Genomic DNA, 144,179 nt, shown 5'->3' with positions numbered 1-144,179 from the left:
GTTTGTCTTTGATCTTCACAGTGATATATAATGGGCCATCAAGTACAACAATAGTCTCACTAGGATCAAAGGTAATGCATAGGTCCTTATGAGGTGTAGGTTTGTCAACAAGATTCAAAACATTATTAGACACAATACCCAAGTCGTCGGGAGAGAAGGAAAGAGACTCAAACTCAACAACATTAGTAGAGTGGGAAGGCAAAGAATTGGTGAATATTTGGAGATTATGATTAGGAGGAGATACGAATTTGTTTCCTTTGTCATTCACACCAGCTACAAATATGGTATTATTATCGATGAAGTCTTGAATCTTACTCCTTAAAATATAACACTTCTTAGTATCATGACCAAGTTGATGATGATATTGGAAAAAGGATTTGGGATCATGATAAGATGGAAAAGGTTTTGAGGTATAAATTGGCTTGATATGAGGAAGTTTCAACACATTATTTTTTATCAACCTCAACATTATACTATGCAAAGACTCAAAAGAGGATTAAATTCTTTTCTTAAGTATTTGGATAAAGGGGCCACACTTGATGTTGTGGTTGGCATTTGAGTATTGAAGTTGTCATCTATCTTGATGTATCCTTTGTTTGTTTTAAACTTCATAAAATATTGTTGATCACTCTCATTCTTATCAACCAGAGCCATTGAAGGAGATGATTCAAATTCACTCACTTGAAGTTGATAATTATGAAGCACTGCACACAATTGTGTAAAGGAAGTAAACTTAGAAAATAGAACTTTATACCTAATCTCCTTTTGTAAATTAGCAATAAAAATTCTTTGAACATCATGATCAGGTATAGGATAACCAATTTGAGAATACAAATGTTTATATCTACCAATAAAATCAGTCACCTTTTCTTTAACCCCTTTCTTACAATGGATCATATCAGTCAAAGTAATCCTTATTGTGAAATTGTTGAATAAAAGCTTTAGATAGTTGTTATTGAAAAGATATAATAGAATAAGGAGATAAAGAAAAATATCACGAGTAAGCTATAGATGTTGTACGAAGCCACTAACCTGGATCTGAGCAAAATAATATGTTCTGGATCTGTTCCTAGAAGTTCAAGCTAATTTTTTGGGACTAGGTAGTATTAATTTGCCATGGTCCTCCAAATTTCTCGTCGTCAAAAGTTAAACCTATTAGTCTCTATGAATTATGTCGATCCTCCTAATTACAACTTTGTACCTATTTCTATACACAGTGAAAAGAAGAAATATGTTGGGAATAAGGGTTTGCCTTAGGTCAAACCTCAGTTTTGGAATTAACCATGAAATTGAATTGAAAATGTAAATGAAATCCTACTATGAAAAAAATATTTTCCTTTTAAGGGAAAGATTAAAAATGATTGAAACACTAATGATATACCTTAATGAAGTTTTCTTTACCTCCACAAAGGAATTAGGGTGTCATGTAGGTTGTCTTCCTAAAACATAGAACATTAATGTCATCTCCAATTCTTGCATCTTGACTTCACTTCTGCACCAATGGTTGATACAAGACTGATTGCTTGCTCACTTGAATTGGCTAGAGTGTAATTAAGATCTTGAATGAGGTTCATTAGGTTAAAAATGAAAATAGTAGACCTCCTTTAATACTTTCTTGTGGAAAATTCGATCAAATTTGCACAACAGGCCAACACAGAGCTAGTTTTCCCACTCACCAAAGGTGATCATTAGAGGGGTTAAATTTGGGGCAAATTCAAGAGGCCTAGTGCATATACGCCTTAGTCTTTTTTTAGGACCAGGGTGTGGTATGTCCTAATCCTGATTTGGGACTAGGGTGTGGAATGTCCCAGTCCTAGAAATCAGGACTCCAAACTGGGAGCTAAGCTAGAAAATTGATGAAAATGTGAAGTAGATGGGTGGCGTGAGAAAAAATAGTATTGCAATAAGGCCTTGGAGGATGAAAATGCTAAAGTGAGGCCTAAGCGAGGACAAAATTGTAGGCAAGCACAATTTAGGATGCTACAATTTATTTGAAGATGCATTGAGATAAAGTGTCACTCTTGTGTATGGTTTTTGAGGATTTTGCACACTCTATTGTGCCTTATTTTGTACATGAACTATATTATAAAGTGTCATGGGGGGTTGTGTAGTACCTTTTATTTTGTCATCACAACTTTTTTTGATGAGTGTAGTCCATAATGACATTGAATCCCAATGATTTTTGTTCCATGCATGTGTGGATAAGTTACATACCCTTTTTTAATTTCAGGTACTTTCTTGTGCATAGATTATCCTTCATGCAATTCATGGTGATACACACTTTCAATGGACCTATTATGTATCTCCCTTGTTAGAATTATGGGGCAGTTTCTACTATTAGTGCTAATTCTTCCTTGGTTTCACTTTCGAGTATGCTACATATTTAGTATTTGTTCCTATTTACCATCTGAATGTAATGGTTGTATTCTGGTGGGATGGGGCTTTCACCATATAGACACTCTTACATTCTAGTTTTTTGGAGGTGACTTATCCTTAATTGATCAGTTCCTCAAACTATTGGCACCTATATTTTTTACTAGCAATTTACTTTTTCATGTTTGAGTAGTGTCATTGGGGTCACTCATGCAAATTCATGTGCCATATGTATCTTTAATTATCATATGTTTTTCCTTATTTTTCCATCGGTTTGTTTGAGTAGTGTCATTGGAGGAACTCATACAGATTCTTGTCTTCTTGATCACAATCATCATCTTGTATTCAAAGGAGGTTCTTCATTCAACACTATAGTAGTTATCATTCAACAATTTGTTGAATGTTCTAATGCACAAGACAACTAAGAGGGGGGGTGAATCGGTTGTATAAATAGATCTTAAATATTTTCTTTAAGGTTAAAAGTAAAAATCTATGTCGCACTTTTATAAAGGAAATGGTCAATGTTGATTCGACTTTTTAAATTATATCTATAGAAATTGAAACATATGTTTTGAATTTTGAAATGATGTAAACTAATAAAATTTATATTCTTGTCTATTTTATGTTTGTAATTTTAATAAATAAAAAAAAAATTATTTGAATGTTGTTTTTTCTAAAGTAAACACTATAATTTAGTTGTTGATAAAATGTTGAAATTGAAGTTGCACAAGTCACCACACTTTATTTAGTAAATTTTACCTTTTTTCTTCAATTTTTTTTTGAATATTTATAACTTGAAACTTTAGTGTATTTATACATTTTTTACTATTTTTTATAATTATATATTTTTCAATAAATTTGAAAAGTTGTGTGTGCTGAAATATAACTCTTTCCAATTGCCGCCACCTTTTTTTGAAATTATTTATCCAAATTAGAAAATAATTATATCATCTTAACATAGATTCTTTTCTCTACTACATCATATTTTTTTCAAAATTTTTAAATAGATTTTAGTATGTTTCTTTGACAAGATAATCAACCTTATATTTTAGTGTTGATGATCTACTTTCAATAAAAGTGAAATATAAAATATAAATTATAAAAACTAATTAAAATATTAAAAGATTTATATTTTGGAAAATTTACTTATAGATCTACAAAAGGGTATTTAACATTTCAAAAAAAATATTATTTATAAGAGGAGTTGAAACGTCGAGTTTTCCAATTTATTTTTTTTGGTAATTAGACCTGAATTGGTATAAAATATACATTTAATAGATATTTCCAATTGGAAAAGTTCTGCCCTATATATAACTTAGCTATAATGAATCTATAGACCATATGTTTGACTAAAATTATTTTCTAGTTAGAATTACTTAAATCAACTTGTGTTGATATGTTGGCCTGAAACGTGAAAGAATTTTGCGCCTTTACCTTTAAACTAGATCCTCATGAGGAACTAAAATTTATCTCTTAATCCACAAAAAGATATGAGCATGAAAAAACATGAGAAACAGAAGACACCATACACAATGAAACAAAAGGTTTTACATGAAAAAACCGTGTTATGGGAAATACCATAGAGAATTTATTCTCAATATATGAACACCTATTGATGGGTGAGGTTGTTGATGTCACAACTCGCGTCATTTAAATTCCCATTATCGAACCGGGTGTGTCTTAAGTATGTGATAAGGATGTATTTAAGTTGGGGTTTTTTTTTACTAAGAGCAATGACTTACACTTCGGTGATGCTCTATTAGGAGATTTCAAGATCAATTTCTAAAAATTAAGTCTTAAGTTAAAGGCGATTCTCTATTCTAGTAGAATTGAAACTTAAGGTGCTAATTCTACTTTAGGAGAGGGACTCTAGTTATTTAGTGCAATATAAATAAAACTTGATCAAAACTAATTCATGGAATCTTCTAACTAAAGCTGAAATTGTTTTTGATCTACAATGCATAAATTCAAATTATATTCTAATTTGTTCAAAAATGAAATCTATTCTAGGCTTGCAGGAAATCAAAATTCTATTCTAAAAAACATTCAAAATAAACTAAATTTCATGGTTAAGTTCAATAAAGCTTTTGTCTAATCACTACTTTCTTCACCATTATCGCTTACTATTAAAATCATAAACTAATGATCAATGAATTCAAAACTGAACTAAATGAAACATAAACCTAAACATCCATAAGAAAATTAATCTCTCTGATCACTACTCAAAAGATCTATAAATGAAAGCTACTGATTATAAATGATTTTTAATTTTCAATGGATATGAACTTACAAAAAGAGAAATAACTAAGAAAAATCATGCAGTAACTAAATATAAATAAAGAGACAATCCAAGATCACCTCCCTTTGGTTGAGCGATCCCTTCTCTTTCTTTGGTAATATCCTTACACGCCAAAATTTCAAATCAGCTTCAAATTTGCATTGAGATTGACTCCCAATAGGGAGTAAAACCTAGTTTGGAAATTACAAAAGGAATTGATAAGACTCTGATAACTAATGACTGGCTAACTACAGAGGGAAACATGATATATAGGCATATCCTTATTCAAATTCAAATTATGTGTTAGCTGCCTAGATGAGTAACGACTTCTAACTAAACTACAAAAGATAATAACTTTGATTACAATGTGTTTCTTTCTTCAGATGAAACCAAATGTTTCATAAACCGTCGATGAAAATAAACTTGGAATAGAACCATTGCATCATCCAGCTAGAGCAATAAAAAATGTGACCAATCATTCCATGTTGCTAGACAGAAAGTTAATGACTCCACATCTTGAAACAACTTTCAAAACATCTGAAATCATATCAAGGAAAATAGAACAAAACATAATAGCAAAGATCTTGAATACTAGTTTTTCTTCATTGATTAATCATAAAAATAATACATTTAACACAACACACTATTTTTAATAAACATCTTCTAATTAGAAAAGTACAAGAGGAAAAGAAGTAAACAGAAGCAAACATGTATGCATATGGTCAACCGCTAGGCACATTAATTAATAAAATATAGAAAAATTTTAAGTATAAATTATGATTAAAAATGTTATTTTTGAGCACTCATCATCCTCCCCCTCCTTCTGTCAACCATGTCCTCATGGTTGAGGGTCTGACAAACCTCTATTCATAGATTCAATCCAGATGACCAAATCAAGATGCCGAAATATATACTCTTGATAAGTTCTAGGAGGGGAGCATATCCATTGAATTCTTCCACTTTATCCATCCAGTTTCTCAGAATTTCTCTTGCAAAATGGGTAGGTGCATTCAACCTTGGTGATGGAAATAAGATCAATGGTGGTCTGAATCTGATACCTATCCAATCTTCTTACTGTTCCTCTATTATTGCAATCACCGATCTCACTCTAGTCGAGCTTTAGGTGATATTATGAGGAGAAATAGGCTCTCTCCTTCTCAACTGAATGAGTATTGTATTATATCTCACTCTGGATGCTAATAAAGAATAATGAGGAAGTTGAGTTTACACATCTTTGTAAGATTGAATGCTTGCTACAAGGTTATTCTTATAAACTACTTTCACTTTATTCAATTGTGAAATTGAAGTAAACTTATTTCTGAATTCCATGGACCTTGGTGTCTCATCCCTTATGGGAAGGCCTACTTTTCTTTGTGCTTCTCTATATTGGTTCAACTTGTTTTCTCATTCAACCTAATTCTATAATAATGACACAAATTCTCTAATTTGTATTTCACCAGCAAAAATATTTAGAAAGGACTGATAAAAATGACCCAAAAGAAATCCATGTAGGTAGTATTCACACATTTGATTTTGGAGATTAGGGTTATTGTTATAAAAATCTTCAAGAAAATTATCATCATATTCATAATCAATTATTCTTCCTAAAACTAGTTGATTGATTTTCCACTATAAAAATATTTCTCTTATAAACAAAGCATAAAACCCAGATGGTTTTCTCATGGCTAAAAGTGTTGAAGACAATTTTGCTACTTGTTATGGTCTTCGAGCAGCCTCATTTTTTGGTTTCTCAAGATTTTCAAGCTGCTTAAATAATTCAATATTCCTCTATTTGTATTTGATGGCAGTCAAAGAAAGGTACCTAGGAGGAGTAGACGAAGTTGAGGCTTCATGATCATAGCTTTGAACAATCTAATTTTTCAATTGATTTTCTTTTAGTTCTACCTGTTCCTTCAACTTCTTTAATTATTCAACATTATTTAATGCTTGAGCATTAGATTGTTGAAGTTATACCTTTGTTTCCATCATTCATTGCTTGAGATTAGCCTTCATCTCAGCTACCTCTTTCTTAAGTTGTTCTATTTGTCGAGCAAATTTTTGCAATCCTTCATCTTTTTGTCTCAGACTTTCCTCAAGGAGCCACATTTTTCTTTTTTCTTCATTAATATCTACTTCCATTTTGGATAGTTCCACAACTCTCATCAATTATTTTTCTTCTTCAATCCTTCCCCTATTTGATTGTTTTGAGATTTCTTCTTTGACCATCACTTCATTTCCTTCTCTTTGGATGAATTTTTGATGAGGTGAAGGTGGTAGAGGCTAATCAAGAGGGCGTGAAGGTGCATATTGGCCTTGACTAGCTTCAATTTATTCATAAGCTTAAACCTCCTCCATGCCATCTTCTGATTGAGAAGAAGACTAGAGTAATTGATGTGTTCTAGGCTCATCAGGGGAGCTCTCATCATCATCAATATTAATAAATTATTTTTTTTCCTTTTTAGGAGGGTTTTCATTTGTTTACTCAGTGGGTGTTGAACCAACCACTTCTTGCTCAAGAGTAGGGGATGATGCAGGTTCTTAAGTAACTTCGATAGTATGGCTAGGGGTATTGTTAGGAGCTTGTGAAGAAGGGATGGTAGGGTCTAGAGTAGATGGAACATCAAGAGATAATGAAGAGGTATCAACAAGGCTAGGTTTTTCTTTAATTTTATCCTAACTTTCCCCTCTCAAGGAGCAATGAGTCACCCTAGAAGTCTTAGTCTGCTCAATTTTTATTTTCCTAATTTTCTTTCCAGATGTTTCCCCTTTTTCTAATTTACCTTTTTCAACATGGTTCCCTTTTTAAAAAATTTCTTCACAAGGGTAGAAAGAAATTCTATCCACCCTTCCTTCCCATATTCTTTTATCAAGAAATGATCTTTTATAATCAAATGAATCAAACTATTATATCAAATTGAAATACCCCTATATTTTAACCTAGATATCATAAGAGAAATTTGAGAAAATAAGAAAGTTGGGAAATTAATCTTGACTTCGGGCTGGGTATTTCTATACTTTTAATGTGTCATTAGTTGCATTCTCAACCCCAATATGGTCCCATACTGGCCCTCACAAGTGAAAAATTTCATCAACCACATTACAACAATTTTCTAGGGCTTGTCCAGACTTTCTCTTCTTATACCCTTGGTATTTCCTTTATGAACTTGCAACTCAAATCGCTGCTCATTCCTTTCATGGAATGTAATCACTAGTTCTTCTAATTGATATGGCCTTTGTTCACTGACTCCCCTTTTGTTGGAATTTTAGATAATTCACTAATAATTTGAGGGTTCACCTCTATAACTTCCCCTCTTACCCTAGTAACAGTCACATGAAAATTCCTAACAAATTATTCAACTAAATATAATTTAAAACTTCCATACATGACTATGAAGTTCAACCACCTTACTTCTTCTAACAATATTTTTGTTTTAGGGTCTAGACTAAATTTTTCTAGCTTTTTCTTTCTCTCAATTCCCATTTTTTTAGCTCTGCAACTCAAGGATGTCTCTATTAATTTTGTTTTTCTTAAATCATCCTTAAAAATGGATATTTCTTTTTTAATAGCCATAATTTTTAGCATGGATGATGATTTATTACACACTTTTCTGCATTGATTTATTTGAATTAGACTAGACGATCCACACACCACTTCTCTATACTTCTTCATTGATTCGCATAGTTGGTGGCAGTCATGAAATGTGTGTGCTTTTCAAAGTAATAATTACTTCAAATTTGAATTGATAAATGATGTCATTCAAATATATTCCCTTATCTATCCATCATCATTAATTTAATACTTGGAACTTGTGATATTAATGTTAAAAATGAGTTGGTGGAGATTTCTATACAAACAATGTCTACCAATTCTACTTTATACTTACTAAATAAAAGAATAATATGTCAAAAATAATATTTGTAATAAATGTATACCTTCTCATTTAATGCATATTCTGCTAGGAGCTTATCATGCAGTAATGACCAACTTGCCAAGAGTAAGAAGCATATCGATCAAGAGTTGTCATGCATTATTGTTCATTTTGCAAAAGGAGACAAACCGACCTACCGATCAAGAGTCACCTAGAGCTTAAGAGTTGACTCAAACAATAATGAATCATTTGAGTCAATCAAGAGATATTCGAGGCTTATTCTACATGGACTAAATGATGCATTAAATGATTCTGGAACTATCTTTTTGAAAAGGAAGAGATTCGTATCCTTAGAAAGAGTGATCAAGAGCATTCTAGAGACTCTTTCTTGCTGATACCTGCAAAAGACTTATTTGATAACTTTGAGAGCCATCGGGAGTCATCAATAGAAAACTAAAGTTGATGTGAGTAAAGTTGCCATTTCTAGTTTTCAACTTCACTCTAAAAGGTATGAACTGCCATTTTTGGTTTTCAATCATCCTCAATTTTTTATTTTTTTGGGAGATAAATTGTCATTTTTGGTTTTTAGCTTATCTCCTTTATTTTGTCTTCTGGCTAGTTTTACTCAGAATTGAGTTCCACCAAGGAAGTGATATATTCCATGATGAAATGTTCATCTTTGGCTTTCAATTCTGAAAGAAACTCTTCTTTAGATGTTGACTTATGATATAACTTTAACTAATGCCCATTGACCAACATAGTTCTTCTTTCTCCATCTATTGGTGCTAACTAACCAGCTCCATTGTCAAAAATATGATCAATCTCATAAGGTCCTAACCATCTTGTATGAAAATTTCCCTCAAATTCTTAAAATTTAGAGTCAAATAACAATGCCCAATCTCCTTTTGTGAGTTGTTTGCTAACAATATGTTTATTATGTCATTCTTTCCTCTACTTTTGAATCATCTTTGTATGCTACAAAGCTTCCATTCTCATCTCATCCAACTGATTCAACTACAAAATTTTGGTCTTCTTTGCTTTTGATAAATCAATGCCAACCTCCAATGTTGTCCTTAATGACTGCAACTCAAACTCAATAAGAATAATGAGATTTTTTCCAAATACTAGGTCATATGGAGAAAATTATGTGGTATTCCTCCATGTTGTATTGTAGGCCCATACCACTTCATCTAATTTTTCTGACCAAACTATTTTTCTCATCAAACAATCTTTATTAAGATATTCTCCAATTCTCTGTTGGTGACTTCTGTTTATCCATTCACTCGAGGATGATATGGTGTAGACTTCCTGTGTGTCATCTTATACTTATGCATGAAAGCATCAATCGTAGTAGACATAAACTAAGGTCCTTGATCAGAAACTATTTCTCTTGGTGCATCGAATCTCTAAAAAGTATGCTTGTATAGAAAATCAGCTACCTTGTCTTCCCTTGTTGTTGGCAATGCCTTCACTTCTACCCATTTTGTTACATAATCTATACAAACCAGAATGTAATGATGCCCTTTTAAAGACAAATCAATAGGTCCTACAAAATCAATTCCCCATTTTTTAAATGGTTCCAAAGCTACTTGGGGTTGTAGCGACATCTCCATTATTGGTGCAGTTTGTCCCATGCACTAGAATTCATCACAATGTTTCACATAAAATGAAACATCCTTTGACATGGTTGGCCAAAACTAGCTTGCTCCAAGGATTTTATGAATCGTTCTGATCACAAAATAATGTCCTCCTTCTAGTTCATTATGACATGCATGTATAATGTCATAAATTTTTATTTCTTGCACACACCTATGAAGAAAATGATCATGACACATTATAAATAAAAGACCATCTATCCATTAAAACCTACAACTCTCACAAATTAGTATTTTTGTTTGTTATGACATCCCAATCATAAAGAGGATTAATAACCATTCATGGTGAAAAGATAGAAAATGCACCCTCGATAAGCAATATCTCAAGCTTGAAAAAAAAGATATGCAAATTCCCTTTTCAATTTCCCTTTCTTTCTAGATATTTCCCAAATACAAATTCAATCTCCAAAAATCATTTTAAAACCCAAAACAATCTTTTAATCAGGCATGAAGCATACAAGCTTTGAAAATGAAATTTTGTAGAGAAGAGAACATAACCTCCAACCTAAAGATCACACTCCAAATCAATAGAAAATTCTGCGAAGAGCACAACAATCAACAACCAAGAAATCAAATCCTCAATCTAAGCTTCAAGCAATTCAAAATCCAATCTCAAAATTTTGTTGGATGGTAACCCGACAACATTCTCATAAAGCCCATTAAATAAAAATCAAATTCAAAACTATAGGGAAAATTTGACCAATCAGAAAATTAGAGGAAACCATATAATATACCTACCATCCCAAATATCAATACATAAATAATATAAAATAATATTTATCTAACTTACCAAGCTACCGACCTATAGTAAAACAAGGTAACTAGGATAAATTATAAAATTAAATAACCAAGAGGATAAATAGGAATTAAAATAATATGATTATCCAATATAAATAAAAACCATGGGCACAATTAATTAAATAAAGCCCATTAATTAAATAATCAAAAGAATATAAATAAATAACCTCAATTAATCAAATTAATAGTGATCAATTAATCAAATTAATAGTGATCAATTAATTGATCCTTGATAGACCATAATGATATTAAATCATTATTGTAACTATAATACCAAAGGATAAAATAATTATTATTATTCCCAAAAAATAATCATACATTAACATTTAAATATTTATATCAACTATTTAGTTAATTTATTATTTTAAACTATATTAATTCATTAATGAATTTAACATTATTAAACTATATAAATCAATTAATCGATTAATTAATAATAATTAAACCAATCAATAAACACAACTCTACACCACAAGAATAACCCAAGGAATCATGAGACATAAAACAATGACCCACACCAAGACTCTAAACCGACAGGCTAATCAAATTAAACCTAGAGTATAGAGTGGGTTTTAATATCATCTCTGATCAACTTGCCATTGGGATAAGAGACACTTAGACCTGTGAAGCCAGGTGGAGTCGATGTCTATAACTTGCAAACCTGTCACCACCAGTACATATAAAACAACATATGCAATAACATATAACGTAATTAAATGGGCAAGTGAAGAGAATCACAACATCATATCATGCTCACAATGAGTGATACGCCATTGTCTCTATCACGCATACACTTAGAAGACAATCATAACAATCAAGCACTATCATAATCATCCTAATCATAAGATAGGGTTAGTACATATGTAATATAATATCATCAAATCAACATAAACATACATGAAACACACATATAACACAAGTGCATATCGATCATCAAAGAGTAATCCATCATCATAATAATCTATGAATGTCATCATCTCGAGTAATCATGATATCAAGCACAACATATTATGTTTAATCTCCATAATGAAGCATCTAGATCATAAGATAAATCCATAAGCATCTAATCAGAACATCACAAAATAGTCTAAGCTATTCCGAAATAGTCTAACGATGCATAAAAAGGAATGATGAATCAGGGAGGGGCACTACATGACCCCACATCTAATATTGGGTACTTTATTAAATTAATTTCCCCAATATTAAATAAATATAATATAATATATCCTAATGTTACAATATTACTCATCAAGTGGTCCCAAAAATATTTCCAAATAATCTCTACATGTTACACGTCCATGGAAAACTCACATATTAAATAAATATTACAATTACAAACATTATAATGAAAAGTGTACAACACCTATTTTCCCAACATAATGCTACAAGCAAAAAGGTGAAAAATAAACTGGTTATAGAAGCCCTTGAGGTGGCTCTTTTGAAAATGACTCTGGATAAATGAAAAGCCACTACCCCTAAAAATAGCCCTTTAAAAGCCAGAAAATTTGGAAAAGATACCCAAATAAAACAAATTACAATTGATTTGGATGAGCAGGGGCCTAGAGAGGATGAAACCAAGCTGGATTGACAAACAAGAAGGTACCTTGGGAGAGAGATACTCTATCTACATCATTGCGAAAGATTAAAAAAACAAAATGGAAGTCAAGGAGGCCACCCCTAAGCCAATAGAATTTCTCTCTCAAAGATGATATGGATTCCTCTACATATGGTTCAGAGGATGAGGAATTTCATGAGATTGAAGAGGAATGAGAGGCAGACAATGACAATAACTTGAAGGATACCAATGAGACTAAGGAGGAAAATGAAAAGTTTGGTTAAAGGTCTGCATCCCCTACAGATTATGAAGATGATGATGTGGAGACCTTTTTGTAGGATTATCCATGTTAGACACAAAGTGCCACTAAGAGGGGGGTGAATCAGTGGCACTCAATTTCTTTACCCTTAAACTCCTAAGTATATGTACCGATTAACACACTAAAGATAAGATAACCTACCGGTATGCTAGGGAGAGATTACTCAAAGCAATCACACACAAGGGGACATCACATAACACCAACATATATGGGAAAAAAATGGTGAGAAGTGCTGCTAGAATCTATTGCTCCAATCCAGCCTCACAATGAATCTCTGATTACAATGTTTAGGGCACCAACCCAAGGAGCAAAAACCCCTGATTTAGGGCACCAACCCAAGGAGCACAAACCCCTAATTTAGGGCACCAACCCAAGGAGCACAAACCCCTTATTTAGGGCACCAAACCAAAGAACACCAACCCCTAATTTAGGGCACCAACCCAAGGAGCTACGACCCTTGATTTAGGGTACCAACCCCTGCACCAAGCTCCAACTCAGTGACCTTCAATAAACATAATCAAAAAGTAATAGCCATGTTACAAATGAACTTTTTAAGTCTTCTTCAAATCTCTCTGTCGAATCTTCTATCTAGTCCACTATTAGTTCTTCTCTCTACCGGTTCTCTCTGCAACATTGCTTCTCTCCACCGGTACTATCTTCTGCCATTTCTCTGCTTGCCTTCTCTGCAATCTTCTACAACTCTTCTCTATTCTAGTAAGGTCACTGTCAGTTATCTCTTCTATCAAACCCAGTGGCTGACTACTGGTTTCCTCACTGATATCGGTTGAACACTTCAACCCTGTTCTTCCTCACACTCAGTCTCTTCTTCTTCTTCTTCTTGGTGAGCTCTTGACTGATTTCTTCTCACATGCAGCGACACTCTCTCATTCAATGATAACCTTCATCGACTTTGGCTTGCATATTTATAAACTGGTTTTCCTACAAAAAACCAATTCAAACTTCAAGCGGTTAGGGTTTCCTCATCAACCTCAAGGAAAATCAAATCCAATCAGATCTCATTTGATCTAATCATCTTGATTGATAAACTGTAACTCGTCAATCAATCTCGCCATTGTCGTGCCTTCCAGAACACACCTTCCTCATTCAACAATCTGCGATAAACCTATCAACTTATTTATTGGTTGATCACCAAGAATGGTTTTGTGGTTCCTTTCACCTGCCTTGATCTGCTCAACCAGTCTGTACTGGATCTCTAATGTTTTGTTTAACCTCAAGCCATAAACCTATGCTATGCATCCCGTGAATGTCGTAGTCGACATAAATGTCAACTTGTCACCTTCTTCCTTTCTTCCTGATAGTTTACCAGCTCAACATGCTAACTTGTGCATGCATGCCACTTCAACTCCACATGGCCCTTGTGTTGGCATACACCTTTGCTAAGTCATTTGTGTCAGTATGGATGGGATCACCCACCAACTCCATTACCGGGTTCTTCTATCGGCTTAATAACCCTGTCAATTATACCCTAATCGATCTACAATCAACCTTGCACTCTACTTCTCTTTCGGTCGAACACTCAATCAGTCAACACATTTGCTAACCTACCTTATGCACAACCTTATCAGATGGGAGTCTTTTGCATCTGCACTTTGTTAGCATTATCTATGGACATACTTACTAGTAAACACCTTGATGACAACATGTCATCAACCTTCAATTGTTTCTATCTAAGGTATTTGCATATCGGTTGCACTCTCCATCAACTTCTCAACCTTGGCTACTTCTTCATCCTCAGCCTGGACATCATCTCAATTGGTTTATCATAGTAACAAACCCATCACTTCTTCAACTGTTCCTTTTCTATCCTAGTGGTACAAAATGCCAACTCTTTCAGATCCAGTGCACATATCTGATTTCATGCACTTGAGGCATCTTTGTGTTTCACTGGTGGATCCAGTGTGAACCTTCAAACACCTACCTTTAACTCTTTTGAATTATCTCATAGAACTATGATGCACACTTTGCATAATAGGAGATAAGCTCCACTTACTAGTGGGAGTGGATCCTTGTCATCTGCATCCTGCAATGCACCAATGTGGCTTCCCTGTTTAAGCTACACATCTTCAAATAGGCACATGTGATCCGGTTGGGGCACATTCACTGTCAGTCATCTCTTCACATGGTGACTGCATCTTTATACGGTGGGAGTCATGTTGTTTTGCATCCACATAGCATATCAGTAACCTATACATCCTACTCCTCCAGTGTTGATGTGATTTAGATAAAATTCCGCCTCTTCATCACAAACAACATCCAAGCACCTTGCTCACCCTTCTTGTACACTTGACATAAGCTTGCCGGTTGGCAACCACACATTATCAACACATCACTTAACAGTTGACATCCTCTCCTTAGTAGTGATAGACTATACCAGTAACCTGTCCATATCTTCAACACAAGTCAAGTACTTACTTGTGTACCGGTGACTCCAATGGTCATTGTACTAATAGACATTTTTTCCCTTATCGGTGACCTACAAGACTACTTGACATCAATGACTACATATCAACTATGCTCACATTTCTGTTGTCCTTCTATACCGGTTGACATCAATGACGATACAATGCCAACAATCTCCCCCTTTAGCATTGATGTCAACACATGTAGTATCCAACATACTACATATTCTCTCTCCCTCTTTGTGTGATCCATAGATTCTCTCACAGGTAGTATGGTATACTACATATTATTTCACCCCCTTTGACAACAATGGCAAAGGGCATTGTTAGGGTCTCTCACTTCCTTTTATTTACCGGTAACTTGTCCATATATTTTTCTCCCCTTTTTCTCTATCAAATTCTTCTCCTCCTTCAACCATCATTTGTTGCATCTTCTCAAGTCACAACACTTGAGATGGAGGAATCAACCATCAACTGACACCAATTGAGTATGCAAATCAGATACTAATTGTTAAAGCACTCAATTGTAGAAGGATGTGTCAGTCAATACTACTTACATGTTAGGGAAATTGCATCTTCCCCTGTCTGATCCCAAATTTCTTTAGAATCAAGTGTGATTGTACTATGAATACAACCAATTGGGAAAGTAGATACCCTTAAGCATGAAATTTTCCTAGGTATTCCTACAAAAATTTCTATCATTTGTACTTTAGGCAGTCAGTACACCCACAAGTTCAAGCATGTCGGTTATGCTTCATAAGCACTTGAACTCCCCCTGAGTCATACATCTTAGGTCCACAATGTCGGTCAGGTCCAATACCAAGGCTCCAATCATCTCCATATACTAGTTGGGCTGTGCATGTGTGATCAATCTAATGATCTATCAGCTCCATTATATCCACCACAACTTATAACATGACCTTGGATCTTCACAATGTCTTACAATGTTATCATCGTGCCATAAATCAAACCGGTTAGCCCAAAAACATGCATGCCTACATGACCAACAATCGGGCCAACATATGTCATTCAGGTCTTCATCAACACCACCTGAGACATAAAATCCTCATTCCATGCTATCGGGGCTAATGCAATGATCTTGAACCTCATTGTCTTACATAACCTACAAGTACTTGTCAGTATTCATACTGCTAACATCCAGCACATACCGATTCCTTGTACCAGTCCATCATCACTACCGAAGAACCTTCCTATAACTCCAAACATCTTATGCCACTTTGCATTTGATTCCAATTGTTAATCTCCATCTATTGACACATGCAGTAGTGATCCAACTATGATCTATATGTGTGTAGCCAAGGCCGCCACTACACACACTTATCATCTCATTTTCTTCCTTCATACTGACAACACCTTCTTCTTCCATGTGTCCTTATTTACTAAGGGGGTGAATGATAAGTTTTGTGTACTACTGCCCCTAAGGTCTTGCATCTCCTTTAAGCATTAGGAGATATTACCTATACATTGAATTCCTAGTGTCGGTCCATGGTTGCATCCTCTTGTTTCTTCCTCCATTTCTGCTTGATCTCATTTTTCTTCCCATTTTCAATCTTGGGGGTAGGTCTTACCTTCTTCTACTAATTGGTCCTTAAATTTCTAGATTCTACATCATAACCAGAAGCAATGTTGTAGTAACACACAACATCCATGCCAATCTAATGATTGGGGAACCTTCTAACATGCCATTTAGACCATCTTCTTCTGGCCATGCTATTGTAACCATACCAAAACCGGTGGACCTCTTGATCCTACAAGGACATTTCTCCTTTGATTCCATGTAGATCTATGACTTCCATATTCTCTGTATCCAATTCTATGTTGAGAATAGCTTCTATACCAGTTGTCATGTGACTGAACTTTTCTATTCCTGCATTCATAACTTCTATGGCCAATTCCATTGCAGTTATAACAAACACTATTTGAATAATCACGAGAGGATTTATGCATGTATCTACTCCTTGATGTATTTAGCTCATATGTATGATAACTGTGAGATCATAGATTATTCCTTCTAGATCCCTTTCTACATTCTTCTACTCCATGGCCATGACCATTACATGCAAAGAAATAACCATAGAAGGAAGGTTTATAACTTAAAAACTTATTCTGCCATGCATGGGGAGATCTTACCGGTCTGGCATCTCCATTCCTACTTCTATGAGGATGGATCCTATATTCTCCATTCTTTGTATTTCCTCCATCTAGTCCTTTCATCTTCCACACTTGTCTTGACATATGGGTGGTAACATTTCCTTGTCCTCTACCAATAGGAGGTCTTCTCTATTGTCTTCCTTTGTTCCTACTTTTGGTGAAGCTATCTTCTCCCATCTTCCCTTTTCCTCTGGGATCTGCATTGTTCCTCCTTCTTGCAACACCAATCCTCATCCTTGTCTATATGTCTTCACCAATTGTGGTTAGATCTACCTTCATCCATGGATCATTTCTAACTGTGAAGGTCTATCCCTTGTTCTTTCCATTTGAGGAGACAAGAAGGATGTCATTGTGAAGGACATTCTTATTGGTGGAGCATTCACTGACACCACTACCTAATCCTTTAGTGTCCTTGGCATGCTTTTTGTTTTTCAACATTTTGTCCAAGGCATCACTACTGCCATCAAACCGGATTCTCACCTTGAGCTCATCCTGACATTTTTCAAGGTCATTTCAGAGAATCTCTATTTCTCCAACCAACTACTGATATTCTTTATCTTGTACTTCTAGCTCAGATGCTACATCTTTACACCGACACTCCTTGGTGCTTTCTTGTTGAGTTTTCAACTCTGAGACACACTTCTCAGATTCTTCAAGGCATTTGATCAACTGGTTCTGCTCCACTATAGAAACATTCTTGAACAACTTGTATTCATTTCTTACTCTACTGAGTTCTTCAAGTGCATTTACAAGTTCTCCTTCAAGATCAATTTTTTCTTCCTCTTCATCTTCACCTTCACTATCACTGCCAAACACATCTTGTAGGTAGGAGTGATCTACATGATCAGTCTCAGATGTGTGCCTCTCATCTTCTGATTCTTGATCCATGAAGAGGTGGGTTCCTTCATCATCATTACTATGGCTGCTAGAAGATCTTCCTTCATCATCTGCAGATACATGAGATGCATTTCTCATCATTTCTTCACAAACTGGTTCTATAGTAGTAGGCTCATTTCCATAGAGCTTCTTCAATCTATCCCATAAGCTTTTTGTCGATATGCATCTATCCAGCTATGAGGAGATATCATCTGATAACTCATAGAGTATTCCCTTCATTGTTGCATCATTGCACTAGTTTCTTCTTTTTGCATCAAAATCGATGGGAGGACTGACTTTACTAGGGCAACCATTTACAATATACATCCACACATCGAATCCTAGGGAGGACAAGTAGATTTCCATTCTACAACTCCAAATGGAATAGTTTGAACCATCAAATACCAGAGCGGGGATTGACACTAAATATACCATTGTGTCCTTAAGCCAGAATCTACACAAGCTCGAGAAAACTTATCAACCGGGGAACCTAGGGCTTTGATACCAATTGTTAGACATAATGTGCCACTGAGAGGGGGATGAATCAGTGGTACTCAATTTCTTTACCCTTAAACTCCTAAGTATATGTACTAATTAACACACTAAATCTAAGATAACCTATGGTATGATAGGGAGATATTACCCAAAGAAATCACACACAAGGGGACATCAAATAACACTAATATATACAAGGAAAACCCAAGATGGGAAAAAACCTGAGTGAGAAACATTGCTAGAGTCTATTTCTCCAATCCAGCCTCACAATGAATCTCTGATTACAAAGTCCAGGGCACCAACCCAAGGAGCACCAACCCCTGATTTAGGGCACCAACCCAAAGAGCTCCAACCCTTGATTTAGGGCACCAACCCAAGGAGCACCAGCCCCTGCACCGAGCTCCAACTCAGTGATCTTAAATAAACATAATCAATTACAAAAGTAATAGCCATTACAAATTAACTTTGCAACTCTTCTTTAAATCTCTATGTTGGTTCTTCTATCCAATCCACTGTTGGTTCTTCTCTCTATCGGTTCTCTCTGCAACACTGTTGCTCTCCACTGATACTATCTTCTGTCGGTTCTTTGCTTGCCTTCTCTGCAACTCTTCTTTGTGTCGGTAAGGTCACTGTCGATTCTCTCTTCTGTCAGACCCAGTGGCTGACTGCCAGTTTCCTCACTGATGCTGGTTGAACACTTCAACCCTATTCTTCCTCACACTCAGTCTCTTCTTCTTCTTCTTCTTGGTGAGATCTTGACTGATTTCTTCTCACATGAAACAACACTCTCTCATTTAGTGACAACCTTCATCGATTTCGACTTGCATATTTATAAACTGGTTTTCCTGCCAAAAACCAATTCAAACTTCAGGCGGTTAGGGTTTCCTCATTGACCTCAAGGCAAATAAAATCCAATCAGATCTCATTCAATTTGATCACCTTGATGATGAACTATAACTCATCAATCAATCTCGCCATTGTTGTGCCTTCCAGCACATGCCTTCCTCATTTAGCAGTTTGCATTTAACCTATCAGTAGATTTCTTGGTCGATCACCAAGAATGGTTTCACGGTTCCTTTCACCTGCCTCAATCTACTCAACCAGTGTGTTTTGGATCTCTATTTTCCATTTGACCTCGAGCCACAAACCTCTTCTATGTGTCTCGTGAATCTCATAGTCGACATAAATGTCGACTTGTCACCTTCTTCCTTATCACCTGACACTTTACTAGCTCAACATGTTGACCTGTGCATGCATGCCACTTCAGCTCCACGTGGCCCCTATGTCAGCATGCACATTTGCTAGATCATCTATGTCAGTATGGATGGGATCATCGAAAAAATTCATTACTAGGTTCTTCTACCAACTTACTAACCTTGTCAGTTATACCCTAATCGGTCTGCAATCAACCTTGCAATCTACTTCTCTTCTGGTGGGACACTCAATCGGTCAGCACATTTGGTAGCCTACCTTATGCACAACCTTATTAGATGGGAGTCTTTTGTATCTTCACTTTGTTAGCATTACTAGTGGACATACTTACTGGTAAACACCTTGATGATACCATGTCATCAACCTTCAATTATTTCTATCTAAGGTATCTACATAGCGGTTGCACTCTCTATCAGCTACTCAACCTTGCCTACTTCTTCATCCTCAACCCGGACATCATCTCAACCGGTTTGTCAAAGTGACAAACCCATCACTACTTCAACTGTTCCTTTTTTGTCTCAGTGGTACATCATGGTAACTCTTTTTGATCTGGTGCACATCTATGATTTTATGCACCTAAGGCATCTTTGTGTTTCACTAGTGGATCCGATGTGAGCCTTCAAACACCTACCTTTAACTCTTTTGAATCATCTCATAGAACTATGATGCACACTTTTCATAATAGGAAATAATCTCCACTTACTGGTGGGAGTGGATCCTTGTCATCTACATCTTGTAATGCACCAATGTGGCTTACCTATTTGAGTAGCATATCTTCAAACATGTGCATGTGATCTGGTTGGGGCACATTCACTGTCAGTCATCTCTTCACATGGTGACTGCATCTTTATCTAGTGGGATTCCTTCTATTTTGCATCCACACAATAGACTGGTGACCTATACATCCTACTCCTCCAGTGTTGATGTGATTTAGATAACATTCCACCTCTTCAGCATAAACAACATCCAAGCACCTTGCTCACCCTGCTTGCACACTAGACATAAGCTTGTCGGTTGGCAACCACACACTATCAACACATCACTTAACAATTGAAATCATCTCCTTACCGGTGACAGACTATACTGGTAAGCTATCCATATCTTCAACACAAGTCAAGAACTTACTTGTGTACTGGTGACTCCAATGGTCATTGTATTGATAGACATTCTCTCTCTTATCGATGACCTTCAAGACTAGTTGACATCAATGACTACACATCAACTATGCTCCCATATAGGTTGTCCTTCTATACACAACACAATGCCTACACTCCCATGGAGAAGAAAGATGACAACACATCTAAATTAAGTGGCCAAATTGCTGACCTTCGGGTTAGGATTATGAACCTTGAAACCAAAGCGGGGGAATACATAAAATCTAAAAAAGATGAGTAAGGCTTTGATTACTATTTGTATTATTACTGATGGCATAATACACAAGGTAGAAATGGGGTTTGTCTTTGGTCAAAGAAAACTTAAGAAAAAGGCCAAGAAATAGATAGAGAAGGGTAATTTGCAAGAGATGGAGCAGAATGAGGAAGAGTCGGATTAGGAGGCTTGGCAAGAATAGAGGAGACTCACCAGGAACTAGGATATCCTCAATAACAAATAAGGTTGTTCTTTGTGATGTTGTGCTAGTTTCGGTGCCTTTTTTATTCTCTTTTAATTATTATGGTTATTGATAGTTCTAATAGTGCTAGCAGTATGTTAGAGTTGAGCTTAGCTAGTTACAATATCACTTTGCTTATTTTCTTGAATAATATGGTTAATGAGGCTTGTGTTCTCCCTCAAACTAATATTAATTTTGATATTGTGATTGATGATAGTTCTTATAATAACTTTTATCAGTTTGGTAGTATGTTTGGTTATGTTATTATTAAGATTATTTGGTTAGATAGCCCTAGTGGCATGGTAGTCATTAGGGACTCTATTTTTTTACTTACTGGTGAGTTAGCTTCATGAGTTTTGTTTTGTCTTCTAGCTATGTGATGCTAGTTGATGTTATGTTGCTACTCAATTTTTTTGTTTGGTGTCTTTTTTTGTGAAGGTTCAAGCCCTTTCTCTACTTAAGTAATAAAAAACACATATATATATGTATGTATACATACATACATACATACATACATACATACATACATACATACATACATATGTGTGTGTGTAGTTAACTATACCAAAAAGAAAAGAAAAGGCATAGATTTTAACCAGAAACATTTCAAAGATAATAATTAATAACTAAATTTATAACAAGATAGAATACAAAGATTCTATACTGAGCAACCAAATCACAACAATCTCCAATTAGATGATTTCTATAATATCCAATCAAAGATGAATCATTCATAACAAATGTTGAAATAAAAAATCTAATCACTTTTGAAAATAATAAGAAATTATCTAAACATAGGTACATTCCACATAAGAAGAATAAACCATTCAACAACCATAACACAAAGTTTATGATTCTCATAAACCAATTCAAATAGTTTTCAATAATTGTATTAACGCCTCCAAAATAATAATAATAAAAAAAATTCTCTCTAAGATACCCCCAAAAAAGAATAGTTCCTTAGGATTTTTTCATTATTCTAATTTATAGTCATGCTTTAATAATTGTCATCAAAGGTAACAACTTCTTGAGGACACTGTTATAAAGATAATTAAATAAGATCTCAAAATAAAAGTTGACCCTTCCATAGCCATGTCACATTCTTCTCTGGATATCTAGGAGACATGTGTCTCCATCATTTATATTCTTCATACCATCAGGGCCATCTTCTAATCTTGATGGAATTATAGGGAACTAGAATTTCGAGCATAATAAACAATCAACTAAAAAAATCTATAGTACAAAAGTTTAGCAAGTGAGTTTGCAAAGGCTCAAGGGAAATATATTGTTGCAAGGTGTGCGCCCTTGGTCTCCTTGTGTTGTGCAATGCAACACTTGGGTTTGTGACATGGCTTAACTGCCTCCTATGGATTTTCTAAGTCTAGTGGTTGTATCAGGTTGAACTTTTGGTGCAATGACAACTGTACTTCTAACAAGTAGTATCAAAGTTTGAATCATAGGTTCAAACCCCCTTGCTTATGCTAGGGAAGATTATTTCAAGGTGTGCACCCTTGGTCTCCTTATGTTGTGTAGTGCAACACTCGGGAATGTGACATGGCTTAACTACCTCCTATGGATTATTGTTACATTTTTGTGAATTTTGTCATTGATGTCAAACCCGATGATCTGGTTAAGACCAAATATGGAATGTTAAGAAATAGTGGAAGAAAGGTATGTATGGGATATGAAGCAGTAAGGCATGTATGATCTATTAGAGTCATTTTTGGAAGGTTATCCTCTCTGGAATCTTGTGTTTTGGTTATCATGGTTTGTATCTAGTTTTGGTATTAGTTATATCAGCTATATCAGTTGTATCTATTATATCCAAATGATCATATTGCATGGTTCTATAATCCAAAATCTATGGCATCTTTATATGAAAACTTGGGAGTTGTTGTGCTTACAATTTGTGCTTATGAGTTTGAGCATATGGGTCTGGTAGACCTTTTTTTTGTTTCAATAATTGAGGTATACATTTTGATAAATGATGTGATGGAAGCATGTGGAATATCGGTGAAGGCCGACTTGATTATCCTATTTTTGGTCATGGCATGTTTTTGATAAAATGTTGATCTAAGTACATTATTGTGTAAATCATATGTCCTTGGCTAACATATTGTCTTGGTACATGTTCTTATTTGTATATATATAGATGTAAGGATGTGCATAAGGTGTAAATAAGATGGAATGAAGTATGCAGTATGATGAAATAGTAGAGTATGTGTGTTTTGTGTACCAGAGTGAGAATTCTGCAAGTAACAGAGTTGTGGACATATGAGTAGTTGCAATAAGAGGACAATATACATTGTGAGTAGTATATGAGCTAAGGTGTGTGTGAAGAAGAGTTAGAGTGTAGAAAGTGTTGTAGTAATCCTTCACCAAATCTACTGCAAGCAATTGGTTTAGCAAAGTGGAGTCACAATGGCGTAGTAATCCTTTACTAGATCTACTGTAGGTAGTTGTGGATAGGTTGGAGAGATCCATTACCCAATCTGCTATGAGTTTTATAAGTTGAGATCTGAGCTTAATCTGGAACTAACTTCATGCATTTGGTGATGTAATTTTCCTTAGTTTATTTATTTCTATTGTAGTGAGGGTTCCAACAGTGAGCCATGTTTTTAATTTTTTAGTGAGCAACCCATTTTGTAAACACCATATAACTAGTTATATTATCTTCAGAGTTAACCCTCTCTATGTTTTTTCCCATTTGGGTTTTCCAGGTATAAAATCTAGTATTCCTTTTGTGGTTGTATTGTTTTCTTATTATGCATTTTCTATTTCATGTCAATGAGATTAATTGATAAGATTTACATTTTAGTAAGAGTTTTTGAAAGTCTGGGAATACTGATTCGCCCCCCCTCTTAGAATTTTGATCCATTCAACCATTCAACAATTGGACTCAAAGCCTAGTCCCTTGCTCGAAAGCTTAACCACTTGAGGGAGATCTTTGTTAGTTGAATCATGGCTCCGATGAGTATGACTAGAGAATATTAGTTGGATGAGGAATTGAAGACAGCTCTTGAAGATCTAGAAAGTTTGGAATCTGAGAATGAAGAATTGAAAGAGAATGTGAAGGTGGCAAATGAATGAGTGCAAAAGTTGAGAGAACAAATCCAGAAGTTCAAATTGATACATAAGGAAGTTAATAATCAGCTAAAGTGGGTGAATGAAACTTTTAAGGATCTGATGTTGAAGATTGAGGAGAAGAACAAGATACAAGAAACCCTAAAAGAATAAATTAAGTTGAAGACTGAAGAATGTGAGAAGCTTGAACAATAAGTGAAGAATTTGAAGCTAGAAAGTAAAGTTCTTGAAAGTAGAAAATTGCCAAAAGACCTGACTAACATGTAGAAAGATCATTTAGACAAGACAAGACTAGGATTTCAAACTAGTGAATGTTCAAATCAGAATGATAAAGAAAAAGGCAAGAAAGTCAAAGTTGAAGCAAAGAAGAAACTAGAAGATACAAGTAAAGCCCAAAATCAAAGATCTACTACAAGGAGACTACTGGTTCAACAATTGAATGCACAAAGGTACCCATCACTTAATGGTTATTATTTTCAACATAATAAATTTGGTCATAAGGCTATAAACTATAGAAGCATTCAATGTTACAATTGCAAGAAGTTTGGTCATAAGGCAAAATTCTATAGAAATCATGTTGCGAGTTAGAATCATAATCTGGTTGGAATGAATAAGATGAATATGAACTTTCATGGATATTCTCATATATGCAATGGTTATGGTCATAAATCTAATCAATGCAGATCTAGAACAAATTCAGCAAATTTAATGTAGAGAAACATCAATTGTTGCAAGTGCAAGCAATCCGGACATTATGCTAATCAATGTAGAAATGAAGCTAGTATGAAAAATTCAATAGAGAAGAGTGTGATGAAGGCTAGTGAATCAAAGAAAAAGGAAGTCATGGTTTGGAGAAAGAAAGAGGTAAATAATGGGAGCAATCCTGGTGTATCAAAATCTGATACCAATACCTCTTCCTCTGATAGCTAATCTTATTGCTTCAGCTCAGGGGGAGTTTTCAAGGAAAATCTATTCAACCTCCCTTCTAAATTAGTTGATGCTATTAGTCTGACATGATTGTGTTTGAGATGCAATCAGGTAATTCAAGGTTTGTGCTAACATCATCGACAAGACAATTTTTGGCAACAAAACCCTAGAAGGAATTGGTAAATAAATTTAGAAATTTAAGATCATTTTCACCATTATGCAAAGAAAAGAGTTTAAGGAGGGGACAAACAGTTAAAGAGTGAAGAGCAGAGAAGCAGAGAAAAAGTTCAAATCATGGAATTGAATATGTTTGTCAGAGAACCAAGCAATGGAAGTTTTTCAAACTTTGGAAAAGGTACGACTGGATGAGTTTGGGATAGAGAAAATCATAAAGATGGAAAGAAGTTTAAGTGAATTATATTTCCAGAAGGTCAAAGAGTTAATTCATAAAGGAATGGATTTGTGGAGTGAGTTCTTGTGGTTTGATAATAAGGATATGATCAGATAAATCTTGAGCCATGTGCAGAATGAATGTATCATGTTGGATAAACCCTATCCAATCGCAAAGGACATTATATTAGTTGTTGCTAGTTTGTGCAATAGTGGGAGTATATCAATTAAGAAGACAATGAATAATAAAGAGGTTGAAACCCTAACTGGTGTGATAGGAGATCAAAGAGAATTGTTGATCAACAAAATCATCAATCTCATTGTGAGGTATGTTGCATATGGTATATCTTATAAGATCTATTTGAGAAATAGGGAAGGTTCTACATCAATTATTGTAGTATATGTTGTGCATATGATTGCTATAGAAGATGTTGTGTTTGATTTGTGTGAATTCCTAAAGAATCAATTGCAAGAGAATATCAAAATGACAAAAGATCAAGGTTACCCTTTCTAATTTGGATCATTGCTTGTATGTTTGGCTATGTTTTGTCTGGGATCTTTACCAACAAAAGAGAATATGATATGACAATCTAGAGTCTCGGTTTCTAGGTAGATCTTTTGATATCTTAATGGATTAGAAAAGAGAGAAGAAGATATTGATAATTACTTCAAATCATTTCTAAATATGAGAAGTATCAGTCTGGTATTCCCTGCAACCAGTTTAGCTAAGGAGGGTCTGGCCTCTAAAAAGAGGAAGCAAAAGGAAATTGTGTCCTCTGATTATTAGAAACCTAAGAAGAAGTAGAAAGAGTAGAAATGAGAATTTATTGAGCTAGATGATCTAAAATTCTGTGTGGATAAAGAAGAATTGGAGCTTGTAGTGAAGAAGAAAGATGATTCAGAGGAAGGAGATGATAACATGCAAGATTTGTTAGAGAAATTTGAAGATGCTAAAATAACTTTATCAAAATGCATAAATGAGATGAGAGATTGTATCAATAGTGCTAGCAGAGTTTATAGTTATTGTCTTCAATGGTCGGCTGCTATGGTGAAGCGTAAAGAAAAAGTTCATTTAGTTGAAGAATAATTAAATTCTCTGGGAAAAACATTTAATTTTCTAAGCGACAAAGAGGGAGAAAAAAGGAAAAAGGTGAATTCCCCAATGTTTGAGTTGTTATTCTTACAGAGGCAAAAGGAAGAGTATGTGAGTATTTTCTAGAAAGTAAAGGAAATTGTTGAAGCTAAGCTGTAACACTTTTTAGTTTTTCTTAGTGATGTAGTTGAGTATGAGTAGAATCCGATTGTTCTAGATAGTTTTTTTCATGTTGTTGATATATTGGTAGAGTGAAGAATCTTATATGTTAGTATTAAATTGGTTTATCAGTCCAAGAAAGTTATCCTTTTGGAGCTCAAGGAGAAATACAAGCAAATATTTCAAAAGAAAAGTAGTTAAGAATTATTTTTTTAGTTGGCACACAATTTTGACACTCTTTTTGTTATTGAATGTATTTATTTTTTTGTTCTTTCTTATTCATCAAAGGTGAAGAAAGGTAAATGGAGAAAGGTAGAGTAATGGAGATATATGAGTAAGGGGGAGTTATATGCAAAGATGTTTTCAGGGTTATTCTTTTGAGTTGTTTTTTCCATCAATGACAAAGGGGAAAAATTTTAGATTTGTGTGAATGTTGTCATTAATTCAAACTCGGTGATCTGGTTAGGACCAGATATGGCATGTTAAACAATAGTGGAAGATAGGTATGTATGGGATATGAAGAAGTAAGGCATGTATGATCTACTAGAGTCATTTATGGAAGATTCTCCTCACCAAAATGTTGTGTTTTGGTTATCATGGTTTGTATCCAATTTTGGTATCAGTTATATCAGTCATATCAGCTATCTCAGTTGTATTTGTTGTATCCAAATAATTATATTTCATGGTTCTATGATCTGAAATCTATCGCATCTTTATCTTGGAACTTGGGAGTTATTGTGCTTGGAATTTGTTCTTATGGGTCTGAGCCTATGGGTCTGAAATACCTTTGTTTTGTTGTAGTAATTGAGGCATATGTTTTGATAAATGAAGTGTGTGATGGAAGCGTGTAGAATATTGATGAAGGTCGAATTTATTATCCTATTTTTGGTCATGGCATGTTTTGTATAACATGTTGATCTAAGCAGTACATTATTGTGTAAATCATTTGTGCTTGGCTGACATATTAACTTACTATATATGCTTACCAATATATATAGAATAAGTAAGGATGTGTGTGATATGAATTAAGTATTCAGTGTGATGAAACAACAAATTATGTGTGTGTTCTATAATAGAGTGAGAAGTGTGTGAGTAATAAAGTTGTGGACAAATGATAAGTTGCAGTAAGAGAGCAATATACAGTGTGAGAAGTATATGAGAAAAGGTTTGTGTGAAGAAGATTCAGAGTGCAAAAAGTGTTGTAGTATTCCTTCACTGGATCTGTTGAAAGTAGTTGGTTTAGCATAGTGGAGTCATAGTGGTGCATCTAATTAATCCTTTACTGAATTTGTTGTAGGTAGTTGTGGACATGTTGGAGAGATCCATTACCATATCTATTGTGAGTTTTGTGAGTTGATATATGAGCTTAACTTAGAACTAACTTCATGCATTTGGAGATGTAGTTTTCCTCAGTTCATTTATTTCTATTGCAGTGACCATTCCGGTAGTGAGTCATCTTTGTAATCTGGCAATAAGCCATCTAGCAGTGAGCCACCCATTTTGTAAACACCATATAACTGGTTATATTAGCTAGAGAGTTAACCCTCTCCATGGTTTTTCCAATTTTCTTTTTCCATGTATAAAATCCAATATACCTTTTGTGGTTGTGTTATTTTCTTATTATGCATTTTCTATTTCATGTTGATGAGATTAATAGCTAAGGTTTATATTTTAGTAAAAAAAATTGAAAGTCTAGGAATATTGATTCTGCCTCCCCCTCATAGTATTCTGGTCCATTCATCCATTCAACATATATTACATGAGCCCATGGGAGAAACATTTAATACCATCAAAACAATTCTCCTAAAAAGAGTGCATTAAAGAGAGAAGGTAAAAGAAATGAGGTAAGTTGATTCTAACCTATCTCTTTGCTTCTATGAAACCTCTTTCAAGATGCATAAAACTCAATTCTTGTTCTTATGTATTTGGGACAAAAATGAAGTTAGAAAGATGCTAGCCATTTTAAGGGTCAAAGCATTAACCACATTTAATTCTACTGGCTAAGGTACTACGTCTTCTATTGAAAATTGTGCTAACACACTTATCATGTATTCTACCACCCATTGGTCATGAATGAATTCAAATGGTTGATATCACAAAAATATAGTGCTTTGAGAGTTGGAAATGCTTTGAGTTAGGGAGTCGATAAAATGTTAAACTATTGAACTATCCTAATGAAGGGTGCATGGGTTCTAGTAACTCCCAACTAAGTAACTACAAGAATTCATGTATTACAAATACTGACAATAAAGACATACATTTTAAGGATAGTTGAGCAATCAGGAATTTTTTGAACTTTTGAACCAAAAGGAAATTTTCAGAGACTTGTTAATCTTGTTGACTAGGTTTGAGTACTTGACAAAATCCTGACTACAAACAAGACTTAGTGATGCTAAGTAAATGTGTTAGGGTGAAGAGTGGCATATGAACCAATATTTTAGACCTAAGGCTCGAAAATAATTTCAAAAATTTAGGCAACACCAAGCTCTGAAGGGGGGTGACTAATTAGGATGTAGAGAATCCAAAACACTCAACTAGAGGCCTTATTCATTAGGCAACAAAGTCAAGACAAAAGTAGGAGAGTGGGGGAAAATTGAGCATAAAACCAAAATAAGCAAGTCAAAATAGGAAAACAAAGACAATGGCGGGGAGGCCCCATATTAAGAAGTTCTTAAAACTACTCAAATGAACCCATCAATAGGTTGAGATAAGTATGATCCTCTATGAAGCAATGGATTGTGGCCAAAATGTAAGGATGAACATAACTACCACTTGAATGCCAAATCTGAGACTGAAGGAGTGAAGAAACCCTTTCGAAACACACTCACACCCAAACGAGCACTTTTCATCATACTTCACTTCATTAATGACTCCATGTGCAATATTAGTGAAATAATTTATTTTTGTATTGGTCACAACTTCAATAATTTTATCTGGATATACAAAGAAAGTATCAAAACTCAAACATCCTTTCTACAAAGTGCAGGTTGGAGCAATATTTGGACATGTGTTTATTTGCCCTGATTTTGGAATACCACATTCTCAAAGCATAGGATCTAATGTGAATGTGATAATTTATTCTTCTCTCACACTAAGAAAATCATCACTGAGAATATAAGTAAATTGAGAGTGCAATTCACCCATACCTTCAATGAGATCCATCATTTGATTATCAGATTCTTTAGTTTTATCTTCACTTGCATATATTTCATTTATTGAACCGATATCATGAGTAATAGGAAATTGAAATGAAAACATTTTAACCTACATAATATCTCCTTCAAGAAAAGAATTGCTAAGAGCAGAAGGATACACTGCCTCTTTTGGTGACTCTTTTCCTTCATCTTCTTCATCGAGGAACTTAAATAATGAATATTCAAGTGTGATGAGAAGATTTGATTGTCTCATTTTTTTACATCAACTTTATCAATCATTGAATCAATATCACCAAAGAAAAAAGCCTCTAGAGCTGAACTGTGATTTAAAAACCCCTTTGCAACCACTTCAAAAATAATTTTCACCATTTGGTCTTCTTCATTAATATTAAAAGTGAAGGTTTTTTATTCAGGAGGAAATAAAGGTGAAGATACAACACCATTCATACCTTATTTCATATTACTAGAGTTGTAATAAGTTGTGTTCATTTTAACTTCAATAGTTTGGCCATCTTCGTCCTCAACTCCACACAAACAATCACCACCTAAACTTTTTAGGGAAACTAATCCTTTGGGAATCTTGCTCTTCTTAAGTTGAATTACTTCATTTCTCTTATTTCTTTAGGAATAAAATTCTCCTTCTAGAGCATTGGCATTTTCCCTAGTGCCTCCTTCATAGAACATAAAAACATAAGACTTTTGGAGAAAACCTATAATTTGTATGTCATCATTGAAAACTTGTTGGTGATTCACACTACTAGGAACACTTGGTCTATATACCACCTCAATGTTGTATGTTTTATTATTAAACTCAAATGAGGTAGAAGGAGGGTTGTTGAAAAACCTAAAGGATTAGCTCAACTATTTTGATCCCTTCAAATAGTTTCTATCTTAAAGGCTTCAAATCCTTAAATGCAATCCCATACTCTATTTTTGTAATGTTTTAACCTTTGGTTCTCAACAATGTATATATTCCTGATTTTCTTAATTATAATCTTTACATCTCCTTTGACTCTTAATTATCCAATTCCCATTTCTTTCACTGCTCTCAACCCTAAAAGTAAAGCTTCATATTTAGTTTTATCATTTGTATTCTCAAATTCCAACTTGTAAGCAAAAGGGAATTTATAATCATTAGGAGAAATTTATGGTCTATGCTAGCACCAAATCTAAAAGAGGAATAGATTTCATCAAACTTTAAGGTCTACAACTTGTTTGTCAAGTCAAGGTTGACTATGTTAATACTCTTTTCAATAGTGTAAGTGACCAAGTAAGTGTCAAGGCCTATATCTACATATATAATCTTCGAACTTGGGTCTCTAGCTTTTAACACTATTACTTTTGCTTTAGGTTCCAACTCTAGGCAAACCTTCTTCCCATATAAGGGTACGTAGCATAAGAATAGTCCATTTTAATATCCCCCCCTAGGTCTTTGCAAAAACTTCTACTTAGCAATATCTTGTAGCTTGCAAGAACATCAATTGAATCTCTTTTTAGGGAATATGTATAAAGCAACTTGAGCATCCTTAATCTAGCCTAAGCTAGGTGATAGTCTTGAAAATGACTATGCAAAATTCGATGTCCTTGACAATGTTTTATCATTTTGAATTAATGTTGTTCTTTGTTTTTACCCTCAAGGTTTATGATTTCTAGGTTTATGTGTTCCTAGGTGAGCCTTTTGTTTTAAACCTAAAGCTTGTTATGTTCCTTCATTACATTTTTACTTAAACTTGAGGGTCTTCTCCATCATTGAAGGGACTGTGTTTCTTTCCCTAGGCATTATTTCTTCTGTCGACCTTTCAATTTTTCCTAGACCTTATGTCTTTTTCACTATGGTCGAGCCCATTTTAAATAAATATGTGGCCATTTATTTTCTCTAAGTGTAGCCTTAATGTTTCAGCTTATATCTTCATGTTTAAAAAATGAGCAACTAAAAGTTCCATGATTTTGCACGTGCATCAAATGGACAACAGTGTTTTAACTCAAGCGAGAAGATGCTCAAAGGATAGCAACAAGTTTTGGGCGGACTTTGTAAAGTTGCACATAATGAATGAGAAGATCCGATGACCCTCATAGTATCAAGAAGGAAGATGTAGGGAAGTTAAGGACCACTACATTGCGAGATGATGCCACGTGTCCCAAGTAGATCTAGAAAGTGTGAAGGTGGGGCCGCTAACAGAATTGAGATGGAAGATGACTGGACGGTGCCTGGTCAGACTTTTTTGGACCCATCTTGCTACGTTGGAAGGTCAATATCAATGTTGATCGATGGTGATCACAGGATGTGCCATGTTGGATAGATCTACGGTGGAAATAGAGAGTTTTTCAAAGAGGGTGATTTGGATTGTTTCCTTGTTATTCACGCAGGAAAATTGAAGGCAGAAGAAGATAAGCTTGTTGACATGGAATAAACAAAGATGTATTGAGGCACATGGATGCCGACTGATTCTCAAAAGGCCAATTTAGGAGGTATTTTCTTGGATCGAGTCGTATTAGTGGATGAAGATGGCAATACTAGAGGTGGCAATATTAGCAAGTTTTCATCGCCACCACGGAAATAAATTGAGATCTTTAGAAGGATCAAGGGGATAAGGATGATTTATGAGCTGGAAACGAAGTGATCAAGGACCTATCAATAAAATCATAGGATGTGTATTGTCAGAGATTTTCACAATAAGGCAGAAAATGAAGAAAATTGTTGCTAAGAAACTTTCAAAAGATAAGGACTCAGTATCCAAAAAAGGGAGATTCTGAGGCAGAAAATTCTATAGTCAAGAAATCAAAAGATTAGGAGAAAAATCGTTCACGTAAGGTGAACTTGGTCAGAAGAGCAGTGAATTGGTAGTTTGAATTTGACGATATTTTGATTCAATGGATATGATTTTTTGAATCCATTTGCTACCAGGATTAGTAGAAAAGCATTGGAATGATGATTTTTTCCCATGCATGAACACCACCAAGAAAAGTATTTTCATTATAAATACAGTTGGGTGGTGTCCTCAATTGGTAGAAAGAACAACAAAATTAATTATCTTCTCAGAAGGTTTTGAAATGGTGAAAATGTTTTTTGAATAGTATCATGCTAGAAGTTACACTAAGCTCTATGACACCAGATGGAATTCATTTGGGAGTGAGTATGCTTATAGTCGATGGAGTCTTGAAATTAGGGAGGATAGTCAATGGAGGCTTGAAATTAGTTTCTTAATAGAACAAGCCCTATAGGACTCATCCTCCATCTCTCCTCTATCACTCATTGGAAGAGGGTTAAAGAAGGAGCCTTATAGAGGAAAATGAGTAGAACAAGGTTGGGATTGGGGCGGCAGCTGATCATCCTAGCATGGGAATGGAAGTTGCAATGCCTTCCCTTCACTTTATGTTCTTTTGTGAGCTCCTCTTTCCATTTTCTCTGATTGTGGGCATGAAGGTTGAAGCTCCTCCTCTAGTTTAGGGGTGACTTTACATCTTGTCAGGATCTAATTTCCCTTCCGGAAAGGGAATGCTCTAGAAAAAAAAGATGATGCATCTCACGGTCCATTTGGAAGCATTTTCAGTGATAATGGAATGACTCAAAAGGTTTTGTTTCTACCAAAATGTAGTTAGGAATTTTAGTTCTACTTCATCATGAATGCTAGCATGGATAGTCTTTTGGGAGACTGTGAGGAATATTTCTATAAAAAAGGTTACAAGCGGTCTTATGAGCTTGTGATAGGTGTATCCTCTAGCCTGAAGCTTGTTTTATCCCTTGCTTCTATAAAAGGGAATTCAAGACTGTGAGACAAAGGTCAAGAAATTTGGGTTACAAGTTTTGGATCCAAACCCTTGCTCATGTATAGTGAGTCTAGGTGAATTGAGTAGGTTGTAATAGGAATTTGCAGAGCAAATGAAATGGGTCTTGTGGCTTATTTTGTTTCAGGTTCTTGAAGGAGTTATATGTAAGATAATTTGTAACAGAAAATAGCTTATTAAATGAATGCAAACATATTTCAAATTCATTTTCTCCAGTGTGTAAATGTGTTATGTTTTGATGTAAATCTTGTTTGTTGCATTGTTGTGATGTATGTGTTTTCTATATTATGCTCTGATCTAAGAGGTTGGTTAAATTTATAGGATAGGATCCACGATCTGATTGGGCTTATACATGGATTCTGATAAGTATTTTGGGTTAGGATAGATAGATGAGATGCATTGTAAAGTAATGTTATCTTAAGATCTCCAAATATTAGATTAATGTTCTGTTATGTTATATTTCATCTTATGTTTTAGAATTTTATTTTCCCAATAGGTAAGGCACTGGTCATGGCTTTATCCATTTCTAGTAGCAGTTCTCTACTCATATTTCATAGACAACTTGCTATAAATCGATAATATCATAATATCTTTTCATTTATGTATATGTCACTACTTGTTCAAAGTTGTCTCATGCTTCGAAGTAGGTCAAGGAAGTAGGTCAAGGATCACTGAGAGATAGCCACTTTGTATAATTATCCCTCTTTGTTGAGCCTCTTTTAGGAGTGAGACCTTTTTCTTTATTTCAATGTCATCTACAAGTGTGGTGCGGAGATTGCAGGAGCTTTAAGCGATCACCCTTTCGGGTTTCGCAGAGCCCGAAGTGAAGAAGGGTTAGCATTGTCTTTTTCATATGTTGGTCCAAGCCCCTGAGTTCCCAAAAAAAGTTTGGAGTTGGCCTCTCCACGCATGATTCAAGGGCCTAACTTGTTTCCTGCCCCTGTGGCAGTGTAAAACCCCATCATGTGCAATCTGGGGAACCAACAAAAATGGCGACTCTGCTGAGGAAGAATTTTTAAAATCTCTGGTTAGAAACAAATTGAATCATCATATTGGTTGAGATTACCCCATCTGAGCCACCAACAAAAATGGCAACTCTACTAGGGAAGAATGTTTGAAATCTCTGGTTAGAAACAAATTGAATCATCATACTGGTTGAGATTACCCCATCCAAGTCACCAACAAAAATGGTGACTCTGTTGGGGAAGAATGTTTAAAATCTCTGGTTAGAAATAGATTGAATCATCATATTGGTTGAGATTACCCCATTTGAGCCACCAAAAAAAATGAGTCATGAACTTATAAGGTTCCAGATCCTTTGTTAGTTGAGTCAATTCTCATAAATGTTGCTTGAGAATCTGTTATAATTCATCTTTCAATGTAAGTTCTATCAAGATTGGTCCATATTTCAAGATTATTTCATAATATCTCACAAATTGTGGGTGGTGACTCTGAGATCTCTACACCAATGTGCATTCTTTGAAAATGAACTAAAAGAGAATCACAAAACTTGTAGTAGAGATGGAGCAGATTTGAGCTCTTATGATGAAGTACCCCGACAAGTTGAGGAAAGAATTCACATGACGAAAAAGGAAGAGTTACAGTGCTAGTTTAGGATCAGATCTGACCTAAGAACCTGGAGAAGATGCATAGATATTTTCAAATCTATCAATACACCAAGCCAACAAAGTTGATTTCTAGCCACTACACTACTTCCTAGTACTTTAGATTTTCATGAGTCAAATGTATTTTTGTGAAATTTGTTTGTAGAAAATACTTCCTTATCAAGTGAGATAAGCACTAAGGAAGGGAATGGTAGTAATCTTTTTACATACTTCTGAAAATTAGTTTGCAAATTTTATAATAAGTTGAGTGATGTATGTTTCTGAGTCATATATTATAGTATTTTAAGACTGTTGAATAGATGCATTGTTGCTTGTATATCCCTAAGAAATATTCAGTGTAAACATGCAACATATGCAGCCATTGTCAAGCCATAACAAAATGTTTTTTGTTGAAAGATATAGACCATTAAATTTTAATGGTATCCAAGATTTCCCAAACCCTGTTCCTGCTAATGTTGAAGAGCATTTACCAAGTTTTAATGAGAAAGAATTAGAATCAACATGTCAACACCTATAGAGGTTTTATGATTTAATAGGAGATTTTGAGATAAGTCAGGAAGATGTTTGCATGAAGCTTTTTGTTCAATCTTTAAAAGAAAATTCCAAAGACTAGTTTTCAAATCTGTCAGCAGATTATATCTCTTCATGGGATGAGTTGAATGCATCTTTCATGGAACAATTTGGTGAAAGAGTTAATCCAAGTTCAACTATAAAAGGATTCATGGGTATTAAAAGAAAAGAGGATGAATTGCTCCATGTTTTCAATCTTAGATTTGCAAGACCATTCGATGATATTCCTAGAGGTTATAGGCCAAATGATGCAGAATGTTTGGTTAATTACTTAGCTTCATTTGATGAAGAAATGATCTATTTACTAAGGGATAAGGATCCTAAAACCTTGTACCAAGCTTATAGGATAGAAATGGATATTGAGAACAATTTGAAATATGGAATCCCTAAGGGTTATTTCACTACAAGAGTGTGTTGTCCTAAGATATCAGACATTGAAGAAAGGTGTGAGCCTAGAGGAGAAGATCAATGTCAAAGCATCTACATCCCTATTGATCACACTGACTATACTATGAATTGTGATTCAAACAAAAATATGGGTGAAGATAACTTGTCTTAGATAGTGGTTATTCCTCATATTAGTGAAGAAGAGGTTAATGAAAAATTATATGATACAAATAATACAGAGATGGAGGTAATTTCAGTGGATACAGTAGGTGACATAATTATTAGTCCTTCTAGTAAGAATGCCACACAAAGGGTTTATCATCCCTCTTATGATGGATATGATAGCCTATATGAATGATAATTGGAAGGTTGTACATTTGAATGTTATAATGCTAGTGTGCAAGATTTTGATGGCATAGATTCATATTCTCAAGAATTAGTCATGTGTAATGATGGAATATGGAATATCGTTACACCATTCCTTGTTGATAATGCTCATAAAGTAGAGAGCTCCATGGTATGTTCTAATGAAGAAGATATGCTTCAGCCTGTGCTTATTCCATGTCAGTTTATTAAGGGTGATGAGTGTAAAAAATTAGTTAGGGTAGATATGCTTGAAACAAATATTATAAGTAATAATATACTACCTATCCCATTAAAAGTAACACTCTATGTAGTGGATCAAATTGATCTTGAACTCTCTAATCATGAGGACACATGTGAACCAACAGATGCAGTTGAAAAATATGAAAAAAAGGGCCAAAGCAGTCATGATGATTTTGTTGAAACTTATGAGAGTTATAACACTGAATGTTATGATGTTGAAAGTTTTTATAGCTTAGATTATGATTACCTTATGCTTAATAAAGATGAATGTGAATTTGAGGTAGGCAAAAGTTTCAATGAAGCTTTCAATACATTGTTTGATCAGGAGGTAGATATGGATCAGCCTCTACTTTGCCTAAATATCTATGAGAAAGGTTTTCATATGATTTCCAATCCTTTGTATGAAGAGATGGTTGAGAAACCCAAAATGGTGAAGATTGACCAAAATGTGAATGCTAAATTAATTTTTTGAGATGAAGATCAATTTTATCCCATGATTGGTTATGATAGAAATTTTGAAGGTGTTTCAGATGCTTGTAAGAAGGGTTTATGTGATAAAGAAAGGGCCATCCAAGGTGATCAAGGAATTTTATTTGTCCCTGTTGATAGCAATGTGCAAGAATACAAGTCAGAATTCTCAATCGATTGCCAGTTGAGTGTTTCCTTAATCAGAAGGGACTTGGATGATATCAAATGCAGGATGGGTTTACAATTTGCAAATGTTTTTGAATGGGGTCAATGTGTATATGGTTATATTTTCAAGTCATTGATCACATATGTAGATGAAAATTGGACCTTTGATAAGGGTAAATATTGGTGCTTCAGTTTTGATGGCCTTGGGCTATCAGTTAGAGTTTGATTTTCTCAAACTACAGTATAGGGTGAAGGGAAAGGAGGTTGACTCTACAACTCAATGGAGATATAAAAGTGTATTTATAAAAATGTAGGTTATAAAAACTTTTTACAGGGAACAACTTTAGTGAGTTTTCATATAAAGGTTTTGATCTTGATGTGGGATGCCAGATAGGAAGACAAAGGAAGGCATGGTAAGTTTGATGTCATCTGCTCAGGCCCATATCTGATTCAAAGTAAGTGGGGAGAGGATTTTCATTTCATATCTTCTCTAAGGAATGATAGATGTAGTCATTGAATTTCCTCTTCATGGACAGTTCTTGGAATTTTACTTCTCTTGTAGGATTTCTTTTCCATGAGCAGTATATTAGGCCTTGTACGTATTAGAGTAGATTTCTTTTTCTGCTTTGGGCTGCCTTGTCCAGGTAGTTCTCTTTTCGGTTTGCTCTACATTTGGTCTGCTTAACCATAGAATTTGGATCCTTGTATCATCCTTGAGTGATGATTGTCTCCAACCAGAGCCACTGATAGTCCTGGAAATGACTATGCAAAATTTGGTGTCCTTGACAATATTTAATCATTTTTAAATTAATGTTGTTCTATGTTATTACCCTCAAGGTTTATGGTTTGTAGGTTTATGTTTAGTAGGTTTATGTGTTCTTGGGTGAGCCTTTTGTTTTAAACCTAAAGCCTGTTATGTTCCTTCATTGTGTTTTTACTTAAACTTGAGGGTCTTTTCCATCATCGAAGGGACCATGTTTCTTTCCCTAGGCATTATTTCTTTGTCAGCCTTTCAATTTTTCCTAGACCTTACATCTTTTTCACTATGATCGGGTCCCTTTTAAATATTATGTGGGCATTTATTTTCTATAAGTCTAGCCTTAATGTTTCGGCTTATATCTCCCTATTTAAAAACCGCGCAACTAAAAGTTCCATGATTTAGCACATGCATCAAATGGACGATAATGTTTTAACTCAAGTGGGAAGATGCTCAAAGGATAGTGGCAAGTTTTGGGTGGACTTTTTAAAGATGCACGTAATGAATGAAAAAATTGGATGGCCCTCACAGTCTCATGAAGGAAGATGCAGGGAAGTTAAGGACTGTGGCATTGCGAGATGATGTCACGGGTCCCAAGCAAATCAAGAAAGTGTGAAGGTGGGGCCACTAACAGAATTGAGTTGGAAGATGACTAGATGGTGCATGGTCAGAATTTTGTGGATCCATCTTGCTACATTGGAAAGTCATAATCAATATTGACCGATGGTGATTGTGCAGTGTGCCATGTTGGATAGATCTATAGTGGAAATAGAGAGTTTGTCAAAGGGGGTGATTTGGACTATTTCATTCTAATTCATGTGGGAAAATTGAAGACAGAAGAAGATAAGCTTGTTGACATGGAATAAATAGAGACATGTCAAGGCACATGGATGCCGACTGATTCTCAAAAGGCTGATTTAGGAGGTGTTTTGTTGGATCGAGTCATATTAGTGGACGAAGATGGCAGTACCAGAAGTGGCAATATCAACAAGTTTTCATTGCCACCATGGAAATAAATCGAGATCTTTAGAAGGATCAAGAGGATAAGGATAATTTATGAGCTGGAAACAAATTCATCAAGGACCTATCAATAAAATCATAGGCTACGTACTATCAGAGATTCTCACACTAAGGCAAAAAGTCAAGAAAATTATTGCTAAGAAACTTTCAAAAGATAAGGACTCAGTATCCAAAAAAGGGAGATTCTAAGGCTAAAAATTTTACACTCAAAAAATCAAAAAATCAAGAACAAAATCATTCACATAAGGTGAACTTAGTCAGAAGAGTAGTGAATTGGCAATTTAAGTCTGATGATATGTTGATTTGATGGATATGATTTTTTGAATCCATTTGCTAGTAGGATGAGTAGAAAAGCATTGGAATGATGATTTTTTCCCATGCATGAACATCACCAAGAAAGGTATTTTCATTATAAATAAAACAAGGTGGTGTCTTCAATTGGTAGAAAGAACAAGAAAATTCATTATCTTTTTAAAAGGTTTTGAAATGGTGAAAATAATTTTTGAGTAGTATCGTGCTATAAGTTACACTGAGCTCTGTGATACGAGATGGAATTATTTGGGAGTGAGTATGCTTATAGTCGATGGAGTCTTGAAAATGGGGAGGATAGTTGATGGAGGCTTGAAATCAGTTTCTTATCGGATCAAGACCTACAGGACTCATCCTCCATCTCTCCTCTATCACTCATTGGCAAAGGGTTAAAGAAGGAGCCTTATAGAGGAAAACGAGAAAAACAAGGTTGGGATTGGGGTAGCAGTCGATCATCTCAGCATGGGCATGGATTCTACAATGACTTCCCTTTACCTTACGTTCCTTTATGAGCTCCTCTTTCTATTTTCTCTGATCCTAGGCATGGAGGTTGAAGCTCCTCCTCTAGTTTAGGGGTGACTTTACTTCTTGTAAGGATCTAATTTCCCTTCCCAAAAGGGAATGCTCTGTAGAAGAAAGATGATGCATCTCATGGTCCATTTGGAAGCATTTGTAGTGATAATGGTATGGCTCAAAAATGTTTTATTTCTACCAAAATGGAGTTAGGAATTTTGGTTCTACTTCATCATGAATGCCAACATGGACAGTCTTTCGGTAGACTGTGAGGAATATTTATATTAAAAAAGTTACAAGCAGTCTTATGAGATTGTGGCAGGTGTCTCCTCTAGCTTGAAGCTTGTTTGCTCCCTTGTTTCTATAAAAGAGAATTTAGGGCCATGAGACAAAGGTTGATAAATTTGGGTTACAAGTTTTGGATCCAAACCATTGCTCATGTATAGTGAGTCTGGATGAAATGAGTAGGTTGTAATAGGAATTTGTAGAGCAAATGAAATGGGTCTTGTGTCTTATTTTGTTTCAGGTTCTTGAAGGAGTTATATGTAGGATAATTTACAACAGAAAATAGCTTATTAAATGAATGCAAGCATAGTTCAAATTCATTTTCTCTAGTGTGTAACTTTGTTATGTTTTGAATGAGTAAGATCAAGGGTTTTTTTTGTTCGTTGCATTGTTGTGATGTATGTGTTTTCTATCTTATGCTCTGATCTAAGGGGTTGGTTAAATTGCTAGGATAGGATCACTGATGAGGCTTATACATGGATTCTGATAAGTATTTTGGGTTAGGACAGATAGATGAGATGCATTGTAAGGCAGTGTTATCTTAAGATCTCTAGCTATTAGATTGATGTTTTGTTCTGTTATATTTCATCTTATGTTTTACAATTTTAATTTCCCAATGGATAAGGCACTGGTCATGGCTTTAGTCATTTCCAATAATAGTTCTCTACTCATATTTCATTGACAACTTGCTATAAATAAATAATATCATAATATCTTTTCATTTTTGTATATGTCACTGCTTGATCAAAGTTGTCTCATGCTTCAAAGTAGGTCGAGGATCACTGAGAGCTAGCCACTCTATAGAATTCTCCCTCTTTGTTGATCCCCTTTTAGGAGTGAGACCTTATTTATTTTAATGCCATCTGCAAGTGTGGTGTGGAGATTGTAGGAGAATTAAGGGATCACCCTCCCAAGTTTTGCAGAGCTCGAAGTGAAGAAGGGTTAGCATAGTCTTTGTCATATGTTGGTCCAAGTCCCCGAGTATCCCAAAAATAGTTTGGAGTTGGCCTCTCAACACATGATTCGAGGGTCTGACTTAGTTTTTGCCCCTGTGATAGTGTAAAAACCCACTGTGTGCAATCTAGGAACCAACAATAGGCACTGTTGAGCACTATATTTGAAAATAAAAATATATAAAAAAAAAATGTATGTTTCCATAAGCATGAAGACTAATGGATATTTCGACCAGCAAACTGTATCGAGCACTGCAAAGGAAGTTTCATCGAAAGAGTGTTTTCATCGAAACAAGCACTAAGAAAACGTATTTCAGCAAAAGGTTACCTTCGATGAACGTAGAAAACCACTCATCGATACTCTAAGTTTCATCGAAAAAGTGAAAACAAAAGGCGAAAAGGCAAAAAGGTGATTTCGAAGGAATATCATTACCGAAGAAACTCAGAAGGCATTCATCGAAATACAAGTTTTCATCGATGAACATGACGTCGAGCAAAGGCAAAATTGTTTCATCGATAAAGAGATATCGATGAAAAAGGGATATCGATGAACATACATAGGCCTTCACCGAAGAAAGAAACTCACCGAAAAGAATGATTTCGATGGAAATTACATGTGACTTATCGAAAAAGGGGACTATCGATGAAAGAGTGATTTCGATGAGTCTTAAAAGCGGCTTCTCGACATAAGCTTTTCACCGAAACAATTGTATCGAAGAAAATGAGCTTTCGATGGAAGATTTAAACACTTGGCCGAAGTCAAGGGTTTCATCGATAACTTGAAATATGAGCACTTTTGAGCGAACTGTACTTCCCGCGAAAGAGTTAAAGGCCCAATTGAAGAGTGTCACATCTACAATTAAGTTTAAACACTTGAGTAGCCATTGTAGATGCAGAACATTAACTGTGCACAAGTTGCCCATACGATTACAGTTGAACTGAGTGAATTTTCGTAAGAACCAAATCGATGCTAAAAGATTGAAAATTGCGAAGAACTTGCGGAGACTTGCGAATGATAACCAGAAGAATTGAGCATTCCACCAAGTAAGTGTTGTCTCTCTTATTTACTGTGATTATGGAACCTTCGTCTTCTTCTTCTAAAAAGAGTAGGAAAGGAAAAGAGTTGAACCCTAAAGAGAAGCCCAAGAGATAGAAGAAAGAAGGGAGAGCTCTGACTCAAGATTTGTTAGACCAGTGTCCATCGTCTAGTGTAAGGTCCAAGAAGATTAAAAGTGAAGAAGAACGATTAGAGGACAGATTTGAAAATCTAGGAGACATTTGGACTGAGATAAGAGGGCATGAGTTATTTTTGTTTGGTTACAAAAGAAGGGATGCACCTAAACCCATAAGCAATCTATGGAAGAAGAACTTAGGCAAATTAGTAGTCCCAAATGTGTTTGTAGATGTAGAATTAATGAAAGCTCTGGTAGATTGCTACAACCCAAGAACCAAAACCATATGTGATTACAGAGGGAATACATTAGTAGTAATTAACAAACAGACTATTGATATGGTTTTTGATTTGGACTGGGAAGTAGAGGAGAGTATCGATATGAAGAAACTTTCACAAGAATTCTATAGTTTGGAAAATATCTACAGGACTTGGAGACTACCTGTTCACAGGCCAAAAGTGGGTGGGTCATTTGTATAGTTCGGCAAAGATGACAAGGTGCCGTTTGATGTCAACCACTTCCATCCATATTTCAAGTATACATATTATGCTGCAGCCCAAGTACTATGCCTAGAGGCTCATCCATTCATGGATATTGGGGTTATGGTTCTGTGTGCCGACTTGCAATCAAAAGACCCTAGGTCATTTGATTTTGCCACTTATGTTGCAGATGCCTTGAATCATGGGCTGGAGAAATTGAAAGGAGACCTTGTGAATGTTCATTTTTCATTATACTCCATGTTAATGCATATCCTTCTTTATTGTGGACAAGAAATTAACTTCTGGCCAGATGAGTTCAGCATTAGATCTTATGATAAGAATGGTCTGAAGAAGCCGGTTCAGTTATGGGTATCAGCATGGGACCAGAGGTTCATGAATAACCAATATTGGCATTTTCAAGAATACTTTGTGAAACCTCTCAGTGCAGCTTTTGGGCAACACAGGGATTACACTTTGTCTCCTGAAATCAAGAGATTTCTCAGACCAAAGGACTTCTCTCCAGAGTCACAGATTGAACATAATTGGGGTGATTGGTATTGCCATGATAATCACACAGAAATAAGGGTATTTGGATATGAAGGGCAACCCCATAGGCTTCCAATTACGGTACCAAACAGAGTGGCTAGCTTGGAGATTATAAGGCAATTGTCTATTGCCAGTGCTAAACACTTAACTGATTTCGGTAAACAATCTATTGTTCCAGGTTTATTAGTTTTTTCTGATTTCATTGTCAAAAGTTCAAAAAGTTATCATTTACTTCAGAATAAATTAGACTATTATGGTATGACTCTGGGTGAGCCTAGGGAGAATTTTGATCCTGAAGGATATATAAGAGCCGCCAGAGCCTCACAGAAACTCAAAGCTGGAATACATGTGGCCAAAATGCCAGATGACCTAATCAAGAACCTTGAATGAGAGGAGGCCAAAGCTTTAAAAGGAAAGAGTGAGTTAGTTTGGGAGGCCTACAAATGGAAAAGGGCAAGGGGAATGATAGATGGAGACCTAATTGGAAATCTCCAAGATCCTCTGGAAGTAGCCAAAAGGCTGCTTCAACATGAAGCAGAAATTATGCACAGAGTGCCTTCGCAATTCCTTCATTTTATTAATACTGAGAAGGACAGTCAGCCCCTAGCTCACATGTCACCAAAGTTGACCGCCAGTAGTATCCCACCTGATTCTCCTAGGGAATATTATCCCCCTGGTTTTGAAGCAGAAATGAATATGGACACTGGCAAGATTAACATCAAGGATGTTGTTGATATCAGAATGACTGAGCATGAAGACTTCGTTGCTGATGATGGATTTGCCTCTTCTAGGGAGTTCCTCTCATTTTTGTACCAATACAAAGGAGCTCATGTAAAACGAAGCATGGCTGGAAGACCAGAGGAGGAACAGATGAAGAGATTACAGGATGAAATTGATGTCCTCATGAAAGACATGACTCCTGAGAAAGGGAGGAAACTATTAAAAGAGGCTGGTGTAATCATCTTCTCCGGTTGGGATATTAACTCAGCACTCTTATTTGATGGCTTCCTGAAGAGACAAGATTTGAATCAATAGGTGTTGCCCCAAGAGGTAGATAAATTGTTCCTAGGCTCTGGATATGATCCAGACAAGAAAGCTCTCCTACAGTGGGCACTATATCCAAAGGGGAAGAGGCCTATCATTGTAGACATTGAAGAAACCTTTGGACACCTCATGGTTCATCAGGTTGGGAAAACTGAGCTCAACTTGGATGTTGCAAGATTGAACCTGGACCAGACAGAGTTTTTGATCAGAGAGAACGTCACATATAAGGGACTGTATGAAAAATCTAAGGAGGAAAATCAGAAGCTGCAGGCAAAAGTATTGCAACTAGAGACGGGGACTCCTATCAGCGAATACACCTCATACCCCACGGGACGCAGCTTGGACGATGTCTCCGATGCTCTGTACTGGAAGTATCAAGCAGAAAAGGCCAATAAACGCGTAGACAATATCCAACAAAAGATGGACAAATTGGTCAATGACATCATAGGACATCGGTTTAACACCATGCTCTTACAGGTCGAACCATATTAGATAGTATACAACGGAATGATAAAAGCGCTAACAGAGCATGAAAGGTTAAGAGCACGATTGCAGGAAGTACTAAACAATGTCGATACCATGACACCAGAGGAAAAGGTTGAGGGGAATGCGTATATGGAAAATCATGTCAAACTTGAAGATACGCTGAGAAGAGACTTAAAAGAATTAGATGATGAGAAACCTGTTGGAATGCCCTCCGTCTACAAAGAAGGAGAAGTGATATCTTTGGAGGATTTGCGAAAAGAGCTTACCAGCGTCAAGGATTGGGCCTTATCAGAGATAGATCGAAGTAAAGATATGGCCCCTACTATCAACCAGATAATATTCAAATATTTGTCGCTGGGAGATGAATTGAAAAAACAAACTCCTCGAATCAAAACCTTCAGAGACGACGACTATATTCATCATCTAGGACTTCTAAATCTCTTTTTGCTTAAGTTTAGAAACACTCAAGTTAACGACTAGTATTTTGAAAAGTCCTGTCTCTTCGTGAAAAGCCTTCATCCTTATATATATATGAGAATGATTTTTGTAATGTAAGGAGAGAGATAGATTAGATAAGAAGAAAATGGCGATGCATGACAGCCTATAAGTTTTACAAATTTTGATGGAATACATGCTATGAACTATTGCTTTTCTTTGCGTATGTGTTGTGGATTATTTCACTTTGTCTTGGCAATCGTCTGTGATATTATCTAAAGTGATAAGGTTATTCATATTCTTGAAATCAAATCTGTGCTTCATGTTATAACGTTGAAACAAAAGTTTTGCTTGCGAATTGTAATTGTTCCTTGCAGTACTTCATTGATTGGTCCCTTAAAGCTAGGGTTAAAATTCATTCAATCAACACATGATATAAGCATTCAAATTGATCTCAAAAGGAATAATAACCGACAGGTCTACAAAAGGGTGGATTAAAAAACTGTCTCACAGGCTCGCATAATAAGTCCTAAAGAAAGTGCAATGACTCTGTAGCCCAAACAGCAAAGAAGGCACTGGTCAAAACAGATTACACTCATCATTATATTTCACCATTTGTTATTTTAAAAAGCAAATAGAAGTAGTTAGGAAACATAGATCGAATAGCTTCTACAACAACAATCTTGAACTCATCTGCTATATCTCCATCCAAGGAACTCATGCCATTTCAAAGATCAGGAGATATCAGATTAGGATAATACATCTGCTATAAAAAGCACTTGTTATCGGAGACATTCAATGAATAGGTATACCCGCCTAGGTCCTGCAGAGCCTAAAGTGAGAGACTTAGCAACCAAACAGGTTCACTCTACATGTTGGCCAAGTCAATTGGAGGGTTTGATCATAGGAGTTGGCATTTCCTTAGAACCTATCCAATCTGTTGATTTGAGACCCAACAGATTGGCGACTCTGCTGGGGAGAGAACTCAGAAGAAAAAAATAACACATATCCTCTAGGAAAGAGGTGGCGACTCTGAAATAAGAATATCAATGCAAGGAACAAGATCGGTTACAAAAGGACAAAGTTCTTCATGAAATGCATGATGGGGTTTGTGGTGGCCATTTCTCGGATAAGACTACAACACATAAAATATTGAGAGTTGGATGTTATTGGCCATGTGTCTTCAATGATTCTTATAGATATGTCAGAAAGTGTGAAGCTTGTCAGAAGTTTTCAAATAAAACAAAGTATCAAGGATCACTCCCATTGAGACCAATGTTGGCCGAGGAACCATTTCAACAGTGGGGAATAGACTTTATAGGGGAAATATCAGAAAGGTCCAGTGGAGGACACAGATGGATATTGGTTGCTACAGACTATTTTACCAAATGGGTGGAGGCAATACCTACCAGACAGGCCACTAGTAAGGTGGTGATAAAATTCTTAATGGAGAACATTATTACTAGATTCGGTGTTCCTGCAAGGATCATCTCAGTTAATGGCATGTCCTTTAGATCAGAGGAATTCAACACTTTTTGTGAAGAATATGGCATTAAGATATCACATTCTTCTCCTTACCACCCGCAGGGGAATGGGCAAGCTGAATCAAGCAACAAGAACATCCTAAAGATCATTAAAAAGATGCTGGGACAAAACAAAAAAGCATGGGATTCGAAGTTGAATATTGCACTGTGGGCATATAGGATAACTGTGAAGAAATCTACAGGAAAGTCTCCATTTGAATTGGTTTATGGCAAAAGGGCCAGACTACCTTTGGATAATCTCTTGCCTGTACATAGATTTATGATTCAAGAAGAGATAGATGTTGAAGATCCATCACAAGAAAGGATAATGCAGTTAGTGGAACTTGATGAAGTCAAGGCAAAAGCTCAAAGGCAGAATATCAGGATTCAAAATCAAATGAAGAGGTTTTATGACAAGAGGACATCAAACAGAAAATTTTGTGTAGGAGATTGGGTTTTAATGTGGAATGCCAAGAGTCAAGACAAAGGTAAGCATGGTAAATTTGAAGCCTTGTGGATCGGCCCATATGTGATTATAGACAAAAGGGGGGAGGATTCTTATTGGCTTCAAAACGCGACAGGGGAGGTCCAAGAATTGCCAGTACATGGGCAGTTCTTAAAGAACTTCTTTTCTTGAAACATTCTGTATCACCTGTACAGTAGATTAGGATCCATTTCCATTGTAAATACCAACATATCTGCGCTAACCAGAGATTCTGGATTCTTGAAGACATATTCAATATGCCTCCATCCTCAGTCAGAGCCGCTGTTGAGCACTATATTTGAAAATAAAAATATATAAAAAAAAAATGTATGTTTCCATAAGCATGAAGACTAATGGATATTTCGACCAGCAAGCTGTATCGAGCACTGCAAAGGAAGTTTCATCGAAAGAGTGTTTTCATCGACACAAGCACTAAGCAAAGGTATTTCGGCAAAAGGTTACCTTCGATGAACATAGAAAACCACTCATCGATACTCTAAGTTTCATCGAAAAAGTGAAAACAAAAGGCGAAAAGGCAAAAAGGTGATTTCGAAGGAATATCATTACCGAAGAAACTCAGAAGGCATTCATCGAAATACAAGTTTTCATCGATGAACATGACGTCGAGAAAAGGCAAAATTGTTTCATCGATAAAGAGATATCGATGAAAAAGGGATATCGATGAACATACATAGGCCTTCACCGAAGAAAGAAACTCACTGAAAAGAATGATTTCGATGGAAATTACATGTGACTTATCGAAAAAGGGGACTATCGATGAAAGAGTGATTTCGATGAGTCTTAAAAGCGGCTTCTCGACATAAGCTTTTCACCGAAACAATTGTATCGAAGAAAATGAGCTTTCGATGGAAGATTTAAACACTCGGCCGAAGTCAAGGGTTTCATCGATAACTTGAAATATGAGCACTTTTGAGCGAACTGTACTTCCCGCGAAAGAGTTAAAGGCCCAATTGAAGAGTGTCACATCTGCAATTAAGTTTAAACACTTGAGTAGCCATTTTAGATGCAGAACATTAACTGTGCACAAGTTTCCCATACGATTACAGTTGAACTGAGTGAATTTTCGTAAGAACCAGATCGATGCTAAAAGATTGAAAACTGCGAAGAACTTGTGGAGACTTGCGAACGATAACCAAAAGAATTGAGCATTCCACCAAGTAAGTGTTGTCTCTCTTATTTACTATGATTATGGAACCTTCGTCTTCTTCTTCTAAAAAGAGTAGGAAAGGAAAAGAGTTGAACCCTGATGAGAAGCCCAAGAGACAGAAGAAAGAAGGGAGAGCTCTGACTCAGGATTTGTTAGACCAGTGTCCATCGTCTAGTGTAGGGTCCAAGAAGATTAAAAGTGAAGAAGAAGGATTAGAGGACAGATTTGAAAATCTAGGAGACATTTGGACTGAGATAAGAGGGCATGAGTTATTTTTGTTTGGTTAAAAAAGAAGGGATGCACCTGAACCCATAAGCAATCTATGGAAGAAGAACCTAGGCAAATTAGTAGTCCCAAACGTGTTTTTTGATGTAGAATTAATGAAAGCTCTGGTAGATTGCTACAACCCAAGAACCAAAACCATATGTGATTACAGAGGGAATACATTAGTAGTAATTAACAAACAGACTATTGATATGGTTTTTGATCTGGACTGGGAAGTAGTTGAGAGTATCGATATGAAGAAACTTTCACAAGAATTCTTTAGTTTGGAAAATGTCTATAGGACTTGGAGACTACCTGTTCACAGGCCAAAAGTGGGTGGGTCATTTGTTCAGTTCGGCAAAGATGACAAGGTGTCGTTTGATGTCAACCACTTCCATCCATATTTCAAGTATACATATTATGCTGCAGCCCAAGTACTAGGCCTAGAGGCTCATCCACTCATGGATATTGGGGTTATGGTTCTGTGTGCCCACTTGCAATCAAAAGACCCTAGGTCATTTGATTTTGCCACTTATGTTGCAGATGCCTTGAATCATGGGCTAGAGAAATTGAAAGGAGACCTTGTGAATGTTCATTTTTCATTATACTCCATGTTAATGCATATCCTTCTTTATTGTGGACAAGAAATTAACTTCTGGCCAGATGAGTTCAGCATTAGATCTTATGATAAGAATGGTCTGAAGAAGCCGGTTCAGTTATGGGTATCAGCATGGGACCAGAGGTTCATGAATAACCAATATTGGCATTTTCAAGAATACTTTGTGAAACCTCTCAGTGCAGCTTTTGGGCAACACAGGGATTACACTTTGTCTCCTGAAATCAAGAGATTTCTCAGACCAAAGGACTTCTCTCCAGAGTCACAGATTGAACATAATTGGGGTGATTGGTATTGCCATGATAATCACACAGAAATAAGGGTATTTGGATATGAAGGGCAACCCCATAGGCTTCCAATTACGGTACCAAACAGAGTGGCTAGCTTGGAGATTATAAGGCAATTGTCTATTGCCAGTGCTAAACACTTAACTGATTTCGGTAAACAATCTATTGTTCCAGGTTTATTAGTTTTTTCTGATTTCATTGTCAAAAGTTCAAAAAGTTATCATTTACTTCAGAATAAATTAGACTATTATGGTATGACTCTGGGTGAGCCTAGGGAGAATTTTGATCCTGAAGGATATATAAGAGCCGCTAGAGCCTCATAGAAACTCAAAGCTGGAATACATGTGGCCAAAATGCCAGATGACCTAATCAAGAACCTTGAACGAGAGGAGGCCAAAGCTTTAAAAGGAAAGAGTGAGTTAGTTTGGGAGGCCTACAAATGGAAAAGGGCAAGGGGAATGATAGATGGAGACCTAATTGGAAATCTCCAAGATCCTCTGGAAGTAGCTAAAAGGCTGCTTCAACATGAAGCAGAAATTATACACAGAGTGCCTTCGCAATTCCTTCATTTTATTAATACTGAGAAGGACAGTCAGCCCCTAGCTCACATGTCACCAAAGTCGACTGCCAGTAGTATCCCACCTGATTCTCCTAGGGAAGATTATCCCCCTGGTTTTGAAGCAGAAATGAATATGGACACTGGCGAGATTAACATCAAGGATGTTGTTGATATCAGAATGACTGAGCATGAAGACTTCGTTGCTGATGATGGATTTGCCTCTTCTAGGGAGTTCCTCTCATTTTTGTACCAATACAAAGGAGCTCGTGTAAAACGAAGCATGGCTGGAAGACCAGAGGAGGAACAGATGAAGAGATTACAGGATGAAATTGATGTCCTCATGAAAGACATGACTCCTGAGAAAGGGAGGAAACTATTAAAAGAGGCCGGTGTAATCATCTTCTCCGGTTGGGATATTAACTCAGCACTCTTATTTGATGGCTTCCTGAAGAGACAAGATTTGAATCAACAGGTGTTGCCCCAGGAGGTAGATAAATTGTTCCTACGCTCTGTTTATGATCCAGACAAGAAATCTCTCCTATAGTGGGCACTATATCCAAAGGGGAAGAGGCCTATCATTGTAGACATTGAAGAAACCTTTGGACACCTCATGGTTCATCAGGTTGGGAAAACTGATCCTAGGGTCACTGCAAAGCTCAACTTGGATGTTGCAAGATTGAACCTAGACCAGACAGAGTTTTTGATCAGAGAGAACGTCACATATAAGGGACTGTATGAAAAATCTAAGGAGGAAAATCAGAAGCTGCAGGCAAAAGTATTGCAACTAGAGACGGGGACTCCTATCAGCGAATACACCTCATACCCCGCGGGACGCAGCTTGGACGATGTCTCCGATGCTCTGTACTGGAAGTATCAAGCAGAAAAGGCCAATAAACGCGCAGACAATATCCAACAAAAGATGGACAAATTGGTCAATGACATCATAGGACATCGGTTTAACACCATGCTCTTATAGGTCGAACCATATTGGATAGTATACAACGGAATGATAAAAGCGCTAACAGAGCACGAAAGGTTAAGAGCACAATTGCAGGAAGTACTAAACAATGTCGATACCATGACACCAGAGGAAAAGGCTGAGGGGAATGCCTATATGGAAAATCATGTCAAACTTGAAGATACGCTGAGAAGAGACTTAAAAGAATTAGATGATGAGAAACCTGTTGGAATGCCCTCCGTCTACAAAGAATGAGAAGTGATATCTTTGGAGGATTTGCGAAAAGAGCTTACCAGCGTCAAGGATTGGGCCTTATCAGAGATAGATCGAAGTAAAGATATGGCCCCTACTGTCAACCAGATAATATTCAAATATTTGTTGCTGGGAGATGAATTGAAAAAACAAACTCCTCGAATCAAAACCTTCAGAGACGACGACTATATTCATCATCTAGGACTTCTAAATCTCGTTTTGCTTAAGTTTAGAAACACTCAAGTTAACGACTAGTATTTTGAAAAGTCGTGTCTCTTCGTGAAAAGCCTTCATCCTCATATATATATGAGAATGATTTTTGTAATGTAAGGAGAGAGATAGATTAGATAAGAAGAAAATGGTGATGCATGACAGCCTATAAATTTTACAAATTTCGATGGAATACATGCTATGAACTATTGCTTTTCTTTGCGTATGTGTTGTGGATTATTTCACTTTGTCTTGGCAATCGTCTGTGATATTATCTAAAGCGATAAGGTTATTCATATTCTTGAAATCAAATCTATGCTTCATGTTATAACATTGAAACAAAATTTTTGCTTGCGAATTGTAATTGTTCCTTGCAGTACTTCATTGATTGGTCCCTTAAAGCTAGGGTTAAAATTCATTCAATCAACACATGATATAAGCATTCAAATTGATCTCAAAAGGAATAATAACCGACAGGTCTAAAAAAGGGTGGATTAAAAAACTGTCTCACAGGCTCGCATAATAAGTCCTGAAGAAAGTGCAATGACTCTGTAGCCCAAACAGTAAAGAAGGCACTGGTCAAAACAGATTAGACGCATCATTATATTTCACCATTTGTTATTTTAAAAAGCAAATAGAAGTAGTTAGGAAACATAGATCGAATAGCTTCTACAACAACAATCTTGAACTCATCTGCTATATCTCCATCCAAGGAACTCATGCCATTTCAAAGATCAGGAGATATCAGATTAGGATAATACATCTGCTATAAAAAGCACTTGTTATCGGAGACATTCAGTGAATAGGTATACCCGCCTAGGTCCTGCAGAGCCTAAAGTGAGAGAGTTAGCAACCAAACAGGTTCACTCTACATGTTGGCCAAGTCAATTGGAGGGTTTGATCATAGGAGTTGGCATTTCCTTAGAACCTATCCAATCTGTTGATTTGAGACCCAACAGATTGGCGACTCTGCTGGGGAGAGAACTCAGAAGAAAAAAATAACACATATCCTCTAGGAAAGAGGTGGCGACTCTGAAATAAGAATATCAATGCACGGAACAAGATCGGTTACAAAAGGACAATCTTTATCCCAATTAGATTTCTCTCAATGAAAGAACAAAAATAAAGAACCCATGAATGATTCCATGAGAGAAAGATACAACCAGTATAAACATGAAAGTAGTCAACATTCGCCCTTAAGAGAACAAGATAGAACAATAGCTTCAAGCCCGGCGAATGAGGATTTGGTTGCAGCATATAAAGCTCAAAAGGGGCGATGCCAAATTCCCCCTGGTTTTGAAAATCACGAGGCACGGTCCAGACAATACACACCACCTCCATCAGGATCAAGTATGGCAGACTCTGGAGATAGATTTACAGATTTAACTAGACAAATGATGGAGGCAGCTGCTGAGATGAGAGATTCAGGAAGGACTCAAGAATGTTTGGAGTTGTGTGCCAAGTTGGGCATAAATGTTGGTGAGGATGACTTTAATAAATATGTAAACAACTACAAGAAAACATATGCTTAAGGAGTGGGTAAAACAAAAGGTAATGATTTCAAAGCTTATGAGAATCCTTTGTTTGGTGGCAAAAGGGATGATCATGTGCAATCAAGTGCACCACCAGTCCAGACAAATTCACATACTCATAATCAGTACCCACCCCCTGGTCAATTTTATAACCAACATCCACCCCCTAATCAGTTTCAATATCAACACCAGAATCAATACCCTCTTCCTTATCAAAACCAAATACCCTTGTATGGTAATGTGAACCAAAACTTTGGGAATCCTCATGGAGGGCATGGACTGATAAATATGGAGCAAATGAGGTAGTTTGATTTTTCAGGAATGATAGTATACCCATATCCTATCCCAAATGAAATCAGGACAGCGATACCAAGGTTCATAGGAAGTAATGCAGTTTCAGGTGAGGCTCACTGTAAAGCCTTTGACGCAGTAATTGAGGATTTTGGGTTACCATATGAAGATGTCAAGATCAGGTTGTTTATGCAATCATTGATAGAGGATGCAAGAGATTGGTTTAGGATGTTGCCTGATGCATCCATTAGAGATCTTGCAGGATTCGAAGATTTGTTCCTTGAGCAGTATGGAGACCATAACAGCCCTGAGTTTGCTTTGCATGAAATCATTAGTATAAAGAAGGAGCAAAATGAATCAGTGATAGATTTAACAGGGTTTTAAATAAAATCCCCAATAGGATGAAACCAGTACCTAAGGTGAGCATTCTGTATTATATCAATGCTTATGACAGTAAAACAAACTATGAGCTAAGAACCAGAAATCCTAGAGACCTCCGGGATGTTATGAAAGATGCTATTGTTATAGAAAACAATAGAAAGGCTGCTGGTAAAGTGGGAAAGAGAGAGGGTGCAAGGTTATACAATCCTAGAGCACCCAAGGCTAATAGAGATGAAGATAAGCTTGACAAAGTTTTAAATGCCCTGAAAGATTTATCTGTGAGAGTAAACAAAACAGAGAAGCAACAATACTACCATCCTGAGAGACCTAGACTACATGACATGCCTTATAACACCACATGGAAGGATGGAAAACCAGTAGACAGGAACCACAGAGACAATCAACAAATTCCAGATCCTTTAAAAAGAACAGTAAATTATACTCAAGACGATGACATGTGGTGTTATGCTTGCAATATGCCACACGCTTCTTCTTTGTGTGCAGTAGCAAAAGGATTGCAAGAGGAAGAGGATAGCTATGAAGAACATGTGGATGATTCAACTGTTAATATGATATCATTTAGTCAAGAAGGAAGGTCAGATTCTATCAATATTGATCAATGCTCTGTCTTGCCTATGACCACCAGCAAAAATGAAAGTGTTAAGCTCAGAATCCCTACTGAGGAAGAAAAAAGAAGAATTACAGTTTATGCCGTTGCACAAGCAAAAAGGACTTATGATTTAAGGAATAGGGTAGTGAATCCAGAGCAAGGTAAACCTACTAGTCTTTTTATGAAAGAAGCTAATGAGACACTCAAGCGAATAAACAAAGGAGCTATGATTAAGGAGGTTGTACCAAAGAATAATAAGAAGGGTCCTAATGTTCAAAAGGAAGAAACAGTAAAACTCCCTTCATCACAACACTCTACCTCATTTGATATCTCAACTGCATTAACACAATTAAAAGTTTCTGTTCCATTGATGGAAATAATGAGGTTTCCTGAGTATAGAGAAAAAACTTTGGAGATGATTTCAGGTGTCCAAGAAGAAAAGATTAATGAACAGAAACAAGAGGTCCCAACAAGTGACAACAATGAACAAATGGCTCCAGTTATATACTTAGGGTCCACTATAACTAAAAACCCAACACAAGTAGACCCATTTTATCTCACTTTGGTGATAAACAACAAAAGGGTGAAGAATTGTATGATCGATTCAGGAGCAGCCATAAATGTCATGCCTGTTGGGGTGATGAAAGAATTAGGATTGGAAGTTGATACTACCTTTGGGAAGTGCTATGCCATGGACAATAGATCAGTCCCAGTGGTTGGTATCATGAAGGATGTAGAGTTCAGATTAGCAGCCTGTCCAGAAGCATCATATAAAACAGATATCACAGTGGTGGATGTTCCACCAAACTATGGAATGCTGTTGTCTAGACAATGGTCGAATATGATTGGTGGATATGTGCAACTGGATTTGTCCTATGCTACAATTCCAATAAATGGACAGGAAATAAAAATTGACAGGGAACCTCGGTCCACATATATCATAGAAGACATGGAAGAAACAGTGAACCAAGTATGTTTTTTACAAACTGATATGGACAACTTCCAGGTACAGTTGACAAAACCTAAATTTAAAGAGTGGATCCCCATTGAGTCATGTCTAACTAAAAAGGATGGTCAGATATGGAAAATGTTCTTTGATGGGTCTTGCAGCAAAGAAGGGAGTGGGGCTGGAATCCTTTTTATTTCACCCACAGGGGAAACTTACAAATATTCTTTCAAGTTGTTATTTGAATGTACAAATAACATTGCTGAATATGAAGCTCTACTCACTGGTCTTAACATAGCAGTCAAACATGGAATCAAATTGTTAAGTGTCTTTGGTGATTCAGAACTAATAGTCTCACAAGTAAAGGAAAGATATGCCTCAAAACACTTAAGACTGAAACAATACAGGAATGCTGTATGGGATACCCTGGAGCTTTTTGATGCTTTTCAGATAACCTGGATAGATAGATCAAAGAACATCATGGCAGATTTTTTAGCAAATATTGCACTAAAAGGCAATGATATAACGCTAACTGGGATATCTGAAGTAGAGATGAAAGTAAGACCATCTGTTCCTGACAACTTGTATAATTGGCAAGTGTTTCAAGATGATGCAGATCTGCTGAACTTCTTACAGTGTGTTGATCATTATCAGGCTCAAGCTATAAATTTTAATGACTTTGTGGAAAAAACTGAAGGTAAGGAAACTTTATTTGGACATGAAATTATACAACTAAAGTCAAATAAATTACCAAGAGGCCTAGTGGCATTAGAAAGAACTTTTAATGCTCAAGATGTGATTGAAACCAAAGGGTCAGCTGTTAAAGAGAGTGATGTTGAACAAATCAACCTAGGGAATGAAGGAGCCCCCATAAATGTTTTTATTGAAAAAAAATTAACTCCTGCTATGAGGCAACAACTGATAATGTTGCTAAAAAGATACAAACATGTGTTTGCATGGTCTTATGAAGATCTCAAAGCTTACAGGGAAGATCTCTTTCAACATGAGATACCACTTAAGCCAGAAGCTAAGCCATTTAGGCAAAAGCAGAGACCTATTAATCCTACATTGTTACCAAAAATGAGGGAAGAAATTATAAAGATGAAAGACGCAGGAATAATTGAGCCATGCAGATACTCCACATGGGTTTCTAACTTGGTACCAGTGAGGAAGAAAAATGGGTATATTAGATTATGTGTAGACTTTAGGAATTTAAACATATCATCTCTAAAGGATAACTATCCATTGCCAAATATGGATAACATGCTGCAGAAGGTAACAGGGTGTGAGTTGCTGTCTATGATGGATGGATTTTCAGGTTACAATCAGGTGAAAGTTAGAGAAACTGAAAAATATAAGACAGCCTTCACAACTCCATGGGGCACTTATGTCTATGCACGAATGCCATTTGGATTGACCAATGCTGGAGCTACTTTTCAAAGGGCAATGGATGTGGCTTTTGCAGAGTTGATTGATGTAGTCATGGTAGTATACCAAGATGATCTGACTGTGTACTCAAAGAAAGCTGATGATCACTGTGAACACCTTGAAAAGATATTTAAAAGGGCCTTAGAATATGGGATTTCCTTGAATCCTAAAAAATGCCACTTTGGTGTTGAAGAGGGAAAGTTACTTGGACACATAGTATCCAAGGAGGGGGTAAGAATTGACCCTGAAAGGGTAGCAGCTATTAATGAGGTTCCCATCCCCCGAACTATCAAAGCCATTCAATCATTCTTGGGACAAATTGATTTTGTGAGAAGGTTTATTTTGAATTTTGCAGACATAGTGAAACCTATAGTAAGGATGTTAAAAAAGGAGGCCCAGATAGATTGGACTGAAGAAGCAATTGATTCCTTTGTGGTAATCAAAAGGGCAATTACCGAGGCACCAGTACTAATTTCCCCAGATTTTGGTAAACCTTTTATAATATTCTCATTCGCCTCTTGTCACACTATAGTAGCAGTGTTGTTACAGAAAAATTCAGAAGGGTATGAGCAGCCCATTGCATATTTTAGCAAGTCTTTGAGCCCTTCAGAAGTAAAATATGAATTGAATGAAAAGCAGGCCTATGCTTTGGTCAAAGAAGTGAAACAATTTAGACCATACTTAGTAGGGGCTGAAGTCATTGCTTATGTCCCCAATGCAGCAGTAAAAGATATCTTCAGACAAACTGAGGTCACGGGCAAAAGATGCAAATGGATCAATCAGATACAAGAATTTAACATTGAGCTCAAAATTTCACAGGTTATCAAAGGACAGGGGCTGGCCAAACTCATGACAGGAACTGAAATTGAGGAGTCTGGTGTGAATCAGGTTTGATGGGAAGAAGCTAACTTCAGTATTGAAAGAACAGCATGGTACACCGATATCATATACTATCTCAAGCATTTGAAGTGTCCAGATGGCATGACTGATAATCAGAAGAGAGCTCTGAAGCTAAAATCAACAAGATATGTAATTATCAATGGGGACCTATATTGGAAAAATAGAAATGGGATATTGTTATTATGTCTAGACAACTACCAGGCAGACAAAGTTCTTCATGAAATGCATGATGGGGTTTGTGGTGACCATTTCTCAGCTAAGACTACAGCACATAAAATATTGAGAGTTGGATGTTATTGGCCATGTGTCTTCAATGATTCTTATAGATATGTCAGAAAGTGTGAAGCTTGTCAGAAGTTTTCAAATAAAACAAAGTATCAAGGATCACTCCCATTGAGACCAATGTTGGCCGAGGAACCATTTCAACAGTGGGGAATAGACTTTATAGGGGAAATATTAGAAAGGTCTAGTGGAGGAAACAGATGGATATTGGTTGCTATAGACTATTTTACCAAATGGGTGGAGGCAATACCTACCAGACAGGCCACTAGTAAGGTGGTGATAAAATTCTTAATGGAGAACATTATTACTAGATTCGGTGTTCCTGCAAGGATCATCTCAGATAATGGCATGTCCTTCAGATTAGAGGAATTCAACACTTTTTGTGAAGAATATGGCATTAAGATATCACATTCTTCTCCTTACCACCCGCAGGGGAATGGGCAAGCTGAATCAAGCAACAAGAACATCCTAAAGATCATTAAAAAGATGCTGGGACAAAACAAAAAAGCATGGGATTCGAAGTTGAATCTTGCACTGTGGGCATATAGGATAACTGTGAAGAAATCTACAGGAAAGTCTCCATTTGAATTGGTTTATGGCAAAAGGGCCAGACTACCTTTGGATAATCTCTTGCCTATACATAGATTTATGATTCAAGAAGAGATAGATGTTGAAGATCCATCACAAGAAAGGATAATGCAGTTAGTGGAACTTGATGAAGCCAAGGCAGAAGCTCAAAGGCAGAATATCAGGATTCAAAATCAAATGAAGAGGGTGTATGACAAGAGGACATCAAACAGAAAATTTTGTGTAGGAGATTGGGTTTTAATGTGGAATGCCAGGAGTCAAGACAAAGGCAAGCATGGTAAATTTGAAGCCTTGTGGATCGGCCCATATGTGATTATAGACAAAAGGGGGGAGGATTCTTATTTGCTTCAAAACGCGACAGGGGAGGTCCAAGAATTGGCAGTACATGGGCAGTTCTTAAAGAACTTCTTTTCTTGAAACATTCTGTATCACCTGTACAGTAGATTAGGATCCATTTCCATTGTAAATACCATCATATCTGCGCTAACCAGAGATTCTGGATTCTTGAAGACATATTCAATATGCCTCCATCCTCAGTCAGAGCCGTTGTTGAGCACTATATTTGAAAATAAAAATATATAAAAAAAAAATGTATGTTTCCATAAGCATGAAGACTAATGGATATTTTGACCAGCAAACTGTATCGAGCACTGCAAAGGAAGTTTCATCGAAAGAGTGTTTTCATCGACACAAGCACTAAGCAAAGGTATTTCGGCAAAAGGTTACCTTCGATGAACGTAGAAAACCACTCATCGATACTCTAAGTTTCATTGAAAAAGTGAAAACAAAAGGCAAAAAGGCAAAAAGGTGATTTCGAAGGAATATCATTACCGAAGAAACTCAGAAGGCATTCAGTGAAATACAAGTTTTCATCGATGAACAGACGTCGAGCAAAGGCAAAATTGTTTCATCGATAAAGAGATATCGATGAAAAAGGGATATCGATGAACATACATAGGCCTTCACCGAAGAAAGAAACTCACCGAAAAGAATGATTTCGATGGAAATTACATGTGACTTATCGAAAAAGGGGACTATCGATGAAAGATTGATTTCGGTGAGTCTTAAAAGCGGCTTCTCAACATAAGCTTTTCACCGAAACAATTGTATCGAAGAAAATGAGCTTTCGATGGAAGATTTAAACACTCGGCCGAAGTCAAGGGTTTCATTGATAACTTGAAATATGAGCACTTTTTAGCGAACTGTACTTCCCGCGAAAGAGTTAAAGGCCCAATTGAAGAGTGTCACATCTGCAATTAAGTTTAAACACTTGAGTAGCCATTGTAGATGCAGAACATTAACTGTGCACAAGTTGCCGATATGATTACAGTTGAACTGAGTGAATTTTCGTAAGAACCAGATCGATGCTAAAAGATTGAAAACTACGAAGAACTTGTGGAGACTTGCAAACGATAACCAGAAGAATTGAGCATTCCACCAAGTAAGTGTTGTCTCTCTTATTTACTATGATTATGGAACCTTCGTCTTCTTCTTCTAAAAAGAGTAGGAAAGGAAAAGAGTTGAACCCTGAAGAGAAGCCCAAGAGACAGAAGAAAGAAGGGAGAGCTCTGACTCAGGATTTGTTAGACCAGTGTCCATCGTCTAGTGTAAGGTCCAAGAAGATTAAAAGTGAAGAAGAAGGATTAGAGGACAGATTTGAAAATCTAGGAGACATTTGGACTGAGATAAGAGGGCATGAGTTATTTTTGTTTGGTTACAAAAGAAGGGATGCACCTGAACCCATAAGCAATCTATGGAAGAAGAACTTAGGAAAATTAGTAGTCCCAAATGTGTTTGTAGATGTAGAATTAATGAAAGCTCTGGTAGATTGCTACAACCCAAGAACCAAAACCATATGTGATTACAGAGGGAATACATTAGTAGTAATTAACAAACAGACTATTGATATGGTTTTTGATTTGGACTGGGAAGTAGAGGAGAGTATCGATATGAAGAAACTTTCACAAGAATTCTTTAGTTTGGAAAATATCTACAGGACTTGGAGACTACCTGTTCACAGGCCAAAAGTGGGTGGGTCATTTGTTCAGTTCGGCAAAGATGAAAAGGTGCCGTTTGATGTCAACCACTTCCATCCATATTTCAAGTATACATATTATGCTGCAGCCCAAGTACTAGGCCTAGAGGCTCATCCACTCATGGATATTGGGGTTATGGTTCTGTGTGCCCACTTGCAATCAAAAGACCCTAGGTCATTTGATTTTGCCACTTATGTTGCAGATGCCTTGAATCATGGGCTAGAGAAATTGAAAGGAGACCTTGTGAATGTTCATTTTTCATTATACTCCATGTTAATGCATATCCTTCTTTATTGTGGACAAGAAATTAACTTCTGGCCAGATGAGTTCAGCATTAGATCTTATGATAAGAATGGTCTGAAGAAGCCGGTTCAGTTATGGGTATCAACATGGGACCAGAGGTTCATGTATAACCAATATTGGCATTTTCAAGAATACTTTGTGAAACCTCTCAGTGCAGCTTTTGGGCAACACAGGGATTACACTTTGTCTCCTAAAATCAAGAGATTTCTCAGACCAAAGGACTTCTCTCCAGAGTCACAGATTGAACATAATTGGGGTGATTGGTATTTCCATGATAATCACACAGAAATAATGGTATTTGGATATGAAGGGCAACCCCATAGGCTTCCAATTACGGTACCAAACAGAGTGGCTAGCTTGGAGATTATAAGGCAATTGTCTATTGCTAGTGCTAAACACTTAACTGATTTCGGTAAACAATCTATTGTTCCAGGTTTATTAGTTTTTTCTGATTTCATTGTCAAAAGTTCAAAAAGTTATCATTTACTTCAGAATAAATTAGACTATTATGGTATGACTCTGGGTGAGCCTAGGGAGAATTTTGATCCTGAAGGATATATAAGAGCCGCCAGAGCCTCACAGAAACTCAAAGCTGGAATACATGTGGCCAAAATGCCAGATGACCTAATCAAGAACCTTGAACGAGAGGAGGCCAAAGCTTTAAAAGGAAAGAGTGAGTTAGTTTGGGAGGCCTACAAATGGAAAAGGGCAAGGGGAATGATAGATGGAGACCTAATTGGAAATCTCCAAGATCCTCTGGAAGTAGCTAAAAGGCTGCTTCAACATGAAGCAGAAATTATGCATAGAGTGCCTTCGCAATTCCTTCATTTTATTAATACTGAGAAGGACAGTCAGCCCCTAGCTCACATGTCACCAAAGTCGACTGCCAGTAGTATCCCACCTGATTCTCCTAGGGAAGATTATCCCCCTGGTTTTGAAGCAGAAATGAATATGGACACTGGCGAGATTAACATCAAGGATGTTGTTGATATCAGAATGACTGAGCATGAAGACTTCGTTGCTGATGATTAATTTGCCTGTTCTAGGGAGTTCCTCTCATTTTTGTACCAATACAAAGGAGCTCATGTAAAACGAAGCATGGCTGGAAGACCAGAGGAGGAACAGATGAAGAGATTATAGGATGAAATTGATGTCCTCATGAAAGACATGACTCCTGAGAAAGGGAGGAAACTATTAAAAGAGGCCGGTGTAATCATCTTCTCCGGTTGGGATATTAACTCAGCACTCTTATTTGATGGCTTCCTGAAGAGACAAGATTTGAATCAACAGGTGTTTCCCCAGGAGGTAGATAAATTGTTCCTAGGCTCTGGATATGATCCAGACAAGAAAGCTCTCCTACAGTGGGCACTATATCCAAAGGGGAAGAGGCCTATCATTGTAGACATTGAAGAAACCTTTGGACACCTCATGGTTCATCAGGTTGGGAAAACTGATCCTAGGGTCACTGCAAAGCTCAACTTGGATGTTGCAAGATTGAACCTGGACCAGACAGAGTTTTTGATCAGAGAGAACGTCACATATAAGGGACTGTATGAAAAATCTAAGGAGGAAAATCAGAAGCTGTAGGCAAAAGTATTGCAACTAGAGACGGGGACTCCTATCAGCGAATACACCTCATACCCCGCGGGACGCAGCTTGGACGATGTCTCCGATGCTCTGTACTGGAAGTATCAAGCAGAAAAGGCCAATAAACGCACAGACAATATCCAACAAAAGATGGAAAAATTGGTCAATGACATCATAGGACATCGGTTTAACACCATGCTCTTACAGGTTGAACCATATTGCATAGTATACAACGGAATGATAAAAGCGCTAACAGAGCATGAAAGGTTAAGAGCACGATTGCAGGAAGTACTAAACAATGTCGATACCATGACACCAGAGGAAAAGGCTGAGGGGAATGCGTATATGGAAAATCATGTCAAACTTGAAGATACGCTGAGAAGAGACTTAAAAGAATTAGATGATGAGAAACCTGTTGGAATGTCTTCTGTCTACAAAGAAGGAGAAGTGATATCTTTGGAGGATTTGCGAAAAGAGCTTACCAGCGTCAAGGATTGGGCCTTATCAGAGATAGATCGAAGTAAAGATATGGCCCCTACTGTCAACTAGATAATATTCAAATATTTGTCGCTGGGAGATGAATTGAAAAAACAAACTCCTCGAATCAAAACCTTCAGAGACGACGACTATATTCATCATCTAGGACTTCTAAATCTCTTTTTGCTTAAGTTTAGAAACACTCAAGTTAACGACTAGTATTTTGAAAAGTCGTGTCTCTTCGTGAAAAGCCTTCATCCTCATATATATATGAGAATGATTTTTGTAATGTAAGGAGAGAGATAGATTAGATAAGAAGAAAATGGCGATGCATGACAGCCTATAAGTTTTACAAATTTTGATGGAATACATGCTATGAACTATTGCTTTTCTTTGCGTATGTGTTGTGGATTATTTCACTTTGTCTTGGCAATCGTCTGTGATATTATCTAAAGTGATAAGGTTATTCATATTCTTGAAATCAAATCTGTGCTTCATGTTATAATGTTGAAACAAAAGTTTTGCTTGTGAATTGTAATTGTTCCTTGCAGTACTTCATTGATTGGTCCCTTAAAGCTAGGGTTAAAATTCATTCATTCAACACATGATATAAGCATTCAAATTGATCTCAAAAGGAATAATAACCGACAGGTCTACAAAAGGGTGGATTAAAAAACTGTCTCACAGGCTCGCATAATAAGTCCTGAAGAAAGTGCAATGACTCTGTAGCCCAAACAGCAAAGAAGGCACTGGTCAAAACAGATTACACTCTTCATTATATTTCACCATTTGTTATTTTAAAAAGCAAATAGAAGTAGTTAGGAAACATAGATCGAATAGCTTCTACAACAATAATCTTGAACTCATCTGCTATATCTCCATCCAAGGAACTCATGCCATTTCAAAGATCAGGAGATATCAGATTAGGATAATACATCTGCTATAAAAAGCACTGGTTATCGGAGACATTCAGTGAATAGGTATACCCACCTAGGTCCTGCAGAGCCTAAAGTGAGAGACTTAGCAACCAAACAGGTTCACTCTACATGTTGGCCAAGTCAATTGGAGGGTTTGATCATAGGAGTTGGCATTTCCTTAGAACCTATCCAATCTGTTGATTTGAGACCCAACAGATTGGCGACTCTGCTGGGGAGAGAACTCAGAAGAAAAAAATAACACATATCCTCTAGGAAAGAGGTGGCGACTCTGAAATAAGAATATCAATGCACGGAACAAGATCGGTTACAAAAGGACAATCTTTATCCCAATTAGATTTCTCTCAACGAAAGAACAAAAATAAAGAACCCATGAATGATTCCATGAGAGAAAGATACAACCAGTATAAACATGAAAGTAGTCAACATTCGCCCTTAAGAGAACAAGATAGAACAATAGCTTCAAGCCCGGCGAATGAGGATTTGGTTGCAGCATATAAAGCTCAAAAGGGGCGATGCCAAATTCCCCCTGGTTTTGAAAATCACGAGGCACGGTCCATACAATACACACCACCTCCATCAGGATCAAGTATGGCAGACTCTGGAGATAGATTTACAGATTTAACTAGACAAATGATGGAGGCAGCTGCTGAGATGAGAGATTCAGGAAGGACTCAAGAATGTTTGGAGTTGTGTGCCAAGTTGGGCATAAATGTTGGTGAGGATGACTTTAATAAAGATGTAAACAACTACAAGAAAACATATGCTTAAGGAGTGGGTAAAACAAAAGGTAATGATTTCAAAGCTTATGAGAATCCTTTGTTTGGTGGCAAAAGGGATGATCATGTGCAATCAAGTGCACCACCAGTCCAGACAAATTCACATACTCATAATCAGTACCCACCCCCTGGTCAATTTTATAACCAACATCCACCCCCTAATCAGTTTCAATATCAACACCAGAATCAATACCCTCTTCCTTATCAAAACCAAATACCCTTGTATGGTAATGTGAACCAAAACTTTGGGAATCCTCATGGAGGGCATGGACTGATAAATATGGAGCAAATGAGGTAGTTTGATTTTTCAGGAATGATAGTATACCCATATCCTATCCCAAATGAAATCAGGACAGCGATACCAAGGTTCACAGGAAGTAATGCAGTTTCAGGTGAGGCTCACTGTAAAGCCTTTGACACAGTAATTGAGGATTTTGGGTTACCATATGAAGATGTCAAGATCAGGTTGTTTATGCAATCATTGATAGAGGATGCAAGAGATTGGTTTAGGATGTTGCCTGATGCATCCATTAGAGATCTTGCAGGATTCGAAGATTTGTTCCTTGAGCAGTATGGAGACCATAACAGCCCTGAGTTTGCTTTGCACGAAATCATTAGTATAAAGAAGGAGCAAAATGAATCAGTGATAGATTTAACAGGGTTTTAAACAAAATCCCCAATAGGATGAAACCAGTAGCTAAGGTGAGCATTCTGTATTATATCAATGCTTATGACAGTAAAACAAACTATGAGCTAAGAACCAGAAATCCTAGAGACCTCCGGGATGTTATGAAAGATGCTATTGTTATAGAAAACAATAGAAAGGCTGCTGGTAAAGTGGGAAAGAGAGAGGATGCAAGGTTATACAATCCTAGAGCACCCAAGGCTAATAGAGATGAAGATAAGCTTGACAAAGTTTTAAATGCCCTGAAAGATTTATCTGTGAGAGTAAACAAAACAGAGAAGCAGCAATACTACCGTCCTGAGAGACCTAGACTACATGACATGCCTTATAACACCACATGGAAGGATGGAAAACTAGTAGACAGGAACCACAGAGACAATCAACAAATTCCAGATCCTTTAAAAAGAACAGTAAATTATACTCAAGATGATGACATGTGGTGTTATGCTTGCAATATGCCACACGCTTCTTCTTTGTGTGCAGTAGCAAAAGGATTGCAAGAGGAAGAGGATAGCTATGAAGAACATGTGGATGATTCAACTGTTAATATGATATCATTTAGTCAGGAAGGAAGGTCAGATTCTATCAATATTGATCAATGCTCTGTCTTGCCTATGACCACCAGCAAAAATGAAAGTGTTAAGCTCAGAATCCCTACTGAGGAAGAAAAAAGAAGAATTACAGCTTATGCCGTTGCACAAGCAAAAAGGACTTATGATTTAAGGAATAGAGTAGTGAATCCAGAGCAAGGTAAACCTACTAGTCTTTTTATGAAAGAAACTAATGAGACACTCAAGCGAATAAACAAAGGAGCTATGATTAAGGAGGTTGTACCAAAGAATAATAAGAAGGGTCCTAATGTTCAAAAGGAAGAAACAGTAAAACTCCCTTCATCACAACACTCTACCTCATTTGATATCTCAACTGCATTAACACAATTAAAAGTTTCTGTTCCATTGATGGAAATAATGAGGTTTCCTGAGTATAGAGAAAAAACTTTGGAGATGATTTCAGGTGTCCAAGAAGAAAAGATTAATGAACAGAAACAAGAGGTCCCAACAAGTGACAACAATGAACAAATGGCTCCAGTTATATACTTAGGGTCCACTATAACTAAAAACCCAACACAAGTAGACCCATTTTATCTCACTTTGGTGATAAACAACAAAAGGGTGAAGAATTGTATGATCGATTCAGGAGCAGCCATAAATGTCATGCCTGTTGGGGTGATGAAAGAATTAGGATTGGAAGTTGATACTACCTTTGGGAAGTGCTATGCCATGGACAATAGATCAGTCCCAGTGGTTGGTATCATGAAGGATGTAGAGTTCAGATTAGCAGCCTGTCCAGAAGCATCATATAAAACAGATATCACAGTGGTGGATGTTCCACCAAACTATGGAATGCTGTTGTCTAGACAATGGTCGAATATGATTGGTGGATATGTGCAGCTGGATTTGTCCTATGCTACAATTCCAATAAATGGACAGGAAATAAAAATTGACAGGGAACCTCGGTCCACATATATCATAGAAGACATGGAAGAAACAGTGAACCAAGTATGTTTTTTACAAACTGATATGGACAACTTCCAGGTACAGTTGACAAAACCTAAATTTAAAGAGTGGATCCCCATTGAGTCATGTCTAACTAAAGAGGATGGTCAGATATGGAAAATGTTCTTTGATGGGTCTTGCAGCAAAGAAGGGAGTGGGGCTGGAATCCTTTTTATTTCACCCACAGGGGAAACTTACAAATATTCTTTCAAGTTGTTATTTGAATGTACAAATAACATTGCTGAATATGAAGCTCTACTCACTGGTCTTAACATAGCAGTCAAACATGGAATCAAATTGTTAAGTGTCTTTGGTGATTCAGAACTAATAGTCTCACAAGTAAAGGAAAGATATGCCTTGAAACACTTAAGACTGAAACAATACAGGAATGCTGTATGGGATACCCTGGAGCTTTTTGATGCTTTTCAGATAACCTGGATAGATAGATCAAAGAACATCATGGCAGATTTTTTAGCAAATATTGCACTAAAAGGCAATGATATAACGCTAACTGGGATATCTGAAGTAGAGATGAAAGTAAGACCATCTGTTCCTGACAACTTGTATAATTGGCAAGTGTTTCAAGATGATGCAGATCTGCTGAACTTCTTACAGTGTGTTGATCATTATCAGGCTCAAGCTATAAATTTTAATGACTTTGTGGAAAAAACTGAAGGTAAGGAAACTTTATTTGGACATGAAATTATACAACTAAAGTCAAATAAATTACCAAGAGGCCTAGTGGCATTAGAAAGAACTTTTAATGCTCAAGATGTGATTGTAACCAAAGGGTCAGCTGTTAAAGAGAGTGATGTTGAACAAATCAACCTAGGGAATGAAGGAGCCCCCATAAATGTTTTTATTGAAAAAAAATTAACTCCTGCTATGAGGCAACAACTGATAATGTTGCTAAAAAGATACAAACATGTGTTTGCATGGTCTTATGAAGATCTCAAAGCTTACAGGGAAGATCTCTTTCAACATGAGATACCACTTAAGCCAGAAGCTAAGCCATTTAGGCAAAAGCAGAGACCTATTAATCCTACATTGTTACCAAAAATGAGGGAAGAAATTATAAAGATGAAAGACGCAGGAATAATTGAGCCATGCAGATACTCCACATGGGTTTCTAACTTGGTACCAGTGAGGAAGAAAAATGGGGATATTAGATTATGTGTAGACTTTAGGAATTTAAACATATCATCTCTAAAGGATAACTATCCATTGCCAAATATGGATAACATGCTACAGAAGGTAACAGGGTGTGAGTTGCTGTCTATGATGGATGGATTTTCAGGTTACAATCAGGTGAAAGTTAGAGAAACTGAAAAATATAAGACAGCCTTCACAACTCCATGGGGCACTTATGTCTATGCACGAATGCCATTTGGATTGACCAATGCTGGAGCTACTTTTCAAAGGGAAATGGATGTGGCTTTTGCAGAGTTGATTGATGTAGTCATGGTAGTATACCAAGATGATCTGACTGTGTACTCAAAGAAAGCTGATGATCACTGTGAACACCTTGAAAAGATATTTAAAAGGGCCTTAGAATATGGGATTTCCTTGAATCCTAAAAAATGCCACTTTGGTGTTGAAGAGGGAAAGTTACTTGGACACATAGTATCCAAGGAGGGGGTAAGAATTGACCCTGAAAGGGTAGCATCTATTAATGAGGTTCCCATCCCCCGAACTATCAAAGCCATTCAATCATTCTTGGGACAAATTGATTTTGTGAGAAGGTTTATTTTGAATTTTGCAGACATAGTGAAACCTATAGTAAGGATGTTAAAAAAGGAGGCCCAGATAGATTGGACTGAAGAAGCAATTGATTCCTTTGTGGCAATCAAAAGGGCAATTACCGAGGCACCAGTACTAATTTCCCTAGATTTTGGTAAACCTTTTATAATATTCTCATTCGCCTCTTGTCACACTATAGTAGCAGTGTTGTTACAGAAAAATTCAGAAGGGTATGAGCAGCCCATTGCATATTTTAGCAAGTCTTTGAGCCCTTCAGAAGTAAAATATGAATTGAATGAAAAGCAGGCCTATGCTTTGGTCAAAGCAGTGAAACAATTTAGACCATACTTAGTAGGGGCTGAAGTCATTGCTTATGTCCCCAATGCAGCAGTAAAAGATATCTTCAGACAAACTGAGGTCACGGGCAAAAGATGCAAATGGATCAATCAGATACAAGAATTTAACATTGAGCTCAAAATTTCACAGGTTATCAAAGGACAGGGGCTGACCAAACTCATGACAGGAACTGAAATTGAGGAGTCTGGTGTGAATCAGGTTGGATGGGAAGAAGCTAACTTCAGTATTGAAAGAACAACATGGTACACCGATATCATATACTATCTCAAGCATTTGAAGTGTCCAGATGGCATGACTGATAATCAGAAGAGAGCTCTGAAGCTAAAATCAACAAGATATGTAATTATCAATGGGGACCTATATTGGAAAAATAGAAATGGGATATTGTTATTATGTCTAGACAACTACCAGGCAGACAAAGTTCTTCATGAAATGCATGATGGGGTTTGTGGTGACCATTTCTCAGCTAAGACTACAGCACATAAAATATTGAGAGTTGGATGTTATTGGCCATGTGTCTTCAATGATTCTTATAGATATGTCAGAAAGTGTGAAGCTTGTCAGAATTTTTCAAATAAAACAAAGTATCAAGGATCACTCCCATTGAGACCAATGTTGGCCGAGGAACCATTTCAACAGTGGGGAATAGACTTTATAGGGGAAATATCAGAAAGGTCTAGTGGAGGACACAGATGGATATTGGTTGCTACAGACTATTTTACCAAATGGGTGGAGGCAATACCTACCAGACAGGCCACTAGTAAGGTGGTGATAAAATTCTTAATGGAGAACATTATTACTAGATTCGGTGTTCCTGCAAGGATCATCTCAGATAATGGCATGTCCTTCAGATCAGAGGAATTCAACACTTTTTGTGAAGAATATGGCATTAAGATATCACATTCTTCTCCTTACCACCCGCAGGGGAATGGGCAAGCTGAATCAAGCAACAAGAACATCCTAAAGATCATTAAAAAGATGCTGGGACAAAACAAAAAAGCATGGGATTTGAAGTTGAATCTTGCACTGTGGGCATATAGGATAACTGTGAAGAAATCTACAGGAAAGTCTCCATTTGAATTGGTTTATGGCAAAAGGGCCAGACTACCTTTGGATAATCTCTTGCCTGTACATAGATTTATGATTCAAGAAGAGATAGATGTTGAAGATCCATCACAAGAAAGGATAATGCAATTAGTGGAACTTGATGAAGTCAGGGCAGAAGCTCAAAGGCAGAATATCTGGATTCAAAATCAAATGAAGAGGTTGTATGACAAGAGGACATCAAACAGAAAATTTTGTGTAGGAGATTGGGTTTTAATGTGGAATGCCAGGAGTCAAGACAAAGGCAAGCATGGTAAATTTGAAGCCTTGTGGATCGGCCCATATGTGATTATAGACAAAAGGGGGGAGGATTCTTATTTGCTTCAAAACGCGACAGGGGAGGTCCAAGAATTGGCAGTACATGGGCAGTTCTTAAAGAACTTCTTTTCTTGAAACATTCTGTATCACCTGTACAGTAGATTAGGATCCATTTCCATTGTAAATACCATCATATCTGCGCTAACCAGAGATTCTGGATTCTTGAAGACATATTCAATATGCCTCCATCCTCAGTCAGAGCCGTTGTTGAGCACTATATTTGAAAATAAAAATATATAAAAAAAAAATGTATGTTTCCATAAGCATGAAGACTAATGGATATTTCGACCAGCAAACTGTATCGAGCACTGCAAAGGAAGTTTCATCGAAAGAGTGTTTTCATCGACACAAGCACTAAGCAAAGGTATTTCGGCAAAAGGTTACCTTCGATGAACGTAGAAAACCACTCATCGATACTCTAAGTTTCATCGAACAAGTGAAAACAAAAGGCGAAAAGGCAAAAAGGTGATTTCGAAGGAATATCATTACCGAAGAAACTCAGAAGGCATTCAGTGAAATACAAGTTTTCATCAATGAACATGACGTCGAGCAAAGGCAAAATTGTTTCATCGATAAAGAGATATCGATGAAAAAGGGATATCGATGAACATACATAGGCCTTCACCGAAGAAAGAAACTCACCGAAAAGAATGATTTCGATGGAAATTACATGTGACTTATCGAAAAAGGGGACTATCGATGAAAGATTGATTTCGGTGAGTCTTAAAAGCGGCTTCTCGACATAAGCTTTTCACCGAAACAATTGTATCGAAGAAAATGAGCTTTCGATGGAAGATTTAAACACTCGGCCGAAGTCAAGGGTTTCATCGATAACTTGAAATATGAGCACTTTTTAGCGAACTGTACTTCCCGCGAAAGAGTTAAAGGCCCAATTGAAGAGTGTCACATCTGCAATTAAGTTTAAACACTTGAGTAGCCATTGTAGATGCAGAACATTAACTGTGCACAAGTTGCCGATATGATTACAGTTGAACTGAGTGAATTTTCGTAAGAACCAGATCGATGCTAAAAGATTGAAAACTACGAAGAACTTGTGGAGACTTGCAAATGATAACCAGAAGAATTGAGCATTCCACCAAGTAAGTGTTGTCTCTCTTATTTACTATGATTATGGAACCTTCCTCTTCTTCTTCTAAAAAGAGTAGGAAAGGAAAAGAGTTGAACCCTGAAGAGAAGCCCAAGAGACAGAAGAAAGAAGGGAGAGCTCTGACTCAAGATTTGTTAGACCAGTGTCCATCGTCTAGTGTAGGGTCCAAGAAGATTAAAAGTGAAGAAGAAGGATTAGAGGACAGATTTGAAAATCTAGGAGACATTTGGACTGAGATAAGAGGGCATGAGTTATTTTTGTTTGGTTACAAAAGAAGGGATGCACCTGAACCCATAAGCAATCTATGGAAGAAGAACTTAGGCAAATTAGTAGTCCCAAATGTGTTTGTAGATGTAGAATTAATGAAAGCTCTGGTAGATTGCTACAACCCAAGAACCAAAACCATATGTGATTACAGAGGGAATACATTAGTAGTAATTAACAAACAGACTATTGATATGGTTTTTGATTTGGACTGGGAAGTAGAGGAGAGTATCGATATGAAGAAACTTTCACAAGAATTCTTTAGTTTGGAAAATATCTACAGGACTTGGAGACTACCTGTTCACAGGCCAAAAGTGGGTGGGTCATTTGTTCAATTCGGCAAATATGACAAGGTGCCGTTTGATGTCAACCACTTCCATCCATATTTCAAGTATACATATTATGCTGCAGCCCAAGTACTAGGCCTAGAGGCTCATCCACTCATGGATATTGGGGTTATGGTTCTGTGTGCCCACTTGCAATCAAAAGACCCTAGGTCATTTGATTTTGCCACTTATGTTGCAGATGCCTTGAATCATGGGCTAGAGAAATTGAAAGGAGACCTTGTGAATGTTCATTTTTCATTATACTCCATGTTAATGCATATCCTTCTTTATTGTGGACAAGAAATTAACTTCTGGCCAGATGAGTTCAGCATTAGATCTTATGATAAGAATGGTCTGAAGAAGCCGGTTCAGTTATGGGTATCAGCATGGGACCAGAGGTTCATGAATAACCAATATTGGCATTTTCAAGAATACTTTGTGAAACCTCTCAGTGCAGCTTTTGGGCAACACAGGGATTACACTTTGTCTCCTGAAATCAAGAGATTTCTCAGACAAAAGGACTTCTCTCCAGAGTCACAGATTGAACATAATTGGGGTGATTGGTATTGCCATGATAATCACACAGAAATAAGGGTATTTGGATATGAAGGGCAACCCCATAGGCTTCCAATTACGGTACCAAACAGAGTGGCTAGCTTGGAGATTATAAGGCAATTGTCTATTGCCAGTGCTAAACACTTAACTGATTTCGGTAAACAATCTATTGTTCTAGGTTTATTAGTTTTTTCTGATTTCATTGTCAAAAGTTCAAAAAGTTATCATTTACTTCAGAATAAATTAGACTATTATGGTATGACTCTGGGTGAGCCTAGGGAGAATTTTGATCCTGAAGGATATATAAGAGCCGCCAGAGCCTCACAGAAACTCAAAGCTGGAATACATGTGGCCAAAATGCCAGATGACCTAATCAAGAACCTTGAACGAGAGGAGGCCAAAGCTTTAAAAGGAAAGAGTGAGTTAGTTTGGGAGGCCTACAAATGGAAAAGGGAAAGGGGAATGATAGATGGAGACCTAATTGGAAATCTCCAAGATCCTCTGGAAGTAGCTAAAAGGCTGCTTCAACATGAAGCAGAAATTATGCACAGAGTGCCTTCGCAATTCCTTCATTTTATTAATACTGAGAAGGACAGTCAGCCCCTAGCTCACATGTCACCAAAGTCGACTGCCAGTAGTATCCCACCTGATTCTCCTAGGGAAGATTATCCCCCTGGTTTTGAAGCAGAAATGAATATGGACACTGGCGAGATTAACATCAAGGATGTTGTTGATATCAGAATGACTGAGCATGAAGACTTCGTTGCTGATGATGGATTTGCCTGTTCTAGGGAGTTCCTCTCATTTTTGTACCAATACAAAGGAGCTCATGTAAAGGAAGCATGGCTGGAAGACCAGAGGAGGAACAGATGAAGAGATTATAGGATGAAATTGATGTCCTCATGAAAGACATGACTCCTGAGAAAGGGAGGAAACTATTAAAAGAGGCCGGTGTAATCATCTTCTCCGGTTGGGATATTAACTCAGCACTCTTATTTGATGGCTTCCTGAAGAGACAAGATTTGAATCAACAGGTGTTGCCCCAGGAGGTAGATAAATTGTTCCTAGGCTCTGGATATGATCCAGACAAGAAAGCTCTCCTACAGTGGGCACTATATCCAAAGGGGAAGAGGCCTATCATTGTAGACATTGAAGAAACCTTTGGACACCTCATGGTTCATCAGGTTGGGAAAACTGATCCTAGGGTCACTGCAAAGCTCAACTTGGATGTTGCAAGATTGAACCTGGACCAGACAGAGTTTTTGATCAGAGAGAACGTCACATATAAGGGACTGTATGAAAAATCTAAGGAGGAAAATCAGAAGCTGCAGGCAAAAGTATTGCAACTAGAGACGGGGACTCCTATCAGCGAATACACCTCATACCCTGCGGGACGCAGCTTGGACGATGTCTCCGATGCTCTGTACTGGAAGTATCAAGCAGAAAAGGCCAATAAACGCGCAGACAATATCCAACAAAAGATGGAAAAATTGGTCAATGACATCATAGGACATCGGTTTAACACCATGCTCTTACAAGTCGAACCATATTGGATAGTATACAACGGAATGATAAAAGCGCTAACAGAGCATGAAAGGTTAAGAGCACGATTGCAGGAAGTACTAAACAATGTCGATACCATGACACCAGAGGAAAAGGCTGAGGGGAATGCGTATATGGAAAATCATGTCAAACTTGAAGATACGCTGAGAAGAGACTTAAAAGAATTAGATGATGAGAAACCTGTTGGAATGCCCTCTGTCTACAAAGAAGGAGAAGTGATATCTTTGGAGGATTTGCGAAAAGAGCTTACCAGCGTCAAGGATTGGGCCTTATCAGAGATAGATCGAAGTAAAGATATGGCCCCTACTGTCAACTAGATAATATTCAAATATTTGTCGCTGGGAGATGAATTGAAAAAACAAACTCCTCGAATCAAAACCTTCAGAGACGACGACTATATTCATCATCTAGGACTTCTAAATCTCTTTTTGCTTAAGTTTAGAAACACTCAAGTTAACGACTAGTATTTTGAAAAGTCGTGTCTCTTCGTGAAAAGCCTTCATCCTCATATATATATGAGAATGATTTTTGTAATGTAAGGAGAGAGATAGATTAGATAAGAAGAAAATGGCGATGCATGACAGCCTATAAGTTTTACAAATTTTGATGGAATACATGCTATGAACTATTGCTTTTCTTTGCATATGTGTTGTGGATTATTTCACTTTGTCTTGGCAATCGTCTGTGATATTATCTAAAGTGATAAGGTTATTCATATTCTTGAAATCAAATCTGTGCTTCATGTTATAACGTTGAAACAAAAGTTTTGCTTGCGAATTGTAATTGTTCCTTGCAGTACTTCATTGATTGGTCCCTTAAAGCTAGGGTTAAAATTCATTCAATCAACACATGATATAAGCATTCAAATTGATCTCAAAAGGAATAATAACCGACAGGTCTACAAAAGGGTGGATTAAAAAACTGTCTCACAGGCTCGCATAATAAGTCCTGAAGAAAGTGCAATGACTCTGTAGCCCAAACAGCAAAGAAGGCACTGGTCAAAACAGATTACACTCATCATTATATTTCACCATTTGTTATTTTAAAAAGCAAATAGAAGTAGTTAGGAAACATAGATCGAATAGCTTCTACAACAACAATCTTGAACTCATCTGCTATATCTCCATCCAAGGAACTCATGCCATTTCAAAGATCAGGAGATATCAGATTAGGATAATACATCTGCTATAAAAAGCACTGGTTATCGGAGACATTCAGTGAATAGGTATACCCGCCTAGGTCCTGCAGAGCCTAAAGTGAGAGAGTTAGCAACCAAACAGGTTCACTCTACATGTTGGCCAAGTCAATTGGAGGGTTTGATCATAGGAGTTGGCATTTCCTTAGAACCTATCCAATCTGTTGATTTGAGACCCAACAGGCACCTTCAAAGAGTCCATGGAATAAATTTTTTTCTGAGAAGTGATTTTCATGCTAAGGGCTTTAGCTACTTCAGCAGGCATAATATTGTTAGAAGCTATTGAGTCCATCACATAATTTCTCAATCTATACCTGTTTATATATAGAGATACAAAGAAAGGCTCTGGCTTTTTCAGGGCAAATTTTGAGATTAGAAGAATTCAAATGAGATTTTGAGCAATTTTGTATCTCAATGGTTTTAGGTTCTTCATCAAACACTTGGGTGTTTAAAGGAGAGGGTAAGGGTTCTTGTTTAATAAAATTGGCAAGTCTATCCAATTAACCAAGGTTGAGTTAAAGATATTCAACTTGGGAAATTTAGATTTAAGTATTTTTACAAGACTCTACAATATCAAAAGATGAAAGGAATTAATTGGAACAAGAATTGGAAGATACCTTAGTAGAGGTGGTTTGATTTCTTTTGAATCTTTGTCTTTACGGTTCGAGGTAGAACCCCTTCATAGGATGATTTTGGACTTGCTAAAACATCATTGCTCTGTCCTTTGGACTCTTTTTCCTTATTTTGAGTGTATCATCCTCTGGTAAATATGGAATAATTGGAGCCATCTACCTGGGTATTTATATCTTCCCCTCTTTTAGAATAAAACACATATTAAAAAAAAAATACAATGGCATCAACACTCTATGAGGGTTCTTCTTCTACTCGATATTCATCTTGATGCTCATTTGTCAAGACCATCTTCATAAACCTTATGATCTGTAGATAGATGAAAATTACATGCCATATAGTTTCCCTTACTTGTTGAGGGAGGAGCTTCTATGGTTAATCTTTGTGTGGGTCCAATTAGAGACAATTTCTTAGGGAAAGTCCCTTACTAACTATAGTCTTTACTTGACATCTCCTAGTATGATGGTTTATGGGAACCTTTAAGCATCTATATTTTCAAATTAATAATATCATTAGCCAATCTCAGAATCACTAGATCAATAGATCTGGTTGCTTGAGGTTTACCAGCTTACAATTATTTTTTCCATCTCCTAGATGTTATTAGATCATCTTCTATTTATATAGCCAATGCTTGTGCTGCTACTAAATTAGATACACCTTCTCTTTTGATAGAAAAATTTACATCCAAAGGGAGAGCATTAATTGAAAAACACTTTTGAAGAGGATACCCAAGTCTTAGGTTATTTGGGATTCAATTAGCTATCTTATTAAATTTTGCTACAAAATCATGCATTGGCTCATACACTTATTTATTTATTGAAGATAATTGAGCGATTAGAGTGTGTTCATTCTCAACAGACTTAAATCTATCTTCAAATTTAGTTCTTATAGTGGCCCATGTATCAATTTTTGTATTGGGTAGATGATAAAACTATTCAATTGTGTCATTAATTAGGGATTCCACAAATAATATAATGGCAACTTCTTATGTTGGATTTCCAATATGGAGCATGTTGAAAAGAAGGCATCAATATGTTCTTTAGGAGAAACCTTTCCATCTCCTATGAATGTTTCTATTATTTTTTATGAGCCTATGGGTGAATCATATAATTGTGCCCCCAAATTAGGAGTTCTGATTGCAACTCCCCAAGGAACAAGTAGGGCCACATTGATCAAATTAATAACAAGGAAATTGACATATAAGGATAGGATGGTCCCTACTAGAAACAATGCTTTGCAAGATGGGCTAGGTAAACGTTTTGGATGAGGAGGACAAGGTGGCTTGATCAAAGACTTATTTTTCATAGTGGGTAGAAATGTGGAAAAGTTTATAGATTGGATGAAATCAAAATTGTGATCCAAAATGCCTTTCTTCCTATCACCTCTAGTGTATCTTTTAGAAGCCAACCTTTAAATCAACAAAAAAATATAGAGTTGCTAACCTTCCTCTAGTTATTTGGGAGAGGGTTTGGTTTATTATTTGGTTGGTCTTGAAGTGGCACCTAATTTCTTCTATGAACTAGATTCTCTAGTATATCTACAACAATGTATTTCCTTGCTCCATGTATTACCATTCTAGGATTTTAGATTAATTGTTCTTCAATTTGTAAATCTTGACAGACAGTTTTGTAATCCTCAGTGTTTCTCCTACACCTCCAAGCCAAAGTTCTTAGTTGTGTAATTAGGTCTTCTTGCTCATCTTGCCAACTGAAATTCAGTTGAAGGAAGGGGAAGATGTCCTCATGAGTTAGCACCATTATGATTCATTATAGACAAGTAATTTGTCAAAATCACCATACAAGAGTATTTAATATTTTTTCCTAGAAAAGTCACCTAAAATCTGTTGGTTAACAAATTTTCCACTTTTTGTATTCTCACACCCAAACAAAATGACAATTGAAACCACTAGTTGAGTTAGATACAATGATATTTTGTATTTTGTATTTTCTTATTTTACAAGGTGAAACTACCTTCTAATAGAATACAATAAATTAAAACCATGTATTCTTTTAACCAAAAAGTTTTAAAAGGTAATAATTAATAACTAAATTTAGGAAAAAAATAGAATACAAATATTCTATACTAAACAACCAGATCACAACAATCTCCAATTAAATAATTGTTATAATATCCATTTAAAGATAAATCATTCATAACAAATGCTCAAATAAAAAAATGAATCACTTCTAAAAACAATAGTAAATTATCGAAATAGAGGTACATTTCCACATAGTAAGAATAAACCATTCGACAACCATAACACAAAGTTTATGATTCTCGAAAACTAATGTAGATAGCTTTCATTAATTGTTCCTTCATTAATTGTATTAACACCTCCAAAATAGTAAAAAAAATGATTATCTCTAAGAAACCCCAAAAAAAGAATAGAACCTTTAGGCTTTTTTCACTATTCTAGCTTATAGTCATGCTTTAATAACTATTATCAAAGGTAATGACTTCTTGAGGATAGTCATTATAAATATAATTAAACAAGATCTCAAAATAAAAGATGACCCTTCCAGAGAAATGTTGCATTCTTCTCTAGATATCCAGGAGAAATGTGCCTCCTTCATTTATATTCTTCATAGCATCAAGGAAATCTTCTACTCTCAGTGGCATTAGAGGGAACCAAAATTTCAAGCACAATAAATAATCAGCCAAAAAAAATCAGTAGTACTAGAGTTCAACAAGTGAGTTTGCAAAGTCTTAGGGGAAATATATTACACTGGCCCATTAGAGAAACATTTAAGAACATCAAAATAGGAAAATAGTAAGAAAGGGTTTTACAAACTAAGACCACAAAATAGTAAGGATGTAAAACAATATGTGTTTACAAATCTGAGAAGGAAATATGTGTGTGTGTGTGTATACATACATACATACATACATACATACATATGTATATATATACATGTATATATGTGTGTGTGGAGATGAGGAAAATGGGTTAGAACATTCAAATGCATATAAAACTCATGAAACACTAAATAACTCAATAATCATACAAAAAGAAATGTTATACCTTCGTCCTCCCTCAGATTGAACCTTTGATGAAGTGAAGTCGCACCCTTGCTCCATTTGTTTGGATTGGCTCTTAGATTGGAATGTGGAATGTTGTCCACTGCAACAACAATATATCTTAATGGATTGATGAAATGATGGATGAAATTGGCAAAGTGTGCAGTAATTTTGGTAGCATGTAAGGGTACTATGGATGATTCTAAGGCTTAAATGGACAACATGGACTTGCACAAGAATGAGATATGGAAATGAGGGAAGGAGACTCAAATTTATAGATTGGAGGGGGCCTAAATGAAGGGGCCAAGATTGATTTTAAATGGATGGTGGATATTGAAAGAAAGTGGAGGTAGATTGAGAGGAAAATTTGTGGGGATTAAGAGATTTGCCATAAAGGCATTTCTTGTCTCCACACTCCTCAAGGTGCATGTGAAAGAGATTCCTAGGCTCTTTGGGAAGGAAAAAGCAATATTAAATTCCTTGCGGAATGAGGAGAGGAATTAAATATTCCAATAAAAAGGGATGTGTGGAAATAATAAAGGAAAAAAGAATTAAAAATTCCTTGGGAAGAGAGGGCATAGGGTTGTGCAAAATATTTGAAATCCTTTGACATGACCAAAGTGGGTGCATTTAAGGTTTGGATGATGAAGGGGGAAAAACCATTTATGGCAAATGGTTGACTTATTTCTTAATCATGGGGATTAGGAATGTGCAAATGATTAACAAAGGTGATTAGGTGGGTTAATAGAGGATTAGAGTGCAAGTGGGAAAGTTAGGAGGATGTGACATGAGGAGAGAAAATGAGTGGAGGAATATAAAATTGAGAGATAATGATAAGCATGGTTATAGAAGAATTAATTAGGCTAGATGAGGATTAGGGAAAGTGATTTGTAGGAATCACTTTAGTTAACTTAATTAATTGACATTAATTAACTAAGAAGAAATAATGGTTTAGAGGACTTTAGAGGAATAGGGAAATAATTAATTTATTGATAAATTAAGTATTGGACTATAATAAAATTAATTAGATTTAATTAATTTTAAGAAGAATAAGGGTGAACATAATTAAATTAATTAATTACGTAGCTCAAATTAATTAAATATTTAATTTAATTAATTTTAGACGTCTACATTTTTCCCCTATTTTACATAGCAGCAAATTTGGTGATGGGTTAAAGATAGAAAAAGATGCCCTAGCATGAAGACATGGGTGGCACATGCCTCCTTGAGAATTTAACTAAAAAAAATTAAAATTTTTTTGGGAAATTTTTGAAAAAAGAAGAAAAATAATGGCAAGAAGGGAAGAAAAAAGAAGAAAAAAGGAGAATATGAAAAGAAATTTGGAGGACAAAGGAGGAGGGATGGTTAAAAGGTGAGAAATGGGTGAAGAGATGCCCAATATAATCCACACGAGGCCCAAGGGGGGGTCATTGTCACACATACAGTTTAGAGAGCCCAAAGAGTAGAGGAAAGGAGAGCCATCACTCGCATTCCACATCATGAGAACTACATAGAGAGAGTCTAGCGGTAGAAGCAATCAACTAAGTATGGCCCACCGATAGGTACCTCCACCCTAGCTTGTGATTTTAATATATTAACATTTGATGAGGGTCATTAATGGGGGGGGGAACTCTTAGAAGAGCGCAGACGTCAATCGTTGTTTCAGTGTCTACACAGGGGATCACCGTCCGCACAGATGGACAATATCTGCGCAAGCGTTGATTAATGGATCACTGTCTCCACTGCAGGGAAAGGGGGGGTTGGATCAGGTTGTGGATCGTCATCTCAACCCTACAGAATGGTGCAAGGATGGTAGTTTCAACATCTTTGCCTAAGGAGAAATGTCGTCTCCACCTAGAGGAAAATAGGGAAAGAATGTGAGATTAAGGTAGGGTTACGAGGTGTCAACAAGATGCCCCAAGGGTAGAACTAGGATAGAATAGCCTATAAAAGAGGACTAATGAAGTGGTTTGATTGGATGCAAGAGGATCCAGATATTTTTGGAGTCACAAGAGCATTGGCCTCCCACTATGGCACTTTTCAGACAATTGGGTGGGACAAAGTGGACACTCCTAGCATGGTGTGGGCTAGGGTTTGTAGTGCATTAGCCTTGGATTTAATGCCACACAACCATGATGACCACCCTATTTTAGCACTAAAATAGTGAGACATGGATGTTCCAACTACCGACAGGTGAGGCCACCATCACTCTCCTTGATGTGTGGCGGATCCTAAAGGTCCCTATCAAAGGTGTTATTCCCGAGTACTGATTATAGAGCACATAGAGGACCACCTTTAGAGGGTATGTTGCACAGAGGATCTCCCTATGGAGCACACATAGATAGTTTTGAGGAGGGCGATGGAGCAATACTGAGGGATTCCTCACCTAGTATTGTTCATTTGTGAGCTTATCAATGGTAGGATGATGCCTGATCTCAATGGGAATGAGTTTTCTATTGGATGGAGCAGATATGTTTATTACATGCTTGAGGATAAATTTTAGTATGCTTGGGGACCTACGATGTTAAGATAGTTGTATGATGACATGCACATGTGTGTTTATCGAGGTTATAAGAACCTCGAGATCGGTGTCACACATACATATTTGGGCATGGGAGCACATCACAGTGACATGACCATTGGGTGTATAGCCATAGAGGCCCCAATATCTGTATGTTGATAGATATAGAGGACTTATGCACTACACATTGGTCAACGCCATTTGGTTCTAGAGGCACATCTTTGATAAGATGATAGAGTTTACATGGCACCCCTATAGGGATTGTGAACATTGGTAGTGATATTACATGCTTGCATGGGTACAAAGCTAGTGTTGGTCAGTCAACTGCATAGTACACATGATTGATCAGTATCTTCTGCATTGGGTTATGTGATAGTTCAATCATGTTCATGAAATAGTGGGGTATAAGCGCACCCACCCATGAATCACCAAGGAGACGACCACATGGGAAGAAACTATTGGTCCATTCATAGTGCACCTCAGCTACATAGGGATAGAAATAGTGGTGTGGCAGGAGAGGTCGAAGATTGACAATGCAAGATGCATGGGGGCCTATACTTCATGGTGGGAGGCCCATAGGCCTATTTGTCTTACCATACCAGGAGCCCTTGATGGAGATGAGATAGTGCTAGTAGTAGATGAGATACTCAGAGAGGAGGGGTATATGGTCAAGGAGGGAGGGACAATAGGAGGAGCTAGGGGTCGACGAGGAGCACCCAGGAGAGGGGGGAGGAGACAAGTACTAGCAGTGATGGTACTAGCACAAGCAGAGGTTCCATTACATGTATAGGCTATCGCAGGGCATATTGAGGTACCCTGACAGGTGGAAGAGTTATAAGGAGGGGGAGTAGAGCTGATGGATATACTCATGGGGGAGGGAGGACATGAGAGAGGAGATCATGTAGTAGGATAGGTCTCTAAGGCCATTTTTTACTAGGCCATTTTGGAGAGGGACATTAAGAGGGCTCATGCATAGAGCTTGGAGGACCAGTTGGCATAGGAGAGGAGGAGGGTTGAGAAAGAGAGGGCCAAGGCTAACAACCTGCAAGTAGAGCTAGACTAGGTGAGGATGGAAGGAGATTCCTTGTAGCTAGAACTAGAGGCTACAATATTAGAGAGAGATAGCTACAAGAGAGAGGAAGAGTCTACTTTTGAGCTACTAGAGGCAATGAGGTATGGGGGAACCATTGGGTAGATGGGGGAGGAGATGTAGTAGATGGATGAGGATCTTGAGACACTAAGGGCCAAGATCAATAGAGTAGAGGTAGAGGCAATGAGGCTATGGGGAGAGAGACATGGAGAGGAGGGATTTAGATCCCATATAGACGATGACTCTCTTCATAGAGTTGATGGATGCATAGAGGGCCTCAGACATGTCATTGAGGGAGGTTCAATATTATAAGAGCCTATATGAGTGAGTAGTGCTAGAGGAACAGATAGCCCCCACTTATGTGGAGCATACACAATCTAGGAAGGAATGAACATGGACACAAACATCAGGATAGTCTATAGGTATGAGAGCTCCCTAGCCACCACCAGCAAGGTCCTTAGGAGGGGTGATAGATAGAGGGAGCACTGGATTGTTCTCTTATGTGTGATATTTTGACCCTTTCAGAGATATAATTGTACTATGATTAGACACATTATTATTTTTGATATATATGAGTCATCATTTTGGCGATGACATACATGGACTTTACTATGGACTATTTATGGAATTTATTATGGTTTTTTTAATTTATGATTTATAATTGATGATCTTTGATTTATGAGTATGATGATGCATGACTATCTAACATATTTATGATGCAAGATGTATGTGCATGTTTCTTTATCATGTTTCTGATGTGTTCTAGATGCAGGATGGATGCATGTGAATTATCTGATGTGTGTGATTATATAATAAGACATGATTATGTCTTACTTGTGATGTATGCAGCATGGGATTATTACATGATGACTTATATATATGATACTATATGTATACACCTAAAAATGGTCTAAAGATAATTAATTAAATACATAGTTATTTAATTATTCCCCCTTCCCAATTAATTGAATTCACAAGCAATTTTGATTAATTTCCCTATTCATCTACTAGTAAATAAATCTACATGATTTATTTATATAGTTAATTTCATATCCCCTTTTGATTAATTAGTCTAAATTACTTAATCCGCCCCCCATTTAAATTCATTCTTCTAATCTCATAATTAGTTAAAAACAAATCAAATCATGATTTGTTGAGATTAATTATCTTTTCCTAATATTTGAATTTATAAATTCAAATTGAGCACATGGATCCTAACTTTTAACCACCTAACCTACCCTCGCTAACCTAACCAATTATATCTAATCCTAGGGTATAACTAACCCTATCCTCTTTGACATCCTAGCCTCTTATGGGCTAGATATTCTTCCCTTGAGACACGTGGCACTTTTGCCACATGTCTCCTCCTTTGGACACTTGCCCTCTTATGAGCAAGGTTCCTTGACACTTGTCACCACAAAGTGAAAAGTGTCCCTTCCTCCAACCTCTTCTCCAACTTCTTCAATCCTATCCCTTGATATCTTCATATCAAATCCAAACCATCGATTACTACCACCTCAACTTTGGCCTTGGAATTCCTATAAATACCCCTCATTTTGAAGTAAAAAAGATCCCTTGCATCCTAGATTTTAGCATCATTACTATAGGCATTTTTATTTCAATCATCTAGTATAATTAGACTTTTGGATTAATCATGCATACATTCATGCATTTCATATCATTTGCATAATCATGAAGTAGATACTCAACTCTCGAGTTGTCACTTTGGAGGTCATTGCTCCACTGAGACCCAACAATCCAACACCTTCAAGGTCCTCAAGAATAGAGGAAGATGGGACATCTAAAAGGAGATTTTGGTTTTCTTTTGTTTATCTTTCAATTTACTTCATAATTTTATTATATTGTCTCATCTATGTGTATGCTTGCTTTCAATTAACCACATTTTTAGCATCACATTAATTGGCACCCATCATGGGGCCTAGCCCCTTGGATCTTTAACAAGTTTTCTTGTAGGAAATCTCATTGATATGTTGATTAGCTCTTTTGGTGCATAGAGTATCTCTCTTGGGTTCCAGATTCACTTTCTTGGTCTCCATTGTAGCGTTCTAGCACCTCAAATGGCATTTATGGGAGATTTGTCAACTCTATTATTTTATGTTTTTCTGTACTTTAGCATTTTTAGTCTCTATCTTAGTGTTTATGGTCTGTCCTACAATATTTTTGGTTTGTTTGGTAGCATTCTCAGTTAGTTTGGTAGCGTTCTCGATCAATTCGACAACATTCTCGATCAATTCGGCAGCGTTCTTGGTGTTCAGAATAGCATTCTTGGTCAATTTGATAGCATTCCTAGTCAATTTGATAGCATTCTTGGTCAATTTGATAGCGTTCTTAGTTTTTCATTGATTTTTCCAATGTTGTATTCTGTATTTCTCATTTTTGCATCTGGACTGTCATTTTACCAAACCTAATTTGTGGTTTGTTGGTTTTGCAAGTACTTATTTTGCTGTGAAAAACTAGAGTTATAAACCATTTTGTTGTCAAATATTGCAATATAAACTACTAACTTTATTTGCAGCCGCGGTATTTTGCACTTTTTTTGATAAATTAGGCACATAGACTAATTACAATGGAAATGAACAAACACATCTTATGTGCTTTTGATGATAGGCGAGTATGCTCTCACCTTTCTTAGGTGATCAGAAATCTAGACTCATCTTTTCTTTTCAATAGTGCACATCTTTAGCAGGCCTGCTGTCCCGAGGAGCCTATAAGGCCAAAGCCATTAAGGTTGGTGAGAGGGGAATGACCCAAGTGGGAATGGATAATACTAAGTAATCCAACCCACTATAAAATAAACCTGATTTGATGAAAATCAAGTCAATGGCAGTGCTTAGGAATAGCTCTTCTCCATACCTTCAGGTATATCAAACCTTGGTTTTCAAGGTTGGGAGACCTCTTAATTGAGTTTATACCCCAACGCGCCAAATGGATCCCTTACTAGTTCCAATTAAAATTAGAAGCTACCCAGTTTACCTTCGAACATTATTAAATTCTTAGTGCATGGAGGGGGAATAATCTCTCCTTAAGATACTCACCATATGTCCCTCTTGAGCATATGTGTGAACTCCCCTTTTGAGACCTTATTTCTAGGCTCATAATGGGACTCTACTAGCTCTTGCAAAGGCAAAAACATAGGCGCCCTTTAGGGGGTGACAAGGTTGTGTGAGTTGGTAGGGTACCAAGTGTGGGCTAAGAACTAATAATGAAGCCAATCTCCTTAGGATAGACTAAATGATGTGTTTTCAGTTGTTCAAAACCCGTGAAAACTTGGGCTTTCTTTAAATCTTCTTGAACATACACTTTATGTGTCCTTCGGGACAAAAATACAATTTGAATTCTATGTTTGTAAGTTAGGTCAAGGTATCATCTATTAAAATACAACAAAAATTACAAACTCAAACTTCAAATTTTCAAATTTACAAGTTTCACAACATATTAGCTCTCTCGATCCAAATAGTAGCTCTCACGGTCCAAACAGTAGCTCTCACGGTCCAAATAGTAGCTCTCTCGGTCCAAATAGTAGCTCTCATGGTCCAAATAGTAGCTCTCTCGGTCCAAACAATAGCTCTCACGGTCCAAATAGTATCTCTCACGGTCCAAACAATAGCTCTCTCGGTCCAAACAGTAGCTCTCACGGTCCAAATAGTAGCATTCACGGTCCAAATAGTAGCTCTCTTGGTCCAAACAATATCTCTCATGGTCTAAAAATTAGCTCTCACGGTCCAAATAGTAGCTCTCACGGTCCAAACATCAACTCTCTTGGTCTGAATGTTAGCTTTCTAATATTTCAACATTAACTCTCCAAGGTTGAGCTTGCTAGGTATAAACATCAATTTTCCTAGTCTACACATCAACTCTTGGAGTCAGAACAACCATTGTCTAAGTTCCAACATCATTATTTTAAACTTCAGATTTCTTGGTCTAAACAACAAATCTCTTAGTTTAAACAATAGAGTTCTTGGTCTAAACAACAACTTTATTGGTCTAAACAACAACTCTCTTAGTTTAAACAGCTGAATTATTGGTCTAAACAACAACTTTTTTGGTCTAAACAACAACTCTCTTGGTTTAAACAATAGATTTCTTGGTCTAAACAGTAGCTCTCTTGGTCTAAATAGTAGTGCTCTTGGTCTAAACAATAGAGTTCTTGGTCTAAAAACCAGCTCTCTTGGTCTAAATGTCAACTCTCCTGGTCTAAACGTCAGCTCTCTGGGTCTAAATGTCAGCTCTCTTGGTCTAAATACCAAATCTTTTGGGTTGAATGTCAAATTTATCATTTTTTAATACTAGATCTCTCAGTTTGCACTTGCTAGGTCTAAACATCAGTCATCTGAGCCTAAAAATCAAAAAGTTGGGTCAAAATAGCAATCTCCTAAGTTCAAGCACCCAATTTGCTGAGTCTAAATATCACTATTTTGAACTTTTAAGTCACTAAATTGTAGAATAGAATTTCTAGTCTGTCCCTCAGCATTCCTGGTTAGTTTGTCAGCTTTTATGGTCAGTATAGCAACATTTTTGGTCAGTATATCAGCGTCTCTAGTCATTTTTTTAGTGTTTCCGGTAAACTGCACAAAAATCAGAAAATAAAAACAACCAATTTCTCAGACAGTCAAACATAGAGATTAGGTCATCTTCTCGGGTCACTTAGTCAGGTTATCCTCTGTCAAAATAGATTCAAATCTAGACACACTAAGGTTCTCAAGTATTCATCTCCAACAAGTTCAAGATCTAACATCTTAAAGTGCATCATCACATTTTCTTTGATAAACTGATCATTCAAACATTGTTTCTCATTGGGATATATCATCTTTTATCACAAAACTACAATGCTTGATCAAATTAACCTTGTTCTCTATCATAAGATATATTGTTCCTATTGAAAATGGTCATATGAAAAATCACAAACAATTCACTCCAAACTAAGATCAAAAAACTTGCAAACTCATAGATACTTGAATGACCATTTCGTGTCTTATAAATATATCATATTTACCTCAACAATTAATCACTTATTAAGACACATTATAAAAGATTTAAACCTCGCAAAACATTCAAAACACATGTATGCCCATTTTAACCAGTGCTCAGAGACAAAAGATCAAAGAAACAAAAATAGAAACACTTGAAATGGTAGAAGATCATGAGGAAATGGAACAAGGAAATGAAATACAAGAAGAAGAGACAACTGATCAACACATCAGATAAATCCAACAAGATCCTAAATTTGATAAATTCATGGAGAAAATATTGGAGGGTGAAAAAGAAAAACTTTCTAATGTTAGCAAGATCTGGTGCTAAAATTCCCCAAGATTTTGATGTAAACAATTTAAGACAAAGGGAAAGATTGAGTGACACTTACAATGACAATGAACAAAATGAAGAAATTTTCAGTCGCAAAAAGGATGACACAAGAATTCCCAATGATGCAAGAACTCATGAGGATACACGAAGAACTAATGACGACACAAGAAGGAATCGTGATGACATGAGAACTCATGAGGACACATGAAGAACTAATGATGACACAAGAATAAATTATTATGATACAAGAAGAGATCATGATCACACAAGAACTCATGATGATACGAGGAGAAATCATGTCGATGATCCTCTCTTAGCTCTCATGCAGCAGATACAAACTCTTCAAACACAAATTCAAGATATACAAAGAGGAACTACTAAGAAGTATTCACTTCAAGAAATCTATCCTTATCCATTTGACAAAAGTCTCAACATGATACCTTTTCCTCCAAATTGTGAAACTCCTAGATATGACAAATACAATGGAAGAACTGATCCCCAAAGATCATATTAGATAATTATACACAATATGCATGGAATTCGCACATGAGGACACATACTTAATGAGGTTATTTCCAAAGAGCTTAAGTGGACAAGCTATGGAATGCTTCTCAAAACTTCCACCCGAAATTAGATCATTTGCAGAATTGGTGGACAAGTTTGTTTCACAATATGCATACAACATACAACATTAGATCACAATGCTAGACTTATGTCACACCAAGAAAAAGAGTGGAGAACATTTCATGACATTTCTACAAAGGTGGAGATGATTAGCTGCTCGATATCCTCATACAGTGCAAGAATATGAAAAGATGGACACATTCATTGACATTATATATGAAGAAATGAGTTATAAACTAAAAATACAAAGTCATCCAAGTTTCAAAAAGATGATTGATAATGTAATCAAGATTTAGGAAGCTATGGTAAAGAAAGGAGAGTTAAAGATATACAAAGGAGTTAATCCTCCTCCCAACAACACTACTAATAATAACAACAATGATAAGACTAATTTTTGGAACAAAAATCAAAATATCGGCAATGATGGGATGGTGGATAATAATAATGTGAAACCAAAGCAACCAATTTTCAATTTATCAACAATGATTCAACAAGATAACAATAAACCAAAATCATCTTTTAATAATATTTTTCATAGGAAATTTACCAACATTGGTGAACCACTTGGGTCAGCACTAAAGACACTTCTTGTAAACAAGTTGATTACCTTGCTAGAAGCAAGAAACTTTGAACCCAAGATTAAACCTTGGTGGAACGACAACCATTATTGTGATTTCCATCAAAACAAAGGACACCAAACATATGATTGTTAGTGGTTAAAACATGTCATCCAAGATTTGATTGACAATGACATAATAACTGGGGATGGGCATAAGACAAATGAATCACATACAACTTTCAAAACTCCACTTCCTAACTATGAGAAGGGTGAATCATCAGCAACACAAAATGGCAAGGGTAAAGAAAATGTGAACTGTGCTCATACTTATGATAACATGGTCAATGTGATTGTGGTCAAAGAGAAACAACAACAAGAACCCACTCATGTTATCACAAGAAGAAAAGACAAAGTTACTTTGTCGGGTACTACAACTGACACAGCATCCACTTCAAAACAATATAGTCTAGTCGATCAATTGCAAAAAACTCCTGTGCAAATATTAATTTTAGAACTTTTAAAACTTTCACCTGCACATAAAGAAATTTTAGAAAGAGCACTAATAGATATGATGGTATCCAAAGATCTTGATGTAGATCAATTCCAATGTATGGTGGGACACCTCATAGCTCCTCATTGCTTATCATTCATAGAAGAAGATGACATGTCTTTGCAGCATCCCATTATGTTCCATTGCATATTGAAGTCCTTATTCATAAAATGTGTGTTAAACATGTCCTAATAGATGGAGGAGTTGGCTTCAATATTTTCTCATTAAGTCTTGTTCATGCTTTAGGTTATTCTGAAGATGCATTTGATCCCCGTAAAAAGATCACAATTAAAGCATATGATAAGGAACAATGTTCCTCCAAAGGAATTGCGGTATTAGCCATTAGAGTATGACCCTTGCAGAAAGATACAGTGCCAAGTTCTAGACCTAGATTTATCATACAACATACTTTTGGGAAGACCATGGATTCATTATATACAAGCTATTCCCTCAACATATCACCAGTGCCTGAAGTTTCCATACAATGGGCATGAAATCACAATTTCAGCAAACTCAAATCCATTCCAATATTGTAGTAATTTGAAACTGGAACAAGAGGTCATTGTTCCACATAATAGAGAGGCATCATCTTCAGGCACACAATCCAAAGAAAAAATATTTTTCTCAATCTTGTCAAGTTTTTAAAAATAGATATAGCTAAGAGATGAAGGGAATGAACGATATTCACTATCACAGTTACCACTTTCTCCTAAATCTTATGGTAAAACATCAAACTCAAAACAACAACCAGTTGTAAAACCTTTTTCAATATTAATGGAGCATTTGCTAGTGCTGGGACATTATATGAGGAAATAGAGGACAAAGATGTTCTATAATGGCTATATAAGGATGAAGAAGTTTAACAAAAAATCAATAATATCATAATACCCACAGAAAAATATGGAAAATGATTTAACATTCTTCAGAAAATGGGATACACTAGAATAGGTCATGTAGGAAAAAGAAAAGAAGGTATCTCATAACCCATACAACTTCATACTTAGCAAGCTACATATAAATCAATCTTAGGGTATTTACAAGTTACTCCACAAGAAGAAACATAATCTAGGCAACAAAAAGATGAACATGACAAAAGACAAGAGCAACTTGCAATCGAAAGAGAAGAAGCATATACCAAACAACTAGAACAAGCAAACATAAGATCACAAAAAAAGAGAACTTATAATCAGCAAGAAAGACAAAATAAAGGCACTTTCCAAGCAGAGTCAACTCCCAATCAAAATAGACAAGAAGTTGGTATAAAGCAAGAAGAAATAGTAGCAAGACTAACTGGACTAAATATCAGCCCAGAGGAGGCTGAATATGAGAGAAGAAAATAGATAGTGAGAAAAATAGAAGAAACAAACCAAAAGCTATATGAACAAATCTGTAGATTGCAAGATGCCAGTGAGATAGATTCCACTGAATGGGAATGGGATTCCTATCATTCAGAACAATTAGCTGAAGAAACCTACTATGAAGAAGATGTGGGTGTCGATGTAGTTCATGCATATGAAGAACAAATGTTAGGAACTAGATCACTTGAATTTGAATCACATTCGATTGACTTGGATTTAATTGAGGATGATCAGGAACTACTTGCGAGAGGTTATTCTAATGAAAGTATCATCCTAGAGATTGAAATACATATTGAAGACTTTAACATTACCTTTAATACACCCTAAACTTATTGACTGGGATAATGAAGGACATACTGAAATTGATACCTTTCCTAATGACCACTCTATAACCTTATAAATCAATGCAATTGAGCCCACAACAACTTCCACCAAGGATTTCGCTAACACGTCTTCCAATCAAGTGGGTGCCAAATCTCCTAGTCGCAAAAAAAAAATCAAATATGAGAAAAAGTGCAATAAAAATAGATGGTGAAAACCTGGCAATGGGCGCTATCTGTGAGCTAGCTCTTCCATATATTAGTTCATGCATCCTTCTACTTGCATCCATTTTCATAGCACTATTCATATCCATAATAAGGCCTTTGTACATATGCAGGCTTCATAGGTGATTTCTCACCATGGTTTGGATCATTATGTATACCATAATAAAGTTTGTTTGTAGATTGGGGGCAAAAAATTTCATCGTTTTGAGCTTCATCAAACAGGTAGAACAACAGTTAGAAAACTCTCATCAAGCAAAAATTGAGACACATCCAACGTTGAACACAAGATCAAATTGTCAACCATCAACTATTAACTATTAGTATAAATATGACAAACACATATCAATGGATGATATCTTTTGACTAATGATTTTAACACTTTGACAATAATGGTTCAACTATTTTATCTTGATTTTCACTATCATGATTTCTGAGTGACTCCAGGATGTCTTTGACTAAAGGAACAAGGAAGGAACATGATATTTTCTTGTCTACTATCTATAAATTAATCGCTAATATATGCAAATTTGTCTCAGGACATGATCATCAGAGTATCATCGAGGACATTTTGGATTTACATATAGAAATGGTTAATCTTTCTTGTTTTACGCAACACTCAAGTCATATTGGTTCAATTATACCTCAATTCTTGTGCTAACTTGCAATATCAAAACCCAGGAAAGTAGTGCTTAGGTCATCATGGTTCAATTATATCATCGATATTTGCACTCACTTCTCACATTTTAAAGGCTCAATGATGACAAAAATCAATGACCAAATGACCGGTTTGATCACAACATTGCATTTCATTATTGCATGGGATCACAAGAGCTCATCTTTTACAAGGCCAAAAGTTTCAACATGGTGTTCTCTCTTATTAAGTGATTGAGTACTGGATATTAACAAAAATTAATCAATTCATCCATCCTGCATGATAAGTTAGTTCATCTCATCACATATAAGCCATTGCATAATAAGACATCATTCATATAAAACATCCAATCATTCATTCATTTACTTAGATCATTGCATTTCATCCATCTCATATAGACATACATGAAAAAAATCATAAAAATATCATAAAAATAGAAAGCATTGCATTGTACATTCATCACATAGTACATATAGCATCATCGTGCATCATCATATAGGAAGCATACATCCATCATCTGGAACCCATAATCATATAGAAACTAAAGCATACATCATGAAAGTAGTTGCACAACATAATCATATAGAAAATATAATGCATCCATAATCTCATAGGTCATATAGAGCGAATAGGATCAATTGCATATCATATCATAAAAAAGATCAATGTCCAAGATACAATGATATCACATAAAACAATATGAGATACATCACAAATATACATTGCAGGAATCATTAGTATATTATCACAAAAAAGTATGTATATCAATGGATCAATGTCCCATATTAGTGTGACCACTAGGATGCGGAGCAGAACTCTGTCCTGATGCAACAGGTCTGGTAGCTTTTGTTGATACCCCTATACCTGGGTCCCCACTTGGGGGATATCTCTGAAGTGGCCTTGTCACTCCTTGGCTCTTCAACTGGCTCTGTCTTGATCTCCTGCTCAACTATGAAAATCTTGGAGCCCTCCAATCAACAAGAACAATAGTATAGTATAAGGTCCTGTAATACTCAACCTCCTGGACCACCTGATGCATCATCTTTAGGGAAACCTTCCCTGAACTAGACTCTCCTAACATTTGTACATGTGCCTCAGCCTACCAACACCTATCCCTAGCTATATCTCTCTCTATCATGAGAGAGGCCATTTGGACCTCTCCTTGGGAAATTTGAGTCTGTGCCCGTGTCTATACTTGGGACATTTGTTCCTGGGTCTATGCATGTAACTAGGTCATTTGGAACTCTTGTTGGGCTATCTAAGAGTCCCTCTCTACTAGCTGACTCTCTAGCTGCTGAACCTGACCCTGCAAGTCAGTAATATGAGTCTGCTACTAATGAGATGGTATCCTAATGAGGATCCACCATGGTGCCTCTGTCTGTGGCTTATCAACCTATGATACTCCTATAGGTACCTACTCAACCTGGGGAACCTCCTGCTCTAGGACCTGCAGCCCCTGGTCCACTGGACCTGATCTCCTCTATCTGACCACCTGGGTCATCTAATCCATAGGTACCTCTCTAGCTGATCTAGAACTATTGTCTCCTAGTGTGCTTGTCAAGGCCACTACCATTGCTCTAGCTTCTCCCCCATCATCTCCCCGATCATCATCTCCTCCATCGCCATCTCCTCCATATCCATCTCTATAATCTCCTTTGTCTCCTCCACCTCCTCTCCCCCTGCCATCCCTCGACCATCTAGGAGATCTATGTCATGGCCTCTCATCATCCTTATCTATAACTAGCTTTGTCTCATCATGACACATTAACCTAGGAAACCTGTGTGCAGTAAAATATACATCGTATGCGACTGTCATCCCACTATCTATCATGCTTGTTAAATAATCCCAATCCAGTGGCCCCAATGATAGGTACTCTGTACACACCTTCTCATATGAAATAGAGGGCCCCCAAGTAGCCACATTCAGTCTCCTTCAAGCATAATGGGGTGTACCCTATGGTATCCCTTGTACCCTGCCATACTATCTCAACATCCTCATGCAAAGGAATTGATCGATAACATAGGGTGTAGATCCAATCAGGTACCAAGTTAGGAATGCATAAGGCATCTCCACTGAATCCTTGAGCCAAATCTCACAATCTCTGTACAGTCTCTATATCACTATATCTAGATCATCTAATACTCGTCGCAAAAATCCAATTTACCCAGCTTTCACTAGACAATTATGTCTGGATATCCATGGGTGCAAGGCCTACCTTCAGGTCTATATTTGTCAGCCAATGGTCGTGTGATAGCTAGATGCTCCCAGGCCCATATTTGGAGAACTTTCACCCCTGCTGATAATCTGGTTCATCCCTGATACACTACTCGATGCAATTCATAATACAAGTGAGCCAACATACATGATCCCCATGCAAATCGAGTCCCTTGTGTCACCAATTGCTCAAGAAGATGACCCCATCCAACAGATAATCCTTTTGACCTATGATTAGGACAAAGGAAACCCCCGATGAATCCGGTGAGAATAGTAGGTAGTGAGGCGTAACCTATATCTAGCATATTCTACCAAGGAATTTCGTATCCACCAATAACATCACCATTGAACACTCTATAAAGTGAATTTGTCCCACCCTACTCACCAAGATCATAATACACCAGTTCGCCCATCACAGGGATGTGCAGTATCTGATACACATCCTTAGGTGTCACTATCATCTTGCCAGTCGGTAGGTGGAAGGTATTGTTCTCACTGTGCCAATGCTCTACTAATGTTGTCAATAATCGTCAATTAATCAAAGGTCGGGGCATATGAAGAAGGGAAGATAAACCACACCTATCGATGTGGTCTCGCTTCACCTAGCTAAGGTTGGGTATCAGCATCCATGTCTTCAGGAAGCGCTCCCAATACTAAAGAATACTAAAGGGCTCCTACAATCAAATCATATCAACATATCAGTATCTTGATTTATCTATCAAACAAATCAATCTATCTATTAGTCTATCTTTCTCACTTGATATTTCTATCAAATCTCGTTGAGCCCCTATTAATGATGCTCATCTATCATGAGGTCATTATCAATCCTATCTCATCTGGCACACAAATCAAGATAATCAAAACTGATCATCAAATTTTATCAATCAAGAGTATCCAATTTTATCAATTTGATACTAAATCAAATCTATCTTACCCTATCAAAAATCAAATCAAATTGGCAGCATTTCATTGCCTTTATCGAAACTCAATAAAAAAAATTCTAAAATCAAAAAAATAAAAATAAATAAATTTGCAAGTAGTAGAGGTGGTGGCCGCAGCAACATCACCCATGGCATCAGTGATGTCTATCATGATGCCCGTGGTGGTGCTGTCAGAGTGCCACCACCTCCCCAAACAGTATTTTAAATAATTTTTTTTTTAAATGTGAAAAATTTGAAAACAAATTTTAAATGCAAAAAATTTAAAAATTTTCAAAAATCGCCCAACAACCCAGTTTAGAATGCGAGAAACCCATCTCAAAAATGATTTTTTTTTAAATACCCACATGGAAAAAACAAGAAAACTGATTTTTTTACTAAAACTAGCTTTTTTTTAAAAAACTAAAATCGACGAAGCTGGGTTTTCTCAAAGTACGTACCAGTGGACCATAGGCCGCGGGACGCTTATGTCATCGAACTCGCTCAAACCGGTGCTGGTGGTATGGGATCACCATTTCGCCCTCCAGAGAAAATTTTCAAACAACTCAAATGCACAAATGAGGAGTGGTAAAAGGAATTCACCTTTTTAAACTCGCAGTGGGGCATTTAGGTGGGATTTATTTTTAATCATCTAATCAACTAATCATCTTGATAGGGCAGAGTTTTCAAATTTTTTATCGGGAAATGAATTGGATCAACTCTAAAAATATCTAAAAATCAAAAAATCTTTGAAAATCTAAAAATCATGGAAAATTTCAAAAATATAAAAAAAAACAATTTAAAAATCGCAAAAATTCAAAAGTATCGAAAAATTATCCGATTCATCTTCTGAGGGGGCATCCTCGCATTGTAATCTATCAATCAGTATCTTGGGCATCATATCAAGGTTTATAATCTCAAAATCAAAATCACATCCAATCTGCATCATATCGAGATTTATCATCTTGAATCGAATCAGTATCATATCAAAACCGAATTCGCATCAAAATGAAGATCGAATCCGCATCCTATCGAGATCAATATCATCAACATCATTAATTGAGTTTTCTTTGAACCAACGCGTCATCACATATCACTTCAAAGAGGGACAAAATGTATATACCTAACAATGGTCTGAAGATAATTAATTAAATACACAGTTATTTAATTAATCCCCCTTCCCAATTAATTGAATCCACAAGCAATTTTGATTAATTTCCCTATTCATCTACTAGTAGATAAATCTACATGATTTATTTATGTAGTTCATTTCATATCCCCTTTTGATTAATTAATCTAAATTAATTAATCCCCCCCACATTTAAAGTCAATCTTCTAATCTCATAATTAGTTAAAACAAATCAAATCATGATTTGTTGAGATTAAGTATCTTTTCCTAATATTTGAATTTCTAAATTCAAATTGAGCACATGGCTCCTAACTTTTAACCACCTAACCTAACCCATTCTATCTAATCCCAAGGTCTAACTAACCCTATCCTCTTGTACATCCTAACCTCTTTTATCCTAACCTCTTATGGGCTAAATATTCTCCCCTTGAGACACATGGAACTTTTTCCACATGTCTCCTCCCTTGGACACTTGCCCTCTCATGAGCAAGGTTCCTTGACACTTTTTACCACAGAGATGACAAGTGTAACTTCCTCCAATCTCTTCTTCAAATTCTTCAATCCTATCCCTTGATATCTTCAAATCGAATCCAAACCATCGATTCCTGCCACCTCAGGTTTGACCTTGGAATTCCTATAAATACCCCTCATTTTGGAGTAAAAAAGATCCCTTGCATCCTAGATTTTAGCATCATTACAATAGACATCTTTATTTTAGTCATCTAGTATAATTAGCATTTTGTATTAATCATGCATACAATCATGCATTTGATATCATTTGCATAATCATGAAGTAGATACTCAACTCTTGAGTTGCCACTTTGGAGGTCATTGCTCCGCTGAGAGCCAATAGTCCAACACCTTCAAGGTCCTCAAGAATAGAGGAAGATGGGACATCTCAAAGGAGATTTGGGTTTGCTTATGTTTAGCTTTCAATTTTCTTCATAATTTCATTATATTGTCTCGTCTATGTGTATGCTTTCTTTCAATTAACCATATTTTTAGCATCACACTATATGATATGATGAAATGTAACAATGAAATATTGAATTCTAGTTATGATGCATGCAATGCTTATATGATATGTAAAATATAATGTGACAGATGAACCTAATGTTGTGTACCATTAATGGTCTCAAAATGAATTGGGGATACAATTCTCTTTATTTCAAATTATGCCTTTATTATATTTCTAATCATAGCTCATATTACGTTTCAGATCTGTGTAATTGCCTTTATTACATTGGAGTTGAAATAGCTTGTAGGATACTTGTTATTAAACCTTATGTGCATATGATTTTTAATGAGAATGTAATATGGTAGTATTTATCATGCTTATAATGGATGCAACCATGATGAATTAAGGAGTGTTAAGAAAGTTGTTGTTGCTTCTGCTAAGGATATCCCTAATCTTAGGGATAATATCAAAGACCTGTATGGGATTAGCAGTAACTTGGCTAATGCCCTGAAAAATATAAATTAGTTCCTTTTGTCGGGTCTTGCTAGTTTTTTGCTAGTTTTTTGGGGCTTTTAGCTAGTTTTTTCTAGTTATTTTGTTGGTTTTCCTAATGTTTGTTCCTCCTGGTTTCTTAATGCTTTTATCTTGTAAGGTCCTTTTGTAAAGGGTTTTGGGGCCCCTTCAAAACCTGCTTTTACTTCAATCAAAAACTATGATGAATTATGTGTAACTAAATGTACATGATAAAATGTAACTACGTGATAATGAATGCAATGGATGAAAATGATAATGTATGATAATGGGATAATAATAATGATAATGATCACTAAATGCTAGTGTACCTAAATGATAATGCAACTAAATGGTAATGATAATGACAAGATGCACCTAAAAATGAAAGAACCTAAGATAATGGTAATGCAAAAGATGAATGAAATGATGATCTATATGCATATGTAAATGCAAAGGGATGGTATTGAATAATTTTTGTAATGATCCAACCATAATACAATGATATAGGAATTAGATAGAAGAAAAAGGGGAGATAAAATGAATAAATTGGAGTCTCCAAGATAGGGGAATGGAATGAAAAATGGAATGAATGGGTGATGAGTTATTTGTTGTTGTGTAGATGTGGAGAGAAACCCTAGTTTAATATTTCCAAGGATGATCTACATCACTAATTATAAGAATCAGAATGTTGTGAAGATTTGAGGCGTGGACTAGACTCTCAAACATAGGTATCTCTATGCACACAAGCTTGCAAACATCATGATAATGTAGGTGTGGGACTACAGGATCATGCAAGGGAAACACTCAAACATGTCATATCACAAAAATATTCCCTAATAAACACTAACCCAGGATATACCAGGATATAAAGTGATCATGGAAGACCTAGATAGGAGTAGTCATAAGACATAAAGATGTGAATAAAAGAAAAATACCAAATCATGGAGACCACAAACACATGGCCAACTAACATCTCTTGCCAAGAGTAGGACTAGGATTGTGAGGACATGTCAGTCATGGGAAGTATGCATCCCAATGGGCAAGGGTAACTGATAAGATTGAGTAGGAAATAGAGAAGATGGGATGTACAAGTGAATGTAGATATGAATCTGATTGTGGGGATTTGTTTAGGACCATGTGGATGGATGTACAAGAATCTCATCTTGATGGGATAAGCTCAAAAAGTGAGGGAAAGCTCAATGTGATGGGATGAAAAGATTAGTTTATTGGGATGATCCTTATTCAAGGTATGAATGAAAGCTCATCATCTCATGAGGGAGCGAGGCAAGTGAGAGAGGTTTGGGTGAGGAATCAAGACAAAAGTGACCTGCATAGATGAGGGGCATGAAGTGATGGGATAGATGTTGAATTAATGTCTTACATGACAAGAAATATGGACACTAGGTGTGTGGGTGGGGAAAGAGAAGGATGGGCTAGATGGAACATAAATTCCTGACATCACTAATGAGATATAGATGTGGCATTGGGGAGAAGATGGACGTTAATTAATTGCTTACATTACAAATTAGGGATATCAAATAGGCAGGGGGAAGTAATGCAAGTAGAAGGGGTGAGTGTCCAAAGAGATAGTGGATCTGACTTATTTACCTTAATGCCAAAAACTATATTTTGACCAAGGTACTTTCCCATTATGCCACAAAGTGGTTTTCACTAATGGACGGGTTGATTTTTCTTTACTTTTTTGCCTTTTTTCATTTTTTTGTATTTTTTATGATTTTATGATTTTTTTTTTTATCTTTTTCTAATTTTTGAAGACTAGTAGCCTCTAGAGACTAGGAATAGAATATTTTTAGGTGCATGATGTTCATGGGCTCATCCAAAGGGTCTCCTTCAAGTGTAGCCAATTGATAGGCTTCTGATCCATACTTTGTAGTGATGACATAGGGTCCAAGCCAATTAGGCTCAAACTTTCCTTTCTTCTCATGGTCCTGAAGATTCTTCTAATTATCCATAAGCACCAGGTCACCAATGTTAAATTTCTAGGTTTTGAATTTCTTGTTATAGCTCAATCGTAGGGGTTCAGATATACCTGGAGATGATTTAAGGCCTTGAGACACCTGTCATCCAATAGTTCTAGCTCTTGCAATCTGGCTACTCTGTACTCTTCATCAAGGAGAATATTCTATATGATACTCAAAGTGAGGGGATCTTGATCTCAAGGGGGAGGACAACTTCAGACCCAAAGACTAGGGAGTATGGATTTTCTCCTATGGGGGTGTAGATGCTTGTGCAGTAGGCCCAAAGAGCGGGATGTATTTTCAATTGCCAATCACGACCAACTTCATTGACTATTTTCTTGATGATTTTGATAAGGGTTTTGTTATAATCCTTAGCTTGACCATTACCTTGTCAATAGTATGGGGTCAAAAAGTGGTGTTGGATGGCAAATTTCTAGCACAATTCTTGTACATCTTGATTTGTGAAAGGTCTTCCATTGTCTGTAATAATGACTTTGGGAAATCCATAGCAGTAGATGAGGTAATTCAGGATGAACTTGGAAATTTGTTTGCTAGTGGTGAAAGTGAGTGGCATGGCTTCCACCCACTTGGTGAAGTATTATGTGGTGGTTATTATGAACTTGTGGTCATTGGATGAGGCGGGATGGATTTTTCCTATGAGATCAATCACCCACTGAGAAAAGGGCCATGGTGTGATAAACAGTTGCAGATCCTGAGAAGGTGCATGAATCTTGTCACCATGTTTCTAACAAGGGATACATTTCTTCACATAGTGATAAGCATCTCCTTCCATTGTGGGGCAGTAGTATCTAGTGCACAAGAGCTTCTTAGAAAAAATGAGGCTGCTTGAGTGTGCTCCACAAATATCTTTGTGCACTTCACATAGTGCTTGTTCAACCTCCTCTTTTTCTAAACACCTTAGGAGGGTTTCGTCAAAATGCCTTAAAAATAGGGTATCATCGAGGATAGTGTAGTGTGTGGAGTGGTGGATGAAATTTTGTTGTTGGGTTTTGGTAAGGTGAGGGGGATGATGTTGTCTTGAAGGTAGGTGAAGGTTTCTTGGTACCATAGGGAATCAGGACCAACAAGGACACACACCATTTCTAATTTAGGGACATCATATGTTGGTACTAAAAGATGCTCGACCAAGAATTCACATTTCTAACTATTTGTGGGCATCTGTAGGAGGGAACCAATTGTAGCCATGGCATCGACAACTCTGTTGTTTTCTCTAGGAACTTGCTCAAACTGAATGAAGGTGAAATGATACTTGAGATTGTCAGCCATGCTACAATAAGGGAGTAACTTGTCATCCTTTGTCTGATAGTCATCATTTACTTGCTTTATGACAAGTTGGGAATTGTCATAGACTTGCAATTCTATGATTTTCCATTGGATAGCCAAGTGGAGTCCAATGAGGAGAGCTTCATATTCCATAATTTTGTTTGTGCATGCAAAGGCTATCTTATAGGATTTAGGGATGCAATATTGTTGACATGTAATCAACAATATACCTACTCCCGATCCATGTTGTGTGTAAGAACCATCAAAGTATAACTATCATTTTGTAGATGTCGTGATAGTCATGATAGTATCATCAGGAAACTCTATTATAAGAGGGTGATCACCTTAAATCAGAGCATCAACCAATTGATCACCTATGATTTTCCCTTCGATTGCTTTTATATCCACATATTCAATCTAAAACTCACTTAGTAGCATGAACCATTTTGTTGTGCATCCTCTGAGAAAATCCTTAAACAACAAGTAGTTGAGGGGTAAATTTTTTTTTGTATCAATTTGGTCTTGTTGTCTAGCATGTAGTGACGTAGTTTCTAAGTACTAAAGACTAGTACAAGGCAAGATCCTTCTATGGGATTATAGTTGAGTTTGTATCCCACAAGAGTGTGGTTGATGTAGTATATTGCATGCTCTTTGCCTTTGTCATCCATTTGCGCAAGTAATTCCCCCAGTGCCACAATGGTTGCTAACATATACAAGAGGAGAGGTTGTCCTAGAAAAGGCAACATCAAAACTAGAGGGGAGGCCATATTGATGAACTTGTAGAGCAATGAGAGTGGGGGGGGGTGAATCAGTGACACCAAAAATAAAACTACTTTAAACACTAATCGGTAGAAATACTTACAAGTTTGTTAAACAATATGCATGTAATACAAAATGATATAACAACATCCACAATAAGTAAAACATCCACCATAACACAAGTGCTTATACATGTAGAACCCAAATAGGTAAAAACCACAATGAGATGGGACTCACAAGTTAACTATCTGCAATAATAGATAACTAACCAGTTAAGGTCTACAAAGTGCTCTGCTAGGAGCAAATCCTGTTAAAGATCCCAAAGCTTAGTTAAAAGCTATACCCTGTAAAAGGTAGTACCCTATAAGGAGTAACCTCAGTGGAGGATTTCTGAATCCAAACTAATGGATCACCTGGTTAGAGGATTTGTACAATGAATCTTGTTAGAGCTTACCCTGTTAGGGGATTTGACTGTTGCAATGATTAGAAAACAACAAGTAGTGTGATCTAGTAGTAGCACAACTTGCTTGTCTATATCCTCTTTTGTGCACTCAACACTTCTCTACCATCATACTTTGCAACTTAATACTTCTTCCTTCTCACATAACATATCTCCTTCGCTCATACAAAATAATTCATTGTGATGTCAATATATAGACATTTAGATTTCATGTCGGTCTCTAGAAATCATATCGCAATTACCTAGGTGCGGTGTATCTGGTCAAACAATCATAACGCATCACAAAATACCACCAAATTTTTTTGGTAAGGATAACTCATCACATAATCAATGAATACCAGTTGGAAAAATCAATACCGGTTGGAGTTAAACATATAAACCATTTATCCTTAGATACTCCTTTAATAATCTCCATTGGATCTTCATGTTGATGTCGAGTTAAGTATAACCACTAGTTGTCTTCATGCATATACCGGTTGTCACCATGTACCAGTTAGATATAAACCTCTAATATACTGGTTGTAATATAAACAACTTTGAAGTCACACCGGTAGACAATATGAACATATGTGTGTGTATGTGTTTCATCAATGACAACATATGATTGTTAGAATCAATGGCAGTCCCAAAGATACTGAGAGGGGGGGGTGAATCAGTGTCTAACCGGTCAGCAGAATATTTAAACTTATTAAGAACTTTGTATCCCAAAATAGTGTACCGGTAAATAAGAATTAATGCAGCAAATAAGAATAGCAGAGACAACATAGAGAACACACCATAACAAAAGATATTTAATGAGGAAACCCAGTGTGGGAAAAAACTCAGTGGGATTTTTTACCCACAATATTCACTCACTGGCCAGTGAATAAATATTACTTAAATGAGGGGCCTACACATGCAGGAAGGCTAGCAGCCTAGATGGTGCAGGAGCACCTAGTTGAGTAAAACTCCCATTTTTGAGTATTTAATACTTTCATGTTTATAATGTCTTTTGTTAGGTTGATAATATTGTTTTAGGTTGTTATGTGTCATGTTTAGTGGTTTTAATCTCATTTTGGGCTCAAGAGATCAAGTTTTGTCTTTCAGGCTTTGAGTTGACAATTTTTGGCAAAAATGTGCAAAATTGCCAAAAAGGTCTTCTAATTCTTTCCAAAGCATTGAAACATATTTGATAAGTGTTTTTAGGAATATCAAAGTTTTTTAGACAAGTTGATAAGGTTAGAGTGTCAAAAATGTCTTTTGGAGCAAGAAAAGTTGTCATTTGGGCTTGTAAAATTGTCAAAATTGGCATTTTCTTGCAAAATGAAGTTATGGAAGCCTCATGTCCATACTAAGGATTGATAACCAACTAGAAAAACTATGAAATTCCTCCCTTTTCCTTGGAAAGGGTTGGTGATTTTATGAGCAAGAGTTTCCTAATAAAAATCATTATATTTTGGCTTTATTCATTGGTTTTTCCTCCTTTGGTGTAACAGTCCGTACTGTAGCTTCATAGTCCATACTATACATTTGGGAAAGTGTTTATATTGGTTGTACAATTCTTTCTAATTGATTTTAGTATTGGTTTCCTTTGGCAATTAGTTTGTACAAATTTATTTTACTTTTGTGTGCTCACTGCCCTGTCAAGGGTTTGAAGTTCCAAAATGCCACCACTTGACTGATCTAGGTCTAGGATTCCACAAAATGGATTTAGTCAAGTTGGAATTCATTTATATACTATACATATTCTTTTTTTATGCCAAAAGTGTGGTTGGAAGAAGGACTTGAGTGAATACTAGGCAAGTATTGGTTATTTGGCTAGTAGCATGAACAAAAACTCAAAATTTGCACCCAAAAGTAATTTGGAGTGAACAAATGAATGAGGAAAAGGTCTAGAAATATGGCCAAGAGTGTTGAGCATCATCTTGGTTTGTTATATTAGCTTGTTCTTATCAAACATTCTCATTTTGTAAACAAAATAGTGAGTTCACTATTTTTGTGAATTGTATTTGTCAAATGCTCATGGAATGCTTCAAAAGCATCATCCAAGCCATGTAACTAAGAAGGAAATGTAATAGGGAAGTTGATTGCTTTTTTTCAGACCTCCTTGAGGTATATTTGCAGTTCAAACACCTTGTGATGCAGGCCCAAAGATGTAGCACCAGATTGACTGGCAAAGGGGTAGTTTTAACAGTGACAGTGACATTTTCAGTTGTTTGCCAAGTGTTTGGCATTTTGTTTGCAAGGAAGCAGTAGGGGAAGGTTTCATTTTGATGTGGTAGAGGTTCTAAGCTAGTTTGGAGGCTTCATTGGTGGAGATGCAATGATTTCCCAATGAGTTTGGGTCTAAACCCTACCAAACCCTACAAAGGTGCCACAAAAAGTGGATAGTCCTAAATCTGCATTAACAGTGGTGTAAAACCCAAACATCTATGAGCATATACCCCTAATACACCATAAAAATCAAGTTTGAGGGAGGAAATACCCATCGTAGAGTAGGATAAGCAAAAAAGTGCCAATTAGGCCTCCACGGGCTAGTAGCCCTTTTCACTACATAACACACAATTTTTAGAACCCGATTGCAAGGAGGACTTGGGGTATTAAGAAACTTCATGAGATCTTTCCAAAACAATGAAATAAGAAATATATAGGTGTTTGGGCAGTGTGTAGTCCCTTTTTGAGGTTTTGACCCTTGGTTGGTGTATTGAGCAAGCCAAGTCTATGGGCCTAGAACTAAGTTTGGTTGTCAAACTTGAACAAAACCTTGCTGCCCCTACATGTCCATGTTGAAGACTCCTAATGCACTCTAAAAAAGAGGGTTGAGTGCCAAAATAATAGAGATTGAGGATGTGTAGATGGGTGGAGTGAGCAATTTGAGTAGGTTTGAGCATGGGTGTGAGCTATCACCAAAAAGGGGAGTTTGTTAGGAAAGTGATACATGAAGTGCTTCGCACTATAACCATAAGAATGATTTTGTAAACACATACAGTAGCCTCAAACAATTTTTTGGGTAACAAATTGAACCTCCTGACCAAAATTAGCCTTTTGAGCACTTACCTAGCAATCTCCCTATCACTAGAGCTCACTGCTCAACTACAAGATAGAAGTCTCACTAACTTACAAAATGGATTATCAAAAGCCAATACAATGTACTACTTTAGATCAACATCAACTATGTCAGGTTCAATACTGATTTAAGCTCAGTCTATAACCAAAACCTTCGCTATCAACTATATCACCTTATACAAAACATCATCTATCCTCTCTCTCTCTCTTTCTCATATATCAAAATGATCTATAAGATCTCAAACATATATGAGTCTTTTACAATATGTCATGTTGGCTTTTACAAGAGATAATTACATTATAAAATAATAAACAAAATTTAATTCCATGTTGGCTTGAGTGTCGGTATGCATTGTTGCCACTATCGGTGAAGTGCCTGCCGGTGGATGTAGAAGTCTATTGGCGGTGTCGGTAACTGCCAGTGGGTTGACAGATGATTTCCAGTTGGTTGCCATCAATGACAACATCAACTATTCTCATAAGAGTGTATAATGCCAACAATCTCCCCCTTTGGCATTGATGGCAACACTCATGAGAAAAATCCAAAAGATGTTCCAAAAACTGGAGTCCAAAAAGTTTCCAAAAAGATGTGCTCCCCTTGAGAAAATGATCTCCTCTGAATACGCATTTTTGTCTCCACTACTCCCCCTTTGACATCAATGATAAAGGTTGTCAAAAATAGTCAAACGAGTGCAAAAATTTCACCTCAAAGTCTATAACCGGTTGGTTACAATCTGAAAAATATCTGCCAAAACTAGATTTAGACTCTGCATAAACCTTTTGCTATCATTCAAGGTTGTCTCAGTCTATTGGATCATGTCAGTGAGATAGTGCATGTGTTCTTCTGGTGTTCGTTCTCCTTAAATTAATGCCTTAGATATTTCAATTCTCTGAGAGATAAGATTATCCAACTTGGGACCAAGTTTATTTTTAAGTTTTTGGGCATTTAACCTTATCCTTGCCTTCTCTTTCTCAAGTTTCTCTAATTTCTCCTAAAAAACTATCATTTCCTGCTCAAAAACTGATGTATTCGGATGAACCAATTATGTTATTAGCTATGTCATTGATTTCTTTCTGTGTTCTACTGATCTCCTTATCTATGTCCTCTGTCAAAAGGTGAGGTTTGTACATTTCCCTATATAGCTCTTTGTACTCTAAAATTGTAGAGTTAAGTGCCGGTAATAATGTATTCAAGTGTTCTGTACACTTCTTTATGGTGTCTTCAAAGAATTTGTCCTTCTCTTTTTCAACTCTCTCCTTTATTGTGTCCTCATTCACTTTATCAATAGTTATTACATTATCAACAATAAATTTGGACAATGTGTCAAATTTACCTAAAGAATCCTTAATATGATCTATGTTACAATTTGGTGCAATCAATTTAAGAATAGGTACAGTGTTATCAATTGCCTTGTAGGCCACTGCATTGCAATGCATTATCTTTTTGATTGAATCCAAAAGTACCTTTGTAACATTGGTAGGTCTAAATTCACCTGTAGATGTATCAGATGTCTGACCAATTACCTTTATTACCTCTGTGCTTCCAATAGGTTTAACCATTTTACTTGTATTTTGCTTCGGTGGATCAGTCTGGGTTTGCATCTTGTTAGTTAACATATTATGCTTCTTTGATTTTTATTCAATTCAACTCCATGCCCTCACGAAGTCACAATTGTTAACTAACAAATTGGGAAAACACAGTTGTTATTTTCCCTCTGAATTTAAAAACAAGGAGAGCTCCCTTATATAATATTCAATGAATTATTCCATATAAATTTGTGCCCACTTTTAACCAGAAAGTAGTAAGGCAATACATTCATTCATAAACATGCAATGAACATAACATACATAAATATTTTCATTGATCATGAAAACACAGTTTCACAGATTGTAGAGTTCACATAAACAAGGAACTGACAAATCAGTACTGCTAGATTATGTTCCTTCTCAGATAAATCATTCACATAAACAGATATGATTCAGTGATAATTAAACCCACAAAGAGGCAAATTCTCAAGATTGAACACACAGATTCAAGTCTTTCAGCCAATATTTCTTTTCTTCATTCATTCGAAGATAAATAACGATTCAACATGATTATCTTTCTGAAAGAAACACACAACAAACAGTAATAAACCCAAAACCTTATGGATTTATCCAAAAATCTGAACCCCTCTTCAGTTTCTAAACATTCCTTAAATAACATCCATTGTTTTTTTTACCCTTACGAAGTAATTTTCTGTGGTAAACAATTACCAACAGAAACAGTTTGAAAATATAATTGTAAATAACAGAAAAAGTCTTTTGAGGGAGATAAAAGAGGACATGTCCTCAGAAATGAAAACAAATCCTAACTAGGCGTTGGGGATCTTTGAGTTGCCTCATCCTCAGCATTCACATTCAATGTTGCCTTCTATTCCTTGTACGTCATGATGAACTCCTATAAAGATGGAACATTGGGAATTTTAACAGATGTCATCCTCTGTTTCCACACCTCTAACTCTAGCTGAATCTTCTTGATTTTATCCACATAGTTACGTAACTGATCTCCATAAATGTATAATACAGCTTCAACTCTAGCAACCTTTGTGAAATCAGTTGTCATGGGTGCTACATTCTTCTTAACTTCGTTCATAGCATCACAGAAAAGTTTTACAACCACATTCATGCTCCTTTCTACTTGACCATCGCCCCAGACATAAGTGGTATGAATATGTCTTAATTCAGTTGCCAAATTCTGACATATTCCCTTTAATTCTTTCTCCCACTTGATAAATTCCACACATCCTATCTTGAGTGTTGCATTCCTCCAATCAATATTGCGCTTACCAGTGAACAAGAGTGATTCATCAACTATTTTAAGTGGTTTTTCAGTCAGAAACTTAACCACTCCATACCTTTGAATTTCATAAATCTGTAAAGAGGTAGACGTCCATTTGGTATCTTCATTCTCCCATATTTTAACCTCTGACTAAATATCTGCTATTATTAGTGAGGTTTCATCAAACACTTTTCTGGATTCTTGAATAAATTTGCAACTGTCATTAATGACTCCATTCACCCAATCATCAAAAATAGTTGCGATGGCCTTTCCCCTTTGGATCTGACTCAATAACCTTTGACTGGCAGGTGATGTGGGATCAAAATATTGGGAAGCTTGAGCTAACAGCTTAGGAGAAGAATATACACTATTGATCACATCAATGCAATCCGCCAACACTCTGATCGTCTATTTCAGCTCCTTCTTATCCTTCTCATCCTTTTGCGATTGGGTTAGCATGCATTTTGCAGTAACTTCAAAGTGATGGTTATCTATATCCCTATTAGTAACTCCAAGCTCAACTTTTTCAATGTGGTAACTATCGGCAGAAAGCTCAAATGCTTCTCCATCAACCTTTGGCTTCGCAACCTCCACCATCCATTTACCTATTTTATCATCAATCCCTAACCTTGTCATCGCCTTTGCCCTTTTTGGCTGAGGTGTTTTCGTCACATACTTACTCACAACATCGCCGATTGGCAAAGCGATGGGAACAATATTTTTCCTTTTGTTCACAGAAGACACCAGCCATTGGGGAGAAGTAACAACATAATCTTTTAGGATTAAAGACTTCTCTTGAGCATGTTCTTTAAAACCAAGAGAAGTGTCAAGGTTTTCAGAAAATTCCAGATCAATGTTATCCTTGAAGTGATCCATCTTGGACAAATTATTTTCTTCTGGCAACTTATCCTTCTCACCTTCTTCACTCAGATCTAGATCAATAAAGTTTTATGCAACCTGCAGTTTGCTCCTACCATTTTTGCCCCTTGATCTAGTCACATGAACAAAAATAGGTGATCTTATAGCCTCTTTAGCTATAGAGGTGGGTTTCTTATGGTGAGAAGATTTCTTGGTTTTTGTTTATGTTCCTGCAAGACAAATATTTTTCAGAAATATTAGCATCAGGAGCCCTAAAAACAACTTGCTTAATCATTTGTGATTCTTAACTCTAAGCATCCAATTGTCTCATTCTAGAAAGCAAATGTATGGTTCTTTGAATCATGGTTATTGCCCTGACATTGATGTCATCCATTTCATACTAAAACCAACTTATCTTATCTAAAGGTTTTGATTTGATTCTATCGAATTTAGGATCAAGGACATCTTCATCATGATCTGTAACCCCCTCATTATTCACCTCCAGCTTCCAATCAATAATTTGTCAGATCCTCAATCTTCTATAGTCTCTTAACTGGACTTCAAACTCATCTTTACAGTCCTCCCAAAAATATTCCAAATGGGTAGAAGGAGCATAACTTTTTCCTAATTTAAAGGTCTGAACAACAAAGAGTTTATTATTAAAACTATTCCTAGCTTGATAGAAACCAAAATTGAAATTCTTTAAATCAACTCCAACACTAGCTGCATCTTTAAATGACTTGCAAGAAAAAGAACCTAATTCAAGGGGAAAGAGGGCTTCACGATCACTTAAATCTGCATACTTTTTAATCACATGGGCCAACTACCTACAAAGCTCTGCTAGCACAAAACAATCAAAAGCATATCGAGGCAATTTCATGGGTTCTTCCTCAAAACCACCAACACGAAGGTAAGTGAAGTGGGGATACTGAATATAGTAGCTCCCATATACTCTGATTAATTGTTAAGCATCTTCAAAAATAATTCTTTCTTGATTTCCTATCAATTCTGCAATCATTCTTCCAGTAAAAACATCATGAACCTGCCTATAGTTTTCCAAATCCTTTTCACTCTGAAAATAGGGATAGAATTTAAAAACACAAATTCCTTCAAACAATGGGGCTCAAGGTACTCCTTGACATTCTTTTGTGCATGCCAGACAATATATAAGATATGATGACATGTAGAAATCCTTATCCCCGAACCGCGCTTGTTTCAATTAATCCTAGAGCACTTCTACAATAGCCTCTCCCCAATCAATGTAGCAGGCTCCTTCTAAGATGACTTGGATGAAATGATACATCCATTCTATGAATAGATAATAATTAGCCGCTCCCTTAACCTTATGCAACAAAACTATTAAATCTCTAATGTAGGGTTTCACATGATCTCTGTTCAAGGATTTTGGTAAGCAAGAACCGCCTCTCTAAGGTTTAATCAACTAGCTTCTAGCAATAACATTTCTATGCTTGTCTTCCTTCTCAAGAAATCTTGTAACAAAGAGAGAAGGGGTAAATTCAGAGTATGCATCCCTCTCAAGAATCCTAAATACTGAGATGATTTTTTCTCGGTTCACCATTAACAAGACCTGACCATGATCTTTCCTTATACACTGGTGTCTAATATCAAACCTATTGATGCATTACCTCACCAATTCTAGAAAAATGATCGCTAAAGGAAAGGCTACATCTTCCACCAAACCACTATTTGCTATCTCAGTCATGAATGGTTCTGACATTTGACTTTTTAACCTCTCTAAGAGGTCGGCAATGTCAAAATCTCTTAGGGCAGTGTCATAGAATTCAAGATGCACGCATTCTAGACTAGTAGCATTTCCAAATAAATGAAATGTAGACTTCACTTTCACTAACTTGGCCATTAAAATATTATTCCTCAAGCAGGAAAACAAAACCAAAAGTAAAAGCCAACAGGAAAATGGAAGAACTAAACTCACCTTGTATCAACAAATTCCTGAAATCCCTATGCTTGCAGAAAAAGTTTACCTCTCGCCACCTCCGGCGCCTTATCAAAAACTGGCTGAGCTATTGTTAAAATCATCACTTATAATGGCACCACATATCAAATTTAAATTCATTGAGAAACAAATTTGCCTCACACATGCTGAAGATTTTGATATGACAAGCATTAAATGCAATCTCTTAACTTTTGTCACCTCACTCATTCCACTCATTGCAATTGTTTTGACGCGTGTCATTAACTTAACTTTCCATTATTACAAACATCCAATCATGTGCCTTGGGAAAGTCGGCGCCAGCTATTATCTTTGAAAGAAGAGTCCTGGGCATTCAAAATGAATCATAACACTCCCTTATTGAACCCCACAAACCCATTGAACACAAAGGTTCAAGTCAATTCACACATGTTCAAGCATGTTTATGTATTTATCAAGAAAGAGTCCTAACTATATTGAAAAGAAAGGAGAAATAACCGACTTGAACGAAAACAAAAAGTACAAGGCAATTCATGCTAGTTCAGCTAGTTTCACTTAAGTTCAATAAAGTACACATTTTACAAACTGCTGACCTTACATTTAAAGATGAGGATACAAATTACCATAGAGCTAACTTGCCTAAAATGAACCTTGATCATGACATAAACTAGAACACAAAAATTGAAAGATGATGGAAAAACCTAGGATATAGGCAAACCCTTGCCAACATCGGCTCTAACTGGGGACTAGATTTCATACCTTAAATATAGAGAACTCCAAACTCTAGATCCGCATAACTGAAACTAAAAAAGGGATAAACAGACACAAAAACAAAATGAAACAATAAAAACTATATACAAAGGACAAACAACTTTAGAACCTAAAAAGCTTGAGATCTTGCCCGTTGTATGACAAGGGCAAGATCATACCATCAACATATGAGAGATTGAAAGAATTCGGGCCTAATACCTGATGAATCTTGAAGGGGTGCCTCCATAGAGAATCAAATTTTCCATGTGCACCTTTCGGCTCCCTATGCTTATCCCATAAAAGGACCTCATCACCCTCCATGAACTTCTGAGGCCTTGCCTTTTTGTCAAATATCTATTTGACATGAGCTTGATGCAGAGTTATTCTATCAACCAGTTCTTCTCTTTCCTCCTCTAACTTGGTGAGATACATAATTCACTTCTCAATAGAATCCTGGAAGAACTGATCCTCAATCACAGTCTGAAGTCTGGAAGCAACCAATTCCAATGGCAGCGCAACTTGAGCCCCAATCCCATATACTAATTCAAAGGGTGCCATACCAATTTCTCTCTTTGGAGTTATCCGATCAGCCCATAGAGCTTCATAGAGATGTTTATGCCAGATTTTTGTATTCTCATCAACCAATTTTTTCATTATACTGACCAAGTTTTTGTAACTCGACTCGGCCTGACCATTTCCCTATGGATAATAATCAGATGAATGCACTAGGGATATGCCATGATCATAAAAAAACAAGATTAACTCCTAAGAAGTAAAGTATGAAGCATTATCTGTCACTATTCTTTGTGGCACACCAAAATGAACCAATATGTTGTTCTTCAGAAAATCACAAACCACCTATGTAGTTGTTCTCTTGGTTGATATAGCCTCGACCCATTTGGTAAAATAGTCAGTTGTTGTCAATATGTATGAATGCCCTATACTTGATGAAGGATTCACTGGACCAATAAAATCAAGACCCCATTGCTTAAAAGGTTCCTCTACAATAATTGGCTTCAAAGGAAGGGCTACCAATTGAGGTCTCCCAGTAAACATCTTACATTTTTCACATTCCGCAACCCAACTATATGCATCCTTGAACATGTCAGGCCAATAGAAACAACTTTGGATAATTTTAAATGTAGTAACAGTTGAGGAAAAATGTCCACCATAGGCCTCATTATGATATACGTGCAATAACTTTTGTTGTTGCTCTTTATCTACACATCGCAAATATGTACCATCTAAGCCCTTCTTATACAGAATATCCTACCAGATTACATATTTTGCTACCTTAAGTTTAAGATTCCTTTGCTCTTTAGTAGAGAGATGCCCTGGACAACTACCATAAGTCAAATAATATGATACATCAGAAAACTAGGTGTCTTGTAAACCAACAAACAAGGTTAATGGAAATTCTTCCTCTGTTTCTCCCTTGTTTTCTGCAATCAATTTGCACAATCCCTGACCTCTCACCAATTTTGTACAACGTATGTCTAGATCATACTCTTGAATTTTGGTCACCCATGTAGCCCTCTTATTGAGTCCAAATTCTTGTTGAGTTAAGATGCTCTTAACCATAGTATCTGGAATGAATACCATAGAATTAGAGTGCAGAATGTAATATCTGAATTGCTTCATAGCCTTAACAACTACGAAAGCTTGCTTCTCAGAAAGTGAATAATTAAGCTCATGTTTCTTGAGAGGAACTCTCATAAACGCAATAGGTGCTTCAACTCCTACATCATCTTTTTACAATAGGATCCCAGACATTGTGTGCTCTGATGCATAGCAATACACAATAAAATCTTTTTTAAAATTTGGATTGATAAGAGTATGAGCCTCAACAACTGAACTTTTAACTCTTTCAAATGCTTCCCTAGCCTCTTCTGATCATTTGAAAGGATTTTTTTTCACTCATCAACCCAACAATGTGCTTTGTAGTTTCTGTGAAGTTAGGAACAAATCTTCTTAAGAAATTTACTTGCTCGAAAAAATAATCTTACCCCATTCCAGTTTGACGGAAAACTAAGTTGTTGAATTGCCTTAACTTGTTTAGGATCAATCTTAATTCCTTCTTTCGAAACTATATGCCCCAACAATTTTCCCTTTGTAACACAGAAAACTGACTTCTTCGGGTTCAGAGAAATTCCATGATCTTTGCAACATTGAAGGACTGCTCTCAAATCTCTGAGATGATTCTTCCTTTCTTTTGAAAATACTATCAGATCATCTAAATAAATCACTATGACCCTATCTCTAAAATCTCTGAAACAAGAATCCATTGCCCTTTGAAAAGTTGCACCTGCATTAATTAGACCAAAAGGCATTCTATTGTATGCAAAAGTTCCCCATGGGGTTATGAATGCAGTCTTATGTTTCTCCTGTTTATCAACTCCAATCTGGTTGTAGCTAGAAAACCCATCCAACATTGACATCATTTCTGAACTAGCAATAGTCTGCAAGATATGATCCATATTAGGTAGAGCATAATTGTCCTTTAAACTTGCTTGATTCAAGTTCCTAAAATCTACACAGATTCTGATCTCATCATTCTTTTTCCTTACTGGAACTATGTTCACCACCCATGTGGAATGATGTATAGGATAAATTGTCCTTGCCTTTAGCATTTTATCAACCTCCTTGAAAATCGCCTCAACAACCATTGGATTGGAATTTCTCAACTTCTATCTAAAAGGAGTAGCACCAAGCTTCAAAGGAATCTGATGTCAAAAACGCCCATTTCTAAACTCCTTCAAGTCATCATAACACCAGGCAAATAGATCAATATATTCCCTACGAAGTTCTATAAGTTTACATTTTTCCTCCAGAGCGCAACATTTACCAATAGTGATCTATTTCGGATCTTCCTCACTCCCAATGTTCACTTTGTCACATTCTCCTTTTCCATCTTCTTTATTCAAAATCTTCTTACTACCAGTAAACACATCATTCTGAGAGAAAAACTTCTCAAGAGTGACCAGGCCTTTTGGGATCTTATTTCTCTTAAGCTGTATAACATCTTTTTCTACTTCAATCACAAGATCAGGACTAAATTCTATACACACATCCTTAGATTCTTCAAAATAAGAGTAAATAAAAGACCAGGCACACTCTAGAAAATCCCTTATCTGTGCATCTCCCTCAAAAAACTACTAGTTTTGAACGTTGTCAGGAACACTTGGTCGGTAAATCATCTCCACCCTATATGTATCTTCCTTAAAATCTAGATGCAATAAAAGTGAGGTGGAAACGGCTAGAGAATTAGCTCTGGTATTTTGTTCCCTAGGAATGGCTTCGATTGAAAAAGCATCAAATAATTCTATTTCATCCCACATCTTATTCCTATAGTGTTCCAATCTTTCATTCGTAACTGAAAAAACATTTCTAACCTGCTTCACTATTAACTCAACATCACCCTTCGCTCTTAACAACTTAATACCCTTATCTTTAGCCTCTGAAATACCCAATAATAATGCTTCATATTCTGCTGTATTATTGGTATTCTTAAATTCCAATCTAAAAGAAAAAGGAATAATATCACCTTGTGAAGAAATCAGAACCACACCTACACCTGAACTAGAGCTAGCACAACTTTCATCAAACTCCATGGTCCATAGGCTATCATTAGTAAAATCTAACTCCTCCTTCTCCTTTTTCTCATCAGCTGAAAGAATGAGATAATTTCCAAACTCTATCTCCTCAAACAATATCTGAGCCTTTGGATTATCTAAAGGGAAGACTGTAAATTTGTTCTTGACCTCAAGCTCCAACTTAACTCGCTTTTTACCAACTGGGATAACTACCTCAAACCAATCCATCTTAATTTCTCCTCCAAGATCTTTACAAAATGTTCTACTAAGAAGCATACCATAGCTAGCGAGTATATCAGCTACTAATATTGTTAATTTCAACCTTTTATCAAGATACACTTCCAACACAGCCTGAGCGTCTTTAACCTGACCCATGAGCGGAACTTGTTTACCATCCATTGAGTAGCATCTCCTAAAAGTTTTAGTCAAAGTTAACCCTAAATCTTTAGCTACAGATGAGGGCATAATGTTATCAAAGGCACCTAAATCAATAATACAGTTGCTTAGTTTATGACCATTGATAAGTAGAGAGATATAGAAAGGATTGGGTTTGTCTTCACAATCTTGAGAAGGTTCACCTAAAATTCCCTGAGAAAAATTGGTTTCGTCTTGTGAACTATAATCATGAAAAGGTAATTCAGTACTCACAGAACTTTCTAAAACAAGTTTTTGGTCATTGGTGTATTCCTGACTCCCATCCCTAACATATTTAACCAACTTATCTAGCTCCTTTGGATTTAATCTCAAATATTATGCAGGAGATATTTGAATAGTAGAAGCTTTACAGAATTCAACAATATCAAATGAAGAAGACATGGAAGTAGAAGGAGAAGAACCTCTTGGAAGAATTTTAACATCAAAAGACTTAGGATCCTCAAGAGTCTTTTGAGTCGACTTGTCTTTTTCATGGGCTGAGTCGACAGAAGAAACCATTCTAAATAGTGTCTTAGTTGCCTTCTGATTCCTTGTCAAAATAACACAAGAGGGGTCCTCCAAAGTGACCAATATATCACCTCCTCATTTAGAATCTGAATCATATTCAAGGAAGAAAGTTCCAAAGTCGCCAGGCACTCCAGAAGCTCTCTCTTTTGTTGTCATCTCCCCTAAAGTATCTTTGGTAGCTTCCATTTGCAAATACCTTTGCATGTTAGGACAAGTATCTCCATCATGGTTAGTTGTCAAATCAAAAACACACATACTTGTTTGTCAGGTGGGGATTCAATGGCTAATCTTGGTTGAGATGCAGGTAATTGGGGTAACCTACCTGAATTGGGCTGATTAAACTGCCTTCTCCCAATATCTTGATAGGGTTGTTGGTATATTGGATTAGTCTTTGGTAATTGTCTTTTAAGAGAAATTACATCATTCATAAGGTGTTGTATCATAGGGTCTGAGGATGTGGATGGTTGCATGTTGGGAGTGTGTACATCTTTCCTCCATTTTCCAGTAGTTATTAAGTCATCCTCTAAACTTATTGCTCCATTATGTGCCACTATCAAATCCACTACGGGACTTCTTCTAAGATGAAAACCTATATCTAGGGGTAATGCATTCAAAAAGAAAGTCTTTTGGTTCTCATCATTTGGTATTTTGGCAACAAGAATCTTCTGAATTAATTTGTTGTATTTGGCTACAAATTCTCTCATTGGTTCATGTATTTCTTTCTTCATTTGATTTAACTAGACTAACAAGGTATGATCATCCTATGGAGTCCTATATCTTTTTTCAAACCGTGTTTTAATATCATCCCATGTTGTTATTACACCATGTAGCAAGTGGTAGAACTAGTCAACTGCACCATCAACTAGTGTTTGAACAAACAATCTCATAGCTACATCCTCATGTTGCATGGCTAATATCCCACAGGCCACATTAAAGGCATTCAAATTTTCATCAAATGAAGTTTTAGCATCTCCACTAAACTTGGGTAATACATCCCTCTCCCCTTTAGGAAGATTATTATTTGCGACAAGATTCAAAGGTCCCACTGTAGCTCCCCACAGATTATTAGCCATTTGGTCAGCTACTTGTGGAAAGTTTATTACAATTGGCAAAACTGTACCATGCAACATTAAACCTTGTAAAATTAGAGATGTGGCTTGCTTTGGAGGAGGAGATGCAGGCCTACTCCTAGATCTACATGAAGGAGAGGGATTTGAAAAGTGAAGGTTTTGTAATTCTTGAAAGATGGGATCCACCAAACCTTCTCTCCTCTATGAATGAGTATAAGGTCTAGATTCCAGTGTAAATAGAAAAATCCTATGAGGAATCAAAATTAGCATCAAGCATCTAGGATGTTGAAGGTAACACCATTCTCTAACATTTCATAGAAATGTAAAAAGGTGACTATCTTATGCAAAGACATTAATCAGTTTTGTTTCCCCAGCAGATTCACCAAAAAATATGTTAGTTAACATATTATGCTTCTTTGATTTTTATTCAATTCAACTCCATGCCCTCACGAAGTCACAATTGTAAACTAACAAATTGGGAAAACACAATTGTTCCTTTCCCTCTGAATTTTAAAATGGGTACAGCTCCCTTATATAATATTCAATTAATTATTCCATATAAATTTGTGCCCACTTTTAACTAGAAAGCAGTAAGGCAATACATTCATTCATAAACATGCAATGAACATAACATAAGTAAATATTTTCGTTGATCATGAAAACACAGTTTCACAGATTTCAAACTTCACATAAACAAGGAATTGGCAAATCAGTACTGCTAGATTATGTTCTTTCTCAAATAAATCATTCACATAAATAGATATGATTCAGTGATAATTAAACCCACAAAGAGGTAAATTCTCAAGATTGAACACACAAATTCAAGTCTTTTAGCCAATATCTTTTTTCTTCATTCATTCAAAGATAAATAATGATTCAACATGATTATCCTTTTGAAAGAAACATACAGCAAACAGTAATAAACACAAAACCTTCTAGATTTCTCCAAAAATCCGAACCCCTCTTCAGTTTCAAAACATTCCTTAAATAACATCCATTGTTTCTTTTACCCTTATGGAGTAATTTTCTATGGTAAACAATTACCAACAGAAACAATTTGAAAATATAATTGTAAATAATAGAAAAAGTCTTTTGAGCGAGATAAAAGAGAACATGTCCTCAGAAATGAAAACAAATCCTAACTAGGCATTGGGGATTTTTGAGTTGCGTCATCCTCGGCATTCACATTCAGCATCATCTTCCATTCCTTGTACACCATGATGAACTCCTGTAAAGATGGAACACTGGGAATTTTAACAAATGTCATCCTTTGTTTCCACGCCTCTATCTCTAACCAGATCTTCTTGATTTTATCCATGTAGTTAGGTAACTGATCTACGTAAATGTATAATACAGCTTCAACTCTGGCAACCTTTGTGAAATCAGTTGTCATGGGTGCTGCATTCTTCTTAACTTTGTTCATAGAATCACAAAAAAGTTTTACAACCATATTCATGCTCTTTTCTACTTGACCATCACCCCAGACATAAGTGGTATGAATATGTCTTAATTTAGTTGCCAAATTCTGACATATTCCCTTTAATTCTTTCTCCCACTTGATAAATTCCACACATCATGTCTTGAGTGTTGCATTCCTCCAATCAATATTGCGCTTACCAGTGAACATGAGTGATTCATCAACTGTTTTAAGTGGTTTTTCAGTCAAAAACTTAGCCACTCCATACCTTTGAATTTCATAAATCTGTAAAGAGGCAGACATCCATTTAGTTTCTTCATTCTCCCACATTTTAACCTATGACTGAATATCTTCTATTAATAGTGAGCTTTCATCAAACACTTTTTTGGATTCTCGAATAAATTTGCAATCGTCATTAATGACTCTATTCACCCAATCATCAAAAATAGCTACAATGGCCTTTCCCCTTTGCATTTGACTCAATAAATTTTGACTGGCAGGTGATGTAGGATCAAAAGATTGGGAAGCTTGAGCTAATGGCTTTGTTGGCATTTCAATAAGGATATTGAGAATGTTGTTGATAATTATGGATATAACTGATCAAGGATGTTTACTGTCTTAATATTATTATTTTGTCATTGATGTCAAGAAATTGATTTTCTAATTCAGTATGATGTTGCCATATCTTAAGAAGTATGATTTGATGAGTATAAAGATGTCGGTAAAAGACACAAAAAGAATGTGATGAATAAGGGGAGGAATAAGTTATTCAATGGGCAACTATTACCGAGTTAGACAATGATGAGATCATGATGTTTAGATTGTTTTGATATCCTACATATGTTGTTGATTGTAAGGTTAATAATATACTATCGAGCAAAGAACCTAGTCAGTAAACCCTAAGGTTATCGCTATCGGTTAATGAAGGCAGAATGTCTACCGAGTAAAGTTTAGTATTTACCGAGTTGCAACCGACTAATAACAGAATGCATTGAATGAATAAAATAATTATTTAATGAAGGAAGTTGATGAGCTGGAACTGATTAAATGATTGGTATGCCATGCATGAAGTTTGTTAAAGAATCTATGGTAAAAGAAAATCGGTAGGAAGATCTACAACTCATATTGAACCACAATACCCTAGCACAAGTTCTAAGAAATGTATGCAAGTTCCAAGGTGGGGTAAAACATTTTCAGATCGAAGGATACATTGAATCTATTCAAGTTTGAAGATCTAATGGCTATGATTGATCATGGGAAATATGATCAAGGAGATTAAGTGGTTGGCAAATTATTTATAAATAAGGAACTATTGATAAACAATGAATGTGGGCAAGTGTATGCACAGGGATGCTACATAGTGACTACCAAGCACTGAAGATTGAAGACCTGTTTGAATAATAGAGTATAGAGCCTAGCAGATGGACAAGATAAGTCCTAGATTGTATTGAGAAAATAAGAAACTTCTTCAGCATTTTAGATGTGAAGTTGCAGATAGATTTTTATTACTGTTATTTTGTGAAGTAACAAAAAATATCTTAACCGAGTGGACTTAACAATCTTATTTGTAAAACCCTCTAGCAAGGTGACATTCTTATTGAGTGTTTGAAATCCTTTAACAAGGTCACTTCTAACAAGGTGAAGATCCTAACAGATTTGAGGGAAATCCATTAACCAGGTCACATCTAGAAATGTGTTTGTAATCTTTAATAGGATTTGCTTTTAACCGAGCATACTCTAGAAGAGTATATTTCTTAGTGGGTCCGAAACCCCATAGTGTTTTTTCCCTATTTGGGTTTCCATGTTAAATCTAGTGTTATGAGTGTTATGATGTTCATATGCTTTTGAGTTTGTATGTTTAGTAGTTTGGGTTATATTACTGAAGTATATGTTACCAAGGTTGAATTTGTTATTTTTAATGGAAGATTAAGGTTGTATGATTCACCCCCCCCCCTCTCATCTTATTAGTTTGGCATTTGCACTTAACATTAAGTATTAGAACTATCAATTGGTATCAGAGATTTGGACTCCAGATGGAAAAGTTTAAAGGTGCTTGACCCAAAGATCCAAAGATGTATAAGAGGGATGCACCAAAGCTGAACAAGTCAAGTTTCTCTACATGGTAGAAAAGGATGAAGCTACACCTATCAAGAGTTAGAGAATATGTTGTATATTATCTGGAGAATGATTTTAGCACACTGAGCACCTATCCATTGACAATGGAAGATATAAAAGAAAAGCAAGAACATAGCCAAGCAATGATTGAAATAACATCTTCTTTGACCGACTTAGAGATTAATGATCTAGAAGGCTGCAATGATGCAAAGGCAATGTGGGACAAGCTCATATCTATGTATGGTGGAGATGAACATGTTCAAAGAGAAAAAGTGGATAGTCTAAGAGGACAACTTGAATCTATGAGGATGAATGAAGGTGAGAACATAACCCAGTACAATACAAGACTAAAGGAGATTCTCAATCAAATCAAAGGAGCAGGTGGAACTATTGAAGAAAAGGATATAACAAGTAAGTTATTAAGAACCCTTCTACCAGCTTATGCAATCCGAGTCTCTGCAATCAATGAATTAAGGTCTGTACCCAATATGCCAATTTCTTTATATGCTACTATTGGTAAGCTACATGCATTTGAGTTAAGTAATTTTGATAACAGTGGGTCATCAGTAAATAAAGTTGAATCTGCATTTAGTTCTTTTCATATTGGTGAATCTTATGATTACAATGATAGAATGAGTAAGAACACTAAAGGGGATCACAATGGAGAAAGTGAAATATTTCGCAAGAACATGGAAGAAGTACACAAATTGTATGAGGAAATCCGAAAGCAAGAAGAGTTTGAAGCACTATTAGCTAGAAGGTTACCGAGAGGCAAAGGTAAGTATAAAGGAAAACTACCTTTGAAATGTTTCAATTGTGATAAGATAGGACATATGGCTTCTAACTATCCTGGCAAAGAATCTACTGAAAAGAGAGATTGCTGAGATGACAGACAGAAAGATAATCATTATAGAGGACACTGAGACTTTAGAAGAAGAGATAGAAAGTCATGCTTAATAGCTGATGAGGAATCCAATGATGATAAATTGGATGAAACTGATACAGAGGAAGTAGTTTATGTGGCTATCAAAGATGGATCAGATGAAGAAAGGTATGAAGAAAAAACCCTAATATCTCACATAAATACTAATGATTCTTGGATCATAGATAGTGGATGCTCACATCACATGATAGGTGATAAACACAAGTTTGTTATGTTAGAAGATTATGATGGAGGCTATGTAAGATTTGGTAATGATGCACCATGTTCAGTAAAAAGTAAAGGATCCATAACACTTCTTGACAATGCTAGATGCAATGATGTCTATTGGGTTGAAGGTTTGAAATACAATTTGTTTAGTGTAGTACAGCTAAACAATACAGGTTACCGAATATAATTTCAGAAAGGAATTGTCAAAGTTCATGACAAGCATGGAAAGTTAGCTGCTACCGGGACACAAACAAAAGGTAACACATTTCACCTTGACTCAACTCAGAACAAGTGTCTGTATGCAAAGATAGGTGATACCTGGTTATGGAATAAAAGGTTTTGTCATGTAAATTTTGATAATCTGATCAAAATAAGAAAGAAGCACCAAGTAAAAGGTCTACTGAGTCTTGAAAAACCTGAGAATGTTGTGTGCCGAAGATACCAGATGGGTAAAATGACAAGATCAAGCTTTACAAGTAAGTCCTACACTTCTAAGGGAATTTTAGATCTTGTGCACACTGATCTTTATGGTCCTATGAAAGTTCAAAGTTATTATGGTGATAAATATTTCATATTATTTGTGGATGATTATTCAAGGATGATGTCAGTAATATTTTTAAAAGAAAAATCAGAAGCTTTTCAAATGTTTAAATGGTACGAGGCAAGAGTTGAAAATGAAACAGGAAGACAACTGAAATGTCTTAGATTAGATAGAGGGGAGTTCACATCTGATGAGTTCAAATTATTCTGCAATGATCATGGTATAAAAAGACAAGTATCTGCACCGAGAACTCCACAACAAAATGGAATTGTTGAGAGAAGAAACAGATCTATTGTGGATTGTGCTAGAACCCTGATGATTGAAAAGAAAGTGCCACAGACATTTTGGAGAGAAGCAATAAGCACAATAGTTTACACCCTGAACCGAGTACAACTAAAAAAAGGAACTTTGAAGACACCATATGAGATCTAGTATGACAAGAAACCTAATGTAAGTTACTTCAAAATCTTTGGAAGTAGATGCTATGTACACAAAGATGATAGAAATGGAAAGTTTGATCAGAAAAGTGAAGAAGGAACATTTCTAAGTTATTCTTCTAGAAGTAAAGCATTTAAATGTCTGATCAAATCATATAACAAAATAGTAGAAAGTGCAAATGTGAAAATTGATGAATTTTCAAAAAGAAATGATGAAGGAAACTCCAAAGAACCAGAAGATTATGATGAATTTGTCTATGTTCAATCGACAAGTTTTACTGAGAGAACTGTTGAAGAAAATGAAGAGAATATCCAGTTACTGAGTGATGAAGAAGATCATACAAAGCCTACCAAGCCTGTATTAGCCAAGTATGTCAGAAGAAATCATGCATCAAGTCAGATTATAGGAGATAAGGATGATCCAATGATGACAAGGAACAAACTTAGACATAACACATGTCTGATATGTGAATTTGAACCAAGAATAGTGAAAGAGGCATTTAATAGTGAAGATTAGATAAATGCTATGACAAAAGAGATTGATCAAATCAAGAAGAATGACACATGGACACTGGTCCCAAGACCAAAGAACAAAAATGTAATCAGTACAAACTGGATTTTCAGAAACAAGCTGAATGAAAAAGGTGAGGTCAATTGAAATAAAGAAAGACTAGTTTGCAAAGGCTATGCCCAGGAAGAAGGAATTGATTATGGTGAGACTTTTGCACCTGTGGCTAGACTTGAAGGAGTAAAAACATTGTTGGCATATGCTGCTTACAAGAATTTCAAGGTATATCAAATGGATGTCAAATCTGCATTTCTGAATGGTATATTAGAAGAAGAAGGTTTTATTGAACAACCTGAAGGATTTGTTGAAGACAAGAATAAAGATTAGGTATGTAAATTGAACAAAGATTTATATGGTCTAAAACAAGCACCTAGAGCATGGTATGAAAGAATGAACTCTTATTTAATCAAGATTGGTTTTATAAGAACAAGTGAAAACAACAATATGTGCATGAAGAATGATGAAAATGGAATATTGATCTCAGCCATACTTGTTGATGATATTATCTTTTGTGGAAATGACTCTCTATGCAAGAACTTTGGAAATGAAATGAGCAAAGAATTTGAGATGTCATTAATCGGTGAGATAAAGTATTTTATAGGTTTACATATACTATAAATGAAAGATGAGATTTTCATTACTCAATCCAAGTACATAAAGGAAATCTTGAAGAAATTTGGAATGGAGGATTCAAAACTAGTAAGTACTCCTATGACTACCAACTGTAAACTATCAAAGAATGATGAATCTGCATCTATTGATGAGACACTTTACCGATCCATGATTGGAAAGCTACAATATGTTGCTCACAGCAGGCCAGACATAGCACATGCAGTAGGCATAGTTGCAAGATTCTCTGTAGATCCTAAGGAAACACACATGATAGCAATCAAGAGAATTTTTAGATACTTGAAAGGCACTGAGGATTATGGCTTAGTATATCAGAAAAGAAATGACTTTGATTTAAAATTTTATACTGATGTTGATTGGGTAGGCAACATTGATGATAGAAAAAGCACAAGTGGAGGAGCTTTCTTTTTAGGAGAAAGACTAGTGAGTTGGCTTAGCAAGAAACAAGGATGTGTTTCAAAGTCAACAGCAGAAGTTGAATACATTGATGTAGCATTGAATTGTACCAACATAGCATGGATCAAACAACTGTTGGAAGGTATAAATGAGAAAGTTACCGAGCTAGTAACTATATTCTGTGACAATACTAGTGCCATTAACATTTCAAAGAATCCTGTTATGCACTCTAAGACAAAGCACATCTCTATCAAATATCATTATCTTAGAGAAGAAGCTCAAGAGAAGAAAGTGGTGTTGGAGTATGTTAGCACAAAGGAACAAATAGTAGATATCTTCACCAAGCCACTACTAAGGGACACTTTTGAGTATCTCAAAAGTAAGTTAGGGGTCCTACCCCTATCTTCCATTCACTAACTGAGTTCAGTGAACGCATCAATTCGATGACTCTACATAATATCTTTTAGGAGTTGATGCTGATTTACACACTTTAAGATGTTTTCTAAAGGTGTTCAGGAAACAAATACAGGGAACAGGAATTGAAGACAAAATCCTTTGATCGAGACTAAGTTGACACATAACAGCAAGAAATCACTTCATACAGGAAAAAATTATGTTTTAGTTCTTTACTTTTTGGCATTGTTGTCAAAGGGGGAGAAGACTGAAGAAAAGAGGAGAAGACTAATGTATGGGGGAGAAGACTGATGATAGGGGGAGAGCATTTCAACATTTCAAAATCTCAAAGCAATACGAATCAGTTAGGTCAAATCAATTGGTTTTTCCATCAATTCTAAAGGGGGAGATTGTTAGCATTATAACAGACAAAGAGAGATTGTTGGCATTTCAATAAGGATATTGAGAAGGTTGTTGATAATTATGGATATAACTGATCAAGGATGTTTACTGTCTTAATATTATTATTTTGTCATTAATGTCAAGAAATTGATTTTCTAATTCAGTATGATGTTGCCATATCTTAAGAAGTATGATTTGATGAGTATAAAGATGTCAGTAAAAGACACAGAAAGAATGTGATGAATAAGGGGAGGAATAAGTTATTCAATGGGCAACTATTACCGAGTTAGACAATGATGAGATCATGATGTTTAGATTGTTTTGATATCCTAAATATGTTGTTGATTGTAAGGTTAATACTATACTATCGAGCAAAGAATCTAGTCGGTAAACCCTAAGGTTATCTCTATCGATTAATGAAGGCAGAATGTCTACCGAGTAAAGTTTAGTATTTACCAAGTTGCAACCAAGTAATAATAGAATGCATTGAATGAATAAAAGCATTATTTAATGAAGGAAGATGATGAGCTGGAACTAATTAAATGATTGGTATGCCATGCATGAAGTTTGTTAAAGAATCTATGGTAAAGGAAAATCGGTAGGAAGATCTATAGCTCATATTGAACCGCAATACCCTAGCACAAGTTCCAAGAAATGTATGCAAGTTCCAAGGTGGGGTAAAATGTTTTTAGATCAAAGGATAGATTGAATCTAGTCAAGTTTTAAGATCTAATGGCTATGATTGATCATGGGAAATATGATCAAGGAGATTAAGTGGTTGGCAAGTTGTTTATAAATAAGGAACTATTGATAAACAATGAATGCGGGCAAGTGTATGCACAGGGATGCTACATAGTGATTACCGAGCACTAAAGCTTGAAGACATATTTGAATAACAGAGTATAGAACCCAGCAGATGGACAAGATAAGTCCTAGATTATATTGAGCAAATAAGAATCTACTTTAGCATTTTAGATGTGAAGTTGCAGATAGATTTTTATTATTGTTATTTTGTGAAGTAATAGAAAATCTCTTAACTGAGTGGACTTAATAGTCTTATTTGTAAAACCCTCTAGCAAGGTGACATTCTGATTGAGTGTTTGAAATCCTTTAACAAGGTCACTTCTAACAAGGTGAAGATCCTAACAGATCTGAGGGAAATCCCTTAACCGGGTCACATCTAGCAATGTGTTTGTAATCTTTAACAGGATTTGCTTTTAACCAAGCATACTCTAGAAGAGTATATTTCTTAGTGGGTCCGAAATCCCACAGTGGTTTTTCCCTATTTGGGTTTCCACGTTAAATCTAGTGTTATGAGTGTTATGATGTTCATATGCTTTTGAGTTTGCATGTCTAGCAATTTTGGTTGTATTACTCAAGTATATGTTACCGAGGTTGAATCTATTGTTTTTATGTAAGATTAAGGTTGTATGATTCACCCCCCCCTCTCATCTTATTAGTTTGGCATTTGCACTTAACATTAAGTATCAGTACTATCAGGCTTAGGAGAAGAAGATACACTACTGATTGCATTAATGTAATCCGCCAGCACTCTGAACGTCTATTTCAGCTCCTTCTTATCCTTCTCTTCCTTTTGTGATCGGGTTAGCATGCATTTTGCAGAAACTTCAAAGTGATGGCTATCTATATCCCTATTAGCAACTCCAAGCTCAACTTTTTCCACGTGGTAACTATCAGTAGAAAGCTTAGATGCTTCTCCATCAACCTTTGGCTTCGCAACCTCCGCCATCCATTTACTTGTTTTATCATCAATCCCTAACCTTGTTATTGCCTTTGCCCTTTTTGGCTAAGGTGTTTTTGTCACATACTTACTCACAACATCATCGATTGGCAAAGCGATGGGAACAATATTTTTCCTTTTGTTCACAGAAGACACCGGCCATTGGGGAGAACTAACAACAAAATCCTTTAGGATTAAAGACTTCTCCTGAGTCTGTTCTTTAAAACCAAGAGAAGTGTCAAGGTTTTCAGAAAAATTTAGATCAATTTTATCCTCGACGTGATCCATCTTGGACAAATTACTTTCTTCTGGAAAATTATCCTTCTCACCTTCTTCGCTCGGGTCTAGATCAATAAAGTGTTTTGCGACCTGCAGCTTGCTCCTACCAGTTTTGCCCCTTGATCTAGTCACACGAAAAGAAATAGGTTATCCGATAGCCTCATTAGCTGTAGAGGTGGGTTTCTTATGGTGAGAAGATTTCTTGGTTTTTTTTTTGTTCTTACAAGACAAATATTTTTTAGAAATGTTAGCACCAGGAGCCCTAAAAATAGCTTTCTTAATCATTTGTGATTATGAACTCTAAGCATCCAATCGTCTCATTCTATAAAGGAAATGTATGGTTCTTTGAATCATAGTTATTGCCCTTACATCGATGTCATCCCTTTCATACTCAAACCAACTTATCTCATCTAAAGGCTTTGATTTGATTCTATCAAATTCAGGATCAAGGACGTCTTCGTCATGATCTATAACCCCCTCAACATTCACCTCCAGCTTCCAATCAATAATCTATTGTATCCTCAATCTGCTATAGTCTCTTAACTGGACTTCAAACTCATCTTTACAATCCTCCCAAAAATCTTCCAAATGGGCAGAAGGAGCATAACTTTTTCCTAATTTAAAGGTCTGAACAACAAAGAGTTTACTATCAAAACTATTCCTAGCTTGATAGAAACCAAAATTGAAATTCTTTAACTCAACTCCAACACTGGCTACATATCCAAATGACTGGCAAGAAAAACAACCTAATTCAAGGGGAAAGAGGGCTTCATGATCACTTAAATCTGCATACTTTTTAATCACATGGGCCAATTGCCTACAAAGCTCTGCAAGCACAAAACAATCGAAAGCATACTGAGGCAATTTCATGGGTTCCTCCTCAAAACCACCCACCCAAAGGTAAGTGAAGTGAAGATACTGAATATAGTAGCTCCCATATACTCTGATTAATTGTTGAGCCTCTTCAGAAATCCCTCTTTCTAGATTTCCTATCAATTCTGCAAATATTCTTCTAGTAAAAACATCATGAACTCGCTTATAGTTTTCTAAAGCCTTTTCACTCTGAAAAATAGGGATAGAATTCAAAAACCTAAATTTCTTCAAACACTGGTGCTCGAGGTACTCCTTGCCATTCTTTTGTGCATGCCAGACAATATATAAGATATGAAGACATTTAGAAATCCTTATCCTTGAACCACGCTTGTTTCAATTGATCTTGGAGCGCTTCTGCAATAACCTCTCCCTAATCAATGTAGCAGGGTCCTTCCAAGATGACTTGGATGAAATGATACATCCATTCCATGAATAGATAAAAATCTGCTGCTCCCTTAACCTTATGCAAAAAAACTATCAAATCCCTAATTTAGGGTTTCACATGATCTCTTTTCAAAGATTTTGGTAAGATAGAACCACCTCTCTGAGGTTTAATCAACTAGCTTCTAGCAATAACATTTCTATGCTTGTCTGCCTTCTCAAGAAATCTTGTAACTGAGAGAGAAGGGGTAAATTCAGAGTATGCATCCCTCTTAGGAATTCTAAATACTAAGACGATTGTTTCTCGGTTCACCATTAACAAGACCTAACCATCATCTTTCCTTATACACTGGTGTCTAATATCAAACCTATTGATGCATTCCCTCACCAATTTTTGATAACTGATCGCTAAAGGAAAGGCTGCAGCTTCCACCAAACCACTATTTTCTATCTCAGTCATGAATGGTTCTGACATTTGACTTTTTAACCTCTCTAAGAGGTCGCCCATGTCAAAATCTCTTAAGGTAGTGTCACAAAATTCAGGATGCACACATTCTAGACTAGCAACATTTCCGAATAAATGAAATGTAGACTTCACTTTCACTAACTCGGCCATTAAAATACAATTCCTCAAGCAAGAAAACAAAACCAGAAGTAAAATCCAATAGGAAAATGGAAGAACTGAACTCACCTTGTGTCAACAAATTCCTGAAATCCCTATGCTTGTAGAAAAAGTTTACCTCTCACCACCTGCAGCGCCTTATCAAAAACTAACTCAGTTGTTGGTAAAATCATCACTTATAATGACGTTGTATATCAAATTTAAATTCATTGAGAAACAAATCTGCCTCACACATGCCAGAGATTTTGATATGACAAGCATTAAATGCAATCTCTTAACTTATGGCACCTCACTCATTCCACTCATTGCAACTATTTTGACATGTGTCATTAACTTAACTTTCCATGATTACAAACATCCAATCATGTGCCTTGGGAAAGTCGGCGCCAACTGTTATCTTTGAAAGAAGAGTCCTGGGCATTCAAAATGAATCATAACATTCCCTTATTGAACCCCACAAACCCATTGAACGCAAAGGTTCAAGTCAGTTCACACATGTTCAAGCATGTTTATGTATTAATCAAGAAAGACTCCCAATTATATTGAAAAGAAAGGAGAAATAACCGACTTGAACGAAAACAAAAAGTTCAAGGCAATTCATGCTAGTTCAACTAGGTTCACTTAAGTTCAATAAGGTACACATTTTACAAACTGCCAAACTTACATTTAAAGATGAGGATACAAATTGCCATAGAACTAACTTGCCTAAAATGAACCTTGATCATGACATGAACTAGAACACAAAAATTGAAAGATGACAGAAAAACCTAGGATATAGGCAAACCCTTGCCAACACATCTCAACTTGCAAAGGTTTCTCAGACTGTTTTAATGTCTTAGTGATTGCTGATTTCTTTGTTTCAGTGTGTACCTTTGCCTCAGATTGTTCTCCTAAAAGTTCAACTGTGGGTATCTCTATCTCCGATGGCCCTGTGCCAGCATCTTTAGTTTCAGTAGGTTTTTTAGTTTCTGACAGTTGCTCTATTTGGGTGGGGATCTCAACTTCAACAATTTCTACCGGTTTCTCTTCCATGTTGCCACTGTCAACAATGTCTTCCTTAACCTCTGAATTATCCTTATCCACAACAATATTTACTTCTTGAGTATCCACAGTCATGGGAAAGAGTATGATTTAGGATTTGTGTCATCATGTGTAACACCTTTAGTGTCAATAACCGGTGAATCATTTGTGTGTACCAGTGTAGTATCCAAAAGTGGTGATAGAATTGTTAGTAATCTTGATGTTTGGAACTCCACCAATTTTTCCTTTACCCGTGTCCTTGTCCTTCTGATACACTTTGAATGTCTTTTTAGGTCGGTTCATTTCCTCTTGTTTTTCCTTTTCCACAAAAAATATTTCCCAATTATCTGCAATCTCTTTTACTCTTCCTGCCATTAAGCTTACTTGCCAGTACCCACTGGCAAAAATAGATCGGTTAGCCTCAAAAATCAATTCATCAATTTCTTCTTTTGAATTAACAAGATGTATAGCTAGAAGTTTTTCAATTTTCAGCTTCTTGTCTAATTCCATCACTGCTATCCTTTTTGCTTCCAATCTTCTATAAAGTTCATTTGGTAGATCATCCACAACTTCAATTAGAACCTTCTTATAAATGTCCAAGTGTAGAATTATACTATTCTCAATGCTTTCCATGTCAGAATCATTAAATCTATTATATAGTTTGTGTACATTAGCCAAATTTCCATGATCAGTTATTTTATTCAATAAATCATTCAAAGAAGGGGTAACTAGTTGTTGTTTCTTCTTTGGTGTCAGTTTCTTGGGCGGTCCCCTTACTGCCTGTTGTTTCTTTCTCAAAGTCCTTGTTCTCTTAGGTGAAGTAGAGGGTACTGGTGAAGGTTTTATCTTCCTCCTTTCAACTCTTTTAAACTCTGCTAGTTTCTCACTGTCGGTTCCAGAAGATGTGTCAACTGGTGAAATATGTCCCTCTGGTTGAAGTCCTTCAAGCTCACTAGCCGATATGCCACTAATGTTCATGACATTTTCCTTAATTTCCTTTGCTTTCTTAGAAGCATCTCTAATGTATTTTTCTCTTTTCTTTCTTTGCTTCAACATATTTACATCACTCTCAATAGTCTTAGCACTACCAAAGACCTTTTCTGATGGCTCTCTTGGTGCATCTAGTAATGTTTTGGCATATGTCTCTAGAATGGTAAGATCTACTTCATATCCCATTTCGGTTACCCAAATATTCCTAGAGAGTACAACCTCCATCCATATCTCATCTCTTTTGATAACAAAATAGATCTCTTTGTCATATTTGTCTACTACATTATGTGGTAACCTTTCTCTAGCTCTCATCTTAGCTTGGAAAGTTTTGAAGTAATCTATTATGTTGTTGTCTCTAGCAATTCCCATGTCGGTAAAAGCTTCCTGTAGTTGTTTTCCTACCGGTATATCATAACCAAAGTCTTTAGGTCTTGTACCGAGGATCTCTTTAGTGAAATACAACATCAAGCATACCAAAAGATTTCCAAAGCGGAATGTCCCTTTCTTATCTCCTTTAATCTTTTTCAAATTATCAATAAGTTCATCTTTTAGCCATTCACACACATCAATCATTGCATTGTTGTTTACCATATCATAAGCACTGTGTATACAAAGACTAGAAACTAAATTTAGCCTATTAGCATGTGTGGTCTTGTATCCTAGCACCATACTTACAAATCTCATATTGATGTCCTTAATATCATTTACTCTTAAAGGTCTATTGTCAGATGTTTCTTCGGTTAGGCTCATCACTTTGTTTTTGGGAATTTTCTTGGTTTTATCAGGTCTGTTGTCAGTTTTCTTGTTGGGTTATTTTGCAGACAGAATCCAACCATAATAATTTTCCATGTGCTCTACTTAATATAATCCTTACTACTTCCTCTAGAAATTGAGGGATATTCAGTATCTCCACAAAACCTAGAGTTTCCACAATTTTGTGTTTAGGTTTAACAACACCATGTTCATCACAAATGACCTTTGTAAACATTTTCATCAATTCTTCAGAACCTAGTTCTTCTATATTGCAATGTATATAAATCCTAGGGTCTTCTGCAAATGCTACACCTTTAGGAATTTTTGAAAATGCGCTGACAGAGTCATCTTGCTTAGCAATTTCGGGAATTATCTTAAACACGAGCCTAGGGTGTTTCACATTTTCCATAATGGTAGGGTTCAGAATAAACTCAAGAGCAGAAGAAGAGGCCATTGAAAAATACCTTTTACTGCTTGAAAATATTCTGAATGCCTGAATCACTTTGCACCTTCTCCTTGAATGCCTTCACTCAGTTTTTGCGCTCTCTGATAATTTGAATGTTTGGTGAGTTGAAAATGAGGGAAATCAGCTGATTTATAATGACATTTCTTCCACCAACCACATTAAATAATCGTCGGTTAAGTGAAAAATTAACACATCTGCTGGTAAGGAAGAAATCTATCTTCTTACCATCAACCAAGGGTAATTTGCATGATTTTCAACTTGCTGCAATACACCCAAAGGGTTAATTCTTAGTTAGATGAAGAATCTCCTGTCGATGGAGGATTACTCTGTTCTACCAGTATAGAGATAGTTTCATCAACTTTCTAATCTCTCTTTTTAATCCATTATTTTGAAAATTCTTGCTTTACGTCATCTACCTTTTCTTTGCCTTTCAAACTGGATCCTTTATTGTTTGCCGGTGAAGTCTTGCTTCTACAAAATTTAGCAATATATCCAATCTTGTTACAAGCATAACAAGTCACATTATTCCTCTAAATAGCCTTTCCATATCCTACATCAGTTTGTGTTTTGCATTTATTAGATAAATGTCCATATCTTCCACAAACATAACATTTCCCATTTATTCTGCAATTTTCTGAATTATGACCAACTTTCTTGCATTTGGAACATTGACCAGTGGGTTCATTAATATTCTGATTATTTCTGAATCTACATTGATTTTCTCTATGATCATATTTGTTGCAATTGAAACATTTTCCATTAAACTTATAAGCATTAGGTTGTCTTACCGGTTTGTTCTAATCTAGATTGTTTGTAGTACCAGAACTTTCTCTAACTTCAAATCCAAGTCCATTAGTATCTCCATTAGGTTTCTGACTTTTCAGCATGTCATCAAGATCCTCTGAACTTTTCTTGAATTTTTCTTTGTGTTTATTTGCAGTAGCCAACTCATTTTCTAGAATTCCCATTTGTCTCATAAGCTCAGTTTTATCATGTTGCATGTGAATCGAATCTGTCTTCAACATATCATTTTCATGACTAAGTCTTAGATTTTCATTTCCAGCATCATTGAGTCTCCTAGCCAAGTCTTCTTCATTCTTCTTCCTGTCTTCAATATCTTTACATAACCTCATAGTCATATCTTGCATTTCATTCTTCATATTATTGTTTTCTTGTCTCAACTTGTTTGCAAGTTCTCTAAGAGTTTCTTTTTCATCATCATCTTTTTGTGTCTTCTCATGAAGTTAATTTTTTTAATTTTTTGCTATAGCAAAGTTCTCTTGAAGTCCTTTAATGAATTCCTATGCAGTCCTTAGATAATCTTCAAGTTTGATATTCTTCAATTTCTCTGCATCATAATCTACAAGAGCTCCTTCCAATTGTTTTCTTAAGTTCTCCATTTGTATCAGTATTAGAATCTTCCTTAAGCTATTAGGCTTTTGAAAATAGAGGACCAAGCTCTGATACCAATTGTTAGAATCAATAACAGTCCCAAAGACACTGAGAGGGGGGTGAATCAGTGTCTAACCAGTTAGCAGAATATTTAAACTTATTAAGAACTTTGTATCCCAAAACAGTGTATCGGTAAATAAGAATTAATGTAGCAAATAAGAATAACAGAGACAGCATAGAGAACACACCATAACACAAGATATTTAACGAGGAAACCCGGTGTGGGGAAAACCTCAGTGGGATTTGTGACCCACAATATTCACTCACTAGCCAATGAATAAATATTACTTACAATGAGGGGCATGCACATGCAGGAAGGCTAGTAGCCTAGAGCTCACTGCTCAACTACAAGATAGAAGTCTCATTGACTTACAAAATGGATTATCAAAATCCAATACAATGTACTACTTCAGATCGGCATCAACTATGCCAGGTTCAGTGTTGGTTTAAGCTCAGTCTATAACCAAAACCTTCGCTATCAACTATATCACCTTATACGAAATATCATTTATCCTCTCTCTCTCTCTCTCATATATCAAAATGACCTATAAGATCTCATACATATATGAGTCATTTACAATATGTCATGTCGGCTTTTACAAGATATAATTACATTATAAAATAATAAAAACAAGTTTATTCCATGTCGGCTTGAGTGTCGGTATGCATTGTTGCCGTTGTCGGTGAAGTGCCTACCGGTGGATGTAGAAGTCTATTGCTGGTGCTGGTAACTGTCGGTGGGTTGACAGATGATTTCCAGTTGGTTGCCATCAATGACAACATCAATTATTCTCATAAGAGTGTAGAATTCCAGCAATGATTGAGTTAATCATTACAATCATCATCAAGCCAACAATCTCCCCCTTTGGCATTGATGGCAACAATTAGAAAATTTTACAATAATACCGCTAAGTGTGGTTACAAAAAAATTTATACACATATACATATACTCCCCCTTATTACATACATAATACAAAATTTTCACAACACACATACATATTTCTACTCCCCTTTTGACAACAATGCCAAATTGAAAAGTAAAATATATATATAGAAAAGTTTGTATCAAAATGTTTTACATATACAAAAACTTGAAAAACTGAATCAAGATTCATGCATTACTAGCCTCATAAAATAGCATTAAAGTTTCTCTTCAACTGAGATAAAGCATGTTCCCATGTCTCCAATAAGTTCTTAGTGAACTCAAGTGTAGACATAATCTGAGTACGGAACTCTTCCATTGAATCAAGTGTACAGGTTTTTGGAGTAGCCAAAATAGCTTCTGCATTCTTGGAGGCTCTTTGTAGTATGTCCACTTGGGATGTGAGTAGACTCTTCAATTCCTTTAGTGACCAGAGTTTTTTTGCTTTTTCAAGATCATAGGTATCTAACATGTTTTGCAAATCATCCACAGTTTTGCTAAAAGAAAAAATAGAATCTTGAAGTGGTACATATGCATTGCATATCTTCTCTAGCTCTTGCTCTGTTTCAATTCACCTGGTATTGATATTAAAATAAAATAATGAAACATTAGAAGTAGAAGAAAAATATTTCCCTCTTATTTCAATAGCTTTTCTTAATAAATCTTTATTAAGAGATAGAGTAATTTTTGTTGTATCAATCTCTTTCATAAGCTGCTCTCCACACTTCTTTCTGTAACTCTTCTTAGCATATGTTTGCGCTGCTTCTTCTAGGGACTTAATTTGGTCAGATGCATCAACAACCAATTGACCAAGTTTGCTAATAAGTGGTGTCAAATGCCCTGTAGCAGTTTCTGGTAGTAGACTTGTCAGAATATCCACAACATTCTTAATGGTTTCAGCTTCCATTCTCTGTTCTTTAAGTCTCTTCTTGTGTACCCTAGATTGCATGACAGTTGCAATCTTCATCATTTTAGATGCACTCATATTATCAACAATTATAGGCCCTGAGATGCCTAATGAGTCATCATCATCTTCATCAGTCTATTGTAAAACTAATGAAGCTACCAATTTAGAAGATGTTACCTTAACAATCTCTTCTTTCTCTTGTTCTTTCTTTGTTTCTTGTTTAGAAATCTGTGTATCATCTTTTTCATCAGATTCCTTTTGAATGTCCTGTGAAACCTGTGGCAGTTGGGGTTTCACTAGTGTTTTCTTGACTGGTGGAATATCCACTCCTAGTTGAGTTGTTAGTTTCTCAACTGAAGTAACCTATCAGTCAGTGATTTCAGGTGGATGCATATCTAGTGCAGTAATGTCTCCAGATAGATCTATAGCATCCTCAATATCATCAACAAGTATGACTCATTGGATAATAGTGTCTTCCTTGTTCTTGATAGGATAGGTAACATCATCTTGCACAATTTCTTCCTCATCCATTTCAAGTCGATCAACAGTATCTTGCTCATCCTTAGAGGAATGTATAAGTTGTTCCATCTATTGGATATTACAAGCAATCTGATGAGTCTAAGTCTCAACAGGTTGCACCTTTCCACTAATCAGCTTCAATCTTCTTGTTTTGTAAGCAAAATGAACTTTTTACTTATCAACCAATTCATTCAGCTCATCCTTTGACAACTCAGAAAAATATTGTACAAATACATCATCTATGATTTATTTTTCTTTCTTTATTGCTTCCTCCCATTTATTCAAAAGAATAGTATACAAGGAATTAGAGATATCCTTTTCAAGATCATGAGGTAATCTATTATAATGGCACAAATAATTGATTACCTATTGAATAATTTGTTCCTTTTCATCTTCATTGAATGAATCAAAATGATCTTTGACATTATCAAATTTGTTTCTTCCTAATGTCTTCATTGTTCTCTCAAAGGTAGTGTTAGGCTTGTAAGTTAAGATATCAAAAGGCACAGTTGACTTTGGCACTTGCTTGGCTTCTTTACCGGTTGCTTTCATTTTCTTGGGTTCCTCCTCAGTATCAATACCTTCAGATTCTGCTTGGAGAATTAATTTCTGACCTCTTTTCTTCGATGCAATCTCCTTCTTTGCATATAGTTTAGGTGCCAGTTCCTTTTTGGTTTGGACACTTTGTGTCACTCTTGTACTTTTTATTATCGAAGGTACTTGATCAGCCTTCTTCTTCTTACCTTTGCCACTTATGGATGGAACACTACTGGTTTTAGCTATTGCAGTTTGAACTTCAATTGTATCCAATCTTGCCTTCTTTTTGTCCATTGGAGATGCCAATAGGTTATTGGCATAACCGATCAATGTCATAGTTGACCTCATAACTCATGTCTTCCATTTCTTCTTCTTTAGGCTCAATAGCCTCCATCAAATAGAAATCAGTGGTAACTATGAAAATAATGTCCTTAGCGAAGTGTTTTACCACATCCTCAAGCAATCTTACTCTCATACTAATTTTCTTCTGAAATTCATTAAAATATTTTTTCATGGCAGCAAAGAAGGTGTTCTTCATATCTTTGATGATGTTCTTAATCTAGGCAGATACTGATAGATCCTTAGACCATTCAAGATCACCAATTCTCGATAGGAAATTCTGGAAATAAAAGAATAGACCGATCAGCAACTATCCAAATTTAAACTTTTGACTCCTATCCTTCTTGATAGACTGGAGATTCAACAATAATTGGCTCCTTATGGCCTCACATAGGTCATAATTAGCATTTTCACCTATCATCTTATAAGCAGTATGCACAACTGCAGATGGAACACTATTCAATGTACTAGAATAAAATACTCGATAGCCTATAACCATAGCTACCAACTTTACCACTGCATCCTTGATGTTATTGATGGTAAAAGAACACCCATCAGAGGTTGATTTGGTTAGAGTGTTTACTGTCTCTTTTGAAATACACCTCAACTTAGGTACTTCACCGATTGAGTAAAAACTAGTTATAACTTGAATAGCTTCCTTGGTTATATTATGAGTCCTTTCTAAATACATGTTTTCCCCATGAACACAACTCAGAATAATTTGGATATGTTCCTCTTCAAAATCTTCAATAAAATATGTTGCATTATGAAAACCCTTCTCATAAACCCTAATATATTCTAGTTGAATCTTTCTATTTTCATCGCAAAGAGATTTCAATTGAGAATATATCGACAATGATCCTAAATCCTCATTCTTGCAATCAATATAGCCGAACAAATTTCCTTTCACTATGACACCACTAGGAATTTGTGATAGAGAATTATAAGACACAATTCGTTCTACCTTTACAGCTTCCATAGGTTTAGATGTAATAATCAATTTCTCTACTCATTTAGAAGGCAATGACATTTCAGATAAACTAGATTTGAAGCAGCATTTTTCAAAGAAATACCTTATTCTACGCACACTACCTCATTTACCGGTTGAATACTCAAGTGCACACCAGTTCAGTCTTCACCAACCTTCAAATCAACTTGATCACTCAAATCACAATACAACTTCGACTAAAATCAGCTAACAATCCTTTCTTAGCTCTGCAAGCACTCAAAAATTCTTTCTCAAATGCATTAGGGTAAAAATAACAAAGCAAAACTCACTTTTATCCTTTTTACCGACTGCATTAAATGCTTGCTCATTAGAGTTACAAACCCTAATTACACCGCTTAATGACACATACAATTTTGACAAATGTAAAACCGGTTGATAACCGATAGACAAAAATTTATCAAAATTTCATGCATTCAAATTCTCTTACCAATCATTCATCTCAAGGGGTTCGGAAGTGGATTTACCGTTAAGCTCCCCTTAGCCATATTGAAAAGGCTTAGTTCACAGGTGTAGGATTCTCCACACTGGGTGAAGAAATAGTTTCTTCTCCAGGTGAATCATCACTCTTCTTCTTCCATTTTTGATTCATTTCTTCTTTGGTTTTTTCAATATTGACCTTCTACTTTCCTTTCTGATCTTTAGAAGGATTGATCGGTTTTCTCTTTCTGGATCTACAAACTTTTGCCATGTGTCCCAATTTATGACAATGATAGAAGGCCATTCCAAATGATATCCAAGGTCCTGCATTGCCTCTCCTAGTTCTTCTTCTATAATTCATAGCCGCATGCCCAAAGTTGTTACAGATGGTGCAAATGACATTTGTTACCTTTTCCATCTCAAATGGACTAAACTGGTTGCCATAGGGTCTTTGCTAGTTCATGTTACCCCGGTTATCATAGTTTCTCATCTAGTTGCCATTTGGTCTTGGATGCATATGAGGTAGAGGATTATTTGCTCCATATCTGCATTCAACTAATCTATGTCCATACATTTTGCATGTGAAGCAATGACCTTCAAATTTCTTGGATACATACCTAACATTTGTATTGTAGCTTTCATTTCCATTAGGTTTATTTCTACAAACATTTGCAGTGTGGCCAAGTTTATGGCAAACAAAACAAATGGGTTTAAAGACCTTCTTACCGGTAGGCTTTTTGGCCTTAGGAGAAGATTTGTTCTTATTAGTGTTGCTCTTGGTACCGGAGGATTCTCATTTTTTAGATGTGTGAAAACCAAGTCTAGAGGTATCACCATTCATCCTTTGTGATTGAATTTGTTCTTCAAGCAAGGTAGAACTTTTGTTGAACTTTTCCAATTTCCCATTTGCTTCAGTGAGTTGTTTGGTGAGATCTTCATTATGTTTTGACAGGTTCTCTCTTTGAGATGATGCTAATTCAAGATCTAGCTATAAGTTCTCTTTTTCTTCTCTCTCTGCATTCAAATGATCATACAAAGTAGAATTCTCTTGCTTGATCTTGGCAATCTCATGATCTCTTTCCTTGATGAGATCTTCGACAGTTCTTCTAGCTTCCAATTCCTGATTCACGCAAATAGTAAGACCTTCTATCTCTCTCCTCAGATTTAGCTTTTCACTATTTAGTTTTTCAACTTCCTTAGCTAAAGAATCAATATTGGCCTCATCTAAAGAACTATTATCAGATATTTCTTAAAGTTGTTTAGTTAGCTCTCTTCTTTTGACTTGAGAAGCTTTCATTTTGACCCTTAGGGTTTCAAGCTCATTTCTACTGGCCTCAAGCTCTCTAGCCATCTCAAAGTAGCTCATATCCCCCATGGTAGCTTTAGGGTTTCCTTCCAAGCGATTAGGATTTAAAGAAGTTAGGCTCTGATACCAATTGATGTACTTGTAAAGCACTAAGAGGGGGGGTGAATTAGTGACACTAAAAATAAAACTACTTTAAACACTGACCAGCAGAAATACTTAACAAGTTTGTTAAACAATATGCATGTAATCCAAAATGATATAAAATCATCCACAATAAGTAAAACATCCACCATAACACAAGTGTTTTTATGTGGAAAACCCAAATAGGTAAAAACCATGGTGAGATGGGACTCACAAGTTAACTATCTGTAGTAATAGATAATTGATCAGTTAAGGTCTACAAAGTGCTTTGCTAGGAGCGAATCCTGTTAAAGATCCCAAAGCTTAGTTAAGAGCTATACCATGTAAAAGGTAGTACCCTGTAAGGAGTAACCTCGGTGGAGGATTTCTGAATCCAAACTAATGGATCACCTAGTTAGAGGATTTGTACAATGAATCTTGTTAGAGATTACCCAGTTAGGGGATTTGACTGTTGCAATGATTAGAAAACAATAGGTAGAGTGATCTATTAGTAGCACAACTTGCTTGTATAGATCCTCTTATACACACTCAACACTTCTCTACCATCATACTCTGCAACTTAATACGTCTACCTTCGCACATAACATATATCCTTCTCTCATACAAAATAATTCATTGTGATATCGATATATAGACATTTAGATTTCATGTCGGCCTCTAGAAATCATATCACAATTACCTAGGTGTAGTTTATCTGGTCAAACAATCATAACGCATCACAAAAATACCTCCAAAAATTGTCGGTAAGGATAACTCATCACAATCAATACCAGTTGGAGAAACCATTTATCCTTAGATGCTCCTTTGATAATCTCCATTGGATCTTCATGTTGATGTCGAGTTAAGTATAACCACTGGTTATCTCCATGCATATATCAGTTGTCACTATGTGTCAGTTAGATATAAACCTCTGCTATTACAACTTTGAAGTCACACCGGTAGACAATATGAACATTTGTGTGTGTATGTGTTTCATCAATGACAACATATGATGAAGTTAATCATTACAATCATCATCAAGCCAACACAGATCCTCTTTCAATTTTTCAAAGGCCTTATGACATAAGCAGTCCCATTTGAATTTTACATCCTTGCATAGGAGATGTGTGAATGGATGACACTTGTCTCCAAGTTGTGCAATGAACTGGCAGATAGATTGAAGATTTCCATGAAGACTCTGCAGTTGTCTAAGTAACCTGGGTGGAGGCATTTCCATTATTGCTTTGATTGTAGATGTATCAACTTTGATTCCTCTATGAGAGACTATGAACCCCCACAACTTTCCTAATGTGACCCCTAAGACACATTTCTTAGGGCTAAGGTACAACTTGTATTTCTCCAGTCTCTTACAGATCTTTCTTAGGAAAGGAATATGATCTTTCCTAGGAGATCATCCATATAGTCTTCCATATTGTTGTGCAAGAGGTCATGGAAGATAGTTGTCATTTCTCTTTGATAAATTATTCCTACGTTCTTTAGACCAAAGGGTATACCTTGATAACAAAATGTACCCCAAGGAGTTGTGAATAAGGTCTTATGTTGGTCTTCTTTAGCAATTCTGATCTGATTGTATCTTGGGAATACATCCATTAAAAAAAGCATCTCATGTACAGTTGTGAGATCCATAATCATATCTATGTTTGGAAAGGGGAAATCATCTTTTCGACATGCTTTGTTGAGGTCTCTAAATTTTGTGCAGATCATGATGCCCTCAGTGGGCTTTCCAATGGGTACAATGTTTGATACCCACTCAGGATAGTCAATGGGTCTAATGAATCCTACATCCAACATTTTTTGTAGCTCTACTTTAACCAAGAGAGCAACTTGTAGATGCATCTATGAAGATTTTGTTTGGCATGCTTATAATCAAGTCTAACAACAAGATTATGTACTACCAACTCTGGGTCAAGGCCTGGCATGTCATCATAGGACCAAGCAATATTTGTGTCTCTTGTAGGAAGCTCATGAAGATTTGTTTCTCTTAATCTGCAAGAGATTTGGTAATGAGTACATTCTTTGGATTGTCATTTGTACCCATGTTGATAGTTTTTATTTCCTCATCTAGCAAAGGTGATTTCTCCTGATACAGGGGAACCATGGTAGGCAAGTCAAGTCCCTCATCTTCTAGTGGTGATCCAAGTTTTCAATAGAAGATACATCCTTTATTTTTACCTTTTTTGTGTCCAAAGATACTTTAGAGAGGTTTTCACCAAGGGACTTAGGATTTTTATTTTTATTGTTACTTTTGTGACTAAGGGAGTTGACTTGACTACCAAAGTATGCCTCCTGATTGAGCTGGATTCCATTTACAAACATGTGATCTTCAAGGTATTGCATGGTAAGTAATACCAAGAGGGCATTGTTATTATCACAAATGTCAAGAACAAGTGGTCCTCGTTGATTCCAATTGATGATTTTGGGGTGGACAAGTTGAAGCTCAGATGGAGTGGAAGGGGTGATTGGAGTGATGGTGTTAATATGGGCATAGTCAAATATATGGTCAAGGTATTTAAAAGGCACTTCATAGAATTTCTCTTTGTCGGAGTCTTTGATTTCAAAAGGAGGATCTATTGAAGCACTAGTGATAGTGATCTTAGGCACTGGTGAGTAACCAAAACCCCTATTATAGTTGTAATAAATTGGAGAGATAGGTTCTTTGATTCCTTGTTCTTGTGGTACAATACCATGTCCTTTATAGCCCATGTTTTCTACCATAAAATATGCTTTAGGATACATCTATTTGGGGATATCTATTGGTGCTTCATCTTTTTCTTGGTACAACCAAGAAGTGACATTAGTTTCCAGGCTCTCTTCATTAAGTGGGCCCCATGGTATTTTTGCATTTCAATAGCATTTCTTTTGAACCTTGATTTCCTTCGACTTACCATATGACTTAGGACAGGGTGGAAGTTGAGCCACATAGAGAGCATTTTGAAGTGTACTATCCATAGCTATTGTCAATTATCTTGACCTTGATCTTAGGTTACGATGAATTAGATGTGATGTTTAATGGATCAGATGAAGGTGGCAGAGTGGGTGTATTGAGTGGGAAATGATAGGGGTATTTCCCTTTAAGGAGCTTGCATTATTGAAAGTGATGCAGATAATATGGGATTGTAATCTCTCTACCA

This window comes from Cryptomeria japonica, chromosome 6, assembly GCF_030272615.1.
Source record: "Cryptomeria japonica chromosome 6, Sugi_1.0, whole genome shotgun sequence".
Classification (NCBI taxonomy): domain Eukaryota; kingdom Viridiplantae; phylum Streptophyta; class Pinopsida; order Cupressales; family Cupressaceae; genus Cryptomeria; species Cryptomeria japonica.
Note: the sequence above shows the minus strand (reverse complement) of the source record.